General features: G+C 42.0%; 1 protein-coding gene across 2 annotated transcripts; it reads left to right on the plus strand.

Moving 5' to 3' along the window:
* Positions 1-67074: 67074 nt before the first annotated feature.
* slc14a2 (solute carrier family 14 member 2) lies at positions 67075-117667 on the plus strand. Of its 2 annotated transcripts, XM_072252451.1 has the most exons (9): positions 67075-67154; positions 71337-71484; positions 80491-80680; positions 82239-82367; positions 98432-98624; positions 104252-104399; positions 104812-104946; positions 112773-112822; positions 117098-117667. In XM_072252451.1, the coding sequence occupies exons 1-9, from the start codon at positions 67116-67118 to the stop codon at positions 117263-117265; spliced, it is 1200 nt and encodes a 399-aa protein (XP_072108552.1). In that variant the 5' UTR covers positions 67075-67115; the 3' UTR covers positions 117266-117667. The 2 variants fall into 2 exon arrangements, with proteins under 2 accessions (XP_072108552.1, XP_072108553.1); XM_072252452.1 differs by lacking the exons at positions 67075-67154; positions 80491-80680 and having other exon boundaries at positions 71444-71484.
* Positions 117668-144179: the final 26512 nt, after the last annotated feature.

The following is a 144179-nucleotide window of genomic DNA, read 5'->3' on the forward strand; positions in this document are numbered from 1 at the left end:
GTAGAAGCCCTTGGGCACGTGAAGGTCGGCCTGTGAGACAGCAGAAGAGTTTAAAAAACAAGCTGATTGAGAAGGGGAAGGTCACTTCTTTGGCTGTTTGAATGGGGCACGACTGCACAAGCGTGTGACGGTCGGCCTGTGAGGCAGTGGGAGAATTTAAAAAACAAGCTGATTGAGAAGGGGAAGGTCACTTCTTTGGCTGTTTGAATGGGGCACGACTGCACAAGCACGTGAAGGTTAGTCTGTGAGACAGTGGGAGAGTTTAAAAAGCGAGCAGATTAACAGAGTGGGAGACAGAGTAGGAAGGCTTTGGCTTGAGAGGCTTCGGCGAGCAAAGGCTGAGGACGAGCTTGCTCCCAGTGAGGTAAGGCCGGGTAAGTTCCTTTAATTAATCTAATTAACTTAGAAGTAAGTAATGGAGGCAGCAGTTAGGGCAGTCAAGTGATCCGTTTGCAGTATGTGGGAAGTCAGGGTGGACACAATTGTCCCTGATGAATACACCTGTAAAAGGTGCATCCAGCTGCAGCTCCTCTCAAACCAAGTTAGGGGACTGGATGAACTTCGGATCATTTGTGAGGCAGAGGCAGAAAGAGACAGGAGTTTCAGGGAGATAGTCACCCCTAAAACTCAGGAGATAGGTAGCTAGGTGACTGTCAGGAGAAGGAAGGGGAATAGACAGAATGAGCAGAGAACCCCTGTGGTCGTTCCCATCAATAATAAGTATACTGTTTTGGATACTGTGGGTGGGGACGACCTACCAGGGACAAGTTGCAGTGGTCGCGTCTCTGGTATCAAGACTGGACCCTCAGCTCAGAAGGGAAGGAGGGAAAAGAGGAGAGCAGGAGTGATAGGGGATTCAATAGTTAGGGGAACAGATAAGAGGTTCTGTGGAAGAGATCAAGAATTCCGAATAGTCTGTTGGCTCCCTGGTGCCAGGGTCTGCGATATCTCTGATCGAATTCTCAGTATTGTCAAGAGGGAGGGTGAACAGCCAGATGTCGTGGTCCATGTAGGAACCAATGACGTGGATAGGAAGAAGGAGGTAGTCCTGCAAAGAGAGTTTAGGAAGTTATGCAAAGTTGAAGGACAGGACCTCCAGGGTTGCATTCTCAGGATTGCTACCCGTGCCACGCGCTAGTGAGGCTAGGAATAGGAAGGCAATGCAGCTAAATACGTGGCTAAGGAGTTGGTGCAGGAGGGAGGGCTTCACATTTCTGGACAATTGGGCCTTGTTCCAGGGAAGGTGGGACCTGTTCTGACAGGACAGGTTGCACCTGAACTGGAGGGAGACTAACATCCTTGCGGGAAGGTTTGCTAGTGCTGCTCTGGGGGGGGTTTAAACTAAGTTTGCAGGGGGAGGGGAACCAGAGTGTTAGAGCAGATAGTGAGGTGGAGGAGGATAAAGGTCATGCGAGAACTGCAAGTATAGTGCATGGAGTAAAGCCAGATCTAACATATAAAGAGGCTTTGAGGAAAGCGAAGCAGAATAAAGGGTGTAAAGGAAGTAAGGCAGAAGGGCTAAAGTGCATGTACTTCAATGCAAGAAGCATCAGGAACAAAGGTGATGAACTGAGAGCTTGGATACATACATGGAATTATGATGTAGTGGCCATTACAGAGACTTGGCTGGCACCAGGGCAGGAATGCATTCTCAATATTCCTGGATTTCAGTGCTTTAAAAGGAATACAGAGGGGTGAAAAGGGGAGGAGGTGTGGCATTACTGGTCAGGGATACTATTACAGCCACAGAAAGGGTGGGTAATGTAGCAGGATCCTCTTTTGAGTCAGTATGGGTAGAAGTCAGGAACAGGAAGGGAACAGTTACTCTATTGGGAGTATTCTATAGGCCCCCTGGTAGCAGCAGAGATACTATAGGCCCCCTGGTAGCAGCAGAGATACCGAGGAGCAGATTGGGAGGCAGATTTTGGAAAGGTGCAAAAATAACAGGGTTGTTATCATGGGTGACTTTAACTTCCCTAATATTGATTGGCACCTGATTAGTTCCAAGGGTTTAAACAGGGCAGAATTTGTTAAGTGTGTCCAGGACGGATTCCTGTTACAGTATGTTGAAAGGCCGACTCGGGGGAATGCCATACTAGATCTAGTATTAGGTAACGAACCGGGTCAGGTCACAAATCTCTCAGTGGGTGAGCATCTGGGGGACAGTGACCACCACTCCCTGGCCTTTAACATTATCATGGAAAAGGATAGAATCAGAGAGGACAGGGAAATTTTTAATTGGGGAAGGGCAAATTATGAGGCTATAAGGCTAGAACTTACGGGTGTGAATTGGGATGATGTTTTTGTAGGGAAATGTACTATGGACATGTGGTCGATGCTTAGGGATCTTTTGCAGGATGTTAGGGATAAATTTGTCCCAGTGAGGAAGATAAAGAATGGTAGGGTGAAGGAACCATGGGTGACAAGTGAGGTGGAAAATCTAGTCAGGTAGAAGAAGGCAGCATACATGAGGTTTAGGAAGCAAGGATCAGATGGGTCTATTGAGGAATATAGGGTAGCAAGAAAGGAGCTTAAGAAGGGGCTGAGGAGAACAAGAAGGGGGCATGAGAAGGCCTTGGCGAATGGGGTAAAGGAAAACACCAAGGCAAAACACCAACCTATTTCACTCTACCCCCTCCCCCAGCTGCCTATCACCTCCCTCATGGTTCCGCCTCCTTCATCTACTACCCATTGTTTACCTGCCTATGACGTCCCTGCTTCCCCTCCCCCACCCCTTTGTCTTTCAAATTACTGACCTTTCAACTGAACATACAAGCATTCTTCAAATCTTTCCCCCTCCTTCTTTGTTCAGTCCTGATGAAGGGTTCCGGCCCGAAACATCGACTCATCGTTTCCACTGATGCTGGCCAACCTGCTGAGTTCCTCCAGCGTGCTGTGAGTAAGGCATTCTTCAATTATGTGAAGAACAAAAGGATGACAGGAGTGAAGGTAGGACCAATTAGAGATAAAGGTGGGAAGACGTGCATGGAGGCTGTGGAAGTGAGCGAAGTCCGGATCTGACAAACCATAAAAAAACACAATAGAGATAAAGAACACAATAAAAAAACTCAATAAATATAAATATAAAATCAATCATATAGAATACAATGTACTTGTGACTGCTTGAGTGTGGCCATATGTATGTAGGATTAGCTTACATACATCTACGGACTTTATGTTTTGTACATAAAGTGACACTAGGTGCATAAGACATAGGAGCAGAATTAGGCCATTCAGCCCATCGTCCACTCTGCCATTTCATCATGGCTGATCCTGGATCCCACTCAACTCCATACACCTGCCCTCTCACCATACCCCTTGATGCCCAACCAATCAGGAATCTATCAACTTCCGCTTTGGATATACCCACGGACTTGGCCTTCACCGAAGTCTGTGGCAGAGCATTCCACAGATTCACCACTCCTTGGCTAAAAAAATCCCTCCTTACTTCTGTTCTAAAAGATCACCCCTCAATTTTGAGGCTGTGCCCTCTAGTTCTGGATACCCCCACCAGGGGAAGCATTCTCTCCACATCTACCTTATCTAGTCCTTTCAACATTCGGTAGGTTTCAATACGATCCCCATGCTTTCTTCTAAATTCCAGTGAGTATAGGCCCAAAGCTGCCAAACACTTCTTGTGTGTTAACCCCTTCATTCCTGGAATCATCCTTGTGAATCTCCTCTAGACTCTCTCCAATGACAATACATCCTTTCTGAGATAAGGACTGCAAAGCTGTTGACAATACACAGAGTGACCTAACTAGTGTCTTATAAAGCCTCAGCATTATCTCCTTGCTTTTACATTCTATTCCACTTGAAATAAATGGCAACATTACATTTGCCTTGTTTACTACAGACTCAACTTGTAAATTAACCTTCCGGGAGTCTTGGATGAGGATTTAGAAGTCCCTTTGCACCTCTGATGTTTGAATTTTCTCCCCATTTAGATAATAGTCTACACATTGTTCCTTTTACCAAAATGCATTATCATACATTTCCCAACACTGTGTTCCATCTGCCACTTTCTTGCCCAATCTTCCAATTTGTCTCAGTGCTGCTGCATTCGCATTGCTTCCTCAGGACAATCTACCCCTCTACCTATCTTCGTATCATCCACAAACTTCGTCACAAAGCCATCAATTCCATTATCTAAATCATCGACAATCAATGTGAAAAGTGGCGATCCCAATACTGACCCCTGAGGAATTCCACTCATCACTGGCAGCCAAATGGAAAGGGCCCCCTTTATTCCCTCCTGCCTAACAGCCATTCCTCTATCCATGCCAATATATTTCATGTAACACCATAGGATTTTAGTTTGTTAAGCAGCCTCATGTGAGGCACCTTATTAAATGCCTTCTGAAAATCTAAGTAAATGATATCCACTGCCTCTCCTTTATCCAGCCTGGTTGTTACCTCCTGGAACAATTCTAACAGATTTGTCAGGCAAGATTTCCCTCTACAAAAACCATGCTGACTTTGACTTATTTTATCATTAGTTTCATTTGTGCCTAAGCTGACTGACAGAAAAATATAAAGTTCTTGTCAAGACAAATTCTTCCAGGTAGCATCAGGGCATTGGACAGTGGCTGTGTCAGAGTAGGTATGAAGTAATGCCTGAAATGCCTGCTTTGCTGCTATTGCTACTGTGCAATCGAGAATCTCCCGAGGGGAAGGCCCCAAATCCTCGGCTTTGCCTATTGCCTGTTGCCGGGGCTGGAGTCGAAGCGCTTGGCAGAGATGGTGCTCGGTGCTCGGTGTCAGAGGGCTGGTCGGAAACTTGAAGTTTTCAGACGAACTCAAGAGTCGGCTGTGGTCGGGTGCTTCCAGGGTGCTGCATTGGCAAATTTGCTGCGCTGGAAGCTCATGGCAGGGAAAGAGTTTCTCTTCCTTCTACCGTCTGCGTGAGATGATGGGACTTTCAAGAGACTTTGAGACTTTTTTTACCATGCCCATGGTCTGTTCTTTATCAAATTACAGTATTGCTTTGCACTGTTGTAACTATATGTTATAATTATGTGTTTTTTGACAGTTATTTTAGTCTCGGTTTGTCTTGTGTTTCTGTGATATCATTCTGAAGGAACATTGTATCATTTCTTAATGCATGCATTACTAAATGACAATAAAAGAGGACTGCGTGTCCTCATAATCTAATCTAATCTAAAGTATGGAATGCAAGCATAAAGTTACAGGGTATGGGGGAACGAAGAGTGCTGAGGGACTCTGGAGAGGTGTGTCTGATGTGTGTGGTGGGTGGTGGGGCAAGTTAATGGGTGCTGAGTTGAGCAGCCTGATGGTTTGGGGGGAGTAACTGTCTTCGAGTCTGGTGGTCCTGGTGTGGACGCTGTGTAGCTTCTTTCCTGATGGCAGTGGAACAAACAGTCCATGAGCAGAGTGGATAGGATCCTTTGATCTAGCCAGCGACGGTGGTGTCTTCAGCAAACTTAAATATGGCATTGGAGCTGTACTTAGCCACACAGTCATAAGTGTAAAGTGAGTAGATCAGGGGCGTAGCAACACAGTCTTGTGGTGCGCCCGTGCTGACAGTGATTGTGGGGATGCTGTTGCCAATCGGAACTGATTGGGTTCTGTGAGTGACAGTATCGCGGATCCAGTTGTACAGGGAAGTACTGGGATTACAATTTGAGAAACCTTGGAAGTCATTGGAATTTTTGTTGCTGTGCTCTCCACGTGCTGAATATTTATGCTTATTTATTTTATTTACTTAGAGATAACACCACACAGCAACCCCCGACAGCTCTGATTTAAACCTAACCTTATCAAGGGACTATTTACAATGACCAATTAACCTGCTTAGTATGCCCTTGAACTGAGGGAGGAACCTCGAGGACATGGAGAAAACTCACCCATTTCATGCTGAGGATGTACAGGGATTCCTTACAGAGGACGCCAGGGCTGAACTCCAAACTCTGAGGAGCCGTAGGACTGCAACACTAACTGCTGTGCTACCATGGCGTTTACATGTGCATAATGAATAATTTCCAGCATTCCTGTGTCTAAGAGTCTCAATGTATAAATGTTTTCTTTAGATATGTATGGTTGAACTTGCTTAAATCTTTAACTCTTAAGAGTAAGTTATTTTATGAAATTATTTTAAGTGTGAATGGATTGCAAATTTATAATGCTGCATAAGCTGTGACCATGAAGGAAGGGCAGTGGATGTGGTGTACATGGACTTCAGCAAGGCCTTCGACTAAGTCCCACATGGAAGGCTGGCCAAGAAGTAGCTTAGCTTTCAGGATGAGATGGTAAATCAGATTCAACATTGGCTTTGCAGGAGAAGCCAGAGAGCGGTACTAGGTGGTTGCCTCTCAGTCTGGAGGTCTGTGATTAGTGGTGTGCCACAGGGATCGGTGCTGGGCCTATTGCTGTTTGTCATCCATATTGATGGTCAGGATGATAATGTGGTAAACTGGGCCAGCAAATTTGAGGGTTACACCAAGACTGGGGGTGGGGGGGGGCGCGGTGTAGTGGACAGCAAGGAACATTATCTAAGCTTGCAGCGGGATCTGGACCAGCTAGAAAAATGGGCTGGAAAATGGCAGATGGAATTTAATGCAGATAAGTGTGAGGTGTTGCGCTTTGGGAGGACAAACCAGTGTAGGACTTACACAGCGAATGGTAGGGAACTGAGGTGTGCAGTAAAACAAAGGGTCTTGGGAATTCAGATCCATAGTTTCTTGAAAGCGGCACCACAGGTAGATAGGGTCATAAAGTGAACTTTTGGCTTATTGGCCTTCATAAATCAGAGCACTGAGTGCAAGAAGGCCTTTTCCACTGGAGTTAATAGAACATAGAACATAGAATAGTACTGCACAGTACAGGCCCTTAGGCCCACAATGTTGTGCCGACCCTTAAACCCGGCCTCCCATATATCCCCACACCTTAAATTCCTCCATATTCCTGTCTAGTAGTCTCTTAAACTTCACTAGTGTATCTGCTTCCACCACTGACTCAGGCAGTGCATTCCACGCACCAACCACTCTCTAAGTAAAAAACCTTCCTCTAATATCCCCCTTGAACTTCCCACCCCTTACCTTAAAGCCATGTCATCTTGTATTCAGCAGTGGTGCCCTGGGGAAGAGGCGCTGGCTGTCCACTCTGTCTATTCCTCTTAATATCTTGTACACCTCTATCATGTCTCCTCTCATCCTCCTTCTCTCTAAAGAGTAAAGCCCTAACTCCCTTAAACTCTGATCATAATCCGTACTCTCTAAGCCAGGCAGCATCCTGGTAAATCTCCTCTGTACCCTTTCCAATGCTTCCACATCCTTCCTATAGTGAGGCGACCAGAACTGGACACAGTACTCCAAGTGTGGCCTAACCAGAGTTTTATAGAGCTGCATCATTACATTGTGACTCTTAAACTCTATCCCTCGACTTATGAAAGCTATACACCCCATAAGCTTTCTTAACTACCCTATCTACCTGTGAGGCAACTTTCAGGGACCTGTGGACATGTACCCCCAGATCCCTCTACTCCTCCACTCTACCAAGTATCCTGCCATTTACTTTGTACTCTGCCTTGGAGTTTGTCCTTCCAAAGTGTACCACCTCACACTTCTCAGGGTTGAACTCCATCTGCCACTTCTCAGCCCACTTCTGCATCCTATCAATGTCCTTCTGCAACCTATCAATGTCCCTCTGCAATCTTCGACAATCCTCTACACTATCTACAACACCGCCAACCTTTGTATCGTCTGCAAACTTGCCAACCCACCCTTCTACCCCCATATCCAGGTCGTTAATAAAAATCACGAAAAGTAGAGGTCCCAGAACAGATCCTTGTGGGACACCACTAGTCACAATCCTCCAATCTGAATGTACTCCCTCCAGCACCACCCTCTGCTTTCTGCAGGCAAGCCAATTCTGAATTCACCTGGCCAAACTTCCCTGGATCCCATGCCTTCTAACTTTCTGAATAAGCCTACCATGTGGAACTTTGTCAAATGCCTTATTAAAATCCATGTAGATCACATCCACTGCACTACCCTCATCTATATGCCTGGTCACCTCCTCAAAGAGTTGAGGGAGACAAGAACTAGAGTTCGCAGGTTAAGAGTGAAATGTCAGATACTGAAGGGGAAGCCTAGGGCTAACCTCTTCACTCAGAGGTGGTATGAGTGTGGAACGAGGTGCCTGCAGTGTTGCTGGATGCACGTTTGATTTAAGAGAAGTACATGCACAAACAAGAGAAAATCTGCAGGTGCTGGCAATCCAAGCAACACACACACAAATGCTGAAGGAACTGAGATACTTTATTAGGACTGGAGAAAAAAAGATGAAGGTGATCTCTTTTCTCTCCAGTCCTGCTGAAGGGTCTCAGCCTAAAATGTTGACTGTACTCTTTTCCACAGATGCTGCCTGACCTCCTGCTGAGTTTCTCCAGTAGTGTGTGTGTGTGTGTGTGTGCGTGTGTGTGTGTGTGTGTGTGTGTGTGTGGGGGGGGGTATGGGGGCTATGGTCCATGGGACTGGATAGAATAGCAGTTTGGCTCCAACTAGATGGGCTGAATGGCCTGTTTCTGTGCTTGTAGTGCACCATGACTCTACATTCTCTGACTCCATTTGTAGATTTACTTGAGAATGAGAGAGAACATGTGCGTGAGTGAAAGGCTGTCATGTGCATTTTGCGGTTGTTTAAATTGATCATATTTTTCAGAAGAGTAGGATGTGATTACCTAACAAATTCTGCAGCCCCATTTAAGCCAAATTTGTAAGCCCTGATTTGAGTTGAATAAGTTGTGTCCATTTAAAAGGTTCTGTGAATGTGAGTGTGCAAGGACCCCAGTCATCCATCAGTTCTTTCCCTAAAATCTTTGGAAACTGTGTTACAAATTTTTCACTGTGTAAATTAACTGTTGGTTTCAAGTATTCCACTTATTTGCTAAGGTTCTGATCAAGGAAAGTGCAGGCATAGATTTTATACAATGTTGTGACTGACTAAGCTGTAACTGGGAAATATAAAAGACTTTATTCACAGAGCAAGCCTCCAGGAAAGAGAGTTAAGGAGTATCTAAGAGTATCTTACTCTCCTGACCATATACTTTATACTTTAACTCAAAGAGAACCATAAACAATTAACTATTGTTTCAATTGTTATGATCACCTATTGAACTTTTACAGTAGTAAGGTAAATTTACAAAATTGCATATTTACAATGGTAGCTCATCCTAATTAGCAACCAGTGTCTGTTCCAAAAGCCTCCGAGTACAAACTGCAGACACCCAAAATATACCCCTTTTGTTGCAATGTTGAAGATGACTGTATGAATATACTACTAAACAGGTTAGGTGACTAAACAGAGTCTGCCCTGAACTGTGGCAGGGATACATCCTTATTAATGTGCTGATAGCAGGAACATTCATCTATTGTCTTGCACTTTCAATGTATGTAGTACAATATGCAGTTGCAGTGGGACAGAGAAGGTTCACTTTTACATAGTCAAGGATGTTGCTCAAAATTTATGACCTACTGATTTTGAGTTTTGACTTCCTTTAGGAAAGTTATTTTGATGTAATCACAGTGCTTGTTCTGTAAAATGCACACTGGAGCTCAGTTTAACTAATGGACTGTGTGAGGGAATGTTGTATGAATTTATGAAAAAGTTAAATGAACTTTTCTAAAGCAATATGATTCGAGGGCTGTTGATTGTCAGGACTGAGTAGGAGTGATATGGGAAAAGGATGGAAGTGCCAGGATAATGGTGGGAAGTCACTCTTTCACAGGTCCTACTGCAGGTAATCAAGGGCTCATCACTCATTATGAATGCAATGGTAATGTTAGTGTAAATATCAGTTGATAAAAATATGATCAAATGTAGACCTGGCAACTCTATTCCTCTTGCTTTGTTTCCTTGAGACTTTACCCCGACACAAAACCCCACAATAGAATTGACATCAGCTGATACCACAACCACTGCAGAACCAACAACTGCTTGTCACTTATCAGACAGATTCTTGCAATGAAGATCAGAACACTGGGCAAGCCCAAGGGATTGAGTTTAGACAGGACTAAAAGATTGTGTTTTTTTTTGTTACGATATGATCTTTATTTATCTTGCCTATCAGTTATAGGGCTTTCTGAAAAACACACACAAAATGATGAAGGAAGTCAGCAAGGCAGGCAGCATCTATGGAGGGGAATAAGCAGTCTGCATTTTGGGCCAAGCCCTAGAATAAGAAGGTAAGGGAGGGTAAGGAGTACAAGCTTGCAGGTGATAGATATCTTCCGGTAAGATGGCACCAGTAAATGGCAAGTCTATGTGCAACTCCAATAACGAAATCAAATATTCCTGTTCGGACGACTGCAGCTGAAATCTACTGTCACAGCCTTGGGTTATTCAGTAAGCAACATCATCTTAAGGTGTTTAAAAATATTATCAATGCTCAAAATCGATGAAACGCAGACAGGTTGTCAGGTTGTAAGAAAACAGAAGCAGGGGTACAGTGCCGGTCTACAGGTATGATTGAAATGCAGGGGTCATAGGATTCCACGCCCAACTATCCTGCCAGCAAATATACAGTTACTGGTAAATAAAATTGAAGACCTCAGAGCAAGATTGCAGTATCAGGGGGATATCAGGAACTGCTGTGTACTCTGCTTTATGGATACATGGCTCACACCGGCAATTTCGGATACAATGCTGCAGCTCGGTGGCTTCACCATTATCTGCAAAGCCAGGACACCTCAATCTTTTAAAGGCAGAGGAGGTGAAGTATGCTTTATGATTATCTTATCATGGTGCACAAATGTGGTGGTTCTGCCTCAGTCCTGCTCATCCGACCTGGAATATCTAATGGTCATCCAATGTCATCCATTTTATCTTCCAAGGAAGTCTTCTGCCATCACCCTGATAACAGTGTACATTCCACCTCAGGCCAACCTCAGGCAGGCATTGGAGGAGCTGAGCAACAGAATCAGCAGGCACAAATTTGTGTGTCCAGATGTCTCCATTGACCCAGGCCAGCTTGAAAAAGACTCTGAACAACTACCACCAACATATCACCTGTGGAACTAAAGGAGCCAAAACACTTTGACCACTGTCATACTACCATCAAGAACGCTTACCGTGCCATCCCACACTCACACTTCAAAAAGTCCGATCACATGCCTATACTTCTATCCCAGAAGTACCAGGACATATAAACGTTCAAATGTTCATTTTACTATCCAAGTATGTTTGCGGAATACAACCAAGATACTGGAGGAACTCAGCAGGCCAGGCAGCATCTATGGAAAAAAGTACAGTCAACATTTCAGGCCGAGACCCTTTGGCAGGACTGGAGGAAGAAAGCTGAGAAGTAGATTTAAAAGTTGGGGGAGGGGAGAGAGAAACACCAGGTGATATGACGTGAAACCTGAAAGGAAAGAGGATGAAGTAAAGAGCTGGGAAGCTGATTGGTGAAAAAGTCAGGAAGCCATGGAAGGAAGAAAAGGGAGTGAGGCGATGGGAAGGCAAGGAGATAAGGTGAGAGAGGGAAAAGGGGATGGAGAAGGGTGAAGTGGGGAGTCATTACCGGAAGTTGGAGAAATCGATGTTCATGCCATCAGGTTGGAGGCTACCCAGACAGAATGTAAGATGTTGTTCCTGCAACCTAAGTGTGGCCTCATCAGGACAGTGGAGGAGACCACGGATTGACGTATCTGAATGGGAATGGGAAGTGGAATTAAAATAGGTGGCCACTGGGAGATCCTGCTTGTTCTGGCGAATGAAGCGAAGGGGTCTCCAAATCTACTTCGGGTCTCACCGTTATGCAGGAGGCCACCCCGGGGCCACCAATCACAGTGTATGACTCCAGGAGGCTCACAGGTGAAGTGCCTCCTCACATGGGAAGACTGTTTGGGGTCTTGAATGGTAGTGAAGGAGGAGATGTAGAAGCAGGTGTGGCACTTGCTCCACTTGCAAGGGTAAGAACCAGGAGGGAGATCAGTGGGGAGGGACGAATGGACAAGGGAGTCACGTAGGGAACAGTCCCTGTGGAAAGCAGAAAGTGCGGGGAAGGGAAATATGTGCATGGTAGTGTGATCCCGTTGGAGATGGCGGAAGTTGTGGAGAATTATATGCTGGATACAGAGGCTGGTGGGGGTGGTAGGTGAGGACAAGAGGAACCCTTTCCCTGGTAGGGTGGCAGGAGGATGGGGAGAGAGCAGACGTGCGTGAAATGGAAGAGATGTGGTTGAGGGCAGCGTTGATTGTGGAGAAGGAGGAGGACATCTCTCCAATTCCAACCTCACTCCTTCCAATCGCTCTGCTTTCCATTCCCTCCACACCAATCCTACCCTCACCATCAGACCCACAGATAAGGGAGGTGCTGTAGTGGTCTGGCAAACTGAACTCTACCTTGCCGAGGCCCAGTGACAACTCTCAGACATCTCCTCTACTTACCCCTCGAACAGGACCCCACTAAGGAACACCAGGCCATTGTCTCCCACACCATCACCAACCTTATTGACTCTGGGGATCTCCCATCCACTGCCGCCAACCTCATAGTTCCTGCACCCCGAGCCTCCTGATTCCAACTCCTACCCAAATTCCACAAACCCGCTTGTCCCAGGTAGACCCATTGTTGCAGTTTGTTCCTGCCCCACTGAACTCATATCTGCCTGCCTCAACTCAGTTTTGTCCCCCCTAGTTCAGTCCCTTCCTGCCTACATCTGTGACACTTCACACGCCCTGGATCTCTCCAATGATTTCAGATTCTCTGGACCCCATCATCTTATTTTTACTGTGGATGTCCAGTCCCTATACACACCCATCCCCCACCAGGAAGGCCTCAAAGCTCTCTGTATTTTTCTGGACACCAGACCCAAGCAGTTCCTCCCCCAGCACCACTCTCCTCCGTCTAGCGTAACTTGTCCTCACTCTAAACAATTTCAACTTCGGCTCCTCCCACTTCATTCAGACAAAAGCTGTAGCCATGGAGACACACATGGATCCCAGCTATGCCTGCCTTTTTGTCAGCTACGTGGAACAATCTATGTTCCAAGCCTACACTGGTGACCGGCATGCACTTTTCCTATGCTGCATTGGTGCTGCTTCCTGCACCCATGCTAAACTTGTTGATTTCATTCACTTTTCCTCCAGCTTCCACCCTGCCCTCAAATTTACCTAGTCCATTTCCAACACCTCCCTCCCCTTTCTCAATCTCTCTGTCTCTATCTCAGGAGACAGCCTATCCACTGATGTTTATTACAAACTCACGGACTCTCACAGCTACCTCGACTATACTTCCTTGTTGCTTGTAAAAATGCCATCCCCTTCCCTCAATTCCTCCGTCTCTGCTGCATCTGCTCTCAGGATGAGGCTTTTCATTCCCGGATATCCTCCTTCTTCAAAGAAAGAGGCTTCCATTCCTCCACATTAACACTGCCCTCAACTACATCTCTTCCATTTCACACATGCCTACTGTTACCCCATCCTCCCGCCACCCTACCAGGGATAGGGTTCCTCTTGTCCTCTCCTACCACCCAACATCCTTCGTGTCCAGCACATAATTCTCCATGACTTCTGCCATCTCCAACTGTGTCACACTACCAAGCATATTTTTTCCTCCCCCACCCCACTTTGTCCATTCCACAGGGATCGCTCCCTATGTGACTCCCTTGACCATTTGTCCCTCTCCACTGATCTCTCTCCTGGCACTTATCCTTGCAAGCAGAACAAGTTCTACACCTGCCCCTACACCTCCTCCCTCACTACCACTCAGGACCCCAAGCAGTCCTTCCAGGTGAGGCAACACTTCACATGTGAGTCTGTTAGGGTCATTTATTTGTTTGGTGCACCTGAGGTGGCCTCCTGTATATTGGTGAGACCCGACGTAGATTAGAAGACTGCTTCGCTAAGCACCGATGCTCTGTCCACCAGAAAAAGCAGATCACTCCTTTTAATTCCACTTCCCATTCCTATTCAGATATGTCTATCCATGGCCTCCTCCACTGTCATGATGAGGCCACAATTCAGTTCGAAGAACAACACCTTATATTCTGTTTGGGTAGCCTCCAACCTAATGGCATGAACATAGATTTCTTGAACTTCTGGTAATGTGCCCTTTTCACCTTTCCACATCCCCTTTTCCCTCTCTCACCTTACCTCCTTGCCCACCCATCACCTCACTCTGGTGCTCCTCCCCCCTTTTCTTTTTCCCGTGGCCATCTGTCTCTTTCACCAATCAACTTCCCAGCTCTTTACTTCATCCTCTTCCCTTTCAGAGCTCATGGAGGCCTTAATAATGATCTTTCAAGAATCACTAGATTCTGGAATGGTTCCAGAAGACTGGAAAATTGTAAATGTCACTTCACTCTTCAGGGACGGAGAGAGGCAGAAGAAAGGAAATTATAGGCTGACCTCAGTGGTTGGGAAAATGTTGGAGTCAATTGCTAAAGATGAGGTCTCAGGGTACTTGGAGGCACATGATAAAATAGGCTGTAGTCAATATGGTTTCCTCAAGAGAAAACCTTGCCCAATAAATCTGTTAGAATTCTTTGAAAAAAATAACAAGTAGGATAAGTCAAAAGAGAATTGGTTGATGCTGTGTACTTGTATCTTTAGAAGGCCTTTGAACAGGTGCCACACATGAGACTGCTTAACAAGCTATGGTATTTCAAGAAAGATTCTAGCATAGATAAAGCAGTGGCTGATTGGCAGGAGGCAAAGAGTGGGAATAAAGGGAGCCTCTTCTGGTTGGCTGCCAGTGACAGAGGCCTGTGCTGGGACCAATTCATTTTATGTTATATATCAATATTTGAATGATGGAATTGATGACTTTGTTGCAAAGTTTGCAGACAATATGAAGATAGGTGGAGGGGCAGGTAGCTCTGAGGAAGTAGAGAGGATTCAGAAGGATTTAGACAGATTAGGAGAATAGTCAAAAAATGCAGATGGAATACAGTGTCATGAAGTGTATGTTCATGCACATTGGCAGAAGAAACAAAAGGGTTGACTATTTTCTAAATGGAGAGAAAATGCAAAAAAGGAAGCTGAGGTGCAAAGGGACTTGGCAGTTCTTGAGCTAGATTCCCTAGAAGTTACTTTGAATGTTGAGTCTGTGGGGAGGAAGGCAAATGTAATGTTAGCATTCATTTCCAGAGGACTGGGATATAAATGTAAGAATCTAATGTTGAGACTTTATAAAGCGCGAGTGAGGCCTCACTTGGAGTATTGTGAGCAATTTTGAGCCCCTTATCTAAGAAAAGATGGGCTGAAACTTGAAAGGGTTCAAAGGAGGTCCATGAAAATGATTCCAGGACTGAATGGCTTGTCATATGAAAAAGGTTTGGTGGCTCTGGGCCTGTATTCACTAGAATTCAGAAGAATGAGGGGTGACATCATTGAAATCTATCGATTGGTAAAAGGCCTTCATAGAGTAGACTTGGAGAGGATGTTTCCTATGGTGGGAGAGTCTAAGACCAAAGGACAGAACCTCAGACAAAGGGCCATCCTTTTAGAAAGAAGATGAGGAAGAATTTCTTTAGCCAGAGGGTGGTGAATCTGTGCAATTCTTTGCCGCAGACAGCTGTGGAATCTAAGTCTTCATGGATATTTAAAGCAGTGGTTGATAGATTCTTGATTGGCCAGGGCAAGAAGGGATATGGGGAGAAGGCAGGAGATTGGGGCTGAAAGGAAAATTGGATCAGCTATGATGAAACAGCGGAGCAGACCCGATGGGCCAAATGGCCTAATTTTGCTCTTATATGTATGGTCTTATGGTCTTATCTATCTCTTTGTTCTAACATATTTACAGATACTAGTATATTTTTAAACCTAGGTTTAATAACCAACAATATTTTATTAATATTTTTATTTTATCAACATTAGTTGATGTAGTCCTGAATGCTTATGTTAGTATTATTCTGGAGTTTTATGTAGATTAACCGGGAGGAGAAGCTGACTGCAAAAACGTTAAAAATCCCTAAAACAGCAAACCAGAATGAGTCAAGGACAGTGGAAGTAGATGAAATAACTGTCTTCATTGTTGGGTCATGGTAGAAGAAATGGAGGCCAGCATTTTGTGATGCTGTTCATATGACCGACATTTTGTGAAATGTTTGCTGAACTATGGTTTTTTCTTAGGGATGGCTGGATCAGAGCAATTGAAAGTGAACATAACAGAGCCCTGACCAATAACCTGCTCCAGATTTATGGAAGAGCACTCTGTGTCTGAAATGAAGTAACCTGAGCCTGGTATCTGACATAATCTGGCTGTGACTGATTTAAAATGACCTGACTCAGGGAAAAACAGGGGAATGTCAAGCCTTTATTTGGGAGTAGGGCAGTGAGGTAGCTTCGGGCTAGAGCAAAAGAAAGGTGGACACAGGCTAGTCAGATAAGTCACAACCAAAATAAAGAAGCATCATAGTGCAGAACTGATAAGAAAGAGAATAATAATGAAGAACTCTGAGAACTCCAGACGAACTATCACAAAGAAGAGTTCCATGCCAGTAGATCCCCTACTTCAGTGTGATAACGTGGAGCAGGAATCTGGATGATTACTGGTACAAAAGGAACAATAGCATTCTTGGTACGTAAGTCATTGATCCAGGGTCAATTGTAACAGATTTACATAGGTATTTATGTGGATACAATAAAGTGCGAATTTAATTAAGATTCTTGTGGTCATTTGCCTATCTGAAGTTTGTTGATCGAATTGAGGGTCAACAACACATGGCAAACATCAAACACATAACACCATATCATTTGCACAAAATGTCAGGGTGGAATTTTGTGAGGTCAGCAAATCACATTTGCATCGGAAAGTATGCATTTACTGACACCCTTCTTCAAGATTAAATATGATGTTCGAAAGCCAATAAGGGACATCTTAACCTTTTTCCGCAGTGCACGATAGCATTCAGAGATTTCTTTCTACAACCAGAAGTCTTGATAATTTTTGAACCTCTGCTTCAGCTGAAAGTCATTTTGTAGTTAGATCATTTCTTCCTCCTCTTGTTAATTCTTCATTACAAGTGGTCAGGAATGGATTTAATACCCAATCTGGAATTTGGATGAAGAGAAGATCCTAAAGACTTTGTGATGTGTCTTTATATAGCTCACCCAGTTGGGCACAGTATACTTGAAGATCATTATCTGGTATTCTTTCTTTTTCTTCAAACTCAGAGAGGACTGGAAATTTATAAGGTCACTATGGCCAAAGTTGCATTTTAATAGGGTTAACTTGGACAGAAATGTGAAGATGATCGTTTTGACTTCAATAAGATTTGCATCATTTCCTTGCAATTGAAGATTGATTTCATTAATAAATAAATAATTCTAATAAATAAATAATAATTAGTAAATAATTCTGACAAATCAGCTATGTCATGCCTCATATTCTTGAGTTGATTCCTGAATGAAACATTATTTTTTTTGCAACAAGATTTACACAGTGAATGGTAAATACGTTATGTACAGTTTTATTTCAAGAAAGTAATACCTCCAGGGTGCATCCTGTTATTGATAGTGCCCATCTGTGGCACAAGGAAGAATACTGCTGAGTGGAATGTGCTCTTCTTCGAAAATGTTCTCAACAGCCAGAAGTATTGATTCCACATCATACCTGTTCCGAGTCCTCTTGCAAATAACAACTCTTGAGCCATGCTTTCATCTTTTATGAAGTGAACATAACCAAAAAGCAAATATTTGTTGCCTGGCAAAGTTGACTCATCCAATTGCAGAGGAAATTTTGTTGTCCTAAGTATGTTGCACAGTGTGTCTTCCACATTCTCAGACAGTTCATCTATTTGTCTTTGCTTCACTGAGCAGAATTAATTTATTTGGTCTGGTGTCTTATGCAAAACAGTAATCAGAACCTCCCTTACTGCTGGCAGAATCACTTCTTGTCCAATTGCATCAGGGTTTCCAGATTTAGCAATGAACACTGAAATGCTGAATGTAACGCTCAAAACGGCTTTGTTACAAAGTGCTGGCAAACATGTTTTGAAGTGTTTCCTTTTCTCAACTTTTTTATGAAGTGACTAAAGTTTAGCCAAGTTCTCGTTTGCTTTATCAGAGTGTATTCTCTTCAAATGTTCAAGAAACCTGGATGGTTCATTACGTCAATTTTAAAATGCCTTTTCACTCAACAGGCACATTTGCTGCCATAGGTTGCTTCGTACTGGTATAAATCCATACTTTAGATGCTCCACACTATACTCTCTAAACTTCTTTCTCATTTTGTCTGCTTCTGCCATATGTGTTATGGATTTATGACTATGGTCAATTGCCTATTGTTTAAGTCCAATCTCAAGTGCTGTGATCAATGAAAGACAAGGCTATGATGTCATAATAGCTCAGGCTAAACCTGACTCTGCCTGAAGGTGCATAAAGTTGGGTAGCGATATCTCGGTTGGGCGGTGGGCTAGAGAAGCACAGTCAAGACCATTCGAAAGGGCAGATTCTGAACTTCACACCATTGACATGCCATATCCTAATTCACAGGAATTAAGTCACTAAGTGATTAAAGTTTGGGAATCATGCTAGCTAACACTGCACTGCAGTAATGAATGGCAAAAATGCACAGTCTGGGCCCAGAAATACTATAACTTCTTTAGTCCAGATATCTTATAATATGCTAAAAACAGATGTGTCTTATTGCTTTTCAATAACTATAACACGCTTCAAGCAAAGTCTAAGAGATTGATGGGTTATCAAGAGGTGAGGTGATTCTGTGATCATTGAGACCAATTATGAGGCACTGAGGATCAAATTCTTGTAACAATTAATTCATATCTTGAATTAAGCTTGTAATCCTCTGCTTCCTCCCTTGTTATCAAGCATCCCCCACCACCACCCACTTTATTTTCATTGTTCCACACACAGTGGATGTCGATATCCTCCACTTTGAGTATGACTGATCTACCACCAAGCTCAGCTTTCTGTGGGCAAGCCAATTCTGAATCCACGCAGCAGAGTCTCCTTGGATCCCATGCCTCCTGACTTACTGAATGAGCTTACCATGAAGAACCTTGTCAAACATCTTACTAAAATCCACATACACCGCATGGAAGTGTTTAAAGTATAAACCCTTTCAAATAGTCCCAGCCGAGGGTCGACGGAGTTCGGAGAAGATCGATTGGTGGAAAGGAGACCTGGTTCTGTGAGCTCCAACGAATTTACTTGTGCACACACTGATTCAAATCACTACAGTGGCGCCTTTTTCTTTATTATTTTGCTTTTCTACCAACCACATCACAAAATAAGAGTTATAAAGTGTAATCATTTAATCACATATTCTGTACTGTCTGATGTTTTACGTTGTGGGTTGTACTGGAGTGCATTACACAGCATCTACGCAAACGTGAGACACAGTTTGGCAGGCAGACGGCATCTTCCCCTAGACAAATGTGAGTTGATTTTGCCAAGTGTTACATTTGTGGTGGTTCGTCCGGTGATGGGATTCTGTGTGATCACCCTATTTAAAGTATTGCTGTTCTGGAGGCAGCCGCGTTCGAGCGCTGGTGTGCAGCTAAAGGTTTGCCAGTGAGTAATGCGTGCGTGTTGAGTGGGGTAGGGGTTCGTACCCCGGATGAAGTGTTACTTTTCTTTTCAAATCCTTTATTATTATTATCCAAAATTTACAAGAGTACATCGAAGTAAGCAACACTTACAATGTCTCAAGAAAAAAAGACATTGTTATAAAGACTGAAAAAATTTTGGTGAGAGAGAAAAAAAAAGAGAAAAAAAACCCCTACTAAGCAAGAAAAAGTGAGAAAAAAAAACCATTAGGCGTTCAACCCTGGAGCCATGCGACATACAAATAGCTTCTAAAGATAAACATCAAACCGCCAGCAAGAAAAAAAAGTACCAAAAATTTACAATTAGATCGTGGAAGAAATCTATCGATTAACTCAAATGATAATAACAAGCAAATGAACCCCATCTTTTCTCACCCCATCTTTTCTCAAAATCAAACATAGGTTCAAAGGTTCGACTTCTAATTTTCTCCAAACTAAGACATAGCATCACTTGAGAGAACCATTGTGACAAAGTGGGAGCCGATGTATCCTTCCACTTCAACAAAATGGCCCTCCTAGCTATCAATTTAACAAATGCAATAACATTTTAAACAGACGAAGAGATACCATGGATATTTTGAGGAATTATTCCAAAAAGCACAGTTAATATGTTAGGTCGAAGAAGAGTTAACCAGCTTCAGAATCCACATCCAATCCTCTGTCATAAAAGTCAAATTAAGTTCCTTTTCCCAGTCTTGTTTAATCTTAAATAAAGGATGCTTATCCCATTGTAATAATAAATTACAAATTCTTCCAATGGAACCCTTCATCGAATAGTATAATAGTATCTAACAGATCAGCATCCAATATGTAACAAAAGTTACTCAAATATTTTTTAAGAAATGTCTAACTTGAGGGTATTGTAAAAAGTGTGAGTAAGAAAGAGAATATTTATCAACTAATTGTTCAAAAGACATCAGTCTATCTTCTTTAAATAAATCCAAAAAAGAATTAATACCTTTACTTAACCAAAGTAAAAAAATTGGATCACTCAAAGAAGGCTTAAAAATGTAATTTTGATAAATTAAACTACAAAATTTAAATTTTTTAAGATTTAAAAAAATTGCGGAACTGGAGCCAAGTTTGTAAAGAATGCTTAATCACAGGGTATAAATTTTAATTAGCAACTTTAGCTAATTGTATAGGTAAAGCAGCTCCCAATAACGAGGTTAAATAAAACTGTTTCACAGATTTCAATTTCAAGTCTGCCCAAATTGGCCGATCGTTCTTATCAACCCAATGTAACCAAATGGACATGTATCGCACATTAACAGCCTAGTAATACATTCTTAAATTAGGCAAAGCGAGACCTCCATCCATTTTCAACTTTTGTAAATGACATTTACTAATTCTTGGTCTTTTATTTTTGCAAATAAAAGATAAAATAATAGAATCAATCCGATCAAAAAACTTCTTAGTCAAAAAAACAGGGATACTGTATTCTGAAATACAGGTTTCCCCCGCCATCCAAAGGTAGAACGTTCCTATGAAACAGTTCGTAAGCCGGAATGTCGTAAAGTGAAGAAGCAATTACCATTTATTTATATGGGAAAATTTTGTGAGCATTCGCAGACCCAGAAATAACCTACCAAATCATGCCAAATAACACATAAAACCTAAAATAACAATAACATATAGTAAAAGCAGGAATGAAATGATAAATACCCAGCTTATATAAAGTAGAAATACTTTTCCACAATCATTGCCTGAACTGTTCTCCGTAGCGAAAATCTCACGCAAGCGCCGTCAGCAAAAACACGGTGCAAGCGCTCTCCAGTAACCTTTCTTTTCTTTTTAAACCTTTTTATTGAATTAGTACACAAAAGGTAAAACATATAGCAACCAATACATTGTCACGATATAAATAAACAAGTAATATTAATACAAAAAAAGCAATGCAAACAACGTAAGTTAGTTATAAAATAACAATATAGTTGTACACTAATTTTCCATATATATCGATAAAGGAGGGAAAAAAAACCAGAAAAAAAACCCCAAAAAAACCTACCGTTCAACTAACCTACAAAGCAAAGCAAAACAATGGGCTAACTAGGTACATAGTAGAATTAAACAGCTTAAACAATCACGTCCTCAAACCTGACCTCCACTAATAACAGATAAAATCCATGGAGGGAATGTATATATGATCAGAGAGAAAAAAAAAGTTACATTAAATGAAAATATTGAATAAAAGATCTCCAGGTCTGTTCAAATTTAACTGAAGTATCATAAAGATTACTTCTGATCTTTTCCAAATTTAGACACAGTATTGTTTGAGAGATCCAAAAAAAAACACAGTTGGGGCATTAATCTCCTTCCAATGTTGTAGAATACATCTTTTCGCCATTAAGTAAGAAATGTAATCATTCTACACACTGAGGGGGATAAATTACTGGAAGTTTTAGGTAATCCAAAGATAGCAGTAACAGGATGGGGAGAAATATCACTATTCAAAACATTTGAGATAATATTAAAAATGTCTTTCCAAGAAGTTTCCAGAGTAGGGCAAGACCAAAACGTGGGTCAAGGAAGCTATCTCCCCGTGACACCTATCACAAAGAGGGTTAATATGAGAGTAAAAACAAGCTAATTTATCTTTAGACATATGTGCTCTATGGACAACTTTAAATTGAATTAAGGAGTGTTTGGAAAAGATAGAGAAAGTATTGACTAGTTGTAAAATATGAGCCCAGTCATCCGCCGGGATAGTAAGGCCCAATTCCTTTTCCCAGTCAGTCCTAATCTTATCGAATGGAGCTTTCCTAAGTTTCATGATAGTATTATAAATAATAGCTGTTACACCTCTCTGACACGGGTTGATGTCAATGATAGTATCTAAAATATTTGTAGGGGGTAACGCCGGAAAGGAAGGGAGTATGGTATTCAGGAAATTTCTAACTTGCAAATATCTAAAAAAATGTGTTCTTGGTAAATTGTATTTGTTAGATAACTGTTCAAAAGACATAAGGGAGCCATCTGAAAATAAGTCCAAAAACCGTGATATACCATTAGTCTTCCAAATTTAAAAGACACGGTCCGAAGAGGAGGAGAGAAAAAACATATTGCCAATAATAGGAATCGCTAGCACGAATTGATTAAGATCAAAAAAATTTTGGAATTGAAACCAAATGCGTAAGGTATGTTTAACTATCGGGTTGCAAACCTGTTTATAGCGTTTCAAATCGGAAGGAAGAGAAGAACCTAATATAGAGCCAAGTGCATAGCCTTGAACAGAATGTAATTCCAATACTACTCATTTAGGAATGGATAGTATATCTTGGTCAAGTAACCAAATTTTCATGTGTCAAATATTAATTACCCAATAATAAAATCTAAAGTTAGGTAATGCCAAGCCTCCATCTCTCTTGGCTTTCTGTAGATGTATTCTACCCAATCTTGGGTTTTTATTTTGCCAAATAAATGAAGAGATTTTAGAGTCTATTTTATCAAAAAAGGATTTTGGAACAAAAATTGGTAAGCCTGAAATATATATAAAAATTTTGGGAGAATAAACATCTTAACAGCATTAATACGACCAGTCAAAGTTAAATAAAGTGGAGACCATTTAAAGGAAAGTTGTGTAATGTGGTCAATTAAGTGTAAGAAATTAGTCTTAAATAAATCCTTATGTTTACAGGTGATTTTAATCCCAAGATATGAAAAATGATTATTAACCAATCTAAATGGCAGGTTCTGATATAAGGGAACTTGCTTATTAATAGGGAAAAGTTCGCTCTTATTGAGATTTAATTTGTATCCTGAAAAAAGACTAAATTGTGCTAATAAATCTAAAACTGCTGGAATAGATTTTTGTGGATTAGAAATAAATAAAAGTAAGTCATCAGCATAAAGTGATACTTTATGAGACTTTAACCCACGAGTTATACCAATAATGTTAGGAGATTCTCGAATAGCAGTTGCAAGAGGTTCTATTGTTGTATCGAATAATAAAGGGATAAGAGGACAACCTTGTCTGGTACCTCGAAAAAGAGGAAAAAAAGGTGAGTTTAGAGCATTAGTACGAACTGAGGCCATAGGAGAATGGTATAACAATTTGATCCAGGATATAAATTTCAGGCTGAAGTTAAACATTTCAAGCACCTTAAATAAGTAGGGCCATTCGACCCTGTCAAAGGCTTTTTCAGCATCTAGGGAAATGACGCATTCAGGATCAGATAGTTAAATGTGAATATGACTTCATAATCATTTCGGACCATGCTCCACTTAAGCTTTCTATTAAGGCGAGAGTGATGGGAACCCCCAGATTTCTCAGAGTACCCAATGCCGAGGCCCTTTTAGAGGACTTCCCAGAAGACCTCGAAGGGGAGTCGCAATTTCCGGCTTGGGTGCTGGTGGGGCCTGAATTGCAGAGGCCCTCGGTAGTACAGGCATGCAGGATGGCTGTGATTGTCAGGAACACAAAGCGAGGCTGCTGAAGATGCTAAGCCGACTGAAGAAGGAAGGGTTAAAACTTTCCTTGGGCAAGTGCCAGTTCTGCAAGACGTTGGTTAGCTATGTCGGGCACATAATCTCGTGAGATGGAGTAGTGACGGACCTGGCTAAGATAGAAGCGGGGACCACGTGGCCAAAGCACCAGACTGTGAGCGCTCTGCGCTCATTCTTGGGGTTCTGTGATTATTATCGGAGATTCGTGAAGGGTTAAGCCAAAGTGAGTCACCTCTTGAATTAGCTTCTGTGTGGTTTCCCTCCCTTGGGGAAGAAAGGGAAAGGGAAAAGGGGACGGGAGGTTGGAGAATATCTAAACCCATCTGAACCCTTCGGACAGAGGTAGGGTGCAAAATGTGAGGAGGTTTTTCAGTCGCTGAAGGAGTTGCTGACCCAGGCGCCGGTGCTGGCTTTTGCGAACCCCCGATTGCTCAATGTACAACATACCGATGCCAGCTGAGAGGGATTAGGGGCCATCCTGTATCAGGATCAGGGCACCGGGGTGAGGCCTGTAGCATTTGTCAGCCGGAGTTTGTCGCCCTCCGAGAGAAACTATCCCACCCACAAGTTGGAGTTCCTGGCGTAGAAATGGGTGGTGGTGGATGAGCTGAGTGACTACCTCTATGGGGCCAAGTTTGAGGTGAGGACGGACAACAATCCGCTCACTTACATCTTGACCTCGGCAAAACTGGATGCCACAGGTCACAGGTGGTTGGCAGCATTGTCGGTATATGATTTCAGCCTGAGGTACCGTCTGGGGAGCCAGAATGTTGATGCTTTGTCCCGATGGATGCATGAGGAACTGGAGAGGGACGAGGAGTGGGAGAACGTTCCTGCCCCTGGGGTGAAGGCCATGTGTCAGTTTGCTATCACTGTGAAGGCCAGATCGCGCAGTGAACCCATTGGGGGCTTCTGATGATGCCCTGCCCCCAGTTTACTGTAACCTGACTGCTCTGAAGACCAAGCAGCTGCCGGAATTAAGTCCTGGGGAAGTGTCAGCTGCTCAGCGAGATGATCCGGGCATTGGCACTATTTGGTACGCGGTTGAAAAGGGGGATATGGCGCGGGTGGAGAAAACGAAATACATTTTGGTGCCTCCATTACTGAGAGAATGGCCTAGGTTGAAGTTGAAGAACCAAATTTTATACTGGGTAACGTCTCGGACCGACCTCGGCACTGGCAGTTGGTCCTGCCTGAGAAGTACCGGAAGATTGCGTTGATGTCACTGCACGATGATTCTGGATACTTGGGGGTGGAAAAGACATATGGATTGCTCAAAGACCGGTTTTACTGGCCCAGAATGAAGTCGGAGGTTAAAGAGTACTGCAAGTCGTGTATTCGCTGCATACGGCGGAAGACACTGCCTACGCGGGTAGCTCCTTTGCAGAGTGCAGGGCCCCTGGACCTGGTGTGTATGGATTTCCTGTCCATAGAACCCAATGCCAGCAACACGGCGAATGCCTTAGTCATCACAGACCACTACACCAGATATGCTCAGGTTTTTCCTACCAAGGACCAGAGGGCGACTATGGTGGCAAAAGTGTTATGGGAGAAGTATTTTGTTTATTATGGCCTTCCCAGGTGGATACATAGTGACCAGGGACGGGACTTCGAGAGCAGACTATGAGTTACTGGGCATGCTTGGAGTTGAGAAGTTGAGGACCATGCCCTATCACCCGCAGGGTGATCCCCAGCCTGAGAGGTTTAATCGGACCTTGCTAGACACACTCGGGACCCTGGAGATCAGCAAAAAGAACAGATGGAGTCAACATATTGGGCATCTGGTTCACTATTACAACTGTACACGCAATGAAGCTACTGGGTACTCGCCCTATTATCTGATGTTCGGATGCGAGGCGAGGTTGCCCATTGACCTCTGTTTCGGGACTGATGCAGGTGACGTACAGCCAAAGTATGAAGTATGTGTCTGATATGAGGAGAGAGCTGAAAAGTGCTTACGAGTTGGTTGGTGTGGCGGCTGTCAGGCAGAATCAGGGAAATAAGAAGAGGTATGACCAGAAAGTGAAGTTCTCCCAACTCCTGCTGGGAGACCGAGTCCTCGCAAGGAAATTGGGATTACCTGGAAAGCACAAGTTGGCTGGGCGGCCACACCCTATGTACTGGAGAGTCAGATGCCAAACCTACCAGTTTTTGGGGTGAGGCCAGAGGAGGGGAATGGGCCTGTTAAGATTCTTCATCGGAACCACCTGTTGTCCCTGGGACAAGAGGTGCAGGTAGACCTAGAGTTGGATCCTACAGTATGAGGACTCTGTGGAAGCCGGGGAGGGCGATGGAAAAGCCCACCGCAGAAGAGCCTGGGCTGGGCCCAGTCCCTGAAAGGGATACTGATTTGAATGTGTGGTACATGCTGCCATTCGCTTACTCCCCCGTGACGAAGGAAGAGACTCCAGGCCCTTCTCCCACTGCTCAAGTGAGGCGACGGGAGCTATTGGTGGGCAGCCAGGAGTACAGCAGGACTCTGAAGGAGAGGAAGTGGGGCCTGAACACGAGACAGGGGGCTCCAAGTTGCAGAGGGGATTGAGGGACAGATCGCGGGAGGCTTCGCCAGGTAGCCCCAAAGTATCTTCAGTTGTGCCTGAGCCGGAAGAGTTAGAAGAGGAGGTACGGAGGTCTCAGAGAATTAGGAACCCCCCCCCTACCCCCCCCCCCCCCGGATAGGTTGGCCTATGTAGCGCCTGGGGAGCAGGGTGTGATCTCTACTGTTTTGGGGAGCTACGTCACTGCCTTTTGCACTTGGATTGGGCTTTGTGTTTTGCAGGAAGGGTTGGCAAATTATCTGTGCGTCATGAGGCCATGACTAAATTCAGTGGGGGAAGAATGTAGGGGGGTTCTCAGTAATGTTAACTGCTAATAACAAAATGGCTTCTCTGTAGTGTTATTATGAAATGGCTTCTCTGTAATGTTAACTGATGAGGTAATGTTTCTCTGTAGCTGCGATGTTTGGGTTATAACTACAGATAACGGGGAACTAACCAATGGAAGTCATGTTAATTAAATTAAAGGCATCCGTTAGTCTTGTGAGACCATGGATCTGCGCCTGGAAAGTGTTCACTCTCCAGGGAGCAGGCCTGAGCAAGGTTCTATGGAAGACCAGCAGTTGCCCATGCTGCAAGTCTCCCCTCTCCATAACACCAATGTTGACCAAGGGAAGAGCATTAGGACCCATACAGCTTGGCACCAATGTCATTGTAGAGCAATATGTGATTAAGTGCCTTGCTCAAGGACACATGTTGCCTCAGCTGGGGCTCGAACTCACGACCTTCAGAAGTCATGTTATTCTATCTTGTATCTGTGGTAACCAGAGTTAGTGCGCGGGCTTTTTGGCGAGGAGAAGAGAAGAGGAAGGACGCATGTGGAGCACTCTGGTAGACCAACAGGGGTGGTCCCAGCCGAGGGTCGACGGAGTTCAGAGAAGATCGATTGGTGGAAAGGAGGCCTGGTCCTGTGAGCTCCAACGAATTTACTTGTGCACAGACTGATTCAAATCACCACAGTGGCGTCTTTTTCTTTACTATTTTGCTTTTCTACTAACCACATCACAAAATAAGAGTTATAAAGTGTAATCATTTAATCACATATTGTGTACTGTCTGACGTTTTGCATTGTGGGTTTGTACCAGGGTGCATTACACAGCATCTACACAAATGTGAGACACAGTTTGGCGGGCAGACGGCAGCTTCCCCTAGACGAACGTGAGTCGATCAAGCCAAGTGTTACACATAGAAAACGTACAGCACAATTTAGGTCCTTCAGCCCACAAAGCTGTGTCAAACATGTCCTTACCTTAGAAATTACCTAGGGTTACCCATAGCCTTCTATTTTTCTGAGCTCATGTATCCATCCAGGAGTCTCTTAAAAGACCCTATCGTATCTGCCTCCACCACCGTTGCCAGTAGCCCATTCCAAGCACTCACCACTCTCTGCATAAAAAACCTACCCCTGACGTCTCCTCTGTACATAGAACATAGAATAGTACAGCACAGTACAGGCCCTTCGGCCCACAATATTGTGCCGACCCTCAAACTCTGCCTCCCATATAAGCCCCCACCTTAGATTCCTCCATATACCTGTCTAGTAGTCTCTTAAACTTCACTAGTGTATCTGCCTCCACCACTGACTCAGGCAGTGTATTCCACGCACCAACCACTCTCTGAGTAAAAAACCTTCCTCTAATATCCCCCTTGAACTTCCCACCCCTTACCTTAAAGCCATGTCCTCTTGTATTGAGCAGTGGTGCCCTGGGGAAGAGGCGCTGGCTATCCATTCTATCTATTCCTCTTATTATCTTGTACACCTCTATCATGTCTCCCCTTATCCTCCTTCTCTCCAAAGAGTAAAGCCCTAGCTCCCTTAATCTCTGATCATAATGCATACTTTCTAAACCAGGCAGCATCCTGGTAAATCTCCTCCTTCTTCCAAGCACCTTAAAACTGTGCCCTCTCATGCTAGCCATTTCAGCCCTGGGAAAAAGCCTCTGACTATCCACACAATCAATGCCTCTCATCATCTTATACACCTCTATCAGGTCACCTCTCATCCTCCATTGCTCCAAGGAGAAAAGGCCAAGTTCACTCAACCTGTTCTCATTAGGCATGCTCCCCAATCCAGGCAATATCCTTGTACATCTCCTCCGCACCATTTCTATGGTTTCCACATCCTTCTTATAGCGAGGCGACCAGAAATGAGCACAGTACTCCAAGTGGGGTCTGACTAGGCTCCTATATAACTGCAACATTACCTCTCAGCTCTTAAACTCAATCCCGTGATTGATGAAGCCCAATACACCATATGCCTCCTTAACCACAGAGTCAACCTGCACAGCAGCTTTGAGTGTCCTATGGACTGAGACCCCAAGATCCCTCTGATCCTCCACACTGCCAAGAGTCTTGGCATTAATACTATATTCTGCCATCATATTTGACCTACCAAAATGAACCACCTCATGCTTATCTGGGTTGAACTCCATGTGGCATTTCTCAGCTCAGTTTTTCATCCTATCAATGTCCTGCTGTAAAGTCTGACAGCCCTCCACACTGTCCACAACACCTCCAACCTTTGTGTCATCAGCAAATTTACAAACCCATCCCTCCACTTCTTCATCCAGGTCATTTATAAAAATCACAAAGAGTAGGGGTCCCAGAACAGATCCCTGAGGCACACCACTGGTGTCCGACCTCCATGCAGAATATGACTCGTCTACAACCACTCTTTGTCTTCTGTGGGCAAGCCAGTTCTGGATCGATAAAGCAATGTTCCCTTGAATTCCATGCCTCCTTACTTTCTCAATAAGCCTTGCATGGGGTACCTTGTCAAATGCCTTGCTGAAATCCATATACACTACATCTACTGCTCTACCTTCATCAATGTGTTTAGTCACATCCTCAAAAAATTCAATCAGGCTCGTAAGGCATGACCTGCCCTTGACAAAGCCATGCTGACTATTCCTGATCATATTATGTCTCTCCAAATGTTCATATATCCTGCATCTCAGGATCTTTTCCATCAATTTACCAACCACTAAAGTAAGACTCACTGGTCTATAATTTCCTGGGCTATCTCTACTCTCTTTCTTGAATAAGGGAACAACATCTGCAACCCTCCAATCCTTCGGAACCTCCCATCCCCAAAGACCATCGCCAGAGGCTCAGCAATCCCCTCCCTCGCCTCCCACAGTAGCCTGGGGTAAATCTCATTCGGTCCTGGAGACTTATCCAACTTGATGCTTTCCAAAAGCTCCAGCACATCCTTTTTCTTAATATCTACATGCTCAAGCTTTTCAGTCTGCTGTAAGTCCTCTCTACAATCTCCAAGATCCTTTTCCGTAGTGAATACTGAAGCAAAGCACTCATTAATTACCTCTACTATCTCCTCCGGTTCCATACACCTTGTGCATGTTGCTCAGGTTTTCTAAATTGATGTTTGAATAGCAAATTCTCTGAATAAGTAAAATGTGCATGGCATGTTCTACAGTTCTTTTGAATTTTCTCCGTGTCCTCAAGACTACAACTATTCAAAACAAACACTTAGCCCTCATGAAATGTGACTGCAACTAATGAATATGATGAAAGAAATCAAAATGAGCAAATGCTGCTTGACTGTTGTGAGATAGCTCATATAAAGCACATCAGGACACAATATCAGAAGTTGAGTTTAACCATTTAGTCAGTTGCTGATTTATTTAGTCAATGTGGCCTGATAGATGATTGTTGTTTTAAGCTGTGAAAAGAAGTTCTTTGCCAAATTAAGTGCAGGATTCAAGCCCAATAACAAACTCTGAGATGTTTTCCTTGGGAAGTTATTCATCCTCATGTAAAGAAAAAAAGTCAGCTGTCACCCATGATTCATTCTTCTATGTTAGTATGCATCTCCACATCACCGTCATGAGACCCTTAATAATTGGGCAACAAATGACATTATTTTGCCAATTATAAACAATTCAGTTTTGTTCATTTCAATTACTTCATAGCTCAGTAACTAGTATTTAGTTATACCAATTAAGCAGCAAGGATGTTTGCAGATTAATGCAAATATGCTATTAAATGAATCTTAGCTGATGTCTTTCTGAAAGCACCACATTTTTTGAATCATAGGTAGTAGAAACTTGCAAATCTGCCACTTAGTTACACAATCATAAAAATCCACATCAATAGTGTTCAAAATCATTTCTCACTCGGAAACGGAAACCAATCAGCTAAGGCTCAGAGGTATTTTGTACTTCTAGGTTCCAAGGAGGGGTAGCACCTCTAGTGGTGGGCTTGTCATGCTCTGCCCAGGGGTAGCTCGTCCACCTTTGGTCCCCACTTACCTCCCAGCTCTCACCCCTGGCTCCAAGTAACTGTTTGCCTTCAACAGTGGCCACACCGAGGTACATTGCTTCAACAGGCGGGCTAAACCAGGTGAGGCTACCTGGGAATCTCCAACCCCAGTGAGATAGAGTATGTCTATCACAGCATGTGAAGCCAGTTCCAGTGGACTGGGTGGATGAGATCAGCTACAAGATCCAACAGCCAAGAAGGCAGTGCTCAACGCTCCGTGGAGAGCAAAGGACATGCAAAGGCACAGAAGGCGTCATGGCTATCCGCTGCAACCGAGGAAGTCTCCAGCCATGATGACTTTTTGTACCATTGGACCAAATTTTCTGAGGCCGAGAGAGTGGAACTTCCCCATTCCGATGGCTTTTTTACGATTAAACACCTCCTGCACAGGTTTTTACCCAAGAGACAAATGTCATCATCAGAAACAAAGAACAACCAACACCTCTAGGTTCACTTACAGGATACTAATCACCGAAACTCTACACAATCAGTTAACTCAAACAGAAAGGCTTGAAACACTCAGAAAGCCCAGCAGCATTAGTGGACAGAAAAAGAGCATTTCAGGTCAATGATCATCAGTTAACATGCAGGTATGTGAAATGGCAAAATTGGGCTCATTCCTGCCCCTTACTTTTCTGTTGACAGCAGTAGCTTGCAGTTCAGACTGCAGGCGCATGATTTTAGGATGGCTCACCGTGTTGTGTGCCCACAGGAAGTGGTGAACAAAGGATGTTAACAACATGAATCTACTGACTTGACCACACCCCTCCAAATTGGGCAAATCAATAAACTTAACACAAGCATGTAAAACCTGGCATTAAGGAACCTGCACTATTTAATGACATTGCCAATGAATATAGGGATTAAAGTGGAAGTTTCCAAGTTTTGAAAGATGTACATGTTGACGGGCAACTATACAAAGCCCTGATGAAGGGTTTTTGTTCCTACTGAGTTCCTTCTGCATGTTGTTTCTATAACTGGTACAAAGTTTATTTTTATTGCAGACCTCGGACATCATGTGGCAAAACAGATGTAGACCCCTTATGACCTAAAGTTGTTCATGATTGGGAAAATGAGACAATTTACGAAAATAGGGCAACTGCTCAGGAGGGAAGAGGTGGGCGCTTGAGGATGGGGAAGAGGAAGAATATCCCTGAATAGGAGTCACTTCCTGCATGGGAAAAATTGAGAGCAGTTCTCCTCTGAGAAGTGTGGTTCAAGAAGTTGTAATGAAGGATTGATCACTATGGGAACAGAACTTTCTGATGTGTTGTCAGGGTCTGGTTAAACTGCTCTATCAACTGATGGACCTCGTTGCTCTTCTACTGTCCTCCATTAGTGGCCTCTTCGACCAAAAATGTGGAGTCACATCGATTTCCAGGTCACCATCGTTCTTCTATCCATCAAGAGTATAACTTGCAACATTATATGCATCAACTAGTCAGTGAGGGACAATAAACCAGCCATGGTGGAATGGTGGAGCAGGCTCGATTGACTAAAAAGCCTAATTCTGCTCAAATGTCTTATGGCCTTATGGTCACTGAGCAGGTCCAGTGCCTCAACACCAACTCTCACTACCTCTCCCTACTCCCCACCAGCCTTTGCCTTGACATCAATAATCCTAGTATTCATTGGGAACTACATTACAGGAAAGATCTGACAAGATCAACACCCCTATACAGAACAGGCGCTTGATTCATGATGACAGCAGTCTGATCTTCCATTGCTGCATTATAATGTTACATCACTTCTGCACAGGATACAGTGGAGCATGAGACATCTGAACCAGAGGCTGCATGATGGTTATGTTCCTCAGAGCTGACATAAGGAAAAGAACTACTTGCTAGGAAGGGGAAGTTCCTAACCCAGTGCAAGATCTTGGGCAATGCTCCGGAAATGCTGGAGGAACTCAGCAGGTCAGGCAGTATCTATGAAGTGGAATAAACAGTCAACATTTCAGACCAAGACCCTTCATCAGCACTGGAAAGGAAGGGGGAAGAGGTCAGAGTAAGAAAGTGGGGGGAGGGGGAGGAGTACAAGCGGGCCAGGGATAGGTGAAACCAGGTGAGGGGGAAGACAGGTGAATGGGGGAGGGGTGAATTGAGAAGCTGGGAGGTGATAGGTGGAAGAGGTAAAGATAGATAGATGATAGGTCGATACTTTACTGATCGCTAAGGAAATTACAGTGTCACAGTAGTATTACAAGTGCAGAGGTATACATATTAGAAGAGAAGTAGAAAGAATAAAAAAAACTAAGTTACCATAAACAGTCTAACAGGAGGGTGTCATCACTTCCCTAGCTATAGGTTGACTCATTATAGAGCCTAATCGCTGAGGGTAAGAATGACCACATATAGCGCTCTTTGGGGCAGCATAGTCTATTACTAAATATGTTCCTCTGTTCACCCAAATGGCACGCAGAGGATGGGAAACATTGTCCAGAATTACCAGAATTTTCTGTGGGGTCCTTTGTTCTACCACAGCCTCCAGTGTGTCCAGTTTGACTCCTATCACAGAGACAGTCGTTCTAATCAGTTTACTGAGCCTGTTGGCATCACTCATGTTAATGCCATTGCCCCAGCACATCAATGCATAGAAGATTGTACTGGTGACAACAGACTGGTAGAACAAGTGAAGGAGAGGCCTGCATACTCCAAAGGACCCCAGTCTAATGCCCTTCTCTTGCATAACATTGGTGTTGTGGAGAGGGGAGACTTGCAGCATGGGCAACTGCTGGTCTTCCATAGAACCTTGCTCAGGCCTGCTCCCTGGAGAGTGAACACTTTCCAGGCGCAGATCCATGGTCTCACAAGACTAACGGATGCCTTTAATTTAATTAACATGACTTCCATTGGTTAGTTCCCCGTTATCTGTAGTTATAACCCAAACATCGCAGCTACAGAGAAACATTACCTCATCAACTAGAAGTAGGGATAATTCTGGTCCTTCTTGTACACAGCCTCTGTGTCGGTGCTCCACTCAAGTTTGTCATCCAAGTGCACCTCCAGGTACTTGTATGTCCTCATCACATCGATGTCCTCACTATCAATAGTAACAGGGAGCAGTGCAGGCTTAGTCTGCAGGTAGCTCCTATGTGATTCTGGTAGGGGATCGAGGACTGATGTGACCGGGGTCAGAGGTGAGTCAGGACCAGCCTCTCTCAGGTCTTCATGATGTGTGAGGGCATAGTAGAAGGAATCTGATAGGACAGGACAGGGGACCATCGGAGAAATGGGGGGAGGAGAGGCACGAGAGGGGAGGTGATGGGCAGGTGAGGAGAAGGGGAGAGAGGGGATCTAGAATGGGGAATGGAAAAGGAGAAAAGGGGAAGTGGTGAAATTATCAGAAGTTAGAAATATCGATGTTCATGCCATCAAATTTGGAGCAGAATTTCACCATACTCATAAGAGAAGACATAAGTATTCTCTTAGTTTTATAAGAATGAAAAGTAATGCAGTTGAAACTGTGGTGTATTTAATCTTTCAGTAATATTTAATACTGTAAATATATTGCTTGATTAGTATTCTTTGTTTACGTAATTCATTATGGGTTATATGTAAGAAGTACGTGAATGGCATACGTCATTACGCCACCACAATATACGTGAGCGCTACACTAGAAGAAAATCTATGTAAGCAAGTTACCTTGTCTCCTGTGTTTTCTTTCAATTAGTTTCTGGAGTTACAAAACATAACAGTGGGAATGAGAAAGTTTTAAAGTAAACCTGAGATGACTACCTACCCATTGAAGTGCAGTACGTTTTTTTCTTTGGAAGGGGAGAGAGACATTTGAGTTTTGAAAATGCACAGTACATGTTTCTTTGGAAGGGGAAAGAGATGGTTGAGTTTTTTTTTTAAATGGCTGTTTGCTTAGAAGTTTAACTGCTCCAACCAAACCAGCCAAAATGAGCTTTGCTGATATTGTGATCATATTGCAGGAACAAGACCATTGTTAATTGCAGAATGTTTTAGGTTTCATAAGCAGAATCAAAAGAATGGGAAGTTCATTTCAGCTTACGTGGCTAAAATAAAAAAGTTGTTTGAACATTGTCATTTCGGTGATGGGCTTAATGATGTACTGAGAGATATTTAGCTTGTGGAATCTTCCAAGAAAGCATTCACAAAACAGCTCATACTGAAGCACAACTCACATTTAAAAGAGCGGTTGAAATCATTGTATCAATAGAAACAGCAGCCAGAGATGCAATTGTGTTACAGTCAGGAATGAAAGTCGGCATGAGAAAAATGAAACATCTAAATCGAAACCTGCCTGGCTGAACAAATTGAGTTACCATTGTGTCAGGAGCTCACATACACCAGACCAATGCAGGCTTAAAGGCAAAATTTGCAGAAAATGCAACAAAGAAAGGCACAAGCAAAGAGCACGTCATGCAGACAAAATTAAATGGACTGTGCAGGGAAGAGAAAAGATAAAAAGTCAAGTTGCAGTTTAAAAAAAAGCACTAATCTGCATGCAGCTGATAAAAAATCTGATAGTAATGAGAATGACTCAGGACTGAGTAATGTAGTGATTTACAATGTGAAAACTAACAAGAGACAAACAATAGGACTACACCAGAAGTGAAATGCAAATTAATTAAAATGGAATTAGACACTGGCTCAGCTGTTTCAGTTATACCACAATATGAGTTTGTACAGCATTTCTAAGGTATTGAACTGAAACCTGTAGATATCTAACTAAGAACTTATACCAGAGAAAAGATACCTCCTGAGGTAATGACATTTGTAAAAGTGAAATACAACAACCAACAAGCCACGTTGGGTTTGTATCTGGTAAAAACAGGAGGACCTGCACTGTGGGGTCGTCATTGGCTGAGACAACCACAACTTGATAGGAGATCCATCCACCATTTGAATGCTACATCCCCTGCAACAGTCAGCTCAAAGCCAATTAAGAAAGGTACTGGATAATGCCACAGCAGTGTTCAAGAATGGCACTGGAAAACTCGAACAACTCAAGGGTAAAATAGTGTTGAATAAAAATGCCACACCCAAGTTTTACAAAGCCCATCTGGTTCTTATACCATCTGTGATAAAGTAGCCAGTGAGCTAGAACACATGGAGGCTGAAGGAATTCTTTCTAAAGCTGGGTGGTAGTCTGGGCTATGCCGGTGAATGCAGTAGCCAAGAATAATGTGTCTCTTAGGATCTGTGGTGATTTTAAGGTCACCATCAACCCAATACGAATGCAGAGATGGACTTTCTTTCTTGGAAGACACAATTACAAGATTGAATTCAAGAGCAGTGACTCTCCATCCCTGGGAAAGGCATGCATTGCCTTGGCAGACAGTTCATGTGGACATTGCCAGACCATTCATGGGTGCACATTGCTTACTAATAGTGGATGCAGCTACAAAGTGGCCTTATGTGTTAAGTGGCGAAAGTGTCCTTAAGGCTGTTGATGTGTTGAGAAGTCTCTTCTCAAGGAGCTGTTTTGCAGAACAATGGACTACATTTGTTGAGGAACTGTTTCAGTCATTCCTGAAAACTAATACAATAAGATATATCACATTTGCACCACACCACCAAGCTACAAATGGCTTGCTGGAAAGGCTTGTCCAGAGTCGAAAGAACGCACTGTGAGCAATTTTTTCAGAACACATTACACTGGCAATGAATACGAAGCTCACCAATTTCCTCCTTGCATATCACAATTCAGCACACTCCACAACCAACAGCTCACCAGCTATGATTGTGGACTTCAGGAAGGGCAAGACAAGGGAACATGAACCAATCCTCACAGAGGGATCAGAAGTGGAGACAGTGAGCAAATTTAAGTTCCTGGGAGCCAAGATCTCTGAGGATCTAATCTGGTCCCAACATATCAATGCAGCTATAAAGAAAGCAAGAGCACCTATATTTCATTAGATGTTTGAAGAGATTTGGTTTGTCAACTAAAACACTCTAAAACATCTATAGACGTTCCATGGAGAGCATTCTGACAGGCTGCATCACTGTCTGGTATGGAGAGGCTACAGAAAGTCGTAAAATTAGTCAGCTCCATCTTAGCCTCCATAGTACCCAAGACATCTTCAATGAGTGGCGCCTCAGAAAGGCGGCATCCATTATTAAGGACCCCCATCACCCAGGGCATGCCCTCTTCTAATTCTTACCATCAGGTAGGAGGTACAAAGCCTGAATGCACACACTCAGCAATTCAGAAACAGCTTCTTCCCCTCTGCCATCCAATTCCTAAATGGACATTGAACCCATGAACACTACCGCATTTTTTGAATATATCATTTCTAATTTTACACTACTTGTAATCTATTCAATATACATATATATACTTATTGTAACTGATTTACTTATTTCTTTATTTTTCTTTCTATATTATCCTGTAGCGCATTGAACTGCTGCTGCTAAGTTAGCAAACTTCATGACTTGTGCCAGTGATAATAAACCTGATTCTGTTTCTGATTCTCATTCTGTGCTGTTCCTGGCTCGTCCCTTGCACTTACGCTTGGAGCTCCTCAATCCCAATCTCAAAAGAAGCATGCAGGACAAACGGCTGAGACAAATTGAGGGCTCCTCGAACAAGGAGTGTTGATGTTTCACTCCTGGACAAGCAGTCCTGGAAAGGGACTACAGAGATGGTCAAAATGGGTGTTTGAAGAGATTAAGGACAAACTAGACCACTCTTCTACACAGAGGAGATCGAGTCTGATGTCATCTGGAGATGACATATCTATCAGTTGAGGAGAGCAGAGTAAATTGTTGGAGAAGAAAGGTGGCCAGAGCTCTCAGCACCACTCCCTGCAGTCCCAGAGTCAACTCCTACAACCACCATGGAGGAGGCTGCAGAACCTGAGACTGTTTCACAGCCACAAGTCTCACCTGCCAAGCAGAGTGACCCTCCCGCTCACCTTGTCAGGAAAGATGCTTTCTCACAAAAGTAAAAAATCCTCCACAGCAATTAAATCTTTGGGCCTGAATGGGACAATTTTACATTTACTATGCTGTGATGTCTATATTACAGGCGTATCATATAGTATACTGTGAATGTATACAGTACATATATAGATTCAGGATGACTAGAGAATTGAGACTCATTCCATATTGACTTGAAGTTTATAGCTAAGCAGGGAGGAGTGTAGTGTATTAATATTCCAGCAATAGTGCAAATATATTTTTTAAGCATTCTTTGTTTACATATTTCATTTTGGGTTACGGGAGTGACGTAGCAGGTAGTGCAACACTATTACAGCTGGGGATGTTCCAGAGTTCAGAGTTCAATTCCAGTTTCATTCTGCAATGAGTCTCTGTACATCCTCCCTGTGGAATGTGTGAGTTTTCGCTGGGTGCTTTGGCTGCCTCCCAAGGTCATATCAGGTAAGCTAATTCGACATTGTAAATTGTTCTGTGATTAGGTTATAGTTAATTGGGGTTGTGGGGTTGCTGGGGTGTCATGGTTCAAAGGGATAGAAGAGCCTAACCCTTGCTGTATTGATAAATAAATAAAGAAGTATGTGAATGGCGTACATCATTACGCCACCGTGTTAGATGTGAGCACCTTACTAAAAGATAAACTAAGTAGACAAAGTTATCCTGGGCTCCTGTGCCTGGAGTTACAAAACATAACAGAACACACTTAAGGAACTTGACAGATAGATACAGAGCTGATGTATTCCCTGGCTAGAGTATCAAAATAAAGGTGATGGCTTTTCTGAAAAAAGACAAGAAAGTATATTTTTACCCATAGAATTGTGAATCTTTGGAACTCTCCATCCAAGAGCACTGTGGAGATCCCATCATTGAAAGCCTTCAACACAGAGGAATTTCCATCAGAATCAGGTTTAACATTAAGGGGAATGGAATATGAAAACAGGAGATAATGCTGAGACACCAGTCAGGCCGCACTTGGAGAATTATCAACAGTTTTCATAAAGGATGTGTTGTCATTGGAGAGAGTCCAGAGGAGGTTCACAAGGATGATTCCGGGAATGAAGAGGTTAACATACAAAGAGCATTTGGCAACTTTGGGCCTGTACTCACTGGAATTTAGAAGAAAGCGGGGGGGGGGGGATCTCATTGAAACCTACTGAATTGAAAGGACTAGATAAGGTGGATGTGGAGAGGATGTTTCCTATGGTGGGGAGGTCTAGAATGAGGTGACAATCTTTTAGAACAGAGGTACAGAAAAGTTTTTTTTTTAGCCAGAGAGTAGTGAATCTGTGGAATGCTGTGCCGAAGATAGCTGTGCAGGCCAAGTCTGCGGGTATATTTAAAGGGAAAGTTAGTTGGTCAGGTGATGGGGAGGCTCACACCCGTGATGGAGCTGGCTGAGTTTACAACTTTCAGGTTATTTTTTCTGATCCTGTGCCTCTCCGTACCAAGTGGTGATGTGACCAGTTAGAATGCTCCCCACGGTACACTTGTAGAAATTTGCGAATGTGTTTGGTAACATTCCAATTCTCCTCAATTTCTCAAACTCCCAATTAAATATAGCCTCTGTTATGCCTTCTTTGTAATTCCATCAGTATGTTATACTGATCCTCAGCTATTTTGACAACCTGTAACCTGAATTGCTCACCCTTCCCACTTCTGATCCCTCTATGAGGAATGGTGTGTGTTCCCTCATCTTACTCCTTCTGAAGACCACAATCTACTCTCATAAAGTTCATTTATTTATTATCAAAGTATACCACTCTGAAATTCTTCTTCTCAGGATAGCCAAGAAACCAAGAAAGAAAAGAAAGGCAGCACCATCATCAACCCACAAACGCCACCTCCCTGCACAAAAATAAATGAACAAAAACAGAACAGGCATATCAACCCCAAATCCCTCCTCCCACACATAAAAATGAACAGAAACAGAACAGGCATTTCAACCCCCAAATTCTTCCTCCCCACACAAAAAAATGAGAAAGATCGAGTGAAAAACACAGAACATATAAAAAAAACTATAAGACTGATAAAAAGTCTGTAGTCCAAGTCCCCATTCAAAACGCAGAAGACCTAGGCAACGTTCTCCGTGTACAGTGGCAGGTTCTCCCCTCTCCATAGCAGAATGATCAAAAGACAGGCAGCCAGCACTCACCCTCCACACTCGCTCCGACGTTACAATATCCCTCCTCGCTTTAATTGGAGCACAATGGAAGCTTTAATCGGCAGAGTAGAGTCAAACATGGGCATGCACCCCTGCTACCTCTGTCTCCAGGAATCCTGTTAGAGACTGCAGAGCACTGGAACACCCAAATGATCTCCAAACTGCAAATCACCAGCTCCAACCATTCCAGAATCACATTTAAGACGAAAAACAAATATAAAAGACATAAAAGAAGTGAACTATATGGTTTCATGATCTATCCAAAAGATGTTGACAGAATGAGTGCCGTACGCAGCCGCCATCTTAACCAGACCATATGCACCCCACCTTACTGATGTTGAGTGCAAGGTTGTTACTGTGGCACCACTCAACTAACTGATCTATTTTGCTCCTATACGCCTTCTTGTCACCATCTGAAATTCTGCCAACAATAGTTATGTTGTCAGCAAATATATTAGATTAGATTATGAAGACACGCAGTCCTCTTTTATTGTCATTTAGTAATGTATGCATTAAGGAATAATACAATATTTCCTCCGGTGTGATATCACAAAACACAGGACAGACCAAGACTGAAAAAAACTAACAAAACCAGATAATTATAACATATAGTTACAACAGTGCAACAATACCATAACTTGATGAAGAAGTCCGTGAGCACAGTAAAAAGTTCAAGGTCTCTCAGATGTCCCACATCTCACGCAGACAGGAGAAGGAAGAAAGACTCTCCCTGCCATACCCGACCACGGTCTGACTCTGAGTCATCCGAAAACTTCGAGCTCTGATCAGCTGTCCAACACCAAGTACTGAGCGCCATCTCTATCCAAATGATTCAACCTCCATCTCGGTCGCCAACAGCAGGCAAAGCCGCAGATTTTGAGGCCTTCCCTCCGAAAGATTCCCGATTACGCAGTAACCACAGCAGTGAACTGGCGTTTCAGAAATTTTTCCAGATGTTCCTCTGTGCTTTCACATCCATCTCCATCAAATCAGAATTGTCCACAGCCTCCATTTAACGGATACAATATCATTTTTCACCAGAGGGCTGCGCATATATTGATGGCATTTGAGCTGCGCCTAGCTATGCAGTCATTGGTGTAGAAAGCGTAGGGCAGTGGGCTAAGCACATATCCTTGAGGTGCGCCAGTGCTGATTATCAGCAAGGTGGAAATGTTATTTCCAATCTGCACAGACTGTGGCCTTCGGCTGAGGAAGCAGAGGATTCAGTTGGAGCAGGAGCTACAGAGGCCCTGGTTTTGGAGATTTTTGATCAGAAATATAGGAATGATTGTGTTAAATGCTGAGGTGTCATCAATAAGCAGCAGCCTGATGTAAGTATTAGCATTGTCCAGGTGATCCAAGGCCATGTGAAGATCCAACAAGGGAATTAATGAATGGGAGTTGAGGATGACTGGTAAGCTTTTTACCAGACTGGAAGTTGCTGATAAACTTTTACTGATGTGCCATTGAGAGCATACTGACTGACCGACTGCATGACAGTGTGGTGCAAACAGAAAGCACTTCAACAAGTGAGCAGGACTGCACAGAACATCCTCAGGACACAACTATCAGATAGGGAAATCATCCACAACTCACACTGTCTACGGTGGGCTTGCAACATCGTGATGAACTCATCCCCCATCCCAGTAATTACCCGATCAATATCCTATCACCTGGCAGGAGATACGAAAACATCTCTGCACTGACGTCCAGACTGAAAACTGGCTTTTTCCCCGGGGCTGTTGTGCAACTGAGCAATGCCCCCTGTCTCTATCCACCCATAGTCCATAGGCACTGTGGACAATCTCAAACTGGGCATGTGCAATATCTGAGCTTAAATGGGACAGCTTTCTTCCTTTGATGTACTTGAACAGAGCAGCCACTGTTTCTTTCAATTGTAATGTCATTTGTTTTTAATTCAGATGTGACTTAGATGTCATTCTAAATAACTCGGACATTATTTTAAATGTAGTCATTGTGTTTTTAGTAATTGAATTGTCACTGTGTTATTTTGTACTGAATAGAGTATCACTGCTATTTCATTGACCTGAGCAATGACAACAAAGCTCTGAAAGAAGAGATAACGCACAATTTCAGTACAGATCCAGGAATTTTTCTCCTCCCATTTCACACAGGACCAGATAGAGTTCACTAACAATGAGTGGCTGAATACTACCCACAACTATCTAACAGACAAAAAGGGCACAACATAAATTAGGCAGGGAAAGAAAGCCCAGATAGTTCTCAGCTCTCTCTTTCCATGTCTCTTAATCACAAATCTGCACTTTACCCAATCAACACTAAGTCATTACTAAATCCAGGTCCATATGAATACAGGGTTAGTGAAACACATGTTCACAATGAGAAAAAATATCCTGTCCACTCATTGTAGCATAGAGAATTTTGTTCCTATTGTCTTGTTGTCCCAGTTTACCTTTTAGTTACACACCTAAAATGAAAGTTTAGGCTTTTCTGCAATGTTAAGATTAACATTGTTAACATTAACATTAACAATGTTAAGATTTCTGTACATTACAAAAGCTTTTCTTTATACCTTATCTTGCTGTCGAAGCAGCTTGTCATTCTGGAGATCTGGAATCAGGGTAACATGCTATCATCTCTTAAAACTCCTTTTGAAATGTCCCATTCACTTAGTCCTTCAATTTGCTGTTTGTAGTCCACTTTTACAAAACCTCTTTCCAGTCTTTTGAAATTGGTACTCACCTCGGCACTCAGATAGTCCTAATTCTTGCTCCTGACGTGCCTGGTAGATGGTTCGTAGATGAGGTTTCCTGCTTTTTGTGGACAGAGCATACCCATGGAGTAATTTATTACTCACACAGTCATAATCATAACTGTGCAATTGTCCCACAGATATGTTTATGGCAGTGTAACTAATAAATTGATTTAAATTCATCAGAGGCAATACATTTTAGTATTTTTGCTTGTAGAGCTACATGCAAAATCTAAATATTACTGTCGTTCCATTCAACAATCACCAATTTGTTTAACTTTAAATGGACATCATTCAGAAAATAAAGAAGTTAACTCCCTTGGGATATAAAGCAGAGTGACAGTACATTATTCTGTTTCTTTTTAAGCAGTGAAAAGCTTTTGGAACTAAATGAGATCCAACAAATAAAGAGTTTAAGAACTTGTCTGCAAACATCACGCTTAGCATTGTTTAGTAGTTTGGAATTCACTCGTAATCACTCAGAGATTTGGACATAACACTCTTGGGGTTATTCATTACTTTACAAAACAAAATGCACAGAGATTTTCCTGAAATTTCAGAGAATAACCACATTTTGATTGCAGTTAAAATAAGTTTAGGTACCTACTAAAGTATAAAAATATAATTCGGACTGAAATAGGGAATTTAATGGAACTTGTCAACTCCATAACAAGTTATTTTAAATAATTAACTAAAATGACAAAGGGTAGCACTGCGGTAGTATAGCAGCTAGAATAACACTGTTACAGCTCAGGGCGTCGGAGTTCAGAGTTCCATCCCAAACTCCCATATAAGGAGTTTGCACGTCCTCCCCAAAGAATGTATGGAATTCCTCCAGGTGCTCAGCTTTCCTCCCATAGTCCAAAGATGTACCAGTTAGTCATTATAAATTCTCCTGTGATTAGGCTAGGGTTAAATTGGTGGGTTGCGGGCGGTGTGGCTCAAAGGGCCTATTCCACTCTATATCTCTAAATAAATAACTAAATAATACTGTACACAGTATAAGGAAGCATTGGAACCCATCTAGGATTTTTAAAAAATCAAAGATAATTTCGTTAAGTACGTATTTTTAAAATTTTCACAGAAATACGAAGGTATATAATTTTAAGATGATTGGATGAAAATATAGGGGTGATGTCAGAGGTAGGTCTTTTACACAGAGAATGGAAGCAGGTGGAACGCACTTCCAGGACAGGTGGTACAGACAGGAACCTTAGCGACATTTAAAAGACTCTTAGATTGGCACATAGATGACAGAAAATTTGAGCGCTATGTTGGAGGGAAGGGTTAGATTGATCTTAGAATAGGTTAAAAAGTCAGCAGCCTTGTGGGCCAAAGCACCTGTACAATGCTGTAATGTTCCACATTCTGAAATACTGCGTAGGACAATAAAGTTTTTATAGAGCTTCTGGATAACAACTGGTAATTTTTATCACTTATTCTCAAAAACCAATGATGAATTTACTTCTCCTCAACATGAGAAGTTCTCAAAAGTGTTCTGAATGAAAAAACATTCATAAACTTCTCCAAGCTCCAACACATACTCAAATATTTAATGTCTTCTATGGATTAGAATAATATGCCATTTAATGATCACAAACCTTTGAGGCATATGATGCACCAAACAAGATCACAAGTGGAATTGCAGCACGAATTTCTGGGTAAGGAACAACCATGGGAAATGGCGGCGTTCAGGATACAGTCTGTGGGGCTGTCTTGAAAATATTCCTTCATCATGATGTGAAAGAGGCAGCTTAAACAAATAGTAAAATGTTTTAAGTGTATAAGGCCTATTTTAAAATATTTTTCAGTGTTTTAAATTCTTTGCTGCAATGAACCTGTGTTGTTAAACTTTTTAAAACAAATACATTTGTTTACATGATCTAAGATAGAGTATGATTGTCACTGAAATGAAAACAGTGCTAACTTCAAATAATGTGCCAAAAGTGAACCGTGCTTAACACTTACCATGGATGTCAGTGCAATAAATTAGATTGCGATACAATGCTGGAAGCAGACCAATAGCCAGGGGCAGAAGAAAAATGCTCAATCTATCAGGAACACACAATTGCAGCATGGAACTTGGAACTAGTACATTAGGGGCAGAATACCAATGAAGAGATAGAACAACCAAACAGCTGAAATACCCAATAAGCTCTGTTAGTGACGTCAATGGCGTTTGTTACAGAATGCTCGACAACGAGCTTGAGGATCCAATTCAAGAAGTAGCTCAATCCGCAAGAAAGTAAATAAGTGCAATGAAGAAGCATTCAATTTGTAGAGGGGTAAGAGCTAGCAATGAACAAAACCTTCAACAGATCTTTGAAATGACTGCAATATTTTGTTGCAGGTATTTTGATTTCTTTTAAATTAAATCTTGAAAGTAAAAGTCATGAATTGGAATATCTTACACCTATATCGAATCCTTTCTCAATCTGTGCTTGTGCAATACCACACAACCTCTTATGTTTAATGCTGTCTCTCTGAACCTGTTGCACATGTTATTTTTCTTTACTAATTCTACATAATGCCATTAACAAATTAGCAGCATCTTCCATCACAGTGATACCAGACCTCTTCACAAGGGTTCTGATGAGCCCTGTCTTGGGACTTGCTTTGGTGAATCAGATCCTGTGGCCAGATTTGCTAGAGCTGCTGGGGAGGGTTAAAGTAATTTGGCAAGTGGATGGGGACCAGAGTGATGGGGCAGTTGGTTTACAAGTAAAGCAATGTGTAGTGAGACTGTGAGGAAAGACAGGTAGATGATGGGACAAAATTGCAGTCACTGCGATGAGTTGACGTGCAAAATTGAAAAGAGTGAAGAATACAAGACTGAAGGTGTTATATCTGAATGACGCAATATATGGAATGAGGTAGATGATCTTGTAGCACAGTTGGAGATTGATTGTGGGCATCACTGAATTGTGGCTGAAAGAAGATCATAGTTGGGAGCTTACCATCCAAGGATTGGCATAGTATTGAAAGGACAGGTGGGCAGCCAGGGGGATAGGGTGGTTCTGTTGGCAAAAAATCAAATTAAATCCTAAGAAAGAGGCGAGATAGGATCAGAAGATGTAGTATCTTTATGGGCAGAGTTAAGGAATTGCAAGGGTAAAAGAACCCTAATGGGAGTTATATGCAAGCCACCAAACAGTGGCCAGGATGAGGGATACAAATTACAATGGGAGATAGAAAAAGCACGTAAAAAGGGCAATGTTATGATCGTCATTAGGAGATTTCAATATGTAGGTAGATTAGGAAAATCAGGTTGATGCTGGATCCCAAGAGGAGGAATTTATAAAATGCCTACAAGATGTTTTTAATGAGCAGCTTGTGGTTGAGCCCACTAGAGGGAAAGGCAATTCTGGATTGGGTGTTAAGTGATGAACCAGATTTGACTAGAGAGATTAAGGTAAGGGGACCCTTAGGAGCGTGATGATAATATGATAGAATTCAGTCTGCAGTTTAAGAGGAAGGAGCTAGTTAATGCATGCATTACTAAATGACAATAAAAGAGGACAGTGTGTCTTCATAATCTAAAATCAGATGTATCAGTATTACAATGGAGTAAAGGAAATTACAGAGGTATGAGAGAAGAGCTGGCCAAAGTTGATTGGAGGAGGTAACTAGCAGGGATGATGGCAGGACAACAATGACTGGAGTTTCTGGAGTCAATTCAGAAGGCGCAGGATGGATATACCCCAAAGATGAGTAAGTATTCTAAAGGCAGGATGAAACAACCATGGCTGACAAGGGAAGTCAAAGACAGCTAAAAGCAAAAGACAGGGCACATAATATAGCAAAAATTATTGGGAAGTTAAAGGTTGGGAAGCTTTTAAAAGCCAACAGAAGGCATCTAAAAAGCCACAAAGAGTGAAACAATGAAATATGAAGGTAAGCAAGCAAAAAAAAAAGATGATATCATGGCGGTTCGCCCACGTGGCAAGCGAACCGGCTCCAGCAGTCGTAGGCGAGTCCACAGCCAGCAGCAACCGAGAGGGCTCTGAGTGCGGGGCAGACCTCGGCCTGGAAGCCGATGTCACTTCCGCCCCACAAGGAGCAGGGGATGCTGGGAGCGGGCACTTAAGCGCGCACGGATTGAAACAGTAAACAGTTCAATCAGACCCTGCTTGACTCAGTATATTGCTTTCACTCGTTGCATATCAGCGCGACTACAATATCAAAATTTATTTTCAGATATATAAAAAGAGAAGCAAAGGTGGATATCAGACTGGAAAGTGATGCTGGGGAGTAGAAATGGAGGACAAAGAAATGGCAGTCAAACTTATTCAGTCCACCTTCACTGTGGAAGACTAGCAGTATACCAGAAATCTGAGAGGGTCAGTGGATAGAAGTCAGTGCCATTGCTATTACCAAGAGGAAGGTGTTTGGGAAGCTGAAAGATCTGAAGGTAGATGAGTCACCTGGACCAGATGGACTACACCCCAGGGTTCTCAAAGAGGTAGCTAAAGAGATTATGGAGGCATTATTCATTACCTTGACAAGGATCACTACATTCTGGATTGGTTCTGGAGAACTGAAGATTACAAATGTCACTCCACTCCTCAAACAAAGAGGGAGGCAGAAGAAAGGAAATCATAGGCCAGTTAGCCTGACCTCTGTGGATGGGAAGATGTTGGAATCAACTGTTAAGGACGAGATCTCAGGGCATTTGGAGGCACATGACAAAATATGCCAAAGTCAGCATGGTTTCCTTAATGGGAAATCTTGCCTGACACTGACTGGTAGGAGGCAAAGGTGGGAATAAATGAGGCCTTCTCTGACTGACTGCCAGTGACAAGTGGAATTCTTCGGGGATCAGTGTTGGGACAGTATCTTTGCACATTATATGTCAATGATTTGGATGATGGAATTGATGGATTTGTGGCCAAGTTTGCAGACAATACGAAATAGGTGGAGGTGCAGGTTCTGTTCAGGAAGCAAGGAGATTGGGAGATTGAGCAAAGAAATGGCAGATGGAATATAGTGTAGGGAAGTGTTTGGTCATGCACTTTGACAGAAAGAATAAAAGTGTACACTATTTTCTAAGTGGGGTGAAAATTCAAAACTCAGAGGTGTAAAGAGATTTAGGAATCCTCATGCAGAATTCCCTGAAAGTTAACTTGCAGGTTTAGTTGGTTTCAAGGAAGGTAAATGCAATGTTAGCATTCATTTCAAGAGAACTAGAATATAATGCCATAATGCAGAGGCTTTATAAGGCATTGGTTAGACTACACTTGGAGTATAGTGAGAAGTTTTGGGCTCCTTTTCTATGGAAAGAAAAGATTGGAGACAGTCCAGTAGAGGTTCAGGAGAATGATCCAAGGAATGGAAGAGTCAGCAGCACTGGCAGAGAATAGGCTCATCCCCAGGGTCACAAATCCTCAGAACACTGTAGGCATGCTCATCTCCGAGGCCACGTCCTTGGGATATCAAAAAACGGTTGGTCAACAAGCCTCAGAAGTGGGTTCCACCACCACAAAGAACCAAAGTCTGAGTATGGCTCTCAGTCAGGGGCTTCGACAGAACCTCATCCACCTTGAAAAGGAAAACGAGAGACGTTAAAGGTAGAAATTAAGCTGTTTTCACAGATGATCTCAAAGGAGTCACCATCGAGCGCTCCTCTAGTTCTGCCCCACACATATGTCTAGTCTCTTATGTAAACATATACGTGCATGCACACATACCACACTAATGTCGACCAGTTCAGCTCTCTGCCATGTTCATGATACTTCGTGATCCCACGGTCACCGACCTGAACAAATTGAAGTATGAGTGTTAATCTTAAAAATACTCATCCAGTTAGACTGCTGAGATCGTTGGCCTAAAGATGGTTCATGAACATATCCTGGATGAGCCCCCAAATGTTGTGGCTGTGAACGAAGTCACGGAGACACTGAAGCTCTCTGATACAGAAGTATTGATTTAGTGCACAAGCAGCCATCATACTGAGGCATTCTCAGAAGAAGATGTTTCCTAAACTCCCAAAAGTACATCACATTTTTATACCCTTAAGATCAATGGCAATTTAATACACTTTCAATGATTACAGTGATATTGTTTACTTCAATACCTTGGGTTGACAAAGCTTCATTTAAGTTAGATATAATTTTCAAACACTTAAATCATCACACCAACATGCCAGACTCCTTAGGCTACGTCCACACTAGACTGGATAAATCCGTAACCGAAGCTTTTACTCTTTGTTTTGACCCTCCGTCCACACTGAAACGGCGTTTTCCTCCCCCGAAAAAAAAGCTTTTCTAAAACGCCCTCCAGAGTGTGTCAATTTGAAAACGCCGATTGGGCAGAGTAGTGTGGATGGAGTAACAAGAGATTTCTAAAGACGCTGTCACGACGTGCCGGAACAGATGGTGGCGGCAGTGCAGCATTTCATTGTTTTACGGAATGCAACCGCCCCCCCCCCCCACAACCTAACAATTTCAGAACAGATAGCAACGAGACTGAAGCCAGAAGAGTTAGAAATGTATTCACTAAATACTTTGACCCATAACTTACTGAATAAATAAGGATACTCACTTTGCCCTGTTTTCTGTCCTAGCTTGTATGAAGGTGGTTTACCTATTGATGCAAGTACTTCTCTGACAATAGATGTGTAACAGCCTAATGTAACGTTGTATGGAAATACAAGGGAGACGGGTATTTGGGCTGAAGTAACTGAATGTTAATCTCCATTGTCCCTCTAGTTGCATTCACACATATGCAGACATTTTATACATTTAACAAGGTGCTTTATTAATGCAACAGAGGTAGTCAGTTTTTCAATGTTCATTGTCAGCCTTCATACGCTCCAGGATTTGTTTTTTTTTAGTTTTAAGTCCTCCTGCGCGAGAACCAACTGTCACATGACCGGCAAAAATGAATATAGAATTAAGTCAGGTTTCATAAAACAAACAAACATTTATTAAACCCTGCTCAAAAATAGCGAAATGCATTTAAACGGCTAACTTAATTGGAAGTTAACTGCTATATGGCAACTCTGGAACAGTTCTTAAAAGAGTAAATGTAAAAACAGTTCTTAAAGTGGTAAATTCGAACACAGTTCTTAGAAAGCTAAATTCGAAAGTCCAAGAGATTTATACTGTCAATTAGGAGAGACTTTCCTGAAGTAAAGAATTCCTCGAAGATGTGATGTTACTGCTGATCCCAGCCGAAACCTGCCTTGTCCGCAGGATTCACGACGACGGAAGTAAAACAGTTTAAAGAAACTGACCTTTTCCTCTGGAAAATAGACACTGCACAACCCTTCCTGCTTTAGCAGAGGTTATCTCATGCAGGTCACTGTCTCTTGAATGAAGATTCAATAAAGGTTAATCCTCTCCAAAACCACAGAATGATATCAGCTTTACTCGACTCGGCGAATTCCTGTACTTTGGTAAGGTCTTCACTTTCCAATATTACTTACAATAGAAAGTAGAATTCCACTTTAAAACAAAACTGTGTCGTAAGACGAATACGCAGCATAACAGAGTATCTGACGAATTAAATAACAAACTAAACATAAAAGTAACTGCATCACCCCAGGGGTCTCCCTTTTATACCCGTCGTGAACATGTTTTCACATGACCTCACACTGTTCGGGAAAATTACATCACCCCACCATCAAATGACCATTACTCATGCTCATAAGATACTCAATTACATCATGGTCATAAGACAGTCACAAGATATCCATGAGGTATGTAACACAACAGCTGTCCGTCGTTTGGCAATTTCCTTTTAAGTTTTTCTGGTCTGTAACTGCTCAAACGCGCACTTTCACAGCGAGATTCGACACTAAATATGTCGCTTGTTTTCTGTAGATGCGTCCTGCGCATGCCCAGTAGGAGGATATTCGCCCAAATACTCGTTTTAATGTGGACGGAGGTATTTTCAAAATCACTTGGTGTGGACGCCTATCATTTTTACGCGAAACCAGCATTTTCAAAATTTTCCAGTCCAGTGTGGACGTAGCCTTAGACTGAATGTTAATCTCCACTGTCTCTCTAGTTGCATTCATACATATGCAGGCATCTCAGGTAAATGAGTGTTTTCCTGGTTTGCAATCAATCTCTGACTGCTGTTCCAAGACCATTGTTCTGAGCTGTGTTTTAAATTCAATCTGAATCCACATTCAAATCTGAAGACTGATTGCTGTTGAAATTAATATTTGTGAAATATCTAACTCCAAAATACACCTAACAATGTTTCCTAATGAACAGATCTGTGTCCTGTGAAGGTACTCTTGGATGTTTTCTCAGAGTCTGTACATGCATGTTTACACCCTTCTTGCGTACTCTAGCCAATAAATCTTTCCAAAGATCAATGGTATGTGTCTTGAGGTCCTTGAAAGAGAAGTTATCAGTCACTCTACAAAGATCTATGCATGATTGATCCATGGTAGTTTTCCCTATGGTCTAATACACAATAGTGCTTGGTCTCAGATGTTGGTCAAATATCCCAGAAGGGTCACCACTGTAAGACTTCCTAATTTATAGTCTTGTTTGACTTAAAATTTTATTTTAAACTAACTAGGTGTATTGATGATGAACACAACAGCTTTATAACTAGTCTGAATTAGTTTGAATGGTATTTTTTAACCTTTTCAAACTACTTATAATTAACAATAAGGTGGTCAAAGTCTGTTCCTTGTAACCTGGGAACCCACCACCAAGTTTGCTATATCCTCTTCATATGTTGCCATTGATATGTTATTGAATGTTTTTTTGTTAAATGTAGTGCCAGCTCTTCACAGCAATTTCCTAATACAGTGGATTCTGGTTAATTGGGGCACATCGAGACCTATCCATTTTGGCCCGATTAAGCAGGTGCCCAATAGACAAAGTGAAAGTGGTATAAAAAAAGACAAATTATGTACTTTAATGCAATACAGAACAACTTGGAATGCTACCAAAACTACTATACTATAAAACTGTGTTTTAACTGTTGAAAGCGGCCAGTGAGTGAGTGGGCCAGTGAAGGAGTGGAGCTTTGAGGCTTTGGCTTGAGAGATTCTGGCAGTTTTGGCAGTTGGTCTGTGCAATCAAGTCAATCAAGATTTGAATAGATCAGCAGAAAGCCGTTGATTAGACAATCAAGATTTGAATAGCGCAGACTCAGCAGAAAGCAGCTGTTTGGGCAATCGAGGTCAGGTGACCAAGCATTTTGAAAAGCTCAAACAGATAAATAGAGGGATAGCTCAAGCGAAGCGGCCTGTGGAAAGCCGCTAGTGAGTGAGTGGGCCAGTGAAGGAGTGGAGCTTTGAGGCTTTGACTCGAGAGACGTCGACGAGAAGAGCCGGAGGACAAGCTTGCTCACAGTTAGTCTTTACAATGCTTCCTGAGATGGTGATGTGCCTCTCATGTGAGATGTGGCAGTCTTGGGGGAACGCCCCTCTCCTGCAGAGTCACATCTGCCAGAAGTGCATACGGCTGGGCGATCTGAAAGACCGTGTAAGGAATCTGGAGCAGCACCTGGATGACCTTCGATTCATGAGGGAGAATGAGGCAGTCATAGATGAGAGCTACAGGGAGGTAGTCACACCTAGGCTGTCGGAAGCAGGTCATTGGGTAACAGTCAGAGGGGGGAAAGCGAAGGTGAGCAGACAGCTAGTGCAGAGCACCCCTGTAGCCATTCCCCTGAATAATAAGTTTATCGTCCTGGATACTGTTGGCAGGGACAACCGACCAGGTGTGAGACACAGTGGCAGGGCCTCTGGCACTGAGTCTGACCCGGTGGTGCAGAAGGGTGGGACGGAGAAGAGGAGAGCTGTCGTCATTGGAGACTCTATAGTCAGGGGAGCAGACAGGAGATTTTGTGGACGTGAGAAGGACACCTGCATGGTTTGTTGCCTCCCGGGTGCCAGGGTCCGGGATGTCTCTGACCGGGTGCACGACATCATGGTACGAGAGGGAAGGCAACCAGGAGTCGTGATACATGTTGGGACCAACGACATAGGTAGGAAGAGGAATGAGGTCCTGAAGTGTGAGTTTCGGGAACTAGGCAGAAGGCCGAAGAACAGGACCTCAGGGGTGGTGTTCTCAGGATTGCTGCCAGTGCTACATGACAGTGATGGTAAGAATTGGAGGAGATAGCAGTTGAATGCGTGGCTGAGGAGTTGGTGCAGGGAGCAGGGTTTTAGATTTTTGGATCATTGGGATCTCTTCCGGGGAAGGTGGGACCTGTACAGATTGGATGGGTTGCACCTGAACTCGAGGGGGACCAATATCCTTGCAGGTAGGTTTGCTAGCATGGTTCGGGAAGGTTTAAACTAATTTGCAAGGGGGATGGGACGCAGAGCGATAGAGCAGTGAAAGAAGTGCATGGAGTAAAGCCAGATCTAACATATAGAGAGGCTTTGAGGAAAGAGAAGCAGAATAAACGGTGTAAAGACAGTAAGGTAGAAGGGCTGAAATGTGTGTACCTCAATGCAAGAAGCATCAGGAACAAAGGTGATGAACTGAGAGCTTGGATACATACATGGAATTATGATGTAGTGGCCATTACAGAGACTTGGCTGGAACCAGGGCAGGAATGGATTCTCAATATTCCTGGATTTCAGTGCTTTAAAAGGGATAGAGAGGCTGGAAAAAGGGGAGGAGGGGTGGCATTACTGGTCAGGGATACTATTACAGCTATAGAAAGGGTGGGTAATGTAGCAGGATCCTCTTTTGAGTCAATATGGGTGGAAGTCAGGAACAGGAAGGGAGCAGTTAATCTATTGAGGGTATTCTATAGGCCCCCTGGTGGCAGCAGAGATACAAAGGAGCAGATTGGGAGGCAGATTTTGGAAAAGGTGCAAAAATAACAGGGTTGTTATCATGGGTGACTTTAACTTCCCTAATATTGATTGGCAGCTGATTAGTTCCAAGGGTTTAGACGGGCCAGAGTTTGTTAAATGTGTCCAGGACGGATTCCTGTCACAGTATGTGGACAGGCCAACTAGAGGGAATGCCATACTAGATCTAGTACTAGGTAATGAACCGGGTCCAGTCACAGACCTCTCAGTGGGTGAGTATCTGGGGGACAGTGACTACTGCTCACTGGCCTTTAGCATTATCATGGAAAAGGATAGAATCAGAGAGGACAGAAAAATTATTAATTGGGGAAGGGCAAATAATGAGGCTATAAAGCTAGAACTTGCGGGTGTGAATTGGGATGATGTTTTTGCAGGGAAATGTACTATGGACATGTGGTCAATGTTTAGAGATCTCTTGCAGGATGTTAGGGATAAATTTGTCCCAGTGAGGAAGATAAAGAATGGTAGGGTGAAGGAACCATGGGTGACAAGTGAGGTGGAAAATCTAGACAGGTGGAAGAAGGCAGCATACATGAGATTTAGGAAGCAAGGATCAGATGGGTCTATTGAGGAATATAGGGAAACAAGAAAGGAGCTTAAGAAGGGGCTGAGAAGAGCAAGAAGGGGGCATGAGAAGGCCTTGGCAAGTAGGGTAAAGGAAAACCCCAAGGCATTCTTCAATTATGTAAAGAAAAAAAGGATGACAGGAGTGAAGGTAGGACCGATTAGAGATAAAGGTGGGAAGATGTGCCTGGAGGCTGTGGAAGTGAGCGAGGTCCTCAATGAATACTTCTCTTCGGTATTCACCAATGAGAGGGAACTTGATGATGGTGAGGACAATATGAGTGAGGTTGATATTCTGGAACACAAAATACTCTGCAGATGCTGGGGTCAAAGCAATACTCACAACACGCTGGAGGAACTCAGCAGGTCGGGCAGCATCTGTGGAAACGATCAGTTGACGTTACGGGCCGGAACCCTTCGTCGAAAGGTTCCAGCCCGAAACTTCGACTGGTCGGTTCCACGGATGCTGCCCGACCTGCTGAGTTCCTCCAGCGTGTTGTGAGTGTTGATGTTCTGGAACATGTTGATATTAAGGGAGAGGAGGTGTTGGAGTTGTTAAAATACATTAGGATGGATAAGTCCCCGGGGCCTGACAGAATATTCCCCAGGCTGCTCCACGAGGCGAGGGAAGAGATTGCTGAACCTCTGGCTAGGATCTTTATGTCCTCGTTATCCACGGGAATGGTTCCGGAGGATTGGAGGGAGGCGAATGTTGTCCCCTTGTTCAAAAAAGGTAGTAGGGATAGTCCGGGTAATTATAGACCAGTGAGCCTTATGTCTGTGTCTGTGGTGGGAAAGATGTTGGAAAAGATTCTTAGAGATAGGATTTATGGGCATTTAGAGAATCATGGTCTGATCAGGGACAGTCAGCATGGGTTTGTGAGGGGCAGATCATGTCTAACAAGCCTGATAGAGTTCTTTGAGGAGATGACCAGGCATATAGATGAGGGTAGTGCAGTGGATGTGATCTATATGGATTTTAGTAAGGCATTTGACAAGGTTCCACACGGTAGGCTTATTCAGAAAGTCAGAAGGCATGGGATCCAGGGAAGTTTGGCCAGGTGGATTCAGAATTGGCTTGTCTGCAGAAGGCAGAAGGCCATGGTGGAGGGAGTACATTCAGATTGGAGGATTGCGACTAGTGGTGTCCCACAAGGATCTGTTTTGGGACCTCTACTTTTCATGATTTTTATTAACGACCTGGATGTGGGGGTAGAAGGGTGGGTTGGCAAGTTTGCAGATGACACAAAGGTTGGTGGTGTTGTAAGTAGTGTAGAGGATTGTCAAAGATTGCAGAGAGACATTGATAGGATGCAGAAGTGGGCTGAGAAGTGGCAGGTGGAGTTCAATCCAGAGAAGTGTGAGGTGGTACACTTTGGAAGGACAAACTCCAAGGCAGAGTACAAAGTAAATGGCAGGATACTTGGTAGTGTGGAAGAGCAGAGGGATCTCGGGGTACATGTTCACAGATCCCTGAAAGTTGCCTCACAGGTGGATAGGGTAGTTAAGAAAGCTTATGGGGTGTTAGCTTTCATAAGTCGAGGGATAGAGTTTAAGAGTCGCGATGTAATGATGCAGCTCTATAAAACTCTGGTTAGGCCACACTTGGAGTACTGTGTCCAGTTCTGGTCATCTCACTGTAGGAAGGATGTGGAAGCATTGGAAAGAGGAGATACAGAGGAGATTCACCAGGATGCTGCCTGGTTTAGAGAGTATGCATCATGATCAGAGATTAAGGGAGCTAGGGATTTACTCTTTGGAGAGAACGAGGATGAGAGGAGAGATGATAGATGTGTACAAAATGATGAGAGGAATAGATAGAGTGGATAGCCAGCTCCTCTTCCCCAGGGCACCACTGCTCAATACAAGAGGACATGGCTTTAAGGTAAGGGGTGGGAAGTTCAAGGAGGATATTAGAGGAAGGTTTTTTACTCAGAGAGTGGTTGGTGCGTGGAATGCACTGCCTGAGTCAGTGGTGGAGGCAGATACACTGGTGGAGTTTAAGAGACTACTGGACAGGTATATGGAGGAATTTAAATTGGGGGATTATATGGGAGGCAGGGTTTGAAAGTCGGCACAACATTGTGGGCCAAAGGGCCTGTACTGTTCTGTACTATTCTATGTTCTTTGTTCTATGTATGTATTAGTTCCTAATAGTATTTATGTAGGAATTAATCCAGTGTACGCTGCCATGTTCTCTTAATTGACAGTAAATTAACAAAATCAGTGCAGACAATGAACTGCCTTCAAACAATGATTTACGACAATTGCATCCTCCAAATATTCATGTCCATTGTAATGTTCAAGATGATTGCTAATACTTTCAAATTCGTTGTAGTTCCAAACTTGTTGAAGGAGTAAAGTCATTTCGTTTTCACTCTCGGCTCTTTCTGGCATCTCCAAGCCTGAATGCTTGAAACCGCGGTGAGAAAAGCAGTTTCTGAATTATCTTACTGCTTATTACTCGCCAACTATCAGTGACAAAAATCACCGCTTTTTAAACACAAACACACACAAATGGCATTTATAAAATAGTGTGTGTTCTAAGCATGGTGTAGTATCTAACAGCCACATGACATACGCCTGACTGACGCTGGTTAGAAACTGTACGGCAACATCTCCTGTCCCAGTTAAGGGCCATACTGTCCCAAATAAACAAAGGGATTCCCAGCTATTTTCTAGATTTGTTTTTGTTCTCTAGGAGTTGTCCCAACTAAGCTGCTGTCCTGATTAACTGATGGCCCAATTAACTGGAATCCGCTGTACATATAAATATATCTACAGGTATTATAGTGAATAAAATTGATTCTTGATTGTAGAATGTTACTTTTTCTCTTTCTCTCACTATCTATCTATCTTCCTCTCCCCCTCCCTCTCCCTCTCTCTCCCTCTTTTCCTCTTTCCCCTTCCCTCCCTCTCCCTCTCTCTTCCTCTCTCCCTCTTCCTCCCTCCCCCCTTCTCCCTCTCTTTCTCTCTCTCACCATCTCTGTCCCACCCTCTCCCTTTCCATCTCTCCCTCCTTCTCTTTTCCTCCCTTTATCCTCATTTCTCCTCCCTGTTTCCCACTGTCCCACTCTCTCTCCCTCGCTCCATCACACTCTTCCTTCCTCCCCCTCTCCCTCACTCTAATCCCATACTTTTACAGTCCAGCCTGTAATCGCCATCTCTTTACCCTTGGTTTTTTAAATACTCTTTACTTTTGATCATAACACTAGCTCTGAAATTTCTATTAGTAAGATATTCTATATTATTCTATTATTCCAGTTCAGGAGCCCTTGTCATGACAAGTGGGAGATTTAAAAAGTGGAACCTGTTGAGACTTAAAATCATAAGACCATAAGACATAGGAGCAGAATTAGGCCCATCAACACATCGGTTCTACTCTGCCATTCCATCATGATTTATTATCCCTCTCAACCTCATTATCCTATTTTCTCCCTGAACCTTTGATACCCTCACTAATCAAGAACCCATCTACCTCCACTTTAAATATACCCATTGACTTGACCTGCACAGCCATCTATGGCAATGAATTCCACAGATTCATCACCCTTTCCGACTCTGTTCTTTCTGTTTTTCTGACTTTTCTGTTCAGTTTTATATTGATCATCTGATTAAACAAGGGCCAAAAGATAAACATAGAAACATAGAAAATAGGTGCAGGAGTAGGCCATTCGGCCCTAAATAAATAAATAAAGAATTAAGAGAAGTGACGTGGATATTGTGAGAGCAGTCACAGTGTGAGTGGACAGGGTTAGACTGGGGGAACTGAGGCTTCACCAAGAAAAGGCAGAGGCTAGCCTGGGATTTTTGTCAAATTTCTCTTTCTTTACTATTGCACACGTCGAGCAGAGAGAATGGATCCCAGAGCAGTGATGTGCTCCTCTTGCACCATGCTGGAAAACTGGAAGACCTCCAGTATACCTGAAGGCTGCAGCCGCGAGAACTGCATCTGACTGCTGCTCCTCAGACTGCTTTCGGGAACTGGAGCCGGATGACCGATGTATCATTCAGGAGAATGAGATTGGTGGGGGTGGTGAACAGACAGGAGCTACAGGGCTATAGGGAAGCAGTCACACGTAAACTACAGGAGGCAGGCAGCCATGTGTCTGTCAGGAGAGGGAAAGGGAAAAGGCAGACAGTATGGAGTACTTCTGTAGCTATTTCTCTCAATAACAGGTATGCCGTTCTGCATGTTGTTGAGGCAGGGGTGGTGAGGAGACTGTCAGGGAATGTTGCAGCAACCAGGTCTCTGGCACTGAGTCTGACTCTGTGTCTCAGAAAGGAAGTGGGGAAAAAAGAGGAGAAAAGTGCTGAGAAGTTAGAAGAACAGACAGGAAATTCCGTGGACAAGACAGACCTGCAGATGGCATTTTGCCTCCCAGGTGCCAAGGTCAAGGACACCATAGATTGGATCCATAGCATTCTTGAAGGAGAGGGTGAGCAGCCAAAAGCTGTGGTACATATTGACAACAACAACAAAGGTCAGAAAAGAGATGAGGTCCTGAAAAGTGAATATAGGAAGATAGGACTGAAGCCAAAAAGCAGGACAACAAGGGTAGTAACCTTTAGATTGCCTCCTGTGTCACACGCCAGTGAGAGTAAGAATAGGATGATTTGGCAAATGAATGCATGGCTGAAGAACTGGTGCAGGGAGCAGGGTTTCAGATTTGAGGATTATTGGGATCTCTTCTGGGGAAAATATAACCTGTACAAAAAAGATAGGTTACTCCTTGAGGAGAACCAACAGTCTTGCAGGCAGATTTGCCAGAGCTAGTGGGGAGGGTTTAAACTAGGTTGGCAGGGGGATGGGAACCAGAGTGATTGGTCAGAGAATGGCAAAGATGGCATAAAAGTAGATGCAGCTTGTGGACAGACTGTGAGGTTGGATAGGCAGTGGATAGGGCATAAATGTGCTGAGATGGATGGGTTGAAATGTGTCTACTTTAATGTGAGATGTACAGTATCAGAACAAAGGTGATGAACTTAGAGCATTGATCAATACATGGACAATGCTATTATCTCCTGCAAATTGAAACCAAGTGACATAGGTGACAAGTTTTCTCTCCCAGATGAGCTCAGTGCCTTTTATGTTCACTTTGACCATTAAAACCTGGAGGCACTTTCATAAACTCCCACAGCCCATGATGACACTGTAATTTCGGTCTCTGAGGCCTACATGAGGGCATCCTTCAGGAAGGTGAACCAAAGGAAAGCATCTGGTCCAGACGGGTTACCTGGCTGAGTACTAAAATCCTGAGCTGATCAATAGGCTGGAGTGTTCAACAATATCTTTAAACTCTCCCTTCAGCAGTCTGAAGTACCTACGTGCTTCAAGCAGGCTTCAATTATATCGGTGCCTAAGAAGAACATGGTAACCTGCCTCAATGACTATAGTCCAGTAGTAGCTAACATCCCCTGTGATGAAGTGCGTTGAGAGGTCGGTGATGAAATATATCTACTCCTGCCTGAGAAGCAACTTGGATCCTCTCCAATTTGCCTACTGTTGCAAACAGTCAATAGGAGATGCCATTTCATTGGCTCTTCATTCAACCCTGGAACATCTGGACAGTGAAGATGCATACATCAGGATGCTCTTCACTGACTACAGCTTGTATTCAATACTGTCACCTCCTCCAAACTAATCAATAAGCTTCAAACCTAGGCATCAGTACTTCCTTGTGCAACTGGATCCTTGACTTCCTCATTTGCAGACTCCAGTCAATTTGGAATGGCAACAACATTTCCAAAATTACTATCAGCACAGGTACGTCACAAGGCAGTGTACTGAGCCCCCTGCTCTACTTGCTTTATACTCTTTACTGTGGGGATAAGCACAACTCCAATGCCATATTTATGTTTGCTGATGACACCACTGTTATTGGCCAAATCAAATGTGGTGATGGAACAGCATACAGGAGGGAGATTGAAAACCTGGCTGAGTGGTGCCACAACAACAAGCTCTCGCTCAATGTCAGCAAGACCAAGGAGCTGATTATTGACTTTAGGAGGAGGAAACTGGAGGCCCTCATCAGGGGAGCAGAGGTGGAGAGGGTCTGAAACTTTAACTTCCTCGGTGTTATCATTTCAGAGGGTCTGTCCTGGGTCCCACACATCAGAGCCATTACAAAGAAAACACGGCAGCGCCTCAACTTTCTTAGAAGTTTGCGAAAATTCAGCATACCATCTAAAACTTTGACATACTTCTATAGATGTGCGGTGGAGAGTATGTTCACTGATTACGTCAAAGCCTGGTATGGAAACACCCATGCCTTTAAACAGAAAAGCCTACAAAAGATGATGGTTACAGTCCAGTCCATCATAGGTAAAGCCTTCCTCAGAGAGATCACAGGGTCACTAGGGGCTGTGGGGATTCGCACAGGCTTAGTGTTATATTTCCTTTCAGAGCATGCAGAAAAGGAGTTGAGCTCATCAAGAAGTGAAGCATCTCTGCTATTTATGCTGTTGTTTCACTTTATAGCAGGTAATGGTGTGCAAAACCTGCCAGGGCTGTTGTGGATCTGATTATGCTAGAAACATAGAAAACCTACAGCACAATACAGGTCCTTCAGCCCACAAAGCTGTGCCGAACATGTCCTTACCTTAGAAGTTACCTGGGGTTACTCATAGCCCTCTATTTTTCTGAGCTCCATGTGCCTATCCAGGAGTCTCTTAAAAGACCCTATCGTATCCACCTCCACCACCATCGCTGGCAGCCCATTCCACGCACTATTTTGCTTACAATGAAGAAACAGTATGGGAGTATTGCGTAGGTTACCAGCCAATGCAAAATATAAGGATGAGTACATTTTCAGGGAAATTACCTGTAAAAATGATACAATAGTGATACTGTGGAATTTCTCCAACACGGACTAAATTGATATTCATTTATTTATTTGTTTGTTTGCTTGTTTATGTACTTGTTTATTTATTTATTTATTTATAGATGCAACATACAACAAGAGCTTCTGGAGCAATGAGCCACAATGCCTAACAACCCTAACCTAATCACAGGAGAATTTAAAATGACCAATTCATCTACTAACTGGTTTGTCTTTGGATTGTGGATAGAAATCAGAGCACCTGGAGGAAACCCACACGGTCACAGGGAGAACGTACAAACTCCTCACAGAGTGTGCTGGAATTGAACCCTGAACTGCGATGCCCCAATCTGCATTAACCTGCCCCAGCGAGAACAAGCATCATTGCGCCTCATTCTGGAATAAGGCTGGGTAATTGGTCAAGCATCACGGGGTAACATTTAGAGAATGATGATCATAATATGGTAAGGCTTATTTTGACTAAGTAATGTAGGTTAGAGAACAAGATGAAGTGGAAAAGGAGGATGCATGATAAACGCCAAACTGAGGACTAGGCTAAACAAAAGAATGCTCAGCAGGAAAATGAGGGAAAAATTGAGAACAGCATTGAAATAATATGGAAGTATATCATCAGTTTCCATAAGTTCAGACATAAGAGCTGCAACTATTGAGGTAGTCAAAGTAAATATATTGTCAAAGTACACATATGTTACCATCTACTACCTCAAGATTCATTTTCCTGCAGGTATTAACAAGAACTTAATGAAATACTACAGAACTTACAGAATTTTTTGAAGAATTATACATAAAGACTGACAAATGTGCAGCCAATGTCCCAAAGAAGACAAACTGTGCAAATGAATCAATCGTGCACCATGGATCAATGCTCATAAACTCCCTTTGAATCTTGCAATTCTTTATGCTCAAAGAATGTGAAGGTTCAGTGAGTAGAAAGAGATTAATAGATTTCTGGGTATCAAAAAAATGAAGACGGGAATATAGTGGGAAAAGAAGTAAAGGTGAAAGGTCAGCATTGAATTTGATGAATCGTGGTGCTGGTTCAAAGGGTCAGGTGGCCGATTGTGGCTCCTAATTTTAAGTTCTTGAGATGGATGGGGGTAATTAGGAACTGAATTGGAGACTAGTCAGGGAGGCAAAGTTACTTGTACCTCTGTTCAAACCAACTGGAAAGGATAACCATAGTTACCACAAATGTGTCACTTGAACCTTGGTGTTGGGGAAGCTTGAAGAGAAATAACCTGTGACAAACTTAACAGCTGATTGGATATGAATTAAATAAACCCAAGTCATGTGAGTGTTTCTTTGTGAAGTAACACAGAGTTTTGATAAAGCCCCAATCCAGTACATGTGGTTTAAATGGGCTTTCAAAAAGTGCTTGACAGATACTTTTCCATTGCTTATCTAATTCCATATGTTCAGCCTTACTAACAAAAAATATGGAATAGGAGGAGCAATGGCAGCAGGGGTAAAAAAAACTGCGTATGTTACATACCTCGTGGGTATCTTGTGACTGTATTATGATCATGATGTAATTGAGTATCTTGTGTAATTTTCCCGCCAGTGTGAGGTCACGTGATGACATGTTCTCAACAAGTATATAACGGGAAACCCCTGTTGTTACGCAGTTTAGTTCGTTGTTTAATTCATCAATTACTCCGTTATGCTGCGTATTCGTCTCATGACGCAGTTTCATTTAAAGGTGGAGTTTTACTTTCTATTGTAAGTCTAGCATTGGAGAGTGAAGACCTTACTGAAGAACAGGAACCTGAGGGATTGAGTAAAGTTGGTGTCATCTGGCGTTTTCATAAATGATCAACCTTATTGAATCTTCATTCAGAAATATAAATGAGGTTGAAAGAGTGCAGGGAAGGTTTACAAGGATGTTGCCGGGACTTGAGAAACTCAGTTACAGAGAAAGGTTGAATAGGTTAGGACTTTACTCCCTGGAGCATAGAAGAATGAGGGGAGATTTGATAGAGGTATATAAAATTATGATGGGTATAGATAGAGTGAATGCAAGCAGGCTTTTTCCACTGAGGCAAGGGGAGGAAAAAAAAACCAGAGGACATGGGTTTAGGGTGAGGGGGGAAAAGTTTAAAGAGAACATTAGGGGGGGGGCTTCTTCACACAGAGAGTGGTGGGAGTATGGAATGAGCTGCCAGATGAGGTGGTAAATGTGGGTTCTTTATTAACATTTAAGAATAAATTGGACAGATGCATGGATGGGAGGTGTATGGAGGGATATGGTCCGTGTGCAGGTCAGTGGGACTAGGCAGAAAATGGTTCGGCACAGCCAAGAAGGGCCAAAAGGCCTGTTTCTGTGCTGTAGTTTCTATGGTAAATAGTGACCTGCGTCTGGGATAACCGCTTTAAGAACAGGAGGGTTTTTTGCAGTGTTCATTCACCAGGAAAATGTCAGTTCCTTTAAGCCGTTTTATTTCCTTCCTCATGAATCCTTTGGACAGAATCAGCAGTCACGTCATGTCTTCCAAGAAATCTGTTTCCAGAGAAGTCTCTCCTTATTGACTGTGTAATTCACTTGGACTTTCGAATTTACCATTTTAAGAAATGTGTTTCAATTTACCACTTTAAGAACTGGTCCAGAGTTGCCATATAGCAGTTAACTTCCAGTTAAGTTAGTTGTTTGAATTCTTTTCGCTATTGTTGAGCAGAGTTTAAGAAATGTTTATGTTCGTTTTCTTAAACCTGGCTCAATTCTATATGCATTGTTGCTGGTCACGTGACAGTAATAACAGGAAACAGAGAATTGTGAAGAATAAACATGAGAAAGGCTGCAGATGCTGGAAATTCCAAAGCAACACACACAAAATGCTGGAAGAACTCAACAGGTCAGGTAGCACCAGTGGAAGTGAATAGATAGTCAATGTTTCAGGCTGAGACCCTTCTTCAGGACTGAGAAGGAAGGGGGAAGATGTCAGAATAAAAAGGTGGAGGGGAGGGAAAGGAGGCTAGAAGGTGATAGGTGAAGCCAGGTGGGTGGGAAAGGTCAAGGGCTGGGGGAGAAGGAATCTGATAAGAGAGGTGAGTGGACAATAGGAGAAAGGTAAAGAGGAGGGGATCCAGGGGGAAGTAATAAGCAAGTGAGAGGAGGTAAAAGGCCAAAGTGGGGAATAGAATTAGGAGGGAAATTTGCTTACGAGAAGGAGAGATCAATATTCATGCCGTCAGTTTGGAAGCTACTCCCCAGATGGAACCTCAACCACCCTGAAGTTGGCCTCATTTTGGCACAAGAGGAGGCCATGGACCAACACATTGCAATGGGAATCAGAATTGAAATTAAAATGTTTGGCCACCAAGAGGTCCCGCTTGTGGTGGATGGTGCAGAAATGCTCAATAAAGTGTTCCGCCAATTTACAATGGGTCTCACCAATGCTTGTTTTTCAAAAGAAGGATGGTAGCTAGGTGATGTGTATGTAGTGGTGGTGGGGGAGTAGTTGGGGGGGAGATCTGATTACCTGCAGGAGGACCTCCAGATTGCAGTTGGACTCAAATAATGCTGTGGGCTTGGTGCCAAAGGAAACAATGCAGAAACGTGTAAAGTGATGAATTCTGAGAGAACAATGAAGAGAAACACAAAATGTTCAATTCCAAACCCTTTGCATGAACACAAAACTGTATATAACTCTCTGAAGGAACAGGAAAGATTTAGAAAATAACTGCAACAGGAAAGATTTAGGAAGTAACTGCAATGGCATACAAGATCCAGCACATCATAAGTAAGAGGAAAGGGACTAAAAGAAGGGGTCTCCATATGCCACGGCTTTGCCCACAGTTGAAGCTCTAAGCTTAATTCTGATCACTGCAGTTTAGCAAGGATATCAGAGAGGGGGCAGTTTAAATTGTCCTTAAAGTAAGAGTGTTACGAGACATTTTAGAGATCTTCAAGACAAGGAAGGACCTGGAAAAAATTGAAAGGTGACTGCTCCCATGGATGGAAGTTTTGAGAACACACATTCAGAACCATTGACTCTATCTCCACCATTCCTTTTAGCAATTTCATTTCATTTTCAGAATAATGAAAAATGAAATACCTATTTAATGAAATACCTATTTGAATTATTTTGCCAGAGTCAACTTGTGTTTTTTTAGGTGGGAGCTGGATCATTACTTAAACGATAGCAACACACATAAAAGCTGCTGGTGAACGCAGCAGTACCTATGCGACTCCCTTGTCCATTCGTCCCCCCCCTGCCAACCCTCCCCACCGATCTCTCTCCTGGCACTTATCCTTGTAAGCGGAACAAGTGCTACACATGCCCTTACACTTCCTCCCTCACTACCACTCAGGGCCCCAGGCAGTCCTTCCAGGTGAGGCGACACTTCACCTGTGAGTCGGTTGGGGTGATATATTGCATCCGGTGCTCCCAATGTGGCCTTCTATATATTGGCGAGACCCAATGTAGACAGGGAGACCATTTAGCTGAACACCTACGCTGTGTCCGCCAGAGGAAGCAGGATCTCCCAGTGGCCACACATTTCAATTCCATGTCCCATTCCCATTCTGATATGTCTATCCACAGCCTCCTCTACCGTCAAGATGAAGCCACACTCAGGTTAGAGGAACAACACCTTATATTTCGTCTGGGTAGCCTCCAACCTGGTGGCATGAATATTGACTTCTCTAACTTCTGTTAATGCCCCACCTCCCCCTCATTCCCCATACATTATTTATTTATATACACACATTCTTTCTCTTTCTCTCTCCTTTTTCTCCCTTTGTCCCTCTCACTATACCGTTTGCCCATTCTCTGGGCTTCCCCCCACCCCCTTTCTTTCTCCCTTGGCCTCCCATTCCATGATCCTCTCATATCCCCTTTGTCAATCACCTGTCCAGCTCTTGGCTCCATCCCTCCCCCTCCTGTCTTCTCTGATCATTTTGGATCTCCCCTTCCCCCTCCCACTTTCAAATCTCTTACTAGCTCTTCTTTCAGTTAGTCCTGACAAACGGGTCTCGGTCTGAAACGTCGACTGTACCTCTTCCTAAAGATGCTGCCTGGCCTGCTGCGTTCACCAGCAGCTTCTATGTGTGTTGCTTGAACTTCCAGCATCTGCAGATTTCCTCGTGTTTGCGATTACTTAAACCATTGTATGCATCACATTTTAACATGTCGAGACCATGAATCTCAGGGTGTTTTGTTGTTACCCCAGAATCTGAATTCATAAATCACTGTGTGTGTGTCTATACAGTCAAGAACACATTTTGTTGCCTTTTATCTTCTTTTGCACATTGGTTGTTTGCCAGTCTTTGACTGTTTATGTATATTTCTTTTTCTTTGTAAATTATATTGTTTTATTTTCTTGAAATGTCTGCAAAAATGAGTCAGGGTAGTATACAGTAACATAGACGCTGGACTTATTTCCTGTTTAATAATTTAATTACTATTTAATTATTTATGGTGCAACTGTGACGAAAACCAATTTCCCTCGGGATCAATAAAGTATGACTATGACTATAATAAATTTACTTTGAACTTTGAACGTTTTCATTGAGTTCTACTATATAAGTATTTGTACCCATCAACCTTACAGAAACTGGCCATACATTATTTTATTGGGATCAGATTGAGAGACAGAGAGGAGAAGAATATGAAAAAGAAAAGAGATAGTCCAATTGATTCCTCAAACACATGGATTCGGGTCTATGTGTAAAACTGAGATAAAGTCCAGGGAGAGGCAAAAATTGTGTGAAGTAATTAAAATATGAATCTGACTAAAAGTGCACGCTTTGCTCCCTTTGTGTGCAGCACTGAGGTCTTTAACAGCTAAGTACCAACTTTAGTTTTATAAGAGGTGGCTTTCATAAATTAAGCCCGACTGTTGGTTGGAGGTTAAATGTTTACCACGATAACTGTACAAGCCCGACATGCCAATTACAATAATACATTGTCTAAATTTTTAAATTAAGTTTTATTTTCCACTATCAATTCCACGTCGATTTTTCAGGTAGGGGAAACAACCTTTCCGTGTGATTTCACCATACCCCCTTCGTCTGCATTTCCAAAATGTCACAATAGCAGCACACCTGCTGAGTGCGTATGTCGCTCTCTTACACGAACACCGATTGAAAATTTCCGCCACCTCTCAGCTTTGTTCCCTTTCGCTGTCCGAGTTTAAACTGTTTCACAATTGGCTTTATGCAGAGTCATGTGGGCTGTCGCCGTTTCACGTTAATCAAATGGGAATGCTCCAGCAAAACTTTAGCATTTAGCTCCGGCTAGTGACAAATTTCACACCCAGCTGTCATAGTAGCAACTCCATCAGTACGCTTCCAGCATGATCAGGCGGGACAAAAGTGACGCCGGGCTGGTCCAGGTATTTGGCGCTTAATGTCTGCATTCTGTAAATTTTATGATGTAAATGCGCTGTATTTAGGTTATGTTTCTGGTCTATTTTGAATTAAGAACTCAATTGACCACAATGACGCTTCCCTTTTCGCTGCCTGCTTTCTTCCGTGTGTGACTGTCTCCCACTCTGTCAGGATGCAAATGAGCGGCTTCTGTGCAGCGGCGCCAGATCTAAAGGGACAGCGAATGTGCGGAGTGAGTGTGCACCCTGCCTGCAATTCCTCAATGCACACCACGAAGCAATAAAGAAAGAAGAATACGATCTATGATGTCCAGTTGGATTAAAAAAAAATGAATTGCTCAGATATATTGCATGGTGCTCATGGGATTCAAGGAATAGTGGACTATCATTGTGACCGAGGAGAAAAAGGAAACAAGCGTTAGTCAGGATAGGGGGCATGGAGGCACTAGGGCGCAAGTAAAAGTAGATTTGCCTTGTGAAGTTGTGACACAGACATGGGAGCCAGGTGTTAGTAGGTCAGAGATAGATGGGGTTCAGGAAGTTGCTTCGCACTGTGATACCTGCCAGATTTACTATGCTTTCTCTTGACAGCTACAGCTATTGGGTTTCCTGATTTGATTTCACTCACTGTCCGACCAATCCACACTGGGAGCAAGTGCTGGATCATTGTGCAGCTATGTGCCATGGGGGGATGGGGGAATGTAGCAACCAAATGCGACTTCAATGCATTCGGCATCTTTAACATCGATTAGAACAACTTCACAAAGGAGTTATATCATACAGCAATTTCAGATCGCGACATGGAAGAGAAGTACAGCATTGGGAGAAGTGACCGAACGCCTTGTCAAAGAGTTTTATAGCGCCCAAAGGATTAGCACAGAGTAGAGCAGAAGACAGAGAATTTCAGAACTCAACAAGGCAGCTGAATACTAAGTTGTCAGTGAGGGGCAAGTGGAAATCTGGGGTGATTATGAGGCCAGAGGTATCCAAATAGAAAGCTGAAAATTACCGTGCATATGCCAGCTGAAACGGAGTGTTCTGTAAGACAGTCAGGCTCAGCTGCAATGCTTTAGTAATATACGGTGACCATTCTCTTGTTCACTTATCCTGCTGCCAAATAAGAGATGTGATCGTGGCAGTTTATAAACGGTTTACATGAGCTTATCGATTAGAGATATAAAGATTTGCTTTATTTGTCACATGTACGTTCAAACATCGGAACACACAATAACATGCGGCGTTTGCGAGCAACACTCTCCACATGTAACATGTGCTGGGGGGCGCAGTCCGCAGGTGTCGCATGCCCCCAGTGTACTACCCCTCACCCGTACATCTCTGGAATGCGGGAGGAAACCGGAGCACCGGTCTCAGGGAGAACGAACAAATTCATCACCCACAGCGGCGGCGACAGAACCACTATCACGAACTCCTCGAGGCATTGAAAAGTACAGCACAGAAACAGGACTTTCGGCTCATCTAGTCCATGCCGAACTATTTAAACTGGCTGCTCCCATCGACCTGCACCGGGACCATAACCCCCCATACCCCTACTATCTATGTACCTATCAACTTTGAAATCGAGCTCGCATGCACCACTACTGCTGGCATAACGTTACGCTAACCGCTACGCTACTGTATCGCCCAAAATGTGATGCGTGTTCATGGTACATTGCCAAGACACCTGTTTCTGAAGCTTGACTCATTTGTCTGAGAAGGACAATGCCCTATCTGTACTTTCAAACTTTTACAAGAGGGTATTTTTCAAACTTCCTCTACTCATAAAGGAAGATATTCCAAAGACTGTATACCGTTTATGTACATATTTCAGTTTTCCTTTAATTTCTAAACAAATACCTTGCCTTTTAAATTCATTATACGTGTCATTGCAATAGTGTCAATTTAACAATAAACTATGAAAACATCCATCCTAATTTTTCTGTGGTTGTATTTACATTACCAGCATACACTGCACTAACAGAAATATCTCACCAAAAACTATTCAGTCGTTTTATGTATTCATTGTTAAAAAAAAGAATTATAGGACAAATTGACAAACACACCATTCATTTTATGAAAAATATGAAGTTTGGGGAAAAGTATTAAGTTAAAGTTTGAATAATTCACACTAAAATTAAAAATAGTCTGATTTCGAAGAGTGAATGACTCAAATTAGCTAAATTTTAATTCAGCATCAGATTTCCAGGAAATATGGAACACTTGATGGCTCTGGGTCTGTACTCGTTGTTATTTAGAAGGATGAGGGTGGATCTCATTGAAACCTTTCGAGTATTGAAAGGCCTAGGCAGAGTAGATGGGGAAAGGATATTTCCCATGGTGGGGGAGTCTAGGACACAGCCTCAGGATAGAGGGATGTCCATTCAAAACAGAGATGCGATGAAATTTCTTTCGCCAGAGGGTGGTGAATTTGTGGAATTTGTTACCACAGGCAGCTGTGGACGCCAGGTCATTGGGTGTATTTAAGGCAGAGATTGATAGGTTCTTGATTGGACATTGCATCAAAGGTTACGGGGAGAAGACTGCGAAATGGGGTTGAGGAAAAAAAAAGGATCAGCCATGATTGAATGGTGGGGCAGACTCGATGAGCCAAATAGCCTAATTCTGCTCCTGGTGTATGGTCTTAGCACATCACAGCATATTAAAATGCTTGTCTCAACAACAACACTTAGGTTGGATGGAATTTGTCATGTGACTGGTCTGCATCCCACACAATTGCCCAAATGTAAATAATAGGTCTATAGACTTACATAAAAAGTGGCAAAGATCCACAATTTGGATCAATTTGAACAGCTGGGTGAAGAAAATGTTAATAAAGATTAAAAAAAACATAGTGAAAGAGCACAAAGCACCAGGAGTGGCATCAAAGCTGTGCAATAAAGCCAAAAATTAAAATTTTCAAATCCTATATCCCCAACACTTCCTTTGAAAATAAATTCTATATCATCTTATTTTATGTTATAACATCTCTAAATTCTGAACTTTACACAGAGCATAGAACAGTACGACATGAGATTAGGCCCTAAGGTTCTGGATATCCGTGCCAACCATGATGCCAGGTTAAACTAATCCCATCTGGCTACCCATGCCATGTATCTCTCTATACCCTGCCGCTTCAAGTGTCTGACTAAATGCCTTTTAAACATTTCTCTTGTATCTGCTTCTACTACCTCCCTTGGCAGAGCTTTCTTGGCACCTGTCAGTCTTTGTAAAACAAACTTGCTTGCCAGTCCCCTTTAAACTTTCCTTCTCCCTCCCTAAATCTATGCCCTGTTGTGTTTGACCACCAGAAATATTCTGTATGTACCCTATCTACACTGCTCATAATTTTATATGCTGCTGTCAACTTGACCTTCAGCTTCTGCCACTCCAAGCAAAACAATCCAATTTTGTCAAACCTCTCCTTAGAGATCATTACCTCTATTCTAGGAAGTAAACTGGTGAACCTCTGCTGCAGCTTCTCCACAATCTTCCTGCAGTGTGGAAACCAGAACTGCACAGTCCCTCAAATGCAGCCTAACCAAAGTTTTATGCAGATGCAACATGAGCTTCCACATAGTTATACTCAGTGTCCTAAACAATGTAGCCAAGTATGCTATGCACCTTGATAATTACCCTAGTCAATTGAGTTGCCAATTTCATGAAGCCACAAGATCCCTCTGAACATCAGAGCCGCTGCTATTTATTGTGTATTATAAATTACTGTATCTCTAATGTTTCATTTTCACTTAAATTTATTCAACAGTTGAAATATCAAACTGCAGCTTCAGTTATATTAAGTTCATGTTTCAGTGCACTTCCATGCAAATATCTGATTTTCTCAGTAGGGGGTTTTGGTTTATATGAACTGAATTGAGGGATGTGATCACAAAGCAACAATAAAATCTTGAAACTGAATCTATTAAAAGTAAATATGCCTTATGAAAATAAATGTACCTATGTGAAGTAGTACTCTTGGTTACAAGCTGTTATTAAAGTTCTTACCTATGTTATAAATGGGTTCTAGGCTCTTTTGGTACCGTGTTATTTACGAGGCACATCTTAAGTTTCTAAGCTTTGCAGTAAATGCTATATTGTTATTGCCATTTGTTCTTAACTTAACTTTGTTAAGTCTGTCCTTAACTTTAAAGAGCTTTTTTTTATGGAAATTCTGTGAATGATCGTGAATTTTAGGTGGAGTCAAATACATTCCTGCACCAAATTCAACCAGAACCTAAAGAACAGAATACAGCTATCAAAGAGGTTGAGTCTTTCAATTGCAATTGTGAAGATTTTGTAGACCTCCCTAATAAGATTAACAATTTTGGCAATTGGCTTAAAGGTAAGAAGCTGTTGTGTTGATCTTTTATCTTTATTAATTTGAGTAAAAATAAGGAAGTATGCAAAATGTATACATATATAAGGTGAGAGACTGAATACTAACAGAACCTGCTCTGCCATTCAACAAAATTGGCTTATCTTCTATATCTACTCCTTTCTCCTGCACTGTTGCCGTAGTCCTCAATTCCCCTAGTATCCAGAAATCTATTGATACCAGTTTTGAATGCAATAAATGCCAAAACTCCCCAGTCCTTTGGAATAGAGAATCCCAAAGATTCACCTCCTCCTGAGTGGAAAAAATGTCTTCATTTCAATTATAATGACCCACCACTTACTGTAAGTTAAGACTGTGCTCGCTGGTTCTAGTTCCTTAGCAATGGTGAGCTTCCTTCCCATATCTACCCAATAGATTCCAATTTGATCTAATTCAGTCTTCTAGAACAGAGGCCTACCCTGCACAGTCTTTCTAGATATAGCAGACCGATCAAACTATTGCAGTCTGGTGAATCTTCACTGCACTCCTTGCATGGTAAGTACATACTTATTTGGGTCCAAGATTGTGTCCCGTAATCCAGATATAGTCTAACCACAGACCAATACAGTTGTAGTAAAACATTTTTATATTTATACTCAAACTCTCCAGTAAAAAAGGGCTACTGTTCCATTTGATTCTCTAATTGTCAACTGCACCTACGTAATAGTTTTCAGTGACATCTGAACAAGGACATGCAGGTCCCTTTAAAAATAAAACATTATACCAACATTTCCCAATCCTTTGCCATTTAAAAAAGCTCATAATTTCTGTGTGTACCTACATTGTTTGCCAAGTTGTATATTATGTATGAGATAATGACAAATGTTTATATTCTATCTGAATTATGAAGCAATATATACCACAGTGTTCCAGGCTATGATGTTCATGTGGACAGAGTGTTTCTGTTAAATTGTGCTCTCCATTTGCACATGCTCTTTGAAAATGATGTCAGGAACAAAGTGTTTGGTGGAATGACCCTGATCCCAAATTCACCACCTTTTAGTCTGGTACAATAGTCTTGTGAAAGAAGAGATTGTTGCAGAATGAATGCATGCTGATTTCCTTAGTATCAAGTATTCCCTGCTAGTTTACAGAATTTACCTGATACCAAGAAAGTGCTGATTTCCTTGTTATCAGGCAAATTCTGTAAACCAGCAGGAATCTCTGACACAAGGAAATCTGCAGATGCTGGAATTTCAAGCAAGACACGTAAAAATTGCTGGTGAACGCAGCAGGCCAGGCAGCATCTATAGGAAGAGGTACAGTCAACGTTTCTGGTTATGACTTCCTTTCCATGCAGAGGGTGGTGAAGATGTGAAACTAGCTGCCAGAGTAAGTGGTTGAGGAAGGTACAATATCAAGGTAACTTGGATACAATGAATGGCCCTTCGCGCCATTGGTAAGCCCAGAACCCCTGAGTATCCACGTGTACACATTCTCCAACTGGAGAGAGGAATTCAGCTCTCCTTGAATATCAGGCTTCTATTATCTTGTGTAAGATGTTGGTGAGGCTGCACCTGGAATATCATCTACAGTTATAGGAAATATATCATTAAGCTGGAAACAGTACAAAGAAGATTTACAAGAACGATGCCAAGACTCGAGGGCCTAAGTTGTAGGGAGAGATTAGGACTTTATTCCTTGGAGGGTAGGAGATTAAAGAGTGATCTTCTAGCAGTGCATAAAATCATGAGGACTATACTGTAGGTAGTGTGAATGCACACTGTCTTTACCCCAGGGATAAGAAATCAAAAAGTAGAGGGCATAAATTTAATGTGAGATGGTAAAAATTTAAAAGGGATCTGAGAGGTAACTTTTTCATGCAGGGAGTGGTGAATATGTGGGTCTAGCTGCCGGAGAAAGTAGCTAAGGCAGGTACAATAACAATATTTTAAAGATATTTGGACAGGAAATGATTAAACTAAGGATATGAGTCAAATGCAGGCAAATAGGAAATAGTAAGGACAGGCTAAGACACTATTACTCCATCTCCCATATACATCAATATAGGTGAAACTGCAAAATGTTACTGTAGGAATAGTTGTGGTTGAACGGCAAAGTTGACAGATCACTGTGCTTGGCACTTCAAGAAATAATCTCCTTATGCATTATCCCCTCGTCAGGTGGACATAGCTAAACTGCGGGCCAAAGGCTCTTCAAGGATAAGATCTCTTGCTAAGAAAACCACTTCCTCTCCTCCTGCTCCTTTAAGAAAGCTGCCTTTGTTCACTTTCTTTGTTCGCAATGTTCTCAATTTGATTAACCTGTGAGCTTCGTTAGTCACACGAATGGCCGCCAACGCTCCCATGCTAATCAAATATCAATACCCGGTAAACTTCCACAGTTTACTTTCAAATGAGTCACCAACATGCTTACAGATAATTGATAATCTTCTTAAGTAATGCAAGTGGTGGGTGAGATTTCTTCCTGCTGCTAAACAGTGTTCCCTAAGTACAGGCATAATGCCAGGTCACTGTGAGTCAATCTTACTTTAAACTCACAAAATGGTAAATCTGTACTTTCCAATATGTTTAACCAGTTTATTGAATATTGAACATGGCATTATGCTACACTAAAAATGTATGCAATATGCAGATAAAATCCTAAACAAATAAGCCATCATTATTCTTCACACACTGATCACTGCTCATCTTCATATCTGACCACATAGCTTATATTTACACTAATCCTATCTTGCACTTTGTAACACTAGTCGCTCCTATTAGCCGAAGTCTTTTGCAACCCTGATTCCATTTCTTTGTAAACTGTAGCAAAACTAGCAAAAAAGAGAAAATCTGCAGATGCTGGAAATCCAAGCAACACACACAAAATGCTGGAGGAACTCAGCAGGCCAGGCAGTATCTATGGGAAAAAGTACAGTCGACGTTTCAGGCCGAGACCCTTCAGCCGAACAAAGTAAATAATTGTGAGAAATTTCAAGTGGGAATTGAGAAGAAGGTGAACAGGGCAAAAAAAGTGGCGGGAGGATTCTAACATCAGTAAATATAAAATACAGCACATTTATAGTAACATTATAAAACATTAGTTAAACAGTACCTAGTAGATAGTGAATGCTGTCCAAGGAGGATTTTGAGGCAAAATAAAGAGTACACCTCATGGAGATATTTAAAATTAGAAGGACAAGGGGCAAAATGGTTAGAGATAGCTCACAAATTAAAATTCCCAAAGTCAGAGGCCATGGATTTAAGCTTAAGTATCAAAGATTTAGAGCAGACTATAAAATTATCATTGTTAAATAGCTTTGGAAGATACTGGTGCTTCAAGCAGTCAGGTGCAAGATCATGGGACTTGCAGTCCAGTACATTTAGTGCTGCCTGCTAACCTTTGGCAGGCATTTGAATGGTTTTTTATCATTCCTGCAGATAATATTCAGTCTGCCATGCTCCACAGGGTATTTGTGGTGTGTAGGAACAAGTAAACAATGATAAAGGCATTTAAACCAATTAGCCATGAAGACTCTAAACCAGGAAATATAAATTAGAATATTTAATTAATTGTAAAATTGTCAAAAGGAAGCAAAATTCACTAAGAAGCAAGATAGGATTGAAAGAGAAATACAGAAAGGGAATACAGAAAGGAATTTTTTTTTTCAGTTTTCAACAATAATTAGATTACAAACAACAAAGACTCCACAAATAAAAATAGAATTTTCAGTGGTTGCTCGGAAATTAAGGTTTACTGTATTTTGCTTAAATCAGAAATTTACTTGGATTAAATTTTTCACTGAGTGGCAATGCCAAATACGAGAGGTAAGAGGAAAGTTTAAGGAGATTTACAAGGCAAGATTTTTTACACAGATATTGGTAGGTGCACTGCCGGAGGGTTGGGGGGTGGTGATAGTCAGATATGCAATAGCAAAATTAGACTGACACATGAACAGATAGCAAATAGGGGGAGTTGGAACATGTACAGGCAGATGTGCAGCTTAAACTGGCATCCGAATCAGCACAGATGTCATGGACTGTAGGGCCTGTCCTTATGCTGTAGAGTAGTGGTCGCCAACCGGTCGAATGCGATCGACCGGTCGATCTTTGATACTTTCCCAGTAGATCCTGAAAAAAATGAAAAATAAATACACAAATACATTATGCCTGATAAACCTTTTGACGCAAAAGCAAATTTTACCCCTAGGGTGCATATGTTAGTCATATGTAGTAACTTCTACTTCGAAAGAGGACCACTTGATAACTTCATGTCCAAAGATACAACTTTACCTGGGACGGCAAAACCAATGTGGTGGAGGGGATTATACACACATGCGCAGAAAAGACCGGAAGTAAAACCCTGCAGCCCCGGAAACAACCTCTGTTTACAAACAGCTTTCTGTAGCAGGACTATTGCTATATTACCATTATCCTAATTGCTATTAACTTATCTTTATAATGCTCACATTACAACACCTTTAATTCTAAGTTTCATTATTTAATTTCATTTCAACACGAAAAATAAATAAATAAAAACTGACTGTTGCACTCAGTGTGATGACTGGGGCTGAATACTTTCTGCTTGTTCCCTGAAATTTGACTCATAACTACAGATAGCCAGTCTGAGACAGTCAATGAGGAGTCTGTCAGTAAGACAGCTCCTGTACTTAGATATAATAATTTTCATCTGTGAAAATACAATTTCACACAGATAAGTTGACCCGAAGTAGCCCCCAAAAGTCACCGTCCCCTGATCTTGCTTTAAGCTCGATGTCATTTTGCAAATCAATTATTTCCATTTCAATATCACTTGGCACACCAAATACTTGCTGGAATTTGGCTGGTATCTGTTCAATATCGATCAACAGAAATAGGTTTGAAATAAATGTAGCAATATCTTTCATGACGTTTAACTCCCCAAAATGCCAATCGAACTCTATTGCCAGTTTGTCTAGGTAGGCTCAGTACTGCTAAGGGCGAAAAGCATTTTCTTTTCCTTGATGGCCTATAACAGTTTCTCCAAGTTGGGAAAGTGTGTCAGCCGCCCGTTCTTTAAATTTGAAATCCAAACACCGAGCTTGGCCTTAAGCGCATTTACTGCGTTTATCATGTGGGGCAGGTGTCGGTCTTTTCCCATGAGCTCGTTGTTAAGTGCAATTAATTTAGCCATTAGGTCTATCAGAAACCCTAAATCCAGTAGCCACGCATCATCTGACAGTTCTTCGTGCTCCTCGTTTCTTTATCTCAGGCAGCAAGTCAACAAACCATTGCAACACAGCGCCCTCGCAAACCTCCTGACAGATTGAATATTTGAATGGACAGTTTCCTTTGTTAGACTGAATGTTGAATCTGCCACGTTTTTCAGGTGTTTTGTATTGGTAAACTGTTACTGAGACACTAGTATAAGTTTCAGGGGTACGCAAGCTAATGACACTACTGTTTTTTGTTTCCCAGTTCTTTTACATTTGGGGAATGTTGGAATTTGAAGAGGGAGAAGTGTTTTAATGTAAGCATTATAAAGATAAGTTAATAGCAATTAGGATAATGATAATATAGCAATACTCCCACTACGGAAAGCTGTTTGTAAACAGAGGTTGTTTCCAGGGTTGCAGGGTTTTACTTCCAGTCTTCTCTGTGCATGTGTGTATAAGCCCCTCTGCCGCATTGGTTTTGCCGTCCCAGATAAGGTTGTTTCTTTGGATATGAAGTTGTCGGGTGGTCCTTTTTCAAGGTAGAAGTTACTACAAAAGGTATGAAGTATTGTAATATTCTTAAAGAAAAACAGCTATGGCCTGTTTGATATTCTAGTTACAGTGTTTTCTTGGTTGAATTAATTTGAAAGTTTGACAAAAACCCTTTATGTAATTCAAAAACAATTAGCCCAAATAAAAGGCCTCAAGTTGGAAGTACAATCTGGGTTGTTTTTTCTCTAAACGATTTAGTAGGTAGATCTTGCCTTTCACTAAGGCCAAGGTAGGAGATCTTGGGCTTAAAAAGGTTGGCGACCACTGCTGTAGAGTAATAGAGCAGTACAGCACATAAGGAAGCCATTTGGCCCATTTAGTCCATGCTGACCCACTTTTCTGCCTAGTCCCATCTACCTGCACCTGGACCATAGCCCCTCATATCCCTTCCATCCATGTGCCTATTCAAACTTTTCTTAAATGTTGCAATTTAATTGACATCTACCACTCACTCTGCTAGTTTCACACTCACACCACCCTCTGAAGGAAGAAGTTCTCCTTCAGACTCCCCTTAAATATTTCAACTTTTCACCCTCTATTATTCGGTGTTCTATGTATGTATGAAAAATACATGATCCCTAATTCTTTTTCAACATACTCCATGGGTAATTATTGAGATACATTAACATCATGCTTTAACATGGGTTCAAAGCCAAATCTACCAATGAAATAAAAGTTTGTAAAGCATCAGGGCAAATGAGAGATTAATCTTTTGCACGTCTATTTTAATTGTGGACTGTTAGGTTGCTGCACAATTTCTCCCAAAAGACAATAGCTAAATAAGAACCCAAGTCCATAGATGCATTGTAAGAAAATATTTGCAGGATTATTGAAATGTTCAGGGCATATTGGATTAGGTTCATATTTGTTTGAAAGATAATAATCAAGACAAATGTGAAAAATGGCCCTCTTCTGTATTATAATGTCCATGTAGTTTTACTGCTCCAGATTTCCTTTAACAATAGGAAGACACAAGAACCATAGCAGAGAAATGCACAGCCAATCAGACAGCATGCATGGATAGAGCAACAGAGCGAATGTTTCAGATCAATGACTGTTCATCAGGAAACCTTTGTTCACTATACCCAATTTCGTGCCTTCAGGGAAAGGCATCTAAAGAACACTGTTAAGGGGGGAAAATACACCTGGGTCATCTTACACACCAATTAATGAACAGAACCCAGAATGCACAGTAAAAACGTTATACACGGCGAACTAAAAAAGTTGCAGATGATGCAAAATGTTGCAAATGTTGCAGATTTGACACAAAACAGAAAATGCTCACATTGCTCAGCTGATAAGCAGAATTTGTACACAAAGAGAGTTAACACTTTAGGTCCATAGCTTTTCAGCAGAACAGGAAAAAATAATAGATAAGTAAATAAATAACGCACACAAAATGCTGCAGAAACTCAGCAGCTCATGAAAGAAATAAAGAGTCGATGTTTCCGCATTGAACTCCAGCATTTTGTATGTGTGGCTCTGGATCTCCAGCATCTGCAGAATCTCCTGTGTTTTAAATAAGTAAATTTAAATGCAGAGAAAGACTGAATGGAGAAAGAACAAAAGGAGAGTCTGTAATATTAAGGAATGCGGGTAAGATTAGATGACAATAAGGATGATTTTGCAAGCCAAAAGTGGGTGTAATGGTGGAAGTAAAGAAACAAAAGGTGACTTCAGAGGAGGTATAACTGGAAGTGGCTGAATCATTACATGACATTGTCAAGTTTTGTGCTGACTTGGGGCGATCGTGTGTCAAGTTGAGAAATAAGCTGCTTTTTCACAAGCTGTTGAACTTGCTGCGGAAAGCAAAGGAAGCCAAGGAGAGGGCGAGCTGAATGAATGGGCGAGTGAATTAAAACAGCTGGGACAGTGGAAGCCCCGGGTCATGTATGCAATCTGAATGGAGGTTTTGCACAAAGTCGGCATCCAATCCATTTGGCTTCCCTGGTGCAGATCTCAGATGCACCATCTGCTCAGTCTGACCTCCACCTTAAACTTAAACTTGCCTTGAACTGATCATCCCAGCAAGAAATTCCAGGAGCCGTTAGAAAGAATGAATCAGAATGAAGTCCCACCCACACAAAAAAAAACTGAGATAGCCAAATGTTATTTCCTCACTGCCTCCTCAAACTTAGTTGGCTGTAAAGATAGAAAATATAACTATCGGGCATTGTAGGGACCAATGTGCATTTTGTCCTTTTAAAGTAGCATCACAATCATTGCCAACGCCATGACCCTTACTGTCGGCCATCTCACCTGAAAGCCATGCTGCAGTTATATATTGGTGTTCCAGGACACAAGAGGTACTGCAGATGCTGAAAATCTAGAGCAATACACACAATGTGCTGGAGGAGCTCAGCAAGTCAGGCAGCATCAATGGATATACAGTCAATGTTTCGGGCCAAGACCCTTCATCGGGAATCTAGAGTTCCAGGGCATGCAAAGGCCCAAACACATCAGGAGAATGTTCGGTGGTAACTGGTTGATGTCTGCATCTGATGGCTTGATGTATACACTTGTTTTGAATTTATTTATTTCGGAATTTTGGGAACTGTGATGGTCAGCAACAGAGAAAGGATCAAATAGCAACTATAGATTTATGAACAGAATAGATTTGCTGAATGATGGTTTAGTGCTACGTTCATTACTACTACAGAGAGCTCTGGGGCCATATTGCTCCTTTCTCCTCTTGCCCTCCTCTTGTTCTGCAGCTGATCTCCTGGAGGGTATTAGCAAGGGCCGAGTCCTTGTGATCCTGCGACTGTGTAATGTAGGAAAAACTGTGACACTTCAATCTCAGTTGAAGCGGTGCCTCAGAAAGGCGGCGTCCATTATTAAGGACCCCCATCACTCAGGACATGCCCTCTTCTCACTGTTACCGTCAGGAAGGAGATACAGAAGCCTGACGGCACCAACTCAGTGATATATATACTTACTGTAATTAATCTACTTGTTCATTTGTTTTCTTTCTATGTTATCATGTATTGAATTGTACTGCCGTTACTAAGTTAACAAATTTCATGACACATGCCGGTGATAATAAACCTGATTCTGATTCTGATTCTGCCCATATTCTGCTAAGTATTGCACGGCTCATTCAAAGCATTTTGGGCAATGAAGTTATACCTTGTGCAGACCAGTAGTTTTAAGATTCAAACGTTATCAAGCATGTTCATTTCAACTTGCAGTTTAACTTTACTCTGGAAGTAACTTGGATGCATTAAGTGAATGTCATGTGTACAAAATGGATGTTCTAAAATCTTTTTCTAAAAACATTACAGAACAAAACATTCTGCTTCGTTTCATTGACTGGAACTTGCGTGGAATTGCTCAGGTGATGTTTGTCAACAATTCATTAAGTGGGATTATTATCTTGGCCGCTTTAATTTTGCATAATCCGTGGTGGGCACTGAATAGCATTGTGGGCACTGTGTTCTCAACTCTGGCAGCGGTTTTGCTCAGTCAGAACAGGTAAATGTATTGTGCTAATATACGTTTGCTCCTTAATTTTAAGACTTTGAAGTGTTTTAATGCTTGTGATCTATATTTATGTATGGGAGGTTTAAAGTGTGAGACAGTTATTAGCATGAACATGTGCCTTCATTGGAAAATCTATCCTGATTTCTGAAATTATAGTTTATAGATTTGTTAGATGATACATTTGACCACAAAGCCTTAACAGATGGCTTAAATATTTCCATCAACTAATTTCTTTCACTCCCTTGACCTTTATTGAGGAAGTTCATGAACAACATATTGCAATTACTTTCTACTTCACATTTGCCTTACAAATTGATGTATTGAATTTCTTTTACCATCTATTCTACCAACAGACCTCTCGAAGCACTTGCCTGGAATTACTACTATCTTCCTCATTTTTCTCATACGTTCCGCCTCCACCACTGCTGCCGGCAGCCCATTCCATGCACTCACCACTCTCTGTGTAAAAACCTTACCCCTGACATCTCCTCTGTATCCCCTTCCAAGCACCTTAAAACTATGCTCTCTGGTGCTAGCCATTTCAGCCCTAGGAAAAAGCCTCTAACTATCCATTTTTTTTTTACTTGAAATTATTTAACTTAGAAAGTAGGAAGAATGGAGAAAAAAGGGAATATTGAAGCAAAGACAGATTTTGGAAAAAAATTTTTACAAATTTTCTGAACATCTTAGGTTAAAGATCATATTCTTCCAGTAAAACAAATCTTCATTATACTGCAAAGTTGTTGCCTGCAGTCTCATAAATGCAATAAAATATGCAAATAGTCCACTGAATAATAAAACAATAAAGAGAGTACAGTAGAAGCAAGCTTAATATACACCTAATGGTGCGTTCATACACTCTTAACATCCATCTTCAAGGCTGCCACCTCACCCTCAGAAGGAACCGCGCAGATCAAAAGAATTAGAACACTGTGCAGGGTGAAATACATAGGGATACAACACAGAAACAAACCCTTCAACCCACCAAGTCTGTGTCAACTGTCAGCACCTATTTACACTAATCTTATATTAAGCCTGATGAAGAGTCTTGGACTGAAACATCAACTGTTTATTCCTTTCCATAGAAGTTGCCTGACTTGCTGAGTTTCTCCGGCATTTTATGTGTTGATTTCCAGCATCTGCAGATTCTCTTGTATTTGTGTCATACACTAATGCCAATTTTGTATTCCCCCAACATTCTTACTCATTTCCTGTAGATCCTAAGAGTTAGCTGCACATTAAAGGCTATTTATTATGGCCTTTCTAATTTACCAATCCACATATCTTTGGCATGTGGGAGGAAAGCAGACCAACCAGGAGAAACCCACATGTCAGAAGGGGAATGTGCAAACTCTACATAGCTGGCATCCAAGGTCGGGATTGAATCCAAGTCTTTGGCACTCTGAGCAGTAGCTCTACCTCTGCCCTTGAACTGCCCTTCAGTTCAGACCAAAAGCTTTTCATCTAAACTGAACAAAACCATTCTCTCCTAGAACTTATTTTTGTTAATTTGGGGTTATGAACATACATTGTGTTGTTTGTGTTTCAGATCTGCAGTTGAAGCGGGTCTTTATGGATACAATGGAAACCTGGTTGGCATTCTGATGGCTGTATTTTCCAACAAAGGAGATTGGTACTGGTGGTTGCTTCTACCTGTGATTCTCATGTCAATTATGTGGTATGTGAAGTATTTTTTTAAAAATTTAGTACCATTGATGCACATATTCTACACTCAAACCTCTGGTTTTTGAAAATATAATAATTTAATTTGCATACCATCCATTAATATGAAGTACTGTATGTACTGTACATACAGTGGCCACTTTAATTGCCACCTCCTGTACCTAATAAAGTGGTCACTGAGTGTCTGCTCATGGTCTTCTGCTGCTGTAAGCCGGCCACTTCAAAGTCTGGCGTGTTATGCGTTCCAAGATGCTCTTCTGCACATCAACTGTTGTAATGCATGGTTATTTGAGTTACTGTCGCCTTCTTGTCAACTTGAACGAGTCTGGCCATTCTCCTTTGTCCTCTCTCATTACAAGGCGTTTTCACCCACAGAACTGCCGCTCACTGCATAGTGCATTTTTCTTTGTCTTTCACACCATTCTCTGGAAATTCTAGAGACCGGTGCACATGAAAATCCCAGAAGATCACCAGTTTCTGAGATACTCAAACCACCCTATCTGGCACCAACAATCATTCCATGGTCAAAATCACTTAGATTGCATTTCTTCCCCATTCTGATGTTTGGTCTGAACAACAACTGTACCTCTTGGCTACGTCTGCATGCTATTATGCATTGAGTTGCTGGCATATGATTGATTGATCAGATATTTGCATTAAGAGCAGGTATACTTAATAAAGTGGCCACTGAGTGTGTGCCTTTAAAGAAACATGAATGCAAAATTTAAACAATGAGAAAAGGCTGAATGTTCTCAGCACCCTGGGGCATACTCTAGCTGTCTGTCAAACAGGAGGGAGCTGGAAGCATCAGAAACCTGTTAAAACCTCTTTCTACTCAAGATGATAATTTTTTTTTAGCTGAATCAAATAAGGTAACAACTGCCTCAGGAAAATATCATTGAATGTCTTGGGAGTGCAATAGGATATTTTATATCTACCAAAGAGAACAGACAAGTTGTTGGTTGAAAATGTAAATTGAAATCCAAAACCTTCAACATACTACCTGTACAACGCTGAAATATTAACCTACGTCTTATGCTCAAGGCTCTGGACTGAACTCAAAGCCATCACCTCCTGAGTCAAAGCTAAGAGTGATATGGTTAAGCTATGAAACATATCATTAAGACAAACAGGCCCTGCTACTTAGAAGAAGGTAAGAGTCTGTGAATGAAGTTGAAAATGACTAAAGGACATTATTAGACTCTATGTTCAAGAACTCTTTCCAAGTTTATTAGTTAAATTTCATATTTCTCCACTTGGGTACCCCATATGATTTTAAAATATACATAGACTAATGAGCAATGCAGAAGGAGATTTATTTGATGCCAAAATATTCAAGATTGATGAGAGATATGTTTTCAGATAAATAACACAGAGTATGAGACCTAGTGTGTTCAGTGATTTGTGAGAGGTCCATACACTGAAGCCACCTGTTCCTTATCAAACTTATTTTTCTGTTTGTGGCCTTCTGTTTTCCTTTTCTGACTCTAGCTTAATCCATTAATGGTACGTGATGATTCAAGAGGGCTTTACTATTATTTGACGTGACAGGACTATTTTGCCACATGAATAAATGACTGCAATGTCTCACTTGATAGATAAGTGAGAGCCAAAGAACAAACACTCAGATTAAATCATAATGTTTTAAGGGTTCCTAACAACAAAAATATGTCAGTCCTTCAACTTTTTAATGTAATAACCATTTTTAACAGTGGCTAAAACTTTCCAAGAAATACCATCATACTGAAAACTTATGGGATATCATCCCAGAAGTTGCATCGAATAGTGTCCAGTGGTGGTCCCAGAAAATGGAGAAATTGCTTGGAAGATTCCTTTACAGCACGGAATAACTGGAATTAAGTGACATTTTTGGATCTCTCAGGGACTGATCTGTTTCATATCAATAGCTCTGTCATTTGCCAAACCAGCCAAGTGCCTTCAACCCTACAATATTTCCTACAGCTGATCAGGCAGCATAAAACATGGTTCAATAAAGAATTTGCTGGGGAACTCATCATTATAAGCAACAACTGAATTGTCAACGTTTCAGGTCAAAATCTGGCATCGGGTTTGCATAGAGAGGGAAGATACTCTGCATGAGTCTGACCTGCTGAGCCCCACCAGTGGACTGTGGCTCCCACATCTGCAGTCTATCGTGTCTTCAAAAGGCATGGTTCAGTTGGAGCTCTTAGGTGAGCCCCTTACCCAGTTTTTTAGAAATTGGTATACAGTATGTCCACTCATGTGAGGAAGCAGCATCACAAAAGCAAGGGTTGTGCTCAAGACTATTATATTACAAAATTTTAAGACAGCCAAGAAGATGGGCGGAGCCAATGGGAAGACATTTATTTTGCATGAAGCATATACTACCTCTGGCACTTCCAGCATCGGTTTCCCAGTGCTTATTTGAAAATCCATTGCCTAATTTTCATTGGTTAGTGACAGGGGAGTAGGAGTTTGTCTTTGCTTTACCCCCATTCTCCATGTCTCCATCAATTTTACACAGAACTACGTCAAACTCAGAACAGGTGCTGTTTATGTTGTCCAACACATTTTCAGCCAATCTCATCAAAGTAATACTGTATAGAATACAGCACGGAAATAGGACCTTTGGCCCAATGACTGTATCATTCACCTGCTAGTCCCAGTTGCCTATATTCAGCCCAAACTCCTCTCCTCCAGGTACCCATCCAAATACTTCTTAAATGTTGCAATTGTATCTACCTCGACCACCTCCTCTGGCAACCCATTCCGTGTGCTGTGTTAGGTTACCTCTCGGGTTTCTTTTAATTCCCTCCCCTTTGATCTTGTATCTGTGGTCTCTAGTTCTGGATTCTCAGCCCTGGGGAAAAGACTACAACCATCTACCTTATCCACACCCCTCGTGATTTTATAAACTTCTATGAGGTCACACCTCATTCTTCCGTGCTCCAGGGAATAAAGATCCCGTGTGGCTAACACTGACCACTGGGATACCCCCACTGGTTACAGGCCTCCTGTTAGAGAATCAACCTTCATCCATCACCCTCTGCTTCCTACCATAAAGTCAATTATGAATCCACCTTGTCACCTTCTCCTGGATTCCAAATGAGCCAACCTTCCAGATCAGCCTACCGTGCAGAACCTTGTCAAAAGCCTTACTAAAGTCCATATAGAAAACATTAAATGCCTTACATTCATCTATCACCTTAGTTACCTCTTTGAGAAATTCCAAAAGATTTATCAGACATGACCCCATCCTACCTACGCCCCCCCACACTCACATATAAAACAATGCTGACATCTCCTGTCAAGCCTTGACTATCCAAGTGATGGTACATCTTGTTCCTTATTATTCCAGCCAGTAACTTACCTACAACCAAAGTCAAACTCAGCAGCCTGTTAGCCTGTTAGTTCCCTGGCCTGTTCTATTAGCCTTCTTAAGACCATGAGACACAGGAGGAGAATTCGGCTATTTGGACCATCGAGTCCGCTCCACCAGTCAATCATGGCTGATCCCTTTTTCTCCTCTCCTCAGCCCCACTCTCTGGCCTTCTCCCCATAACCTTTGAAGCTGTGTTCAATCAAGAACCTATCAATCTCCACCTTAAATGCACTCAACGACCTGGTCTCCACAGATGCCTGTAGTAACAAATTCCACAAATTCACCACCCTTCAGGTAAAGAAATTTATCAGCATCTCTGTTTTAAATGGACACCTCTCTATTCTGAGGCTGTGCTCTCTTGTCCTAGGCTCTCCCACCATGGAAAATATCCTTTCCACATCTACTCTGTCTAGGCCTTTCAACATTTGAAAGGTTTCAATAAGATCTCCTCTCATCCAGCTGTTCCTTTGCCTTTAAATAGAGTAAGCCAGGTTAAGCCAGGTGAACCTAGGTAGATCTTGCCTAGTGACCTTAAAGTTAACCCTGGTCAACTTTAAGATTTTAATCTCTGGAGCCATTCTATCATTTCCTATAACTGTTTTAAAAGTAATATAAATATGGTCACTGGATCCAAAAATGTTCCCCACTGCCACCTCAGCCCTTATGTGGAGGTCCAGTATCACTCCATCTTGAGTAGGATTTTCTGTATATCGTGTGAGCACACATCACACAAATCCTACCCCATCCAGGCCCTTTGCACTCTGGGAAGCCCAGTCAATATTGGGAAAACTGAAATTTCCCACTAGCACTACTCTGCTATTCTCACAAATAAGTTCATTCAGTCAACACATCTGCTCCCCAAGTTCCCACCAACTATTCGGGAGAGGTGTCTATAATATAGTCCTACCAGGGTGATCATTCCCTTCTTATTTCCAAGTTCTATCTAAATGGCATTGTTAGATGATCTTTCAAGAATATCCTGTCCAAGTATTGCTGTTATGTGCTCCCTTATCAAAAAGACAATGACCCCTCCTCTCTTACTTGTTCCTCCTTCACGCTTAAAGCATCAGCAAGAGCATTCAGCTGCCAGTCTCTCCCTTTTCTCCACCATGTTTCTGTTATAGCCACGATATCCAAGTCCCCAGAGGCAATCCACATCCTCAGCTCATCTGCTTCACCTGTTAAGCTACATGCATTGAAACAGGTGCAGTTTAAAACAGTGATCCACTCTGCCCATTTACTGTAAATATGGCTACTCTGATACTACATATACCATCACTGACTTCACTCTCTTGAGTCCTTCCCCTTGCCAATCCAATTTAAGCCCTCCCTGGTGCCAATAGCAAATTTCCTTGCAAAGATATCAGTCCCTCTCTAGTTCAAGTGTGACTTATTCCTCTAGTACAGGTTATTTTTAATCCCAGAACAGATCCCAATGATCTGAGGCCTGAACTCCTACCCTCTATACCATCTCTTTAGCCACACACCTGTGTAGGGCCTGTTTCTGTGATGTCTCTATAAATCTATGACCTAATCCCTTCTTCTACCTATACTGTTTGTATCAACATGCACAACAACCTCTCGCTGTTCAACCTCCCCCTCAAGAAATTTCTGCAGCCACTTAGACATCCTTAATCCTGGAATCCAGGAAGCAACACACCATCCTGGCATTCCTTCGGCAGCCACATAATCTCCTATCTGTCTCCCTCACTGTGGAGTCTCCAGTCAGCATTTCATTGTACTCCTTTCCCACTCACCCCTTTGCAAGTGCATTTTGCTGTTTGCCTTGACTACTCCATGTGGCATGTGTTTCACATTTTTATGGTAAAAATACTTTGCCTGTACTTGATGAATATTCTAACAGTTATCAGAATCAGAATCAGGTTTAATATTATTGAATACATTGTAAAATTTGATGTTATGCAGCAGCAGTACATTGCAATACAGAATAATAAAACCTGTAAATTATAGTAAGAAGTTCTATGTACATTTAGAAATTTGACAGTGGAGAGGAAGAAGCTGTTCCTGAATCATTATGTGCCTTCAGGCTCCTGTACCTCCTCCCTGATGGTAGCAATGAGAAGGGGGCATGACCTGGGTGATGGGGTCCTTAAAGATGGGTGGCACTTCTTTGAGGCATCGCTCCTTGAAAATGTCCTGGAAGCTGGGGAAGGATGATGGAGCTGACTGAGTTTACAACTTTCTGCAGTTTATTTTGATCCCATGCAGTGCCCCCTCCCCATACCTTAACTCATAATTCTGATATTTGGATTTGATCTCACCCATATATGGAAATAGCTCCCCTCTCAGATTCTTTCATAATTTTAAAGACTGCCTTTGGACTTTGTGTTTCAGCTGGTTTTGGTTTTCCAGGCATACATAATCATTCAGTTTTCTGGCTATTATAAATGTTTTTGCACCTTCCCCAATGCCCCTCTTTCATTTTGTAATATGGGAACCAAAGATCCATGCAGTACGCTGTAAGAACAAAGCAACATTTGAATAATACAAATGCTCTGCTTTTGAATTTTTGCTCCTCTGGAATTAACATCAGTGCTTGATTTTCAATTTCTGTCCTTGTCAACCTGCCTTGCTACTTTAAATGATGGGAGTCTGCATTCAGTTTATATAAGAAATAGAAGGAGGTGCAGGCCATTTGTGCTCTTGCACCTACTCTATCTTTCAATAGTGACTAATCTTTTACTTCAGCACCACTTGCTCGCACTAGTCCCAAAACCCTATATTCCTTCCATATCTAAAAATCTATCAATCTAACAATTTGTTTAAGTATAGAAATTAATTGCCTTTTCTTCACTTCTTTGACTGAAATCTCACTCCTGACTAGAGTGTCATTCACCTTAGGAACTTTACCCTTTTCAAGGCCCTGGAAACTGTAGAGACAGGCATAAGGGAACAATAATGATTTCTGGTGAATTGTATTCTACTGCAGGATGTAATTTTCTGGCAAACATCCAAAGGCCATATGTGCCCTGTTGACGATTGTTCTTCTCTACATCTATACCTAGGTATTTAATATCTATTTATTAGTTACCTCATTAACTTGAAAAAACTATAGTCTTAAGAGGAAACTGAAGAGCACGTTGTGAGCAGCGGTCCCCAACCACCGGGCCGCAGAGCATGCGCTACCGGGCCGTGAGGAAGCGATATGATTTGGTCAGCTGCACCTTTCCTCATTCCCTGTCACAGCCACTGATCAGCCATTATGCACGCCAGGTCATGACCCGCGCGTCATCCGTGTCAGGGCGGGAACGCGATCAACTCCTCCAGCTTGCAAATGATGACGGGCTGAAAAGTATGTTTGACATAACATTTCTGTCGGCATTTTGGATCAAAGTCAAGGCTAAATATCCTGAGATAGCTACGAAAGCACTGAAAATGTTGCTTTCATTTCCAACATTTTTCTGCAATGAATACTAAACTGCGGAATAGACTGGACATCAGGAACCCCCTTCGAGTATCGCTGTCTCCCATCACCCCTCGATAGGACTGTGTTGTTGCAGGGAAACAAGCCCAGGGCTCCCACTGATTCAGCGATATTGGCAATGATTTTATATATTCATACGGGGAAAATATGTGCTGTGCGTTTAATATCCAAATATTACTTGAAATGTTATGATGCTGTTGACTTATGTGACCTATATAACCATATAACAATTACAGCACGGAAACAGGCCATCTCGGCCCTTCTAGTCCGTGCCGAACGCCACTCTCACCTAGTCCCGCCGACCTGCACTCAGCCCATAACCCTCCATTCCTTTCCTGTCCATATATCTATCCAATTTTTCTTTAAATGATCATATCGAACCTGTTTCTGTCACTTCTTCTGGAAGTTCGTTCAACACTTCAAGCTCCCCTGATAATTGACTTATCATTATATCCATGCGAGGAAAATATGCGCTGTGTTTAATATTAAATTCGTTAGATAAACCCTTTTAGAAACAAAATTGAGTGTATTACCCACTTATCACCTACATTCCGGTAGTGATTAACACCCACCCCCACGAACGGAATCACCAAAAAGGATTTGCTTGGCGGAGGGGGGAGGGAAGGAATCAGCTGGGCAAGACGCGCATGCGCATTGGTGCCCGCGCAAGGCTTCATGGTCATTGTAGTCTTTTGGGTAAACTGCATTTGACTGCTACTCTTGTTCGTTGGCAACCCTACCACCACCCCCCTCCCCCCCCCCCCGCCCCGGTCGGCCGGTCCGCAAGAATATTGTCAATATTAAACCGGTCCGCAGTGCAAAAAAGGTTGGGGACCTCTGTTCTATTGGAACAGAGAGAATAAAGGCATCTTGCAAAGTGTTCTAAAATTATGAAGGGTTTTGATAAAGTGAGTAGGACAACTATATTCCCTGCTCGTCTGACGATGATAATTTTATTTCAAACAAAGCAGATTTATATGCAATTGATTACATTATCATTATAGATTGTGAAATAAATTTGGTTACTAACATAGACAATTATAAACACTAAGACGTTAGATATACACATTATTAACTAACATAAATAGAAAGAAAACATAAATATATTTTATATTTATCTATAATTATAGATTAAATTATTTTGCTTTTAATGGCACAAGCAATGTTTCTATCATTGCAAGATGAATTGTTGGAGATCTATTATTACTTAAGCAAGCATAAACATGCAGCTGGTCTCTAATGAACAGAATATCATAACCCAGTGTAACATAAACAAAATGCCGGAGGAACTCAGCAGGTCAGGCAGCATCTACAGAGAGGAATAAACAGTCGACGTTTCAGGTCAGGACCCTTCATCAGGACTGGAAGGGGAAGAATTCAGAATAAGAAGATCGGGGAGGAAAAGGATTACAAGCTGGAAGGTGTGGGGGAAGGTAGGTGTATGGCGAGGGAGAATGAAGTGAGAAGCTGGGAGGTGATAGGTGGAAAAGGTAAAGGGCTGAAGAAGGAGGAATCTGATAGGAGAGGAGAGCGAACCATAGAAGAAAGGGAAGCAGGAGAGGCACCAGAGGGTGATAGGCAGGTGAGGAGAAGAGAAGGGGTAAGAGGGGAGCCAGAGTGGGGAATGGACAGGAGAGAATGAGAAGGGCGGAGAAATTACTGGAAGATAGAGAAATCAACGTACATACTGTCAGTTCCAGACTGAATGTGGGGCGTTTATGATATCATAACCACACAACCTGGGCCAGTACAAAACTCCATCACTCTTTTCTTTTTCATTCTGCCCAGAATGTTCAAGATGAAGGGTCTCAGCCCGAAACATCAACTGTTTATTCCCATCCATAGATGCTTGCCTGACCTGCTGAGCTCCTCCAAAACATTTTGTGTATTGCTCTAGATTTCCAGCATCTGCAGTACCTCTTGTGTCTGTGGTCAAGAGATATGGCAGCTCACAAGGATGAATTCTTGGCGTGCATGATTATGTCATTGTGAATAAATCACTTGCACAGCCCACAAAGTCCTGCAAAGATAGCCAGAGCGAAGTTAATAAATCACAAAGACAACAGAAATCTAAAATATTAAATATATATTTCCACTGTCTGAATTGTGTTTCTTAAGATTAGCAAGATAGCAGTTGTATACTTTATAGTGTAGTGCCAAACTAGATGTTTCAGAAGAATGAATGCTTGAGCAATAAGTTTGTTAGGCATGACCAGTATATCATAATCCCAATGTTGACTTGAGGTTACTCCTTTTATTCTTGTTAAGTATGCTCGAAGTGCTTCCTTTCTGAGTGAACTTTACAGGCACTCCAGTTGACTAATAATGCACACAAGTTTTAATCAAACTGGAATACATTATTTTCTAACCGCCTGCTGGTTTCCTTGTACTTAGTCAGTCATAGCTTATTTAGAGCAACAGTTCACCCTTCCACAGCCTTCCTTTTATCGGCCATTCTTCAATGTACTCCATCTGCCCCAATCGGTTTATTAAAAGTTAATCACTCGGCTTTTTTCATATTTTCAACTAATCCCAATTTACTTCATGACTTGAGATGCAATACTAACATGGCAAGTATAAGAGAATTCTATTGTATTTTGGGGGTTGAAATCCATAATAGTTGACTTACTACAAGCATGCAAAAAACATCTGCTGTCCTTTGAATTTAAAAAAAGTCATGTCAGAATATTCTTTTCAAAACACTTCAATTTGACCTGAGGTGTAATCTTAACAGAAACTATTCTCAAAAAAGAAATGTGTTTTTCCTTTGTGTCTTACCATTCCCATTGAAGTCAATACAGTGTCAGATCCTGAACCTTGTGACTGATCAGGTCACGCTCATGATATCGGAAACAACATCTTGTTTCCTCATGGAGGTTCTCTGTTACCTCCTCAGTAATGAAATGTGCAGAAGAATAGTAAACAGGTGGATATCCAGTCAAATGTGTGATTTGATCCAACGGCTAAGCAATGGAATGCCATACTAGATCTAGTACTAGGTAATGAACTGGGTCAGGTCACAGATCTCTCAATGGGTGAGCATCTGAGGGACAGTGACCACCGCCAGCACTCCCTGGCCTTTAGCATTATCATGGAAAAGGATAGAATCAGAGAGGACAGAAAAATTTTTAATTGGGGAAGGGAAAATTATGAGGCTATAAGGCTAGAACTTGCTGGTGTGAATTGGGATGATGTTTTTGTAGGGAAATGTACTATGGACATGTGGTCGATGTTTAGAGATCTCTTGCAGGATGTTAGGGATAAATTTGTCCCAGTGAGGAAGATAAAGAATGGTAGGGTGAAGGAACCATGGGTGACAAGCGAGGTAGAAAATCTAGTCAGGTGGAAGAAGGCAGCATACATGAGGTTTAGGAAGCAAGGATCAGATGGGTCTATTGAGGAATATAGGGAAGCAAGAAAGGAGCTTAAGAAGGGGCTGAGAAGAGCAAGAAGGGGGCATGAGAAGGCCTTGGTGAGTAGGGTAAAGGAAAACCCCAAGGCATTCTTCAATTATGTGAAGAAAAAAAGGAAGACAGGAGTGAAGGTAGGACCGATTAGAGATAAAGGTGGGAAGATGTGCCTGGAGGCTGTGGAAGTGAGCGAGGTCCTCAATGAATACTTCTCTTCGGTATTCACCAATGAGAGGGAACTTGATGATGGTGAGGACAATATGAGTGAGGTTGATGTTCAGGAGCATGTTATATTAAGGGAGAGGTGGTGTTGGAGTTGTTAAAATACATTAGGACGGATAAGTCCCTGGGGCCTGACAGAATATTCCCCAGGCTGCTCCACGAGTTGAGAGAAGAGATTGCTGAGCCTCTGGCTAGGATCTTTATGTCCTCGTTGTCCACGGGAATGGTACCGGAGGATTGGAGGGAGGCGAATGTTGTCCCCTTGTTCAAAAAAGGTAGTAGGGATAGTTCGGGTAATTATAGACCAGTGAGCCTTACGTCTGTGGTGGGAAGGCTGTTGGAAAAGATTCTTAGAGATAGGATCTCTGGGCATTTAGAGAATCATGGTCTGATCAGGGACAGTCAGCGTGGCTTTGTGAAGGGCAGATCGTGTCTAACGAGCCTGATAGAGTTCTTTGAGGAGGTGACCAGGCATATAGATGACGGTAGTGCAGTGGATGTGATCTATATGGATTTTAGTAAGGCATTTGACAAGGTTCCACACAGTAGGCTTATTCAGAAAGTTAGAAGGCATGGGATCCAGGGAAGTTTGGCCAGGTGGATTCAGAATTGGCTTGCCTGCAGAAGGCAGAGGGTGGTGCTGGAGGGAGTACATTCGGATTGGAGGATTGTGACTAGTGGTGTCCCACAAGGATCTGTTCTGTGCCCTCTACTTTTCGTGATTTTTATTAACGACCTGGATGTGGGGGTAGAAGGGTGGGTTGGCAAGTTTGCAGACGACACAAAGGTTGGTGGTGTTGTAGATAGTGTAGAGGATTGTCGAAGATTGCAGAGAGACATTGATAGGATGCAGAAGTGGACTGAGAAGTGGCAGGTGGAGTTCAACCCAGAGAAGTGTGAGGTGGTACACTTTGGAAGGACAAACTCCAAGGCAGAGTACAAAGTAAATGGCAGGATACTTGGTAGTGTGGAGGAGCAGAGGGATCTCGGGGTACATGTCCACAGATCCCTGAAAGTTGCCTCACAGGTGGATAGGGTAATTAAGAAAGCTTATGGGGTGTTAGCTTTCATAAGTCGAGGAATAGAGTTTAAGAGTCGCGATGTAATGATACAGCTCTATAAAACTCTGGTTAGGCCTCACTTGGAGTACTGTGTCCAGTTCTGGTCACCTCACTATAGGAAGGATGTGGAAGCATTGGAAAGGGCTGCCTGGTTTAGAAAGTATGCATTATGATCAGAGATTAAGGGAGCTAGGGCTTTATTCTTTGGAGAGAAGGAGGATGAGAGGAGACATGATAGAGGTGTACAAGATAATAAGAGGAATAGATAGAGTGGATAGCCAGCTCCTTTTCCCCAGGGCACCACTGCTCAATACAAGAGGACATGGCTTTAAGCTAAGGGGTGGGAAGTTCAAGGGGGATATTGGAGGAAGTTTTTTTTACTCAGAGAGTGGTTGGTGCGTGGAATGCACTGCCTGAGTCAGTGGTGGCAGATACACTAGTGAAGTTTAAGAGACTACTAGACAGGTATATGTTGGAATTTAAGGTGGGGGGTTATATGGGAGGCAGGGTTTGAGGGTCGGCACAACATTGTGGGCCGAAGAGCCTGTACTGTGCTGTACTATTCTATGTTCTATGTTCTATGTTAAGTCAAGATGATATTGACCCTGACAATCAAAGCATCAGATGTGACTGTAGTTCTGTCTGTAAAAGATAACAGACCTCCTCATGTGATGTCAAAAGCTTTAACCTCTGAATAGCTTCTTCAGAGTGCTAGAGGTAGGAGAGTGACAGTCTGTACATTTTTCATGAGATTGACCATGAAGGTGACATGGTAGTGTAGCAGTTAGCACAATCATTTTGCAGCACCAACGATTATCAGTGGGGTTCAATTCCCTCTGCTGGATGATCTCAGCAGGCCAGGCAGCATCAATGGACAAGAGTACAGTCACCATTTCATAGGGACATTCTACGAGAGGCTGCAAATATAGATTCCTCAAGCTCTCCCAGGCTATCCTGGTGGCTGCAACAAGTGAAGGATTGAGAAAATCATCTTTGAAGTTTCTTGCTGAGATTCAACAAATTGAATAACTTCAAGAACGCCTTGAGTAGACAAGATCTGCTGGAAAGAAAATTATCTGCCCCAGTTTCATCCTGAAGCTTGTTATGTTCTGCATAGGCTCTATTGATTGTGTCAATTATGCTATATTGCAAGGGAAATTGATATTAATGATTCCATCAATAGCAACAATTGGCTTGCACAAATATCCCTTACCTGGTGACTTTCTTTATTTGAAACAACTCTAAAAAATACCAATTTGTTTCAATTCCCAAATCAAATCAGCCAAAACTTGACCTGTAAGTAATTGTGGATATGTTTGGTGAGCCAGGATACAAAAAGGCAATGAGTCCACAATCCATCCTTTCAAACATGGAATTGGAAACTACAGTAGATACTCGTAACATTTGCAGCAGCCCAGATCAGCTGAATAATCAATTACTCATATCATGTCTTCATAGTTTCTGCCCCAAATTCCAGTCAGAATCAGAATCAGATTTATTATCACTGGCATATGACGTGAAATTTGTTAACTTGGCAGCAGCATTTCAACGCAGTACATAATAAGCAGAGAGAAAAAAATAATAATAAAGAAAATAAAAATAATAATATCAAATAAACAAGTAAATCAATTACGTATATTGAATAGACTCTTCAAAAACGTGCAAAAACAGAAATACTGTATATTAAAAAAAAGTGAGATAGTGTCCAAAAATTCAATTTCCATTTTGGAATTAGATGGCAGAGGGGAAGAAGCTGTTCCTGAATCACTAAGTGTGTGCCTTCAGGCTTCTGTACCTCCTACCTGATGGTAACAGTGAGAAAAGGGCATGGCCTGGGTGCTGGAGGTCCTTAATAATGGACGCTGCCTTTCCGAGATATTGCTCCCTAAAGGTGTCCTGGATACTTTGTAGGCTCGTACCCAAGATGGAGCTGAATAGGTTTACAAACCTTCTGGTGCTTCTTTTAGTCCTGTGCAGTAGCCCCTCCATACCAGACAGTGATGCAGCCTGTCAGAATGCTCTCCACGGTACAACTATAGAAGCTTTTGAGTGTATTTGTTGACGTGCCAAATCTCTTCAAACTCCTAATAAAGTATAGCCACTGTCTTGCCTTCTTTATAACCACATCGATATGCTGGGACCAGGTTAGATCCTCAGAGATCTTGACACCCAGGAACTTGAAGCTGCTCACTCCCTCCACTTCTGATCCCTCTATGAGGATTGGTATGTGTTCCTTCATCTTACCCTTCCTGAAGTCCACAATCAGCTCTTTCATCTTACTGACGCTGAGTGCCAGGTTGTTACTGCGGCATCACTCCACTAGTTGGCATATCTCACTCCTGTATGCCCTCTCATCACCACCTGAGATTCTACCAACTATGGTTGTATCATCAGCAAATTTATCGATGGTATTTGAGCTATGCCTAGCCACACAGTCATGTGTATATAGAGTAGAGCAGTGGGCTAAGCACACACCCCTGAGGTGCGCCAGTGTTGATCGTCAGCGAGGAGGATATGTTATCACCGATCCGCACAGATTGTGGTCTTCCAGTTAGGAAGACAAGGATCCAGTTGCAGAGGGAGGTACAGAGACCCAGGTTCTGTAACTTCTCAATCAGGATTATGGGAATGATGATATTAAATGCTGAGCTATAGTCCATGAACAGCATCCTGACGTAGGTGTTTATGTTGTCCAGGTGGTCTAAAACCATATGGAGAGCCATTGAGATTGTGTCTGCCATTGACCTATTGTGGCAATTGGCAAATTGCAATGGGTCCAGGTCCTTGCTGAGGCAGGAGTTCAGTCTAGTCATGACCAACCTCTCAAATCTTTTCATCACTGTCGATGTGAGTGCTACCGGGCAATAGCCATTAAGGCAGCCCACATTATTCTTCTTAGGCACTGGTATAATTGTTGCCTTTTTGAAGCAAGTGGGAAATTCCGCCCGTAGCAGTGAGGGGTTGAAAATGTCCTTGAATACTCCCGCTAGTTGGTTGGCACAGGTTTTCAGAGCCTTACCAGGTACTCCATCGGGACGTTCTGCCTTGCGAGGGTTCACTCTCTTTAAAGACAGCCTAACATCGACCTCTGAGACAGAGATCACAGGGTCATCAGGTGCAGCAGGGATCTTCACAGCTGTAGTTGTGTTCTCCCTTTCAAAGCGTGCATAGAAGGCGTTCAGTTCATCTGGTAGTGAAGCTGCCATTCATACTATTGGGCTTTGCTTTGTAGGAAGTAATGTCTTGCAGAATTCATCTAGAGAATTCCCGTAAAAATCACCTTGTCTCTAATTTTCCCCACCACTTTAACTATCTCAGAAGGCTCATATTACATGTGTTCTTTAAACATTTTTCTTTGGGCCAAAACAATATAGTATGTTATTAACTTTATGTTTATAAAGTATCATCAGCGTAATGATTTGCAGCATTCATCGGGCTTACCTATTATAGCTAACTTGACCTTTCAGCTTTATGATGAATGTAAATACATATGTGACAGGACCCATTGTCAAATGTAAACAGGTGTAAGCCTGGTTAAAAGACCTCTGGTTGAATGGTTTTGTTCAATGGGTGAGGGTGTGAGTGGTAGAGCAGTGGCAAACAGGTGGAGAGAGATAATGAGTGGGTAGAGGACAGGAGAGATTTATCACCCAAGGTTGGCAATGTCCTAATTATTGTTACCCATAGCATTTATATTTAAATACAATTCAGTTACAGCTATAGAATTACTTTGAAAGCTCTCTGCCATTTTTGAAATCTATGAAGCATCTATCTTTGGCCCTGTCCTATCCCTCGTCTGCATGCTACTACTCATCAAGTGGAAGATGTGGGCTTGACTGCAACTTTTAAGGGAAGCTTGGATAGTAATAAATGACTGGGATAAGGAGGGACTTTGGTCCGGGTGTGGGTCAATGCGGCTGAGCAGAGTAAAAGAGTTCAGCATGGACTAGATGGGCCAAAGTGCTGAAAGACTATGACTCATCCATGCCTTTACCAATCTCAGACTCGATTGCAGCAACAACCCTTGGCTAGGCTCCCATATTCCACCCTTCATAAACAGTACATTATCGAAAATTCTGCTGTTCATTTCAATGTTGCACCCATTCCCATTCGGTGACCTAATTAGTTCTCCTTTGATCAAAATTTCAATTCTAAATGTCAATCCTTGTATTCAAATGGACGACACGATGTCAATAACCTCCTCCAGTCCTCCAGTGCTCTGAGATACCTACTGTCAGATCACTTCTGCCCATGATACATCCTATTTCCACTATTCCACTCTAGATGACAAACATCCATCTGATCCTAAACTATTTCTTAAATAGAAATTTCATCACTTTTTGCTTTTTTAAGATGATTCTTTCAAAACATGTTATCATCCAGCATTTTGATCCTTATATCTATTAAGTAAAAAATTTTGTTAGAAATGTTTAATTGTCATGCAGAAGAGGTTGCTCAGAATTTCTGTACTTAGCCTTTAAAAAAGCATGCCATTCATATCAAAAATTAACCTGGTTAGCAGCATGTATTTGCACTGAAAACTATTTCTTTTTGCAGTCCTGTGCTTTCAAGTGCCTTGACCTCCGTGATGGAAAGATGGGACCTGCCTATTTTCACTCTGCCATTTAATATTGCCATTTGGATATATTTGGCTGCAACGGGACATAACAACAATTATTTTCCCCAGGTCCTTATTCAACCCATAAACACACCAGTAAATACCACGTGGTCAGAACTCAGTATTCCAATGGTAAGCAAAATGCTACCACAGAATTTTATGATGTTATTATCAAACCATTAAATAAAGTTAGTGAGCTGCCAGCAAATTAACACTTGAAATTATGGGTAATTATGGGTAATTCATAGAGTGATGGCTAAAACAAAAGGCAAAAAAGGGATGTAAGGTATTCAAGAAAGACAGAAAAAGAGAGGAAAGGATTGAGCTTTAATTAACTACATCGTTGCTCCAGAGAGATGTCCTGAAATGAAAATCTACTGTAACAAACAAGTGAGATACGACTTGCATTATTCTATAGGATGCCAACTAATGGAAAGCATATCAAGAAGCAGAGTTGCCTAAAAATTACAGAGACTTGCAGTAACAATAGTACTGTGATAATGAGGAACTTCAGTTATCCAAATATAGTGTGGGAAAGCAATAGCAAAGGGGGGAGGAGTTTCTTAAATAGGATGAGTCTGTTTCAAGCCCATCGAGGAAGCCATTAATGCCTGGCCTTGATCCTAGGAAATGAGCCAAAACAAATAGAGAAAATACCATTGGTGAACATCTTAGAAACAGCTATAAGGCTTAGAACAGTCACACACACACACAAAAGCTGTGGACCATTCTAAGTTAAGCCAGTCAAATGGAGCAGGACATCGAAGCTTGGCAGATAAAACTGCAACTGAACAATGGGAGGTCTGTTGTTAAGCTGGAGGTGTCTCAACTATTGTGGAGGTATTTTCTCATGAGGGAAATAAATACTAGAGCTCCCTGAATGACTGAAAAGATGGGGGGCCAAGTAAAGAGCCTGTGAGAGACAACAGGTTTAGAGGAGGGTTAAAAAGAAAACAAAAGATGTCAAAAGAGAGTACCAGGAAGCACTGGCAAGAAATATAATACTGAATTCTATTAGCATGCAAGCCAGGAAAGAATTGTAAACTCTGGTGACCACACTTCAGGAAAGAAGCAAAGACTTTAGATGAGAAGGAGAATTACTAAACTGCCTGTTATGATGAGGGACTTTAATCATCTAGATAGAGTGGAGAAACTGGAATTTCTCTCCAAGGAACTGGGGAGATTGTGAGGAGATCAGTAACTAGAGGGATGTCACAGGGATCAGTCTTGGGGTAATTTTCTTTCAATGACTTGGATGAAGGGAATGAGGATTTAGGGAGTATGGGAAGAGAAGGAAAGTGGTATTGAAGCTAAGATCATGCCGAACAGCGGAACAGAGATCAGTTGACTGACCCTGCTAAATCAGTAAATTGTTTTACTATTGTCACGTTTACCGAGGTAGTGGAAATCTTTGTTTTTCATGCCATCTATGCAGATCATTTCATTATAACAAGCCATTGAGATAATAAAAGAGAAAACAATAATAGAATGCAGAATAAAGTGTCATAGTTACACTAACAGAGAAAGAGCACTGCAGGCAGATGATAATGTGCAAGGCCTCTTGTTTTTCAGATTCCTGTGATTTGATAGAATAAAATCATGAAAAGATAATGGAAGTGTACACCCTAGGTATAGAAGAAAGCAAGAAATTGTTCCTTTTGCTGGAAGGGTCAAGAACCAAAGAATAGAGAATGAAGGCAAAGAGCAAAAGAACTGAAAGTGACATTGGAGAAACAATTTTACTAAGCAAGTAATCAGGGGCACTATGGAGTAGTAGTGGAGGCAGATTCACTCACTGCTTCCAAAACACAGCTGATGAGCTGAAGGGAATTTTCAGAGCAATGGGAAGTGGACAGAGGAGTAAGATGAACGTGATTGTTCTTAGAGCCAGAATGGACTCATTAGGCTGAACAGCTTCCTTCCATGTTGTACAACTAAGTAACTTAAAAACTTTCTCTGTTTATTTGGTATCATTTGAAAATTATCAGCTGTTGAGCTATTATGCTTATATTATTCAAATGGACCTGATACTTTTTCTCTCAAGTACCAAAGCAAATTCCATTTGAAGGCTGCAATTGAATCCATATCTACCATCCTTCAAACAGGGAATTCCACACAATGCCTGCACATTATGGCAAAAGGTGTTTCCTCAAATCACATGTGGCTACTCAATGAATCACTTTAAATAATTTCCTTTAGTTAAGGACTCTTTCAGCAAAAGTGGCAAGTTTCTTTATTTGTTTTGTATAGATCCTTGCTGTTAATAAACACATCCATCCATCCACTTCTCATTCCTCATTGCACCAAGGAAACCAATCATACAGCTCCCCTGGTCTGTTTAAATAGCTGAGACCTTCCAGCTCAATCTTTTCTGCATGCTGAAGAGTGCCCTCTCCTATTATTTAAGAGATGCATTGTCAAGTTGTAGAAATGACAGTAAACAATGAAGGAAGGAAATAAACTGTATAGAAAAAGAAGCTCTGCAGCGACCTCGCACTAAAATAACACAATAGACCATAAGACCATAAGACAAAGGAGCAGAAGTAGGCCATTCGGCCCATCGAGTCTGCTCCCCCATTTTATCATGAGCTGATCCATTTTATCCTATTTAGTCCCACTGCCCCGCCTTCTCACCATAACCTTTGATGCCCTGGCTACTCAGATACCTATCAATCTCTGCCTTAAATACACCCAATGACTTGGCCTCCACTGCTGCCCGTGGCAACAAATTCCATAGTTTCACCACCCTCTGACTAAAAAAATTTCTTCGCATTTCTGTTCTGAAAGGGCGCCCTTCAATCCTGAAGTCATGCCCTCTCGTACTAGACTCCCCCATCATGGGAAACAACTTTGCCACATCCACTCTGTCTATGCCTTTTAACATTCGAAATGTTTCTATAAGGTCTCCCCTCATTCTTCTAAACTCCAAGGAATACAGTCCAAGAGCGGACAAACATTCCTCATATGTTAACCCTCTCATTCCCGGAATCATTCTAGTGAATCTTCTCTGTACTCTCTCCAACGTCAGCACATCCTTTCTTAAATAAGGAGACCAAAACTGCCCACAGTACTCCAAGTGAGGTCTCACCAGCGCCTTATAGAGCCTCAACATCACATCCTTGCTCCTATACTCTATTCCTCTAGAAATGAATGCCAACATTGCATTCGCCTTCTTCACTACTGACTCAACCTGGAGTTTAACTTTAAGAGAATCCTGTACGAGGACTCCCAAGTCCTGTTGCATCTCAGAACTTTGAATTCTTTCCCCATTTAAATAATAGTCTGCCCGTTTATTTTTTCTGCCAAAGTGCATAACCATACACTTTCCAACATTGTACTTCATTTGCCACTTCTCTGCCCATTCTTCCAATCTATCCAAGTCTCTCTGCAGACTCTCCGTTTCCTCAGCACTACCGGCCCCTCCACCTATCTTCGTATCATCAGCAAACTTAGCCATAAAAAGAAGCGGCCCCAACACTGATCCCTGTGGAACACCACTGGTAACCGGCAGCCAACCAGAATAGGATCCCTTTATTCCCACTCTCTGTTTCCTGCCAATCAGCCAATGCTCTATCCACGTATGTAACTTTCCCATAATTCCATGGGCTCTTATCTTGTTAAGTAGCCTCATGTGTGGCACCTTGTCAAACGCCTTCTGAAAATCCAAATATACAACATCCACTGCATCTCCCTTGTCTAGCCTACTGGTAATTTCCTCAAAAAATTGTAATAGGTTTGTCAGGCAGGATTTTCCTTTAAGGAATCCATGCTGTGTTCTGCCTATCTTGTCATATGCCTCCAGGTACTCTGTAACCTCATCCTTGACAATCAACTCCAACAACTTCCCAACCACCGACATCAAGCTAACAGGTCTATAATTTCCTTTTTGCTTCCTTGCCCTCTTCTTAAATAGCGGAGTGACATTTGCAATCTTCAGTCTTCCGGAACCATGCCAGAATCTATCGACTTTTGAAAGATCATCGCTAATGCCTCCGCAATCTCCACAGCTACTCCCTTCAGAACACGAGGGTGCATTCCATCTGGTCCAGGAGACTTATCGACCTTTAGCCTATTCAGCTTCCTGAGTACTTTCTCTGTCGTAATTGTGACTGCGCACACTTCTCTTCCCTGCCACCCTTGAGTGTCCGGTATCCTGCCGTCTTCCTCAGTGAAGACTGATGTAAAATACTTGTTCAGTTCCTCTGCCATCTCCTCATCTCCCATTACAATTTCTCCAGCATCATTTTCTATCGGTCCTATACCTACTCTCACCTGTCTTTTACTCTTTATATACTTGAAAAAGCTTTTAGTATCCTCTTTGATATTATTTGCTAGTTTCCTTTCATAGTTAATCTTTTCTCTCTTAATGACCTTCTTGGTTTCCTTTTGTAAGGTTTTAAAAACTTCCCAATCCTCTGTCTTCCCACTAATTTTTGCTTCCTTGTATGCCCTCTCCTTTGCCTTAACTTTGGCTTTGACTTCTCTTGTCAACCACGGTTGCATCCTTTTTCCACTCGAAAATTTCTTCTTCTTTGGAATATACCTGTCTTGCACATTCCTCATTTCTCGCATAAACTCCAGCCACTGCTGCTCTGCCGTCTTTCCCGCCAGTGTCTCTTTCCAGTCAAATTTCGCCAGTTCCTCTCTCATGCCACTGTAATTTCCTTTACTCCACTGAAATACCGACACATCAGATTTCGGCTTCTCTTTTTCTAATTTCACAATGAACTCAATCATGTTATGATCACTGTCTCCTAAGGGTTCCTTCACCTCAATCTCTCCAATCACCTCCGGTTCATTACACAATACCCAATCCAGTACAGCCGATCCCCTAGTGGGCTCAACAACAAGCTGTTCTAAAAAGCCATCTCGCAGACATTCTACAAATTCTCTCTCTTGAGATCCAGTGCCGACCTGATTTTTCCAATCTACTCGCATGTTAAAATCCCCCACAATTATCATAACACTGCCCTTCTGACAAGCCTTTTCTATTTCCAGTTGTAATTTATAGTCCACATCCCTGCAGCTGTTTGGAGGCCTATAAATAACTGCCATCAGGGTCCTTTTACCCCTGCTATTCCTTAGCTCAACCCATAAAGATTCTGCACCTTCCGATCCTATATCACCTCTTTCTAATGAGTTAACATCATTTCTTACCAATAAAGTCACGCCTCCCCCTCTGCCTACCTTCCTATCCTTCCGACACACCGTGTATCCTTGGACGTTCAGCTCCCAGAGACATACGTCCTTTAGCCAGGTCTCAGTGATGGCCACAATATCATACCTGCCAATCTGTAGCTGTACAACAAGATCATCCACCTTATTCCTTATGCTGCGTGCATTTAAGTACAACACCTTAAGACCAGTATTTGATACTTTTTGCTTTGATTTCACTGCAACTTTATTGCACTGCAACTCATCCCAATGGCTACACATTTGCCCCATCACCTGCCTGTCTTTCCTGACATCTTTACTGCTCACTATCTTAAATTTATTTCTGTTTTCCCCCTCCTCTGCTCTATCATTCCAGTTCCCATCTCCCTGCCAAATTAGTGTAAACCCTCCCTAGCAGCTCTATTAAGCTTTCCCGCCAGGATATTGGTCTCTGGCAGGAATAAGGAGGAATTAATTTGTTATGGCAAAAAGAATGAAACTTAAAAACAATGACATGATTTTATGTCAACATCTCCCGTGACTTTTGCTCTTTTATACTTACATATATAAATTAAATTATGAACTTTAATCTTTTTTTAATTCAGCTTTTGAGAGCTATTCCAGTAGGAGTTGGACAGGTCTATGGCTGCAACAATCCTTGGACTGGTGGCATTTTGCTTTTTGCATTGTTGATCTCATCTCCCATTATCTGTCTGCATGCTACAATTGGATCCTGTCTTGGTATATTGGCAGGTAGGTTAATAATCTTTTTTTTATCTATGAGATTCTGGAATCCAAGTTCTTGGTTTTCATAGTAAAGTGGAAATATCTTCAGGAATTAAATGTAACATGTTCTCTTGGCTCAGCAAACTTTTCACTATATCTCAGTACATGTGACGTAATAGATACATTACCAAGTATTTATTATAAAGTAACAGAGGCTGATTTGAACTCCATTTGTTGAAAGATCAACTATTTACTTAAGTTCCTGTCAAATGCTTAAAACTTTTAAATTCAGCACTTGTAAATTAAGCACTTTACCATGTTATTTTACTATAGTAATTATGTAACTGATGTAATTGTACATAGATAAAGTGAAAATTACTTCACAAGTAGAGATGAATAGTTACATTTTTTTTGTTTTGGTATTTAATTTGTCTTTTAGGATTATCTCTGGCTTCACCATTTCGTAAAATCTATGATGGATTGTGGAGTTACAACAGTGCTCTGGCTTGCATTGCAGTCGGTGGGATGTTTTATGCCCTGACATGGCAGACCCATCTTTTGGCAATACTCTGTGGTACATATTGATAGATCATGTAAAATTTTATATAATATCTATAATTCTAGTCTGAGGATATCACACCCTGTAATTCTATCAGCATTTAGAACAGAATAAACAAAATCTTTGTTATCATAATCTTTTGATAAACTAATCAAATTCTCACAACGCTTTTTCAAACAAAAACCTTACAATCTCTAGTGCTAGTCTCACCCAACCTGAAAGGAAAAAACCTGCATGTATTCACCCTATCCATATCCCTCATAGTATGTTACCATGGGGGTTCCACAGTAGTGTAGCCATGAGCACGATGCCTTTACAGCTTGGGGTGTTGGAGTTTGGTGTTCAACTCCAGCACCATCCGTAAGGAATTTGACTATGTGGCTTTCAACTGTGTGCTCTGGTTTCTTCCCAAAATCCAAAGATTTTGGTGAGTAGGTTAACTGGTCATTGTTAGTTGCCCTGTGATTAGGCTAGTGTTCAGTAGGTAGGTTGCTGGGTGGCATGGTTCCTTGAGCCAGGAGGGCCTGTTCTCCGCTGTATCCCTAAATAACAAATAAAATAATTTTGTGTACCTCTGTAAGATATTCCCTCATTCACCTGTGCTTAAAGGAATAAAATCCTCACCTATTCACCTCTGTAACTCTGTCTCTCAGGTCTCGACGGCAGCTCTGTAAATTTTCTCTGCACTCTTTCCAGGTTATTGATGTCTTTCCTGTAGGTGGGTGACCAGAATTGCACACAATTTGGTCTCACTAATGACTTATACAACTTCAACATAACATGCCAACTCCCGTACTCGATACATTCATTTATGAAGGCCAATGTTCCAAAAGCTTCCTTTACAACATATATGCGATGCCAGTTTCTAAGAATTATGCATCTATATTTCCAGATCCTTCTGTTCTATTGCAGTGCCTTACCATTCCACCATGTAAGCCCTACCTTGGTTTGTCACCCCAAAGTGCAACACATCACACTTATCTGCATTAAATTCCACCTGCCAATTTTCAGCCCATTTTTCCAGCTGGTCAGATCCTGCTGCAAAATTTGATTGCCTTCCTTACAATCTGATCCAGTTCACCACATTATCATCCAAACCATTCATATAGATGACAAACAACAATGGACTCAGCACCGATCCCTGTGGCGCACCACCAGTCACATGCCCCTAGTCAGAGTGAAAAATATCTACAACCAATCTCTGGCTTTTCCTGCTAAGGCAATGCTGAATCTAATTTGCATTCTGAATGCCAAGCAATTGAACCTTCTGGACCAGCATCCCATGCAAAATGTTGTCAAAAGCCTTGCTAACCTACGTGTAGACAATGTCCACTGTCTTTCCTTCATCAATTTTCCTCATAACTACCATACATAAAGCGATATTGACTAGCCCTAATCAGACACTGTCTACCCAAATACTTACATATCCTTTGTCTTAGCCCAAAACATCGACTATTTGTTCATTTCCATAGATACTGCCTGATCTGCTGAGTTCCTCCAGCATTTTGTGCATTTAACTTATAGATCCTCTTGCTTAGAATACCTTTCAATGATTTACCCAGACTGATATCAGGCTCACTGGCCTATAATTTCCGAGCTTATTCTTACAGCCTTTCTTAAAAACAGAACAACATCCAGTCCTCTGGTACTTTACCCATGGCTAAGGATATTATAGATATCTCTGCCATGGTCCCTGCAATTTTTGCACTAGCTACCCACAAGGTCTGAAGGGACTCCTCGTCAGGCCATGGGGATTTATTCACCCTACCTTGGTTTGTCGCCCCAAAGTGCAACACATCACACTTGTCTGCATTAAATTCCACCTGCCAATAATTTCCCCCGGGATCAATGAAGTATTACTATAGTATACTACACTAATTTGGCTCAAGACAGCAAGCAACTCCTCTTTCATAATCCAGATATTCTTTTTCCTCAGTTCTATAGGCTCTGTGTCTGTCTCCTGAGTAAATATAGATGGAAAAATTCATTTAATATATCCCCCATCTCTTTTGACTCCATGTGTAGATGACCATACTGATCTTCAAGAAGACCAATTTTGTCCACTCTTATCTTTTTCAAAATTTTCAAAGGTACATTTAATGTCAGAGAAATGTATATACTATACATCCTGAAATTCTTTCTCTTCGCAAACATCCACGAAAACAGAGGAATGCCCCAAAGAATGAATGACAGTTAAATGTTAGAATTCCAAAGCCTCCTCCCCAGCTCCCCCCTCCCATGTGTAAGCAGCAGCAAAGCAACAATCCCCCTCCGCTACCAGCAAAAAACAGCATCAGCACCCCCCACCAAGTACTCAAGCATGCAGCAAAGCATTAATAAAGACACAGATCTGCAGTACCCCAAAGACTACTCACTTACCCGGTAATTTGACATACCACAGGCCCTCTCTCTCCCTAATAAGGGAAAAAGAAATGTCTCTGTTTCAAAGCGAGAGGGGAGACATAACAAACAACTCGCTGATTTACGATGTTAAAAGTCCATTGCGTCACTTTTTCCGAGCTCTGTGCCCGAAGAACTCGGGTCTCTGGGCACACAGCCAGAGATCTTCTGTCTCCCACGACACACCGATTTCCCGCAGAGGCACCTACCTCGAGTCCGCCCGCCTCTAGAGCCACGAGATCCCGAAACTCTGAAGACGCGCTAATCTTTTAGGCCGCATCCTTGGTGTATCAAATAATGGCCAGTCCTGAGACCCCAAGAGCAGGTCCCCTTCCGGCAAAGAACCAAAGTCAGCGTGTAACTCCAATTCAAGGGTCTTCAAATGAACCCTGAGAGAGAATAACAGAGATATTAAAGATGGAAATAGAGCTGTTTCCGAAGATGCAAGCGAAGGAGTCGCCGTTAGGCGCCATTGTCTGCTAGTCTCCTAAGCCTTTGATCTTACTATAGCTATGAAGCCCTTGGGACTCTCTTTCACCGTGTCTGCCAGAGCAACCTCATAGCTTCTTTTAACCCTCCTGATTATGCTCATAAGTTTTCTCTTGCATTTCTTATACTCGTGTGCCTCTTAGGATCCTAACTGCAACTGCCTGCAACTTGACATGCACCTTCTTCTTCCTCTTTACCAGCGTCTCAATAAATCCTCAATAACAAGGTTCCCTAAGCCTGTTAGTCTTGCCCTTTATGCTTCTCAGTATTTCACTTTTGAGGGCCCCACTTGACAAGCATCTCTTTGCTGGGAAACAGCCTACCTAACCCTCGCCTGCCAGATCCCTTCAACGTGGATTTCCCTGGCCTGAAAGGTTTAAATAGTCATTATTAAACCTGGAAAGGAACTTTAAAAATGAGATTTCTATTCTCAAAACACGAATGAAAAAGCCAGAAATGCCCCTCTTTGAAACAGATTGGCAGCCTGTCCCTTATACTGTCTCTAATTAAGTAGTTCAGAGGTGGGTTAAGATAAGAAAGCCGTTCTTTTTAGTTTTTAATTTTCACTTTTCAAAATTTCCTTGAATGAATTGCTGGCCTTGAAGTTACTGGAGACAGTTAAAATATTGATTCATAAGAGTTACAATATAAAAAAGCTTGAGCAGTTTATAGAACTATTTAGTAAAGAGAACGATTTATCTCCCAGCTAATTTCATGTCGCTAATCAACAATGTAATGGACCTAAAGAATGATACTATACAACAGAAAGTGTTTTACCAAGTGAATGAGATCAAAACATGTTGGCATTTTGATTACCATAAATGGTCATGGTCAAGTTGTACCCGGAATATAATTAATACATTTTATTACTGTCATAAAATGTTTAAATAATTGAACTTTGTAAGTGCCGGTGAGAATAGAATCATTAAATGCTCTCCACAATCCCCCTTACCTTTTGTTCACTTGCCATACAGCATAAAAGGAGATCAAACAACCTTTCAATTCTGTGTCAGCTCTCAGAGTCATTCCAATCCTTCGTTTTTCCCTCAGTGTTCTTTCTGAGATGGCCCTTCCCCAAATCAGTACTCTCCAATAAGGGGAAATTACAATAGCCAATTAATCTGAAAAAAGCAGCGTGTCTTTGGGAAGTGGAAGTAAACCAAGTGGCCCAGAAGAAACAAAAGTCACAATAAAATATGCAAACTCAACTTCAGCCGCTCCAGAGATCAGATCAAATCGCAGCTCTGCAAGGTTTACTCACCTCTGCACCGAACTGTGGCTGTGGTCTGCAACTATCACAGTGAGAATTCACTTTTGTGAACTTCCCTTCTGAAAGCTGCTTGCTTACTTTCATTCTTTGCACAGGTTTTTTTTCTTTCTTTTTTTTTCTCTGCACGTTCGGTGTTTGATCAGTCATCTTTTGTTTCAGTGTGTTCTACTGAGTGTCTTTGTTTTGTAGCTGCCTGTAAGGAGGCAAATCTCAAGACTGTGTGAAGTATATGTACCTTGATAATAAATCTACTTTTTGATCTTGTGAGACCGCTCAATTCCATGTAGTGCCTCTGTCCCTCCCACACTGTACTTTCAATATACTGGCTACATAATACTTTGTTTCAAAGTAAATGTTATTAGCTGCCACTGCTTTTAAATTGTCAACTACTTGCCCGCAGTCCACTCTTGGTAGAGTAGAAGTTTTGCCTTATTCGATGTGGAAAAAATCAAAACAACCATCTTTCCACCACAAACTCCACTGGCCACTAACTCCTTCCTTCTCCCTCCAGCTAAACCTGAACCAGTCTGTTCATGACTCCTCCATGAGCTTTTGACCACACTGCTAAGCCAACGCTAAGATTGCCTCTTTGACGTATAGAAGCCCCTACCTCAAGCCAGCTAAAGGTTAATTTGCAGGTTGGGTCTGGGGTGAGGAAGGTAAATGCAATGTTAGCATTCATTTCAAGAGGACTAGGATATAAAAGCAAGGATGTAATGTTGAAACTTTATTAAGAACTGCCGAGGCCTCCATTGGAGTATTATGAGCAGGGTTGGGCCCCTTATCTTCAAAACTGGAGAGGGTTCAAAGGAGGTTCATAAAATAATTCCAGGCTTAATGTCCTGTCATATGAAGAGTATTTGATAGCTGTGCGCCTACATTCACTGGAATTCAGAAGAATGAGGGATGACCTCATTGAAATCTATCGAATGGTGGAAGGCCTTGATAGAGTGGATTTGGAGAGGATATTTCCTATGGTGGGAAGGTCTATGACTAGAGGACACAGCCTCAGAATAGAGGGACGTCGTTTTAGAACAGAGGTGAGGAGGAATTTCTTTAGCCGGACAGTGGTGAATCCATGGAACTCTTTGCCACAGGCAGCTGTGGAGGACAAGTCTTCATGTATATTTAAGGCTGAGGCTGATAGATTGTTGATTGGTCAGTGCATTAAGGGATATGGGGAGAAGACAGAAGATTGGGACTGAGTAAAAAATTGGATCAGCCATGATGAAATGGTGAGCGGACTTGGTGGCCAAATGGCCTAATTCTGCTCCTATTTCTTATGGTCTTATTGTCTTTTCACTGAAACCCTCACCAATGTAACCTTGATATATCCAGTCTTCGTTATTTAAACCAATTCCAGGCCAGTCTTTCTTCCAGCCCTACAATCTTCCAGGTAAGCTGTAATGCTGACCTCTCAATCATTGCCAAATCCAGTTGGCAGCTGTAACTTCATCTTCCTTGATCCCAAATTGTGAAAATCCTTCATGAACCTCCATGCCTCCCTACCCTACTGTTCTTCTTTGTGATGTCTCTTAGAACCAATCTTCTAGTCTTCTACCTGATTTGGTCAGAACACAAATACAACATAATGACTAGTATAGACAGGGTTAATGCAAACAGGCTTTTCCCGTGGAGGTTGGGTGAAACTAGAACTGGAGGCCATACACTAAGAGTGAAAGGTAAAATATTTATGGGAAAACTGAGGGGGTACTTCCTCAGTCAGATATGGAATGATCTGCCAAAGGAACTGATGGATGCAGGTTCAGTTTCAACGTTTCAGAGAAGTTTGGATAAGTACATAGACAGAAGGGGTATGGATAGAACAATAGAACCATAGAACACTACAGCACAGAAACAGGCCATTCGGCCCTTCTATGTGCCAAAACATTATTCCGCTAGTCCCATTGACCTGCATCCAGTCCATAAACCTCCAGACCTCTCCCACCTATCCAATTTATTCTTAAAAATTAAGAGTGAGCCTGCATTTACCACATCAGATGGCAGCTCGTTCCACACTCCCACCACTGTCTGAGTGAAGAAGTTCCCCCTAAACCTTTCCCCTTTCACCCTAAAGCCATGTCCTCTCTTATTAATCTCTGCTAATCTGAGTGGAAAGAGCATATTCATATTTACTCTGTCTATACCCCTCATAATTTTGTAAACCTCTATCAAATCTCCCCTCATTCTCCTACGCTCCAAGGAATAAAGTCTTAACCTGTTCAATCTTTCCCTGTAACTCAACTCCTGAAGACCCGGCAACATCCTAGTAAATCTTCTCTGCACTCTTTCAATCTTATTGATATCCTTCCTATAGTTAGGTGACCAGAACTGTACACAATACTCCAAATTCGGTCTCACCAATGTTTTATACAACCTCCCCATTACATCCCAACTCCTATTCTCAATACTTTGATTTATGAATGCCAGGATGCCAAAAGCTTCTTTACAACCCTGTCTACCTGTGACGCCACTTCCGGGGAATTATGTACCTGAGCTCCCAGATCTTTGTTCCTCCGCACTTAAACACGATCTAACATGCACAAAACCATGCTGACTATCCTTAATAAGCCCTTGGCTGTCCAAATACTTGTATATCTGATCTCTCAGAACACCTTCCAATAATTTACCTACTACTGATGTCAAGCTCACCGGCCTGTAATTACCTAGTTTACTTTTGGAGCCTTTTTTAAACAACGGAACAACATGAGCTACCCTCCGATCCTCCGGCACCATACCTGTGGCTAAGGACGTTTTAAATATTTCTGCCAGGGCTCCTGCAATTTCTGCACTAGTCTCTCTCAAGGTCTGAGGAAATATCACCTCAGGCCCGGGGGATTTATTGACCTTTATTCGCTGTAAGGCAGCAAGCACCTCCTCTTCTTTAATCTCTATATGTTCCATGACACTGCTGCTTGTTTCCCTTCCTTCCATATACGCTATGCCAGTTTCCTGAGTAACTACCAATGCAAAAAAATTGTTTAAGATCTCCCCCATCTCGTGAGGCTAAACACTCCAGGTGCAGCCCAATGGGTCTACACAGAATACGGTTCAGCACAAACTAGATGGCCCAAAGGGCTTGCATCTGTGCAGTGGTGTTCTATGGCTCTATAACACACTGACAATTAACTACCAGGCTTGTAGAGAACTATTGGCTAGCTGCAAGGCTGATTTCACTACAGTAGGGACTTCCATGACTAAGCACAGGGGAGTACAGTCCTGGGATGCATTGATGTCTGCTGTGTGAGCATGGAAAGTCTCATTAATCTCATTTCATTCTCTATAAAGTCCATGAGCATTCCATAGGCTTCCTGAAGCTAAGGATTTAGTAAATCAGAGATTTTTCTGGACATTTATAGTTTGAATTAACAGCAATATAATGCTTCACTTAATGAATGCATCACTTTTATTGTTTTTAAATCTTTTTTCTTTAAATTACTTATTTTCTTCACATCACTTTCAAGTGCTCTAAAAACAATTTTACTAAGGCCTTTAAATGCATGATCCAGATTTGGTTTCGTATCAGATCTGCAAGAGGCCTTATGGCATTCCAGTTAGATAGACTGCTGTGAAAATAGAAGTTGTAGTATTATAGCAATACATTGATATACTATGAAAAATATCTATTTGCAAAATTAACCATTATGTTTAATATCTACAAGATAATCTTTTCCTCCAACAGCAATTTTCTGTGCATATTTTGGAGAAGCACTGATGAATACGATGTCTCAGGTAAGCTGCTATCATTAAACATCAAGAAGTTAATATTAAAATAGTGACAAATAATAAACATGAGAAATTCTGCAGGTGCCGGAAATCTGGAGCAATGCGGGAGGAACTCAGCAGGTCAGGCAGCATCTATGGAGATGAATAAACTGTTGATGTTTCGGGCCTGGACCCTTCTTCAGGACTGGAAGGGAAGTGGGAAGACTACGGAATAAAAAGGGTGGGGGGAGCGGAGGGAGGAACGTGATAGGGGAAGCCAGGTGGGTGGGAAAGGTTAAGGGCTGGAGAGGCAAGAATCTGATAGGACAGGAGAGTGGACCTTGGGAGAGCGAGAAGGAGGAGGAGATCCAGGGGGAGGTGATAGGCAGGTGAGAAGAGGTAAGAAACCAAAGTGGGGAATAGGAGGAGGGAAAAATCTTTTTGGAAGGAGAAGTCAACATTCATACTATCAGGTTGGAGGCTACCCAGACAGAATACAGGATGTTGCTCCTCCTCCCTAAGGATGGCCTCGTATTGGCACAAGAGGAGGCCATAGATCAACATGCCCAAACGGGAATGGGAATCGGAATTAAAATGTTTAGCTATCGGGAAGTTCCGTTTTTGGCAGATGAAGCAGAGGTGTTCAACAAAACGGACCCCAATTTAAAGTTCATCCGTGCTTGTACTCTTCAAGTGTGTATTTCCATCCTACATCATAGTTTTTACTTCCAGATCAATTTCTTACAGTTATCTTGCTCACTAAAATAATTTCACTTTCAGCAAATCTTGAAATGACTAGATGGGGAAACATTTAGGCCTTATAATTGTATACCTAGATTTGTAAAAGTTTTTTCACTCTTATACAGCCTGTCCCTCCTCAATTTATGAAACAGGCAGCCAGCCAGAGACCAATTGTATTAGTTCAGTTTCAAAATTAATTCCCCATACCACCACTGCTTTATCATTTCCTGTCAGAATCATCCTATGTACAAATACTTTATGGACATGCAACCAGTCTATGTATATAAGCCATCTCTTGTATTTATATTTATTGTGTTTTTTAACTATCTTACTGCATTTTTTGTGCTGCATTGGATCTGAAGTAGCAATTATTTCATTCTCACTTATGGTTGGGTACTGGAAACAACATTAAAAAATTTTGAAATTTGATTCTTGAATCTGGAAAATGAGCCAATGCTTGCCTAAGAGCACCTTTAAGTCCAATCTTCAGACCATAGCCAGAAATTAAAAGTTTACACACAAGAATGCTTATATGCAATGGTGACATTATGCAAAACACCCAAATGTTTTAAAAGAGCATCACTTTCTTTGAGAAAAGAGGATGTAAGTACAATAAGCACAGAGCATTTAATAGCTTCCAGCTTCCAAAAAGCATGCTAAGTGACAGAGAGTTACATTATCGTAAATTCTGCCATTATGATCAGGTGCTGAACAAAGGTTTGTTTGAGATCATTGAACATAGAACAGTACAGCATAGTCCAGGCTATTCAGCGCACAATGTTGTGCTTACCTTTTAATCTATACCCAAGATAAATCTAATGCTGAAAAATGATCTAGTGCTTTCCCGGTGTGTATGATGAATAATCTCTTCTTGGGCTTCCAGCCGGGTACAGGCATCAACTTTGCCATCTTCATCAGACAAACTCTGCCATCTTCACCAGGGATGATGCCTGGGCACATCTAGTCCCGTGGTATTATAACCCTGTCGTCCCTCCCTCCTGATTGGTTAGTCCTCATCCAATCAGGTTTCCGTGGTCCCACCTTGTTTATAATCGAATTCCAGTTCTTACTTAGAGCGAGACCTCATCTTTGTTAAAATACTTTTCCTCTAGTTTTATTTGAATGGCCTCCTTCACCAGGTGGTCCCAAAAGCCATTAGTAAGGCACAGTAGTTCTGTACCACTGAAGTCAATCCTAAGGCGAATGCGGATGCATTGTTTCGCTTCTGCCAAGTTCTCTCCCAAACGGATACACCTCCTGTTCTCCTTCACATTCACAGGGAGACCTGTATACGCCAGCTGTCCTGAGTCCCAGGTCATCTTTGACCCACATAAGCTGTGATTTGAGCTTCCTTATGGTAGAGCAGTTCTTTATACTTTGATTAACCGCATAAAAAATTTTTCAGACTTGGAGAGTGTTCACGTGAAAATAAGACATCACGGACAACATTCCTACAGAATGGCTACAAAGTGAAGGAAGTCAATCAGGCCCTTAAAAGGGCTGACAGAAAAACCAGGGAGCCTAACAACGAGGAGGAACCCATTGCCATCACCTGTCTTCCCTATACTTCCATAGTTTCTGGAAGGATTGCCAGGATCCTGAAGAAATACCAGGTTAATACCATCCCACAAGGAAGCTCAAATCACAGCTTATGCGGGTCAAAGATGACCGGAACTCAGGACAGCTGACATCTACAGTATTCCCTGTGAATGAGGAGCAGTGTACATTGGCCAGATGGGACGCACGGTGGAAACCCGCATCAAAGAGCACAGGAGGTGTATCGATTTGGGTTACCCAGAGAAATCGGCAGTAGTAGAACCGCTCTTGGACTGTGTTCCTTGGAGTTTAGAAGACTGAGGGGGGACCTCAAATATGTCATAGAAACATTTCGAATGTTGAAAGGCATGGACAGAGTGGATGTGGCAAAGTTGTTCCCCATGATGGGGGAGTCTAGTACGAGAGGGCATAGCTTAAGTATTGAAGGGCGCCCATTCAGAACAGAGATGCAAAGAAATTTTTTTAGCCAGAGGGGGGTGAATCTATGGAATTTGTTGCCATGGGCGGCAGTGGAGGCCAAGTCATTGTATGTATTTAAGGCAGAGATTGATAGGTATCTGAGTAGCCAGGGCATCAAAGGTTATGGTGAGAAGGCGGGGGAGTGGGACTAAATGGGAGGATGGATCAGCTCATGATAAAATGGCGGAGCAGACTCGATGGACCGAATGGCCATAGGATTGACTTCGAAAGCACAAAACTGCTGTGCCACGCCAGTGGCTTTTGGGACCACCTAGTGAAAGAAGCCATTGAAGTAAAACTAGAGGAAAAGAATTTGAACCAAGACAAAAGTCTCGTTCTAAGTAAGAACTGGAATTCAATTGTAAATAAGGTGGGAGTGCAGAAACCTTACTGGATGAGAATCAGGAGGGACGGATGATGGGAGTATAAATACCACCAGACTAGAGATGATCATGCATCATCCCTGATGAAGATGGCAGAGTTTATCATCAAAACATCTGTTAAAATCAATACTTGGACCTGGCTGGAAGCCTGAGATGAGTTTATAAATCTAATGTTTCCCTCATGCATAGCCTTCCATTATTTCTCATCCATGTGCCTATCTAAAAGTCTCTTAAATGGCTCTAATGGATCTGCCTCTACCACCACCCCAGGTGGTGTATTCCAGGCATTTGCCACTCTCTGTGCAAAAAAGACCTATAACTGACATTCTCCCTATAATTCCCTCCAATCACCCTAAAATTATGCCCTCTCATTGCCACACTGGGAAAATTTCATGTGACATTTTTCCAAAGAAGCATATCAGGGAATCAGCCTTGCTGACAGGCAAGATTCCCTTCTCATCTGGTCAGTCCCATTTGCCAACGTTTGGTTCATTTCCCTCTAAATCAGGGGTTCCTAACCTGGAGTCCATGGACCCCCTTGCTTAATGGTATTGGTCGATAGCATAAAGAAGTCCCCTGCTCCAACCTTTCCCATCCATGTAACTGTCAAAGATCCTTTTATTTGACTCCTTTCTATTCCTTCAGTTTGTGTATTGGAATCAGAATCAGGTTTAATATCACTGACATATGTCATGAAATGTGTTGTTATGCAGCAGCAATACATTGCAATACAGAATAATAAAAAATAAATTACAGTAGGAAGTATGTATATAGATTTCTTTTTTTTTTTCAAAATTATATTAAGTTATATTAAATTCAAAGCTAATAGTGCAAAAAGAGGAGAAAAGGTAGTGAGGTAGTGTTCATGGGTTCAATGTCCATTCAGAAATCTGATGGCAGAGGGGAAAAAGCTGTTCCTGAATTGTTGAGTATGTGTCTTCAGGCTCCTGTTCCTCCTCCCTGAAGGTAGCAATGAGAAGAGGGCACGTCCTGGGTGATGGGGGTCCTTAATAACGGAAACCTCCTTTTTGAGGCATCGCTCCTTGAAGATGTCCTGGCTGCTGGAGAGGCTAGAGCCCATGATGAGCTGACTGAATCTACAATGCACATGTCTGGTCTGCAACCAATTGTTACTTCACAGCTATGTTGTGTCATTTTACAGGTTGGACTACCTGGATGCACTTGGCCATTCTGCCTTTCCACGATCCTTTTCCTTTTGATGACCAGTAACAACAAAGCGATTTACAAATTGCCACTCATTAGAGTTACCAGCCCTGAGGAGAACAGAAAATATTACAAGGAAGTGCGCGACCATGAACTACATAAATGAATTGATGCATAGTTTTAAAAATCTCAGTGGATTATCTATGTTTTGTGCCTGTGCATATAATATTGTTTACCTTAACTTCCAGTGGTATTTGATATTTGAATAGCAAAAGTTAAAAGCCTTTTTTATTTTGAGTATCAAAAATTCAATGAAAATATTATAATTTAGGAGTTATTTTTCAAGTTAACAGTCAACTTTATATCAAAGATACTAAATTTGAAATAATAAAAAGCAACTTTATCAGAAAACACATCGTTACATGAAGAAATGTTTACTGTTCTACCAACATGGATGTCATTGGATGTGAAAATGGAGCATATGGTTTGAATTGATTCCAGAGATACATGAATGTTTTGATGGGATTGGATTGAGCTCATGGATTGACATAGTTAACCAGCCTTCCTCATCTCTAAGAAAGTTGCTGCTGAATGCAATGGGCCAGGCAGCATCTCTGGGAAGAGGTACAGTCGACGTTTCGGGCCGAGAGCCTTCGTCAGGACTAACTGAAAGAAGAGCTAGTAAGAGATTTGAAAGTGGGAGGGGAAGGGGGAAATCCAAAATGATAGAAGAAGACGGGAGTGGGAGGGATGGAGCCAAGAGCTAGACAGGTGATTGCCAAAAGGGATATGAGAGGATCATGGCCCAGGAAGGAAAAGGGAGAGGGGGGGGAAGCCCAGAGGATGGGCAAGGGGTATAGTGAGGGGGACAGATGGAGAAAAAGAATGTGTGTATATAAATAAATAACAGATGGGGTACGAGGGGGAGGTGGGGCATTAGCGGAAGTTTGAGAAGTCAATGTTCATGCCAGCAGGTTGGAGGCTACCCAGACGGAATATAAGGTATTGTTCCTCCAACCTGAGTATGGCTTCATCTTGACAGTAGAGGAGGCCGTGGATAGACATATCAGAATGGGAATGGGATGTGGAATTAAAATGTGTGGCCACTGGGAGATCCTGCTTTCTCTGGCGGACAGGGCATAGGTGAACCTCCAACCTGATGGCATGAACATTGACTTCTCAAACTTCCGCTTTGGAGGAACAACACCTTATATTCCGTCTGGGTAGCCTCCAACCTGATGGCATGAACACTGACTTCTCAAACTTCCGCTAATGCCCCACCTCCCCCTCGTACTCCATCCAGTATTTATTTATTTATATACACACATTCTTTTTTTCTCTCTCTCCTTTTTCTCCCTCTGTTCCTCTCACTATACTCCTTTCCCATCCTCTGGGCTTCCCCCCTCCCCCTTAAATTTCTCCCTAGGCTTCCTGTCCCATGATCCTCTCATATCCCTTTTGCCAATCAACTGTCCAGCTCTTGGCTCCAACCCTCCCCCTCCTGTCTTCTCCTATCATTTCAGATCTCTCCTTCCCCCACCCACTTTCAAATCTCTTACTAGCTCTTCTCTCAGTTAGTCCTGACGAAGGGTCTCGGCCTGAAACGCCAACTGTACCTCTTCCTAGAGATGCTGCCTGGCCTGCTGCGTTCATCAGCAACTTTTATGCGTGTTGCTTGAAATTCCAGCATCTGCAGATTTCCTCATGTTTGCTTCCTCATCTCTGCTGCTTTTGAGGTTTATATTCAAGAATACACAGTACTTAGCATGGTACAATCAGTAAATAACCAAATTAATATGGCAATAAACAAATTGAGATGTCAGTTCAAAGAAACTTATCATTTGTGTCTTGAAATTTCACTGTTGTTGGTGGAGAGCATTTTCGTACAAAGATTCAAAGGAAAATGGATGCCAATTTTAAAAGTAGAAGGAAGTGGAATAGAAAGAAGGAGATAGTTCTGTCATTAAGTCTTATATCCTCCCATTATATAAGCAGTAAATATCACAACCTAACCAAAATAAAGGTCATTTATTATCTTGACATCTATCATAAAAGATTCGGAATGTAACCTACATTAACTTTCACAAACACAAACACATTGAAATTCTCTGCATTTTTTTCAATAAGCATTCTAAAACAAACAAATAAGTATCACAGCACATCCCTAATGAAGATGGCAGAGTTTGTCATCGAAACGTCGATTATAATCAATATCTGTATCTGGCTGGAAGCCCAAGAAAAGTTTGTTTGTCATATATGCTGGGAAAGCACTAGGTCCTTTTACTACAGCACATCTCCATTAATACGAAAACAGAACCCCATTAACCTTGGAAATACCCTGCAATATTATGATAATGCTCTACAGGAAGCTATTAGATCTCTATAAATATCATAGAGCATTTCCCAATTATGATCCAGTAAATCATTGATAAATATCACTGTATCTGATCCAGAAATAATGCCATGAAAAGCCCAGATTCATGAGGAACAAATATTGTAAACCAACAGAAGTTCAAAATAGCACTAAGTTCTATAAATATCTTTAAAAAACTCCCTATAAAAATCTCAGCATATACCCGAAATGTATTCCACAGGCAGAGTCCCATAAATTCAATGCAAAGCCCATTAATCCAATGCAAAGCACAGATTTCAAATAAATGTCACTCAAACAGCCACCTCCTTCAATAATATTCTACACCCCCATAAATACTACCTTATATCACAATAGCCCTTCCTGCAGAAGTCATCAATAAGCCTGTCATAAAAACCAGAGTATCACTCTCCATTATAGTACAGTTAACTCCAATAAATAATCTCAGAAAATGTCCCTCAAGTATCCAAAACTGCTCATCATAAATATCACAGCACTTTCACTGTAAGGATAGCTATATCCTCAATAAAAGCACACTGTAAATCCTGCAATTAATACAGGGTATCTTCAGTAAATGACATCTCCTTTTATTTTCTGGGTTATGTGAAACATTTATGAGTAGACATTGCTATTCCTGATTTCACCGGCAGCTCAGTATCATAAATTATGGAGTATATCTATTGATCACATATTATACAGTATAAAAATCCCAGCAAAAGCCAGAATAAATACACACTTATTCCATAAATGTTTCACCACAGAACACAGTTTAATTTTAAATGAATCCTGAAAATATGTGATGTAAGCATCATATCTCATGGCTCTTAATATCGACTGATCTAATTACCAATCTTAACATGGGGACTGGCAAGTGTGGATTGGGACTGGCAAGTGTGGATTGGGACGGGCTGTTTTCTAGCAAAGGTGAACTTGGTAAGGTCTTCAAAAGTGAAATTTTGAGAGGGAATAAAGCTTGTATGTGCCTGTCGGAATAAAAGGTAAAGATAAGAAGGGTAGGGGACCCTGGCTTTCTAGAGATATTGAGACCCTGGTAAAGAGAAAAAAGGAGGTGTAAAGCAGATATCAGTAGGTAGGAACAAATGGGGTGTTTATGGAGTATAAGAAATGCAAGAAAACACTTAAGAAAGAAATCAGGAGGGCTAAAGGAAGGTATGAAGTTGCTCAAGGAGATGAGGTAGAGGAAGATCCCAAGGGATTCTACAGATACATTAAGAGCAAAAGGATTGCAAGGGACAAAATTGTTCCTCTGGAAGACCAGCACACACAAAAGGTCCTGCCGAAGGGTTTTGGCCCGAAACGTCGACTGTACTCTTTTCCTAGATGCTGCCTGGCCTGCTGAGTTCCTCCAGCATTTTGTGTGTGTTGCTCAGATTTCCAGCATCCGCAGCTTTTCTCTTATTTGTCTCTGGAAGACCAGAATGGTAATAAATGTGTGGAGCCAAAACAGATGAGGTAGATCTTAAGTAATTATTCTGCATCTGTATTTATTCAGGAGATGGACACAGAGTCAATAGAAGTGAGGCAAAAATGCATTAATTTCATGGACCCTGTACAGATTACAGAGGAGGAAGAGGCTGCTGTCCAGAAGCAAATCAGGGTGGATAAATCCCCAGGGCCTGACAAGGTGTTCCCTCAGACTCTACGGGAGGCAGGTGCAGAAATTGCCAGGGCCCCGAGAGAAGATACTTAAATCCTTAGCGACAGGAGAGGTACCAGAGGATCGGAGGATAGCCAATATTGTTCCGCTGTTCAAAAAAGACTCTAAACATAAACCAGGAAATTATAGGCTGGTGAGTCTGACATCAATTATGGGATAGTTATTGGAAGGTATTCTAAGGGACTGGACATACAAGTATTTGGATAAACATGGGCTGATAAAGGATAGTCAGCATGGTTTCGTGCATGGTAGATCACGCTTAACCAATCTTATAGAAGTTTTCGAGGAAGTTACTCGGAAAGTGGATAAGTGCAAGGCAGTGAATGTCATCTACACGTACTTTAGCAAGGCATTTGAAAAAGTCACACATGGGAGGTTGGTCAAGAATGTTCTGTCACTCAGCATTTCAAGATGAGGTAGTGAGTTGGGCATCCGTTAGTCTCATGACACCATGGATTTGTGCCTTGGAAAGTTTCCTGGGCAAGGTTGTATGGAAGATCGGCAGTTGTCCATGTTGCAAGTCTCCCCTCTCCACGACACCAATGTTGTCCAAGGGAAGGGCATTAGGACCCATACAGCTTGGCACTGGCGTCGTCGCAGAGCAATGTGTGGTTAAGTACCTTGCTCAAGGACACACACGCTGCCTCAGCCAAGGGCTCGAACTAGCGACCTTCAAATCACTAGACGAACACCTTAACCACTTGGCCACGCGCTAGGGATCTGTGAATATAGGTTCATAAGCCATTGAAAGTGGCATCACATGTAAATAAGATCATAAAGAAAGCCTCTGCCACATTGGCGTGAATAAATCAATGTATTGGGTACAGGAGATGGGATGATATGTTGAAGTTGTATAAGATGTTGGTGAGGCCTAATTTGGAGTAGTTTTGGTCAGCAACCTGCAGAAAAGTTGTAAAAAAGGTTGAAAGAGTACAGAGAAAATTTACAAGGAGAGAGTTATAAGGAAAGATTGAATAGGTTAAGACTATTATTTAGAACATGGAAGATAGAGAGGAGATTTGATAGGGATATACAGAACTATGAGGAATATAGATAGAGTAAATGTAAGCAGGCTTTTTCCACTGAGGTTGGGTGGGACTACAACCAGAAGTCATGGCTTAAGATGAAAAGTTTAAGTGGAACATAAGGGGAAACTTCTTCACTCAGAGGAACAAGCTGCCAGCCTAAGTGGTGCATGCAAGCTCAATTTCAATGTTTGGTTAGATGGGTTGAAGGGCCTGTTTCTGTGTTGTACTTCTCTATGACTCTATGGGCAGCTATCAGCAATTATAATGATATACAGAATGCCTGCTCTAACAGTTAACAGTATGTTATGGTTAGGAAAGAGGATGAACTGGAACTTTAGCAAAACTTTAGAATAGGTGTACTTTGAACCTTAAAAAAATGCATTAGGGTAGATAAGTCCCCAGGATAGGTGAGATATACCCCAGGTTATATGGGAAGTAAGAGAAAATATTGATGAGCCTTTGGTAATGATGTTTGTGTCCTCACTGGCCTTTGTTCCATCTACCAGTTTCATGGTTACATCGTCAAAATTTCATATGTCGGAAAATTTAATTAACAAAATATACATTCTCTAAAATTGAAGGGTGCCAAATCTTATTCTTTTGTTCAAGAAAGGTAATGGGGTTAATCCTGGGAATTAAAGAACAGTGAGTCTTACATCAGTGGTAGGCAAGCTGTTGGAGAGGATTCTTAGAGGTGGGATTTACGAGAATTTGGAGGAACGTTGTCTGATTAGGGATAGTCCCCATGGCATGGTGAGGGGCAGGTAATATCTCACGAGCCTGGTTGACTTATTTGAGGAAATGACAAAACAAGCTGATGAAGGCAGATCGGTGGATGCACTGTATATGGATTTTAGTAAAACATTCAACATGGTTCCCCATGGTAAGCTCATTCAGAAAGTCAGGAGGCCGGGAATCCATGGAAACTTGGATGCATGGATTGGCTTGCTCACAGAAGACAGAGGGTGGTTGTAGATGAAGTGTATTCTGTCTGGAAGATGGTGACCTGTGGTGTTCCCCAGGGATCTGTTCTGGAACACTGCTCTGTGATTTTTATAAATGATTTACATGAGAATGTAGAAAGGTGGGATAGCAAGTTTGCAGATAAAATGAAGGATGTGATGTTATGAATAGTGTAGCAGGTGGTCATAGGTTATAAAAGGACACTGATAGGATGCAGAACTGGGCTGAGAAGTGGCAGATGGAGTTCAATTTTAGAAAGTTGATCTTGAAGGTAGAATAAAATCTTAATGGCAGGATTCTTAGAAGTGTGGAAGGACAGAGGGATCTTGGAGTCCACGTCCATAAATCCCTCAAAGTTCCCATGCAAGATGATAGGGTAGTTAAGAAGGTGTACGATGTGTTGGCCTTCATTAGTTGAGGCATTGAGCTCAAGAGCTAAAAGGTAAAGTTGCAGATCTATAAAACTCTGGTTAAATCACACCTGGAGTATTGTGTTCAGTTCTGGTAGCTTCATTATAGGAAGGATGTGGATGCTTTAGAAAGGGCGCAGAGGAGATTTACCAGGGTGCTGTCTTAATTAGGAAGTATGTCCTAAGAGGAAAGGTTGAGCGGGCTAAGGATATTTTCTCTGGATCAAACAAGGAGAGATGACTTGCTAGTGATGTATAAGATTATATGAGGCATATACTGAGTGGACAACCAGTGCCTTATTCCTAGCACAGCAATGGCTAATACAAGGTGATTGGAGGAAAGTATTGGGAAGATGTCAGAGGTCGGTGTTTTACACAGTGAGTGGTAAGACTACGGAATGCACTGCCGGGATGGTGGTCGAGGCGGATGCATTACAGACATTTAAGAGACCCTTGGATAGGCACATGAATGAAAGAAAAATGAAGGGCCCTGTGAGAGGAAAGCATTAGACTGATCTGGAATATGTTGAAGTGTAGGCAGCCTATCATAGGCCAAAGGGCCTGTACTGTGCTGTACTGTTCTATGCTCTATGTCTTTTAACACAGTACATTAGAAGATGAGAAATTCATTAGCTTATAGAAACATGTTATTCGGGGCAGTTTGACATGGCATCTACAGTGAATGATTTTCACACACAGATCTTGCACACTTTGTAGGCACCAGTCACGCATGTTAAGTCCAAGTAATTTCAGGAGTTCTTTATGCTTGCTGAAACTAACCACTGTTGACTGGCATCATGCCCGTGAGTTGACGAGAAAGTTGAACGTTTGCTGCAAATCACCATTGAATTCTTGGTAAAAGAGCTGGACGCATGCAGGAAGCCTCCCTGAGCCAACTTGAGGAGTAACCGAGAGAGCTAAAGTGGCGATATCCTGTAAAAACCTGTCCAATGCAACAGCAAATTTAATAGCATCGTACAAGTAGTCAAAGTCTATGGAAACAGCAACAAAGCAGCTGTCTTCGTCTAAGCAACAGAGCTATCTCATTCCAGGAAAGAAAACTCTGCATCAGGTACCTGTTATTTCCATCCACCTCATATCTTAGACTCTAAGACTTAGAGGGCAGTTCAGATGCAGATTGGCACATGGTGTATCACCAAGCCTGGACGACTGTTACATTGAGGTTAGGGAAAAGCACCCAGAGCCACACTGTACAGCAGATTTTCTGTATCAAAGCACATTAGTGACTTCAATCTAACATTTTTAAGATTTTATATCTCAGGTCATTTTTTAAATAAACGTTTGTAATTTCCCCAAGAGCCACCAAGTTACACTGTTGTACTCGGTCTCAAAATTAGTAATCCAGAAATCAATCACCTTGACACTTTTTCATTTCAAGTTTTTCATGAATATAGTCAGACCTACCTCAGTTTTGTGTGAGTTCGAATGATCAGAGGTTCTAAGACAAAGGGTCAATCTGTTGATAGAGTTTCTACAGTATTGTATGGGGATGATGACGAGATAATAAAACACTGTTACAATATGTTAAACAAGGGTTCTACAGAGTGTGAATCTTAAGGAGAGACTTTATGGCAGCTCAGGACAGCTCAAGACGACTTTCTCATAGCCAGTAAATGACAGGAATAAATGCCAGCCTGGCCAATGATTCTACATCCCATAGGTGAACGTAAACACATTCCTACAACTCCACGATTCTGAGTAAATTCCACCATCAAAATAATTATATTCTGCACTGTTAAATGCTCTGGATAACTACTAATATTATCCATATATTACCAAGCTATGATTTATTGTTAGAATTATAGAATGTTTAGAAATGTGATTTGAAGTACATTTGTCAGTTTGCAACAGAGCAAGTCCACTATCTTCAGCAATACAAAACGAGAACTGTGAAGGTTATTGACTTCATTGTGTTAATACCACCAGCAACAACCAAATTGCTCTTTCTGAAGGATAATGATCTGTGATTAGAAGTGTTTTTTTTCCCCCACATTATCTACAGGTCAGATAATATTATGTACTTAAATGATTGAAACCTTTATCAGAGACTTAGAGCATGATGTTGTTAATGTTCTTACATTCCATAAGTGAATAAGGAATATTTTGTAATGTGCCAGCTGTTCATACAAACGTTTGTATATGCATACACTTTATCTTGCTTGTTTTTTCAAAGTATACAAAAGGTGATTTGTGATTGTGGTAACAACAACTGAAACTCTTCCAGTAGATGCTGCCTGGCCTGCTGCGTTTACCAGCAACTTTGACGTGTGTTGTGTGATTGTGGTGCCAGTTTTTCAGAGTGGACTTACAATATTAACTCTTTAATTACTGACAAACATAAGTTCTAATTTTCAATTCTGTCTGGCTGTCTAGTTTATTCCAATTAAATTATACCAATTAAGTTAAAATATGAATATGCTGAAACTTACTGCCTGTGGCTCCAACAAATGTGTCCTTACCTCTTTCTAATATAGTTCATCAATTGAACTGAACCTCTACGGTCAGGAGACATCCCATGAGGTATCTCAGAACTTCATCAATGACAAGCTTAACGTCATTATGGCCCAACCCTGAAATCCCGCTTCAGCCTGTATAGTAATTCAAAATATTTTGGTATTAAAACTGTTGCAATTGCAGAAATAAATTTTCACACATTAAAAATGACGGAAAATTAAATGTGATGTGACAAGGATATATAAGATTATGAGAAGTATAGATAGGGTGGATAGCCAGTGTCTGTTTCCCATGGTAAGGGTGTCGAAAATTAGAGGATATTAGTTTAAGATGAGAGGGACAGGTATGAAGGAAATCTGAGCGGTAATTATCTCACACAATGAGAGACACCAGAACAGATGGTAGAAGCAGGAATAGTAACATTAATAAGCCAACCAGACGGGTACATGAATGAGCAAGGCCTAGAGGGATAGGGAGTTAATGCAGGCAAGTGGGATTAGTATAGGTCGACATGATGGTTGACTTAGATGCAAATAATCAAAGAGCCTGTTCCTATGTTGTGGACTTAAAATTCAATCCATGTCAGTACTCTGCCCCCAATACCATGTGCCCTAATTTTGCCCACTAATCTCCTATGTGGGACTTTATCAAAGGCTTTTTGAAAGTCCAGGTACATCCACTGGCTCTCCCTTGTTCATTTTCATAGTTACATCCTCAAAAAATTCCAGAAGATTAGTCAAGCACGATTTCCCCTTCGTAAATCCATGCTGACTCGGACCAATCCTGTTATTACTATCCAGATGTGTCGTAATTTCATCTTTTATAATTGACTCCAGCATCTTTCCCACCACTGACGTCAGGCTAACTGGTCTATAATTCCCTGTTTTCTCTCTTCCTCCCTTCTTGAAGAGAGGGACAACATTAGCCACCCTCCAATCCACAGGAACTGATCCTGAATCTATAGAACATTGGAAAATGATTATCAATGTGTCCACAATTTCTAAAGCCACCTCCTTAAGTACCCTGGCATGCAGACCATCAGGTCCCAGGGACTTATCAGCCTTCAGACCCAACAGCCTATCCAACACCATTTCCTGCCTAATATAAATTTCCTTCAATTCATCCATTACCCTAGGTCCTTTGGCCACTATTACATCAGGGAGATTGCTTGTGTCTTCCCTAGTGAAGACAGATCCAAAGTACCTGTTCAACTCATCTGCCATTTCCTTGTTCCCCATAATAAATTCACCTGCTTCTGTCTTCAAGGGCACAATTTTGGTCTTAACTATTTTTTTCCTTTTCACATACCTAAAGAAGCTTTTACTATCCTCCTTTATATTCTTAGCTAGTTTACCTTCGTACCTCATTTTTTCTCCAAGCATTGCCTTTTTAGTTACCTTCTGTTGCTCGTTAAAAGTTTCCCAATCCTCCAGCTTCCCACTCATCCTTGCTATGTTATACTTCTTCTCTTTTATTTTCATACTGTCCATTACTTCCCTTGTCAGCCACGGCCTCCCCTTACTCCCCTTAGGATCTTTCTTCCTCTTTGGAATGAACTGATCCTGCACCTTCCGCATTATTCCCAGAAACACTTGCCATTGCTGTTCCACTGTCCTCCCTGCTAGGGTATTGTTCCATTGAACTTTGGCCAGCTCCTCCCTCATAGCACCATAGTTCCCTTTGTTCAACTGTAATACTGACACTTCCGAGTTTCCCTTCTCCCTCTCAAATTGTAGATTAAAACTTATCATGTTCTCTTTGTTGCACCCATTTCTTCTTTCCTTCCCAGTTCTGATGAATGATACTAATCCTGAAACATCAACTGTTTCTCTCAACAGATGCTACCTGACCTGCTGAGCATTTCCAGAATTTTCTGTTTTTATTTTGCATTTCCAACATCCACAATTATTTTTATAGACATAACTATGATTCAGTAGGCTTGAGAAATTCTCCAGCGATGGATTACAATAAAAATGAAATGGACAATATCCATTCTATATTTTTTTATCAAACTGAAATCAAAGGTGCATACTGTCAGATTTTTTTGAAACCATGTTATGACAGCTTCCTCATCAATACTGTGGATGGCAGTGAGGCTTACAGATCCAGTGACTTGTAGGTTCAATTTCTTTTCTACATGATTCATCTCATACAGTGGTTAACATGAGAAAGCTGGCTCAGAGTGCTTCAAGGTAAAGACATGAAAAGTAACCAGGAATTACACCCCTAGCTAACTTCTATCTCGTGACCACAACTGCACTTCTCTTGTTTTTCTTCTGTAGATATCTGGGAGTTGAGACTTGGGCTAGGTCATGTTGCTCTCCTTGCTTGGATAGTTTGCCAATATTCATTCTGGTGCTTACACATGAGGAAGGGCAACTGAATGAAAGATAAGAGAGCTGTGGTAAAGGTGTGGAGCCCACCTATAAGATGATTTAATGACTTTGAGAGAGGAAAAAGATAAAAAGGAAGAAGCATAAATTATATGTTGATTTTTAAAATAGTGATGAAAATCCAGACTCTGCTATGGAGTGATACAAGGCATTTCAATTTAATGTTTTGCACTTAAGTCATATATTTGTGCTTCCTTAAAATATCGGGTAACTCAAACCTACAGTTGCTCTGTTATTGGTTCTTAAAATTCGCTGGGGGTGTTCATGAGATGAATTTGGAATGTAAGTGGCCACCCACGAGTGATTCAACATGGAAATAGAACAGTAATAATCCATGTCATTGAGATTATACGTCTATAACTGCATATTTTTGTATAGTTAGTCCTGATTCTCTCTTCATTTGTCTATAAAATAATTTTTACACATTTAGGTAATTTTGAATTTTTTATTGCTTTGAGGCATTTGCCTTGAAGTTGGATTGTACTTGTTCGGCTCCAGAACCAAATTGGGTCCCCCTTAAAACATCATGTCACTGGTCAATATCAAATATGCAGAAATCTTTGGATGGTTTACACTCATCAAGAAGTGCTGAAACATGGTGTGCAGAGTTTTCAATGGGATTGCAGAAAATTGCCAACACTTTGCTCCATAGAAATCAGAAAAGGGTGCCAGCAAGGTTCCCCCGAGCAGCTGCACAACAGAGGATTGTCGTCCATTGGATGTTCTCAATCCTAACACACACACAGTTGCCCTGTTACCAGTTCTTAAAATGTGCTGAGCCTTTTCTTGAGATGAGTAGATATTGGACTGCTGGAAAATCACACTAGAGAGAAGAAGCAATGGTGGATAAGGAAATGGCAGGTGAACTGAGTAAGTATTTTGCTTCAGTCTTCACCGTTGAAGATACGAGCATTATGCTGTATTTTCGAGAGTGTCAGGGAACCGAAGCAAGTGCAATTGCTATAACAAGGTCAAAGCTGCTTGTAAAACTGAAGGTCTGAAGGTAGAGTAAGTCACCTGAACCAGATGGTCTACACCCAATAATTCCGAAAGAGGTGGCTGAACGGATTGTGGCGGCATTAGTAATTATCTTTCAAGAATCACCACTAGATTCTGGAAGGGTTCCAGAGGACTGGAAAATTGTAAATGTCACTACACTCTTTAAGGAGGGAAAGACACAGAAGAAAGGAAATTAGTCTGACCTCAGTGGTTGGGAAGATGTTGGAGTTGATTGCTAAGGATGAGGTTTCAGGGTACTTGGAGGCACATGATAAAATCAGCTGTAGTCAGCATAGTTTCCTCAAGGGAAAATCTTGCCTGACAAATCTGTTGGAATTCTTTGAGGAAATAACAAGCGAAATAGACAAAGGAGAATTAGTGGATGTTATGTACTTGGAATTTCAGAAGGCATTTGACAGGATAACACACATGAGGCGGCTTAACAAGATAAGAGCCCATGGTATTACATGAGATGTACTAGCATGGATAGAGCATTAGCTGATTGGGAGGAGGCAATGAGTGGGAATAAAGGAAGCTTTTTCTCGCTGACTGCCAGTGACTAGTGGTGTTTCACAGGGGTCAGTTTTGGAACCATTTCTTTTTATGTTGTATGTCAATGATTTGTATGATGGAATTAATGGCTTTGTGGCCAAGTTTGCAGCTGATACCAAGGTAGGGGGTACAAGTAGTGTTGAGGAAGTAGAGAAGCTACAGAAGGATAGGGTCTTTTAAGAGACTCCTGGATAGGTACATGGAGCTTAGGAAAATAGAGGGCTATGGGTAACCCTCGGTAATTTCTAAAGTACTGTAGGTTTTCTATGTTTCTAAGGACAGATCGGGAGAATGGGCAAAGAAGTGGTAAATGGAATACAGTGCCAGGACATGTATGGTTATGCACTTTGGTAGAAGAAATAAAAGCATAGATTTTTGAATTTTTTCCCCATTTAAAATATAGTCTGAGTTGCAAAGGGACTTTGGAGTTGTCATGCAGGACTCCATGAAGTTTAATTTGTAGGTTGAGTCAGTGGAGAGGAAGGCACATGCAATGTTAGCATTCATTTCAAGAGGACAAGAATATAAAAGCAAAGATGTAATTCTGAGGCTTTATAAGATACTGGTGAGGCTTCACTTAGAGTATTGTGAGCAGTTTTGTGCCCCTTATTTACGAAAAGGTGTGCTGACCTTGGAGAGGGTGCAGAAGAGGTTCATGATAACGATTCTGGGAAGGAAAGGCTTATCATATGAGGAGCGACTGATGGCTCTGGGCTTGTACTCACCGCAATTTAGACAAATGAGGTGGGGGGGGGGGATATCTGAAAATTACCGAATGTTGAAAGGCTTTGATAGAGTGGATGTGGAGAGAATGTTTCCTAGTCTAGGACCAGAGGGCATAGACTCAGAATAGAGGGCCGTCCATTTAGAATAGAGATAAGGATGAATTTCTTGAGCCAGAGTATGGTGGATCTGTGGAATTTGCTGCCACATATGGCTGTGGGGAAGCCAGGTCATTGGGTATATTTAAGTCAGAGGTTGATATGTTCTTGATCAGTCAGGGCGGGAAAGATTACGGGGAGAAGGCAGGAGAATGGGGCTGAGAAGGAAATGGATCAGCCATGATGAAATGGGGGAGCAGACCCCATGAGCCGAATGGCCTAATTCTGATCCTATATCTTATAGTCCTATGGTTTTATGGTCTTCTCAGGGATTCATGCAGTGAAAGATGCACTTCGATCTGCCTCAAATCATCCAGTGTAAGGGAAGTGTTCTTGTCACTGGACACCGCAGGGCTGGTTTCTGTGTAACAACTTGTCAAATCCTTCATGGGAGTACTTCTTAAGGAGAAAACATGAGTGGCATTGACAAATTGTAAGGGAATGTTTTGGTTTGATAGTGCAATGAAAGTAGAGAATGCCGTGTTCCCGCTGTACTTCTTGTGTTCTTTGTTACAAATAAAGTATATTTTTAAATTAAAAAGATGCGAGAATGGTGTCAAAAGGGCACCATTCCCCATGGCAGCCAAACAACAGCAGCATGCATAATAAATGCTGCATAGAAGATGCATGCTGCAGGGAAGAAGCAGAAAATTCCACAAGTCACAGAAAGCAAAACTAAAGTGTCCAATGAACAAGACCCATGCCGGTGCACTAAGGTTCCGGAAACTCATCCGGGTCAGGTTAACTTGACCATGACCGAGGGTGGTCATTTCCCCTCTCGGAATACATACAGGAGCAATGTTGGAATAACCTCATTTAATACGACATAATGTTCTCCACACCACTCAAAGCATTGCTGTCTAATGCTGACACATTCATCGTGTTAGGGAACTGGAGCAGGAGCTGGATGACCTGCGGAACATTTGGGAGAATGAGGAGATTATAGATAGTAGCTACAGGGAGGTAGTTACGCCAAAGGAGCAGAGGACAGGAAATTGGGTCACTGTCAGGCGAGGGAAGAGGAAAGGGCAGGCAGAGCAGGGTTCCCCTGTGGCCATTCCCCTCAATAACAAGTATACTGCATTGGATACTGTTGGGAGGGATGACTTACCTGGGACTAGCTGCAGTAGCCGGATCTCTGGCACTGAGTCTGGCTCTGCAGTGCAGAAGGGAGGAGGGAAAAGAGGAGAGCAGCAGTGATAGGGGACTCGATAGTTAGAGGTGCAGATAGAAGGTTCTGTGGTCGTGACAGAGAATCCAGGATGGTTTGTTGCCTCCCAGGTGCCAGGGTCAAGGATGTCTCTGATCGATTGCATGACATTCTGAAGTGGGAGGGTGACCAGCCAGATGTCGTGGTGCACATCGGTACCAATGACATAGCAAGGAAGAGTGAAGAGGTCCTGGACAGTGAGTATAGAGAGCTTGGTAGGAAGTTGAAAAGCAGGACCTCAAGGGTGGTAATCTCAGGATTGCTACCTGTGCTAGGTGCCAGTGAGGGTAGGAATAGGATGCTCTGGAGGAGGAACAGGTGGCTGAGGAACTGGTGTAGGGGGCAGGGTTTCAGATTTCAGGATCATTGGGACCTTTTCTGGGGCAGGTGGGACCTGTACAAGAGAGACGGGTTACACTTGAACCACAGGGGGACCAATATCCTTTCAGGGAGGTTTGTTAGTGTTATTGGGGAGGCTTTAAACTAGATTTGCAGGGGGATGGGAACCAGAGTGCCAGAGCTGACAGTGTGGCTGGGGTGAAAATAAATGATGTTGAAAGTTTAAGCAAATCCGCTGATAGAAAGGTTGTGAGTGGTGGTAAAAATCTTCTGAGGTGTATATATTTCAATGCTAGGAGTATTGCGGGGAAGGCGGATGAGTTGAGGCTGTGGATTGACACGTAGAATTATAATGTTGTAGCAATTAGTGAAACTTGGCTACAGGAGGGGCAGGACTGGCAGCTTAATATTCCAGGGTTCCGATGTTTCAGATGTGATCGAGGCAGAGGAATGAAAGGTGGGGGAGTAGCATTGCTTGTTAGGGAAAATATTACAGCAGTGCTCAGGCAGGACAGATTACAGGGCTTGTCTACTGAGTCCTTATGGGTGGAGCTGAGAAACAGGAAAGGTATGGCCACATTAGTGGGATTGTATTACAGACCACCCAATAGTCAACGAGACTTGGAAGAGCAAATCTGCAGAGAGATAGCAGGCAACTGCAGAAAACATAAGGTTGTGGTGGTAGGGGATTTTAATCTTCCACACATTGATTGGGACTCCCATACTGTTAGGGGTCTAGATGGTTTAGAGTTTGTAAAATGTGTTCAGGAAAGTTTTCTAAATCAATATATAGAGGGACCAACTAGAGGGGATGCAATATTGGATCTCCTGTTAGGAAACGAATTAGGGCAAGTGACAGAAGTCTGTGTAGGGGAGCACTTTGGTTCCAGTGATCATAACACCATTAGTTTCAATTTGATCATGGACAAGGATAGATCTGGTCCTAGGGTTGAGGTTCTGAAATGGAAGAAGGCCAAATTTGAAGAAATGAGAAAGGATCTAAAAAGCGTGGATTGGGACAGGTTGTTCTCTGGCAAAGATGTGATTGGTAGGTGGGAAGCCTTCAAAGGGGAAATTTTGAGAGTGCAGAGTTTGTATGTTCCTGTCAGGATTAAAGGCAAATTGAATAGGAATAAGGAACCTTGGTTCTCAAGGGATATTGCAACTCTGATAAAGAAGAAGAGGGAGGTATATGAAATGTATAGGAAACAGGGGGTAAATCAGGTGCTTGAGGAGTATAAGAAGTACAAGAAAATACTTAAGAAAGAAATCAGGAGGGCTAAAAGAAGACATGAGGTTGCCTTGGCAGTCAAAGTGAAGGATAATCCAAAGAGCTTTTACAAGTATATTAAGAGCAAAAGGATTGTAAGGGATAAAATTGGTCCTCTTGAAGATTAGAGTGGTCGGCTTTGTGCGGAACCAAAGGAAATGGGGGAGATCTTAAATAGGTTTTTTGCATCTGTATTTACTAAGGAAGCTGGCATGAAATCTATGGAATTGAGGGAATCAAGTAGTGAGACCATGGAAACTGTACAGATTGAAAAGGAGGAGGTGCTTGCTGTCTTGAGGAAAATTAAAGTGGATAAATCCCCGGGACCTAACAGAGTGTTCCTTCGGACCTTGAAGGAGACTAGTGTTGAAATTGCGGGGGCCCTGGCAGAAATATTTAAAATGTCACAGTCTACGGGTGAAGTGCCGGAGGATTGGAGAGTGGCTCATGTTGTTCCGTTGTTTAAAAAAGGATGGAAAAGTAATCCGGGAAATTATAGGCCGGTGAGTTTAACGTCAGTAGTAGGTAAGATATTGGAGGGAGTACTAAGAGACAGAATCTACAAGCATTTGGATAGACAGGGGCTTATTAGGGAGAGTCAACATGGCCTTGTGCGTGGTAGGTCATGTTTGACCAATCTGTTGGGAGTTTTTCGAGGAGGTTACCAGGAAAGTGGATGAAGGGAAGGCAGTGGATATTGTCTACATGGACTTCAGTAAGGCCTTTGACAAGGTCCCGCATAGGAGGTTAGTTAGGAAAATTCAGTCGCGAGGTATACATGGGGAGGTGGTAAATTGGATTAGACATTGGCTCGATGGAAGAAGCCAGAGAGTGGTGGTAGAGAATTGCTTCTCTGGGTGGAGGCCTGTGACTAGTGGTGTGCCACAGGAATCAGTGCTGGGTCCATTGTTATTTGTCATCTATATCAATGATCTGGATGATAATGTGGTAAATTGGATCAGCAAGTTTGCTGATGATACAAAGATTGGAGGTGTAGTAGACAGTGAGGAAGGTTTTCAGAGCCTGCAGAGGGACTTGGACCAGCTGGAAAAATGGGCTGAAAAATGGCAGATGGAGTTTAATACTGACAAGTGTAAGGTATTGCACGTTGGAAGGACAAACCAAGGTAGAACATACAGGGTTAATGGTAAGGCACTGAGGAGTGCAGTGGAACAGATGGATCTGGGAATACAGATACAAAATTCCCTAAAAGTGGCGTCACAGGTAGATAGGGTCATAAAGAGAGCTTTTGGTACATTGGCCTTTATTAATCGAAGTATTGAGTATAAGAGCTGGAACATTATGATGAGGTTGTATAAGGCATTGGTGAGGCCGAATCTGGAGTATTGTGTTCAGTTTTGGTCACCAAATTACAGGAAGGATATAAATAAGGTTGAAAGAGTGCAGAGAAGGTTTACAAGGATGTTGCTGGGACTTAAGGAACTCAGTTACAGAGAAAGGTTGAATAGGTTAGGACTTTACTCCCTGGAGCGTAGAAGAATGAGGGGAGATTTGATAGAAATATATAAAATTATGATGGGTATAGATAGGGTGAATGCAAGCAGGCTTTTTCCACTGAGGCAAGGGGAGAAAAAAACCAGAGGAGCCAGACGAGGTGGTAAATGCGGGTTCTTTTTTAACATTTAAGAATAAATTGGACAGATACATGGATGGGAGGTGTATGGAGGGATATGGTCCGTGTGCAGGTCAGTGGGACTAGGCAGAAAATGGTTCGGCACAGCCAAGAAGGGCCAAAGGGCCTGTTTCTGTGCTGTAGTTTCTATGGTTCTATGGTTCTATGGTGAAAGCATAAATACATACAGAAAAAACACATATATACACACATACAAGTTCAGCTGCACAAGTTCTTACTCCATTCTCAACCTTCGAATTCCTCCTTCTCCTACAAAACTCCCATCCTGAAACATCATTGCCATTTGACTCTTCCACACCCACACCTTCTCCAGGGCAATGAAACAGTCATTCAAGAGCATATTTATGATACACAGCAATGAATTGGAAAGAAGCCGCCTGAATTGTCGGCCCCACTCATGTGCAATGTTGCACTGGGCCAGACAAAATCATTCTTGGTCTCTTGGCGCGACACAGTAGCGTAGTTGTAGTACAATGCTTTACAGTTCAGGCCACCCGGGGTTCAATTCCCACCACTGCCTGTTTGTTTCCCCGTGATCATGTGGGATTTCTCCAGTTCTGGTTTCCTCCCACAGTCCAAAGACATGCCAATTGAATTGGTCATTGTAAATTGTCCCGTGACTAGGCTAGGAATAAATCGGGGATTGCTGGGTGGTGCAGCTCGAAGGGCTGGAAGGGCCAATTCCATGCTGTATCTCAATAAAATAAAGTTCTTCTCATGGACAGAGGGGTACCAAGCTGCAAACTACCGCTCAAGCCAGGGCTACACTAAACCTGCAAGGAAAATTCATGTTTTATTGCCATTAGTACATCCTCTATGAAAGTATTTCAATATACAGTACGTCCTCATCATTCTGTGTGCTATTGTATCACCGTGTTTTGGCCATAAGCACAACCATCTTATCTTTAGTTTATCTCTCAGATATAGGGAGAGGTGCACCATCCTCTCTCACCAAAACAATACGTAAGGAAGGGGATAGAGGAGCAGACAGGGTTGTAATGGATATAGGAGCAGGAGGGAAGAGTGGAGAAAAAGGGGGAAAAGATTATGATGTTCTCAGCATAACGTCAAAACCTGTAATCAGGCATCTGTGATTTGGATCTTTCACCAGTCTCAGTTTTGTTTCTGCAGGCTGCAGAGTAGTGTGTTACAGACTTGTCACTCCAGTTCGCTGAGAAGTCAGCTGCTGTATAGGTGCGGGTTATTGATGTCTTCCCCCTCACAAAGGGACCGACTCCAACTTGCTTCCCACTGCAGTCTCTCATGTGATTCAATCACGCAACCAGCTACAAGTTTGTACATTGGGCATGCTCAATTTCAAAAAAGAGTCCAAAGCTTTCACTGTTTATCCATACTGAATAAAGAAGACTTCTCATTGTATCTCAGCTCAGCTAGTGGGTGTAGTACAAACTGGTGTGAGAAGCCATGAAAATAGAATGTAGCATTTGTCCTCAAAGACCTCAGGATCCATATGTCAAGGCAGAGTGAACCTCTCTAAGTTTCTGCTGGTGTGGACTCCTTCAGGGTAAAGAAGGCATGGAAATTATCAGGAAACATGTTAAAACATTATTCTTATGACCCAGAAGTAGCTGACACACAGAGAGTGGAAACTCTTCCTGTTCATGAAATTATCTGGGTAGCTAATCAAAGACTTAATAGCCACAGGAATGCAGTCTATGGATATACCCATACTGATGGGAAGTCACCTATGTGTGCAAAGCCCGGTACCCGAGACACCAATTTCTCCTTGTTACATCTAAAAAATGATCTATTCCATACGAGTAGAAAGCTCTGGTCTGGTGCCAATACTGCAATTAGCTGCAAGTTGTCCAGCTCCCCTTCATCTGCCTGGAATGGCTAAGAATTTGACCTCCATATAGGGAACATTCTTGGCTGGAGATCAAGACTGATGCTGTTCCTGCTAATTTCCACATGCCTTTGTGATTGCAGGCTACACTTAGAGACGTGAATCTGCAAATATAATGCAGATAGTTTGGTCCAGGCAGAATGTGGAAATGTTGGTGCCCCCTTGGGAAATAGGGTCTTAGCAGATGGACATGTCTTCCTGCCACAACAGTAAATCAGCCTCCTGAAATTGCTAGCACTGCCTCTTCCAAACTTCTTGCTGTGGAGCTCTGTCTCTCTCAAACTTCCTGTTGTGGAGCTCTGTCAACAGAAACTTCCTTTCGTGGAAGACTATCAGCAGCAACGTCCTGTTGTGCAACACTGTCAGCAGTATCATCACTGATGTGTTTACTCATGAGTAGCTCAGCCACTGTTAAAAACATTTTCTATTAACTTTAGCACCTTTGGGGTGTGCTTGGCCAGTCTGCAGTCAATTCTGAAGTTATCCAAAGGAGAGTTCTGATGTCAGCATGGTATCTCTTCAAATCAAATGAGATGCTGGAAGAACTCAACAGGTCAGGCATCGAAATGGACAGCTGACATTTCAGGTCAAGATCATTTGTTAGTCTTGCTGGCTGACCCAACGAGTCCCTCCAGCATCTTGCTGGTTGATCCAGATTCCAGTATCTGCAATCTCTGATATATTCAAGAATATAGTTTGCTGTGTTTCTGTTCTCTTGAGACTGTCCTGCAATGATCAATGTGTGGAGATTCAAGTTCCAATTTATGGTGGTATGGACAAAGACTTCCTTTGAACGATAATTGATTTCATTAGGTGTAGACCCGTCACTAGGAAATTGAGAAGTTTGTTAACATGGATCATAATGCTAAAGGCTCCCTGGCCTTTAGCATTATCATGGAAAAGGATAGAATCAGAAAGGACAGGAAAATTTTTAATTGGGGAAGGGAAAATTATGAGGCTATAAGGCTAGAACTTGCGGGTGTGAATTGGGATGATGTCTTTGCAGGGAAATGTACTATGGGCATGTGGTCAATGGTTAGAGATCTCTTGCAGGATGTTAAGGATAAATTTGTCCCGGTGACGAAGATAAAGAATAGTAGGGTGAAGAAACCATGGGTGACAAGTGAGGTAGAAAATCTAGTCAGGCGGAAGAAGGCAACATACATGAGGTTTAGGAAGCAAGGATCAGATGGGTCTATTGAAGAATAGAGGGAAGCAAGAAAGGAGCTTAAGAAGGGGCTGAGAAGAGCAAGAAGGGGGCATGAGAAGGCCTTGGCGAGCAGGGTAAAGGAAAACCCCAAGGCATTCTTCAATTATGTGAAGAACAGAAGGATGACAGGAGTGAAGGTAGGACCAATTAGAGATAAAGGTGGGAAGATGTGCCTGGAAGCTGTGGAAGTGAGCGAGGTCCTCAATGAATACTTCTCTTCGGTATTCACCAATGAAAGGGAACTTGATGATGGTGAGGACAATATGAGTGAGGTTGATGTTCTGGAGCATATTGATATTAAGGAAGAGGAGGTGTTAGAGTTGTTAAAATACATTAGGACGGATAAGTCCCCGGGGCCTGGCGGAATATTCCCCAGACTGCTCCATGAGGCGAGGGAAGAGATTGCTGAGCCTCTGGCTAGGATCTTTATGTCCTCGTTGTCCACGGGAATGGTACCGGAGGACTGGAGGGAGGCTAATGTTGTCCCCTTGTTCAAAAAAGGTAGTAGGGATAGTCTGGGTAATTATAGACCAGTGAACCTTACATCTGTGGTGGGAAAGCTGTTGGAAAAGATTCTTAGAGATAGGATCTCTGGGCATTTAGAGAATCATGGTCTGATCAGGGACAGTCAGCATGGGTTTGTGAAGGGCAGATCATGTCTAACAAGCCTGATAGAGTTCTTTGAGGAGGTGACCAGGCATTAGATGAGGGTAGTGCAGTGGATGTGATCTACATGGATTTGACAAGGTACCACACGGTCAGCTTATTCAGAAAGTCAGAAGGATTGTGACTAGTGGTGTCCCACAAAGATCTGTTCTGGGACCTCTACTTTTCGTGATTTTTATTAACGACCTGGATGTGAGGGTAGAGGGGTGGGTTGGCAAGTTTGCAGATGACACAAAGGTTGGTGGTGTTGTAGATAGTGTAGAGGATTGTCAAAGTTTGCAAAGAGACATTGATAAGATGCAGAAGTGGGCTGAGAAGTGGCAGATGGAGTTCAACCCAGAGAAGTGTAAAAGAGGGTTTAAACTAATTTGGCAGGGGGATGGGAACTGGAGTGACAGGGCTGAAGAAGGGGAAAACAGAAATAAATCAAAGATAGCGTGCAACAGAGATGATAGAAAGGACAGGCAGGAGATGAGGCATAATCACAGCCACTGGGATGAGTTACAGGGCAATAGAGGCATGATGCAGTTAAAACAGAAAGTGTTGTATTTGAATGCACGCAGCATAAGAAATAAAATGGATGATCTTGAAATTCAGCTACAGATTGACAAGTATGGTGTTGTGGCCATCTCTGAAACTTGGCTGCCATTGGGAGTTGTATGTCTAAGGAAAGAAAGGTTAGTAGGCAGAGGGGGTGGTGTGGCCTGTGTTTAAGAAATAATATTAAATCATTAGAAAGGGATGACATAGGATCGGAAGGTGTAGAGTCCCTATGGGTAGAGTTAAGAAATGGCAAGGGTAAAAGGACACTAATGGCAGTTGTATACAGGCCTCCAAACAGCAGCCGGAATGTGGATTACAAATTACAGCAGGAAATAGAAAAGGCCTGTCAGAAGGGCAATGTCATGATATATATTGGGAATTTTAACAAGAAAGTGGATTGGGAAAACCAGGCCAGTACTGGACCTCAGGAAAGAGAATTTGTAGAATGTCTAAAGGATGGTTTTTCAGAACAGCTTGTTGTTGAGGCCGCTAAGGGATCGGCTGTGCTAGATTGCGTGTTGTGCAATGATCCAGAGGTGATAAGAGAGCTCAAGGTTAAGGAGCCCTTAGGGAACAGTGATCACAATATGATCGAGTTCACTTTGAAATTTGAGAAAGAGAAACTAAATTCCAAGTGCAAGACAGATATATTCCAAATAAGAAGAAATTTTCGAATGGAAGAAGGACACTACAGTGGCTGACAAGTCAGAGCCAAAGTAAAAGCAAAAGAGAGGGCATACAAGGAAGCCAAAGCTGGTGGGAAGATAGAGGATTGGGAAGCTTTTAAAAACTTGCAGAAGGAAACTAAGAAGGTCATTAGGAAGGAAGCAATGAATTATGAAAGGAAGCTGGCGACTAATATCAAAGAAGATACTAAAAGCTTTTTTAAGTATATAAAGGGTAAAAGAGAGTTGAGGGTAGATGTAGGACCAATAGAAGATGACACTGGAGATATTGTAATGAGAGATGCAGAGATGGAAAAGGAACTGAATGCATATTTTGCATCAGTCTTCATGGTGGAAGACATCTGCGGAATACTGGACATTCAAGAGTGTCAGGGAAGTGAAGTATGTGCAGTGAAAATTATGACTGAGAAGGTGCTCAGGAAGCTTAATCTTCTGAGGGTGGAGAAATCTCCTGGACCTGATAGAATGCAGCCTTGAGTTCTGAAGGAAGTAGCTGGAGAGATTGTGGAGGCATTAACAATGATCTTTCAAGAATCGATAGATTCTGGCATTGTACCGCTTGACTGGAAAATTGAAAATGTTACTCCGCTATTTAAGAAGGGTGGGAGGCAGCAGAAAGGAAACTATAGATCTGTTGGCCTGACATCAGTGGTTGGGAAGTTGTTGGAATCGATTGTTAGGGATGAGATTATGGAAAACCTGGAGGCACATAACAAGATAGGCCAAAGCCAGCATGGTTTCCTAAAAGGAAAATCCTGCTTGACAAACCTACTGCAATTTTTTGAGGAAATAACAAGCAGGGTAGACAAAGGAGATGCAGTAGATGTGTTGTACTTGGATTTTCAGAAGGCCTTTGGCAAAGTGCCGCACATGAGGCTGCTTAGAAAGATAAGAGCCCATGGAATTACAGAGGGTTTACTAGCATGGCTGGAGCATTGGCTGATTGGCAGAAAACAGAGAGCGGGAAGAAAGGGATCCTATTCTGGCTGGCTGCTGGTTACCAGTGGAGTTCTACAGGGGTCGGTGTTGGGACCGCTGATTTTTACGATGTATGTCAATGATTTGGACTATGGGATTAATGGATTTGTGGGTAAATTTGCTGATGATACAAAGGTAGGTGGAGGAGTGTGTAGTGTTGAGGAAACAGAGAGACTTAGATGGTTTAGGGGAATAGGCAAAGAAGTGGCAAATGAAATACAATTTTGGAAAGTGTATGATCATGCACTTTGGTGGAAGAAATAAACAGGCAGACTATTACTTAGATGGGGAGAGAACTCAAAATGCAGAGATGCAAAGGGACTTGGGAGTCCTTGTGCAGGATACCCTAAAGGTTAACCTCAGGCTGAGCCGGTGGTGAAGAAGGCAAATGCAATGTTGGCATTCATTTCTAGAGGTGTAGAATATAACAGCAGGGATGTGATGTTGAGGCTCTATAAGGCACTCGTGAGACCACACTTGGAGTACTGTGTGCAGTTTTGGCCTCCTTATTTTAGAAAGGATATATTGACATTGGAGAGAGTTCAGAGAAGATTCACAAGAATGATTCGTGGAATGAAAAGGTTACCATATGAGGAACGTCTGGCAGCTCTTGGACTACATTCCCTGGAATTCAGGAGAATGAGGGGGGATCTCATAGAAACATTCGGAATGTTAAAAGGCCTGAACAGATTAGATTTGGCAAAGTTGTTTCCCATGTTAGGGGAGTCTAGGACGAGAGGGTACGACTTCAGGATTGAAGGACGTCCATTTAGAACTGAGATGCGGAGAAATTACTTTAGTCAGAGGGTGGTAAATCTATGGAATTTGTTGCCATGAGTGGCTGTGGAGGCCAAGTCATTGGGTGCATTTGAGGTAGAGATAGACAGGTTCTTGATTAGCCAGGGCATCAAAGGGTATGGGGAGAAGGCAGAGGAGTGGTGATGACTGGAAGAATTGGATCAGCCCATGATTGAATGGCCGAGCAGTCTCAGTGGGCCAAATGGCCTATTTCTGCTCCTAGATCTTATGGTCTTATACATTTATTATCAAAGTACATATACTATGTACAACCTTGAAATTCATCTTCTTACAGGCAGCCACAAAAACAAAGAAACCTAATAGAACTAATTAAAAGAGACCATCAAATACCAAATGTGTGAAAAAAAGAGCAAATCATGCAAACAATAAAAAGTAAACAAATAACACTCAGAATTGAAGATCACAAAAGTGAGTCCACAGCCATGAAGCCAGATCATTGGTGCAGCTGGTCTAGGAGCCTGTTAGTTGCAATCCACAACCCAAATTCAGCACAGAGATGATAAAAACCTCTTAGAGCAGTGAGCTGAACAGAGATTTTGCTGTAACAAATAGGTCAATATCATTCACCTAAGATATTTGTTATATATTTGGATCATTGCATATTTTCTTCCAGCAATTTAATTTTCAAAAGCATCAAAGTTTGGGTTAAAAAGTAAGTTGGATGCTCCATGTTATTTAATTTGGCTATGCCAATGATGATTGGCTCCATCTTGATTCCATATCATTAATGATAGTGATGCTTAATATCAAAACTTGCTTACCAGATAAATGCTAAATCGCACTTAGGAATGGCTTTTAAAGTTAGCATTCAACTGGAACTCTAATACAATCATAAATCAGTGCCGCATTGCGTAGTGGCCAGCGCCATGCTGTTACTGCTTGGAACATCAGAGTTCAGAGTTCAATGTCAATGTCATCTGCAAGGAGTCTGTTTATCTGTACACAACTGCATGTCAATTAAATAAAAGCACACAGGTTGGAGATGGCTTTAACTGGTGTATTCACTCACATTGCAATGAGAGAGAGAGAGAGAGAGAACAATGCGCAAGTGTAGACAACAGATCAATAGGCAGTGCTAAGGGGAGGTGTGATTGCTGTAAAAGAAATAGATCCATACATTACACTTCCTCCCCCATTTAGATTAATGCAACATAAAACTGTATATGTACAAAACATTCAACTTCCCTTTCACAAAAACATATTTCATTCTACAGTGTTCTGCTGCTGAGGTAGAGCCAGGGTTGTGCAGGCCAGTTTATATACTCAATGGTTGTTTGTAAGAAGGTATGTAGGAATATAGGGTTGGTGAAGGAAAGAGTCACTGTGATAAAGGATCGAACATCATGTTATTAAATGGCAGAGCAGGTATCGAGGGCTGAATGGCCTATTCTTGGTTCTAATTCTCATGTTTCAAATAAACTTGCTTTCACAATAACAGTCCATAACTAACTTCACAGTTCTAAAGGTTCAGTCTTTTGGGTGGCGCTCTGTTTCTTTCAGGATAGCACCTCTGGTCCTATGGAGTGGCATCAGGTTGGTTTGGCAGGTGTCTTCTCAAGGATAATGTTCTCGTCATGCCTCTGGACCTGTGGAGTTGCGTCAGGTTTGGCAGGTGTCTTGTCTAAGACAACGTTGTCACAATTCCAGTGTCACGTTGCTGACTGTGACATCATCACTGAGAGGTAAGTCCAGTGACTATAATGTGTCCATCTTGTTGGATGCATTTGACTCCTGTGTTCTTCGATTGAGCATCCAGTATCTTGTCCACATGATGCCTCCATGTCTGATCTCCAACATCCACTGTGTATATCCAGTTCTTGTAGCTATCCTACCAGGTGTCTACTTGTCTTCTCAGTGCCAGGACTTCCTGTCCAATCTTGAAGCTCCTTGCTGCTTTTCTTGGCAACTGGCTGAACTGTTTATTCTGTACTTCACTCTGGAGGTCTGGTTTCAGGAAGTCTATGCGAGTTCTCAGATTTCTGCTCATGAACAGCATCGCAGATGTTTGCACATGGTTGGACAGCATTGCACATGAACAGAGTTCCAATACACAAAAAAGGAAGTTGTCCACCTTGCGCTGTAGAGAAA

Source organism: Mobula birostris, chromosome 3, assembly GCF_030028105.1.
Source record: "Mobula birostris isolate sMobBir1 chromosome 3, sMobBir1.hap1, whole genome shotgun sequence".
Taxonomy (NCBI): Eukaryota; Metazoa; Chordata; class Chondrichthyes; order Myliobatiformes; family Myliobatidae; genus Mobula; species Mobula birostris.

What these genes read in the sequence shown, in the direction of transcription:
- slc14a2 (XM_072252451.1), top strand. Translation starts at nt 67,116, where the DNA reads ATGATCAGGCGGGACAAAAGTGACGCCGGGCTGGTCCAG. An exon ending in ATTCTCATGTCAATTATGTG is followed by an intron (nt 82,368 to 98,431) that starts GTATGTGAAGTA and finishes TTCTTTTTGCAG; the next exon opens with TCCTGTGCTTTCAAGTGCCT. An exon ending in TGATGAATACGATGTCTCAG is followed by an intron (nt 112,823 to 117,097) that starts GTAAGCTGCTAT and finishes GTCATTTTACAG; the next exon opens with GTTGGACTACCTGGATGCAC.